At 46.8% G+C, this 142,570-nt stretch overlaps 1 protein-coding gene and 1 long non-coding RNA gene across 4 annotated transcripts; one reads left to right on the top strand and one right to left on the bottom strand.

The window, feature by feature from the left end:
- The first annotated feature begins 24,612 nt into the window (after positions 1–24,612).
- Positions 24,613–109,891, top strand: TCERG1L (transcription elongation regulator 1 like). 3 transcript variants are annotated; one of them, XM_040563970.1, is made up of 13 exons: positions 24,613–24,880; positions 25,776–25,922; positions 26,794–26,974; positions 40,293–40,481; positions 72,403–72,528; positions 81,887–81,981; positions 83,405–83,493; positions 87,793–87,947; positions 94,470–94,536; positions 98,970–99,105; positions 101,682–101,771; positions 104,969–105,087; positions 107,300–109,891. In XM_040563970.1, exons 1-13 carry the CDS (start codon positions 24,650–24,652, stop codon positions 107,454–107,456), a joined length of 1,782 nt encoding a protein of 593 aa, XP_040419904.1. In that variant the 5' UTR covers positions 24,613–24,649; the 3' UTR covers positions 107,457–109,891. The 3 variants fall into 3 exon arrangements, with proteins under 3 accessions (XP_040419904.1, XP_040419903.1, XP_040419905.1); XM_040563969.1 differs by having other exon boundaries at positions 94,467–94,536; XM_040563971.1 differs by lacking the exon at positions 72,403–72,528 and having other exon boundaries at positions 94,467–94,536.
- On the bottom strand, positions 88,024–115,960 carry LOC121073205. Its single transcript, XR_005821544.1, has 3 exons — positions 115,949–115,960; positions 114,027–114,034; positions 88,024–93,389 (listed from the first exon to the last, which is right to left on the bottom strand). It is a non-coding gene; the product is annotated as an uncharacterized LOC121073205 (long non-coding RNA).
- Positions 115,961–142,570: the final 26,610 nt, after the last annotated feature.

The following is a 142,570-nucleotide window of genomic DNA, read 5'->3' as shown; positions in this document are numbered from 1 at the left end:
CACAGGTACAGGTACAGAGGGGGATGTTGCCAATATTTTATTCTTGAGCCAGGTAAATGACTGGAGAAGTACGTACATCTCTGATTAATTGGATGGTTTGCTGATTTGTTTGCTCTGCAGCAGTGATGATTACAGCTATAACAGGACGTGACCCCTCTGTGGGATGGCAGGGGCTATTTCCCTGGCTGTGGCAGCTTCTCGTGCCCCCATGCTGGCAGCCAGGCACCCCGTGCACTGGGAGGGTGAGGAGGGGCTGCCTGTGCCTCGCAGCAGGCGCGGGCTGTGCCACGGGCCTGCCTCCCCTTCCACCTCACTGGGGGAGCCTTACCCTTTTGTTAACACATACATCTCTTCTGCTAATGGTCCTTTGGGGATCTTGGCACCAGATAAAGAACCGAGTGCTTCAGCAGCACCCCGCAGCGCTGGAAGTTCCTGACCTGGCAGGGACTCCTGTGGGTGCAGAAACCAAGCGGAGCCAGGGACTGAACTTGTAGAAATGCTGTCGAAGTCCAGGCCTGGCTAGTAAATACATAGTCTGGTTATCCCTGAGGGAAGGTTAGGAGAGGTGTTTGAGAGCCTGGCAGATCATAGATCCAAGCTGTGTTTCTGTACGTTTGGAAGCTGTTATTTTTAAAACACGTTAGGAATGAGCTACTTCAAAGTGTATGTAAACTAAAAATATTACTTCTAATAAGCTATATCTTATTTAGCAGTATGAACGCATTTCTAAATCCTCGCTTTCCAGAGAGATGTAATGTGCAATCCAAGACTATAAAATGTTGAACTCAGCAAGCTGCTCTCTGCCTGACAGCCAGGTAGTGATTAACTTAAATGATGCCTTTCTACACGGGGTGTTCCGATGTCTAATGAACTTCTGGATAATGCTGATTGCAATCAGTTCTCTGTCCAAAATTCACAGAATGATGGCTTTTCTCTTTTGCAAATAATTCAGAGACTTTAAGCATACATCTTCTGCCAACTGTCCAATGAATATTAATCTATTTGCAATAAACTGCCTTATGAATAATTCGCTTCACAAATGAGTGAGTTTAAGATATTGCAGAGTTAAATGAACCATTAGCGAAGTATATCTTGTAAATATTGCCTGTTATTGGGACTTGTTTGAGTTTTGTTGCATACTTTTATTCCTTCATCTATGAACACATTGCAAAGAGGGGCTTAATTTTTCCTTATCACTCTTTTTATTGTCCCTATTGAAATGTTGGATGGATTTCTTAGATTACAACAGTAATGGCCCATTGCTAAGTGGAAAAGACTGAATGGCTACCAGCCAGCGAGGAACAGAAGGCAGAGGATGAAGAGAGTACCTTGATTAAAATAAGGGCTGAGGGCACCTGAGTTCAGATTTTGGGTTGGTCTTAAATTACCTCTATTAACCAGGGCAGAACTTTCATCCTGCCTCTGTTCCCAATGTTATAAGGTAAAGATATTCCTTTTGTCTAATTTTTTTTCATGAGAATGCTTGGGCACCTTATTAAGCAAGTGTCCTGCTTAGCACAAAAGGAAGCTGATCTTTGCTTAGGGTACTAAATTCTGTTAATATATTAAGTTTGCAAAGCTTAACCAAATGCAGCTGAGATGAGTATAAAATGAACAAATGTCTCAGGCCCACGTTTCTGCTCTAGTCATGGTGGGTGCCCATCGCTGCTGCTCCTGCAATGCCACAGGGCCTGCAGAAGTGGCAGGGGCTAGGGAGGAGGGCAGCAGGGCTCCAAGGGGTCTCCACGGTTACTTAGCCATAAATTAATTCGTCAGTGATGTCTCTGAGATCTCTGCCTTCAGGAAGCTTCACTTCAATGTTGTAGTGTCAAATGATGTGTAAAGGTAGCCAAACAAGTAGTAGCATGCTAAGAGGTGTCTTCAAGAAGTGTTTTTCCACAGCTGCTGGCACGAAATCCCCAGCAGACACAGCGCTGGCCTCATTAGCTCCTGCACCTCCCTCGGGATGGGGATGGTGAAGGGGGGCTGCCAGGGGGACAGGGGGCTGTGGTGGGGGCAGCGGCTCCCTGCTGGGGGAGCAGCACGCCGAGAAGAGGAGGAACTGCTCCTGTTTGCGGAACGATTGCCTAAATCTCAACAGATCAGTGTTGGCTTAGCGTGCTATTTTCCTGTTGTGCTCTTAGTTTGAAGTGTTACTCATTTCTGTAGGTGAGCATCAAACAGGCGATATTAAGATTGGCCTTTAAAAACCACAAAAATAATCAAACCCCATGAGCTTAGTTATTAATCACTTAAACTGCAGTGAAAAACTGTAAACTGCTTCCTTTGAAATAAAAGATCCAGTAAACTGGAGAAAGCCATTTTAAAGAAAATGGTTGGAGCAGGTAGATTAATTATTCCTTTGAAACAATTCTCACCTTGACTTTTTGGGAGCTCTCACTTTAAAAAAAATAATAATAAAATTTAAACTAGAAATTAGTCATGTCAGTGGCATACTTTAATCTGTAATTTAAAACATACTAAAAAAACTAGACTCTATTTGTATTCAAAGCTTTCAAAGCTCTTGCTATGCCATATTATAAGAATATCTTCATAATTGCTCAAAATTCACTTTTTTGTTGTTGAAGAATGTCATTTGCATGTGGAAGAGCAAATGGGGAGGAAAATATGCCACTTTGTTTGCATTGTATAATCCAGTGATGGAAGAATTTTTTTTTTGAGGGAACGTAGATGCTTTGTCAGCAAGTTATCTTTTTCTTTTCCTTTTTAGAATGCTACCTGTGACTTCTACCAAGAGTGCCGGTGGCTGGACTCTTTTAATTCACACAATTAGTGTTTCAATATTGTGACGGGTTCATCAAAATCACCTAGCTGCAAACTTCTGACTAATTAGAAGTTGGCTGTACAGGGAATATGAATCCATTTCCTCTGAGAAATGAGGTGCGACATGAATCTCTCTGCTTCCAAACCCAGAATGGTTAAAGAATTTAGCAATTTGTAAAAATATGCAAGCTGTACAGACAGATAAGGCTTGCTTATGAATAACATTACCCTATAACTCTCATCTGACGCTCTTATCCTTTTTATGCCATTGCTACAAAGATTGCAAAGTAGATAATAGAGCCATTTGTAAATTAAACAAAATGGTTTTTATAAGTTGTTATTCTAACATTTCAATTTGTTTTTCTTTCTGCTTTGGGCAACTCGGAGATGACCTACTTCCTTGGCTCTCATTAGCCCAGCGCAGCGCTGGCTGCCGGGGCTGGCGCTGGCTCCAGGGGGCACAGCGGGCCCTGCCGAAGGGCCTGGTGTCCATCCTGCTATGGGTGGCGGTGCCTCTCCTGGGCAAGTCCCCGTGCAAACAGGCGGTTTGTGCAGTTCCAAGCCAGAAGGCACTGCCTTCCCTGGGTTCAGTTCGGTAATGAGCCGGTCTGTCCTCAGTGAGCTGGCAGCTCCTTCCTCGTGCTGCTCCGACAGCTCTGGGCACGCCACGGAGCTGCCAGGGCAAGAGCTGCCACAGCCCATCCAGCCACGGGACCTCTTCCTGGAGAAGTCCTGTGCTTAACGAGAGGCTGTGACCCCAATAAAACCTATGCAGAGCAACAGCAGTGTCTTTAGCAAAGCTCTGGCCACTCTCTGTCCCCAGAGCTGCCGCTGACCCTGCAAGCAGCTGCCCACGTGTGGCTGGGAAGGTCAGGAAGGAGCTGGCTTGCGGAGGTGATTAATCAACTTTCTTCTTTTATAGAAAATTAATTAGGCTATTATCAGGGGCTCGGCAGCAGCAGGTTGCCATGTGGTTCTCGTGTGTGGGTGTAGTCCTGAAGGTTTTCTGAATCTTTTAATTACTAGTCATGAGCGCAGCGAAGTCTTGTGAAGATGTGCCCTTGGAGGAAAATATTAATACGATCTGGATGGGAGGCTGTGGGGAATGTTTCCAGCCAGGTACATGGAGGCAGACCTGCTTGAAACAGTCTCTGGGAGAAATAAAACCAGAAGGAACAATTCTGTGTGTTTGAATTAACATTGCAACAGCAGCAGGGGTATATACATTGTTTTTAATTTCAACAATCTTATCAAATCTGGCTACCACAGAAAGGGTTTCAGAGGGCCTTTAGCATTGCCAATATTTTCCTCTATTGAAGCACCCGTTAGGGTGTTCTCTTCTGAAAAAGGTCCTTCTTGTTTTTACTTGGCTAATCTGGGCTTTTATACAGATTTTAAGGGTTTATTGCTTAGGAACAGAAAATGCCACATTCATACACAGGCTGTGTTACTGTGTCAGAAACTGTTATTTAATGTTCCTAAGGTATTGCTGGCGGGGTGGTGGATGGGTTAGCTCTCTCCATCAGAAGCTTTCTGTATAGCATCACCAAAAATATAAGTATTTTGTTGGTAGCTTTGAAGAAATGCACTGAAAGTACAGAATCACAGAATGGCTGAGGTTGGAAGGGACCTCTGGAGACCATCTGGTCCAACCTCTGCTGAGCAGGGTCACCTAGTGCATGTTGCTCAGGATGGCACCCAGGCAGGTTTTGAGTATCTCCAGAGAAGGAGACTCCACAGCCTCTCTGGTAGTGTCAGATAATATTAACTCTTCTCTAAATCTCCAGCAGATTACTGGTTAGAGCAGTGTTTATTACCTGCAGCATTACCGGTGATGTTGTGTAGTCCTTGGCAATCCTTAAATTCATAAAGATGGTTAAAGGTGGAGATGCTGAGCAGCTCTCACGGCAGCAGCATTTGCAGCCTGACAAAAGCAGCCAACTTTCTTTTGTGACTATCATTAGATTGTTTATGCAGGCAGAAGTTTCTGCATGTGGTTTTTGTTCTGAAGATATACATTTAAAAACAAAATCACAAAACTAATAGCCTGTAATAACTCATAATGTCAATTCCTATTTTTTTCTGTGGCATTGAGGTCGACATTGAGATTACACAAATGTTTCCCTCCAACTGAGGATCTGAAAGACCTGTGTATTTTGTTTTGTTGATGAAGACAAATTCTTCAAACACTCAGTTGCATTAGCTTAATGTCTGAGTGTGTTTGTTTAGGAATATGATGATAAATTGAATTGGTCAGTGTTTGGCACACGTGTGCAGTTGATCACTACAAAGTTTGAGGATAACACGCAGAAGTTAGTTAACTGTTAAATGTATAAAATCTCTATAGAGAACGTTGCACATGTTGCTGCCATCACATCTGCTGAAGTTTCCCTTCCACCCCAAGTTTGGTTTTGAGATTTTTCAGAGCTACTTTTCCTTTCTTCTCTTCTGTGTAGAAATGTATCAGTGGCCTTCAATGTACAAGTGAAGCATTTGGTAAAAATCTAGTTCTACCTGACCTTGGTTTCATCATGTAAGAGACATGAATTTGCAAGATAGTTTAAAACTTGTTTTTCTTTTAACTGACCTTTGTTCTATTTTCCTTTCATTATTTGCTTTGCTCCTTCATCTTATTCTTCCTGCTTTTTTTAATCATCCATCTTTGTCCTCTGTCTCATCCTTCTTTCTATCTTATCCTTCTTGGTAATCTTCTATGAGACTGCTCTTTTTTTTAATCTTAACACTATTGTCTTTTCATTTTATTTTAACATGTTATTTTGAACTTTAATCTCTGGACTTGCATTTTAAAAAAATGGAGGGGGAGCAGAATGGAGGGAGGTGGCCAATGTGGAGTTGCATCCACTCCCTGTTCTCAATCCATGCAGAAAGCTGACTTCTGTTGCCAGCCCTGAATTCAGAAACACCTTCCCCATCCTTGCAGACAAAACCAGATTTTCCTCCTGTGTGGAGGTGATGGCTAAATTCAGGTATTAACCTTGTTGGGAACATGCTGTCCTTCAGCCCGTTTGGGCTCATGTTGGGTTGGTTACAAGAAAGGGTGAGCCCAGTGGTGTTCATCTGCATTGGTCAAGCACTGGCTAGACATCAGCAGAACATTTTCTGGTAATCTAATCTCACTAATTCTGCACTGCTATTGAAAGGGGGGAAAAAGTGATTCAGAATCTGTTTGACTCAACAGACGGTGTCTACCCTTCCTGTAAATGCAGCTTGACCATCTATGGAAGAAATATGATCTATTTAGTTTCATATTTCAGACTTCAGCTTCAACTAGTGCAGCAGTAATGAATCATTGACCCTAGAAAAATATCACTGATTTGATTAATTAGCACTTAAAAGAACTGCTTGGATAGGAAACTTTCAAAGGTTGGAAATAATGCTGGTATTTTATTTGTCCTTTCATTAACTGGATTCCTAAGAAAAATTCTGGCATGATGATTTTTATGGGGATTGTTTCAGTTGGTGCAATGTAGCCTCTGATTAGGTCATCTTTATCAAAAATATTATGATACATCGATCACAAGAAAACTTCAAAGAAGTTGATTTTATTTGACAGAGTCGGAATTTCTCTTTAGAACCAACTTCTTAAATTCAGAAAGCATGGGATCTGTTCAGAATGGGTAATGTATGCATTCCCTTTTATTCATAAAAGATAGTATTAAACTGTTTCCCTGTTTTCAAAGAAATACCTCCCACTCCAGCACTTCTACTAGAAGCAGTGTCTGGTTTTGCCCATCACTGATGCGCCTGCACGCGAGTGAAGGAGCAGCTCCCCAGGCTGCTGCAGGAGCAGCTCGTGTACCCCGTGTCCTGTGTGCGGAGTTTGGTGCTGAGGGAGGTGACAAGCTCTGCGCAGCAGCAAAGTACGTAAGGGCTGACTGGTGCCGCTGCACCATCTTTTTAACATCTCTGCTGTGCTGAAGCACTACTGAGCTCAGTGTTTGCTCTAGATGAGTACCCAAGAGCCTTATCAGTGGAGCAAACGAGCTATTAAGGAGTCAGAAAAGGCATTAAAGTGCAACATTTGCTCTTGCTACAGGGAGTGAAAAGACTTGCATGTGACCAGTGAATGGTGGAGAATGGTTTGAGTGTGGATGCTCAGCAGATATCTGGAGGTGTGATTAAAGGACTACAATTACGGGATACCTGGACCGTGATTAAGGCACTTGCAACAGAAAAGAGAGGTGTCTGTGTCCACAGGGGCTGCGGTCTGACAGTGGCCTGGGGCTCAGCACATCTCCCCCACTTTTTGGTGCTTTCTGGTAGACCATGGCAGAATTGTAGAGGCTGGCATGAAGTCCCCCGGGGCTGCCTTGCCACAGGAGGAACACTGGGATCTGCTCTCTGTAATCCAGAAAGATCTGTCTCTGATGAATTGAGACCTATGCATTTCATGAAACCCATATGCTAACCTAATGACTTCAGTTTTCCAAGAACTGGAGTCTGTCTGTTCTTAAAAGGCCCTGGGAAGAAAAGGGGAAAATGTTTGCATTTTAATTTCCTTTAGGAACGGACATGTTCAGTGGTAATTTAGAATTTAATCTCAAAACAAGTTACAGTATTATCATTGTATGATATAATGCTATTACATGTTAATTAAATTAATTGAAGTGTGTTAACTGGAATTAGTCAAATGTACTTTAATTGGATAGATGGCATTACGGCACAGGGAATAGAGCTTGACAGACACATCTTACAGTTATCTGCTCTCCTACCTTTGGCTTGTCTACCTCCGTAGTAAATAGGCTTTGCATTTCATGTTGCTGAACTTTACATGAGATTTTTTCTGTGAATTGTGCCTTTGGGATATCCTTTGATCCATGCTGCTTATTGGATTAAAACTACTTTAATAACTGCATAAAGCTATGTTTGGATTAAGGAGGAAAATTAACGCATTGAGGAAGGAAATAACGAGACGACTCCTAGCTCACTGACTTCAGGCTCCTCGCATGAGCAAAATCTGTCAGCACGCAGCGTTCCGGTTTTTGTCGAATATCACTTATCAGTATGGAAAAGAACATGTTTACTAAACTTAAATGTCCCTAGAAGTATGCCATTTGCAATTACAACATTGAAACATGTCGCTGCCCCTCGCAGCAGGGCAGAGTAGCCCTATCACTGCGAGCTGCAAGTGAGACAAGACAAGTGAGGATCTGCGCTGGATGCTGGATCATTTTTAGCCGTAAATGGTGTAAAACTCAACGTTGCGCTTCTCAGCGCTGTGCTGCAGCAGTCCCACGTCTGTGTGAGCCTGGGGGAGACCAGCAGAGGATCGCCACATGTGGAGCTCTCCTCAGCTCAAACCAGAGCTGCGTTGTGCTTAGAGCTGGCCCGAGGTGAAGGCCCAACGCTTTCCTCTCTCGGTAGAAGAGCCTCTACCAGTGCAACCACAGCATCCAAGTGTTACAGCAGGGCCTTGGGACAGTCTGTGGATATGTCCTGCTGTGCTCGGGGGGAGGCCGGGGCCGCCCGGTGCCACCACAGGCTTGCTGCTCCCCGCAGGCCTGCCGCTGCCAGGCGCTCAGCAGTCGGCTCCCACTCCTCCGCCGTGCCGCTTCCAGCAGAAGTTTGTTGTCATCTGTTATGACTAGCAATTTGATCGGATCTTATGGTTTGGCAATTCTTTCTGGGAAGATCCCAACACAAATCTATACTGTCTAGGGTGACTGCTTAGAGATGAGATTAACTTTTTTTCCTGAGTGTTGTTTTCATTCTGCTCTAGTGTAATGATCATAGATACATTGGATTTTTTCTGTTTACAGCAGTGTGACAGGCTGGAAAGGAAAAATCACGTACAGTAAGCTATTGATAATGCTTTCCTCAACTTCTTCACTCCAAAACTGAGTGTGTCAGCATGAAAAAACCTGCTACAAACCCACACAAATGTAGTGATCCCTGTTTGGGAAGCACAGGATAGTCCCTGAGGTTGTATTTTTTTTCAGACCTGAGTTACTGACCTCCCTGCACTAGTGAATGGCATGACTGGGAGGACTTAAAACCTGCCTACTTTGAAGTGCTTCCTTTACCTTATGCTGTTCCTAAGATCCTTCTGGTGCTGCCGGGCCCAGCACAAGCCTGTGGGTGCTCAACATGGGGGAGCTGGAGCTGCTCTGGACCTGTCTGGCTGAGGGTGAAATAATGAGCTCCAGATCTGAAGAGGATTTCATTCATCTACAGATGATGCTCTTAAATGAACTCACTGTAAGCTCTTCCTCTAATTAAGGAATAGATGGCTTTCTTAGCACTCATTTGGCAGGAAAAAAAGATGCACTTATTTTTCACTTGTGTGCTATGCTGGCATTCATACACTGAACACTTTTTCTCTAGACCTAATACCAAGGCACCCCTGTCCAGAGAAAGACACTGGGGTGCTGGTTATACAAACTGGTTATCCTGTCCTTCCCCTTTAAAATCCTTTTTTCTTTTACATTTAATGCATGCAAGCGCTTTTATGAGAACAAATCCTGCTTCAGGGGCTGCTCACTGCTGGGAGCTGCTGAGTTCTGCTCCTGACTGCGGCAAGGGCAAGAGAACAAATTTCAGGGCTCTGGAGGCAAAGGAGCGGTGCTGGCGCACCTGTGGGTGTGAGCTGGGTGTTGCATAGCTGCCAGCTGCTCCTCCTGTAGTCCTGTCCTGGGCATGTGCTGTGCCCTGAGGGAGGGACGTGCCCCGCAACTCTCGCAGACAAGCCTCAGGATGGGGGTCGTGTGCTGGATCGGTTTGTGCTGCTGCTGTGCTGGGGAGGATAAACAGCAAACCTGATGCCTGACTGCATCAGAAGATCTGCTCTCTGTCAGGTTATGTCTGAGTTGAGAGCTGAAATCACCTGCAGCTGTTGGGGCAATGTTGACATTATTACTAATGAAGTTACAACAGAGAGGATGGGTGGAAAGTTAGGGGAGAGAAGGAGGAGGTGTATTTATTGACAGGCAGAGGATCACTTGTGGTTAGGCGGAGCATCGGGCCCCTGGGGAAGCTTGCTGGTTCTCCCCGAAGCAGCATGCCTGCTTGTTTCCCTCCTGTCTGTCATGCTCCATCAGGTGACAAACTCCCTCCTGCCCTGGGAACTCTTCCTGGAGTTTCTTGATGGCTGAGCTTGGCAGCAGCAAATTTTTTAATTTGAGAAATGCAGATGAAAGCCTTGCTGGTAAAATACAGAAGGCCAAGACTATTTCCCAGCCACCTGCCTGTATGGAGAGCCCCCAGATGAAGAAGTGCATTCACACAGCTGCATAAATATTGCTACTAAAATACTACAAGCACTGTTACACTCATCAGCACTCTTTATCTGTACGTTAGCTCTGCAGCCAGAGAGCAGCCTTCTACCATAACACAATGGCTCGGCAATCTCATCTGATTACTGGAGTAAGTGGTGCATACGAAACAAAGCTGCCTGATGACAAAGCCCTGATATGAGGGATCTAGAGATTAATCAGGCACATCAGTTTTTTCTGTAGGAAACAGCCAATTTCTTTAAAATTAATGGATTGGAAGATTTTCTAGTAGATTTAGGGGAAAAAAAGGCAGATTTGCTTGGAGTGTGAAGTGTGTGGGGTGGGTTGTGAGGAGTGGTGCTGACTGGCATCAAGCACAGGGCCGATGCTGGGGCTGCTCCAGCAGCAGGGCCACCAGGACCCCGTGTGGGCCCCCCGGCTCCCCTCTGTCCCCTGCACCCACAGGGGATGGCAGTGCCATGGGGAAGTCCTGGGAAATTAAAGGTTTCCTCGGTACCGCTGTCACTGCATTGCTGCTGCCAACCAGGCAGTGAAAAGTTTTCTTTTGCCTGCTATTACTGGTATTCAACAAATAATAATATAATCAGAGCAATCAAATCTTCAAGTACTGTCACATTATTTCTGGAAGTTGAACGCATGGGATGTTCTGGCAGGTTTTGCTATAGAGGCTGAGCAAAATGGTGGGTTTGCAAGCGAGCAGGTGTGTCCGGGGCCTGCCCGGCTGTGGGAGCCATGCCGAGCCGGACTTTCTGTCCCAGATCTGAGAGGTAGGGCAGGGCAGCAGCCCCTCTCCTGCCCCTGCTGTGTGGGCTCGAGCTTAATTTAAAGGCCAGGGTGTTTAGGAGACTGCCTGTCCCTGTTGTTTTGTCTGCTGAAACATCAGACACACGGAAGTGAAGCCTGTCCAGTTGGGGTTAAATTTCTGGGTGTCTTCCTAGAGAACTGAAAAGTCAGCTACAAGACTCTGGCCATTTCTTCCTCCAAGCCAACGAACAGAAATCTTTCCATCTTTTCTAAGACATGGGGCAAGGAGAGGTGAACATAAAATGAGTAAAATGAGGTCTCAGGGGTGCGCTGTGAGCTGGGCTGAGGTCTGCGGCTCAGGGCTGAGAAAGTAGCACTGGAATTTTGAGCAGTTTTTGTGCATTTGTATGCAGTGGAGTTACAGGTTCAGGCGGTGCTTTTAGTTATTTGTCTTTTTAAAATTATTTTTAGCATATTTTAATTTGTCAGAGAAATAGAGCTGCTTCATTTAGCTGGGGAAAACCCTTCACCTATAGCGAGTTGGCAGTCTTTGCTGGAGACACCGTGCTTTCCTCACCTGATAAAACACTTTTGGAGTTCATTTCACAAGTGGAGAAGGCTTTTTAATAGGAGGCCACAAATCTAAGTGGATAAATAATTCTTCAGGAACGGCATTAAACTTAGTCTGTTAACTGTTTTATTAAAAGGCTGGCAATGTCACTTAAAAATATTTGTATTAACTTTAGCAAATTATTGGGGAAGCCATTTCAGCTCCTTGCACCATGTCCACCCTTACCATGGCATGATCGAGCAGGACTGGTATTACATCGTGTTGTCTCTGGAAGACTCCATGAAGAGCCCAGGAAAGACTTAAGAGTAGTAATAAATAATAATAGTAATAAAAAAGGCTGATACATTCAGGGATCTTCCCCCCCGCTTCTACTTGGCGTCACAACAAGAGACACAGAACTCAATTACTAAAAAGAAAGACTGTGGAGGATGTAATCGCCATCTAGCAGCAGGACCCTCTTGAATTGATTACTTTTTCCCTTTAGGAGCTTGCTTGTCAGTTGAGCTTTGCTTTCATTAATGTACTTTTCCTTTCAATTTTAGTCTGCTCAAAAATATCCTAAAAAGCAACTTTTTTTTCTTCCCTCCCTCGCAGAATAGCACTACCAGCATTTGCCTAGGCTGTTTGTAAATTAAGCTGAACGGGGGAATTTTCTGATAGGAAAGGATTTTGGTCATTATCGGTCGCCCCTACAAGCCAGGGCTGTGGCAGAGCGTTCTGGCCTCCTCCAGGCGTCCCCTGGGGAAGACGCAGCAGGCGTGCAGCGGTACCTGGGATCGTTTTGCTCCCTCGCTCCTGGCTTCCTCTGCAAGCTGCCGTGTTCAGAGGGGCTGGCGGGGGGGGTCCCAAGGTGACCCCTGGGCCTCTGCAGGGCCGTGCCCTGGGAAGGGGCTGGTGCGTCTCCAGCAGAAACATGCTGGGAGGAGCGCAGCGGGGAGCTAAGGAGGGAGGAAATCTCTGTTGGCCCTGGTGACCTCAGCACAAAATAGCTGGGTTGCAGCTGGAGGTGAACCAACCCCTTCACTGAGCAGCAGCCGGGAATGTTGTGGTGAGCAATGCCCAGGGAATCAAGGGCGAGATGTGTGTTCCTACCAAGACCTGTGTTAACAGATGTTTTTAAGCTCTCTGTCCCTGACAATCTTTCCATCTTCCTATGAAAATTTAAGATCATGTGCATTGCACATTAAAAATAGCCGTTCCTTTTCCTTCAGGAGAAGAAAGTGATATTTTGGGATTTTGTTCTCATGTCTTTTTAGTATGTATTTCTTTAAAGTATTCTTGAATATTTTCGAAGAACTAATCTTATAAAAATAGAGTTAGGAAAGTGTCTTATATAGATGGAATACCAAAGAACATTATTAGTTGAATGAAAGCAACCAATTTGTATGCAGTAACATCTAGTTTATTAATAATGATTAGCTAGAAATGCTGTGGTCTACAAATATTTTTTAGGTAAGCTTGGTGTATGTTTATAGTTCGCAAAATATATTCACTACAACTGAAGTGAATGCTCAGGAGCAAAATGACAGACTTCTGTGATATTGCTACCAAGACTTTAGGAACTACTGTACACGTGCTCCAAGGGAAGGAGATTCCAGACAAGGAAAAATTAGAATAGAGAGCAACAGAAGTCAAGCAATCGGACACTGCAGGTGTTACCCCAGCTACTGCAATACCTACAGTGTGCATTTACAGGACCCCCAGGGCATGTGCCGAGGGTCCCTGCTCTTACTGTGGCAGTCACCGGGCCTTGGTGGAGCATCCCAAAGCACCGCGTCGTTTGGGCATGTTTAACCTCGCCCAGCACCTGCACTGGTACCTGAGCTTTGTGCCTTACGTGGCTGAACTTCAGCTGCGGGGCGCACAGGTCGGGTGGAAGGAGCTGTGTAAAAATGTAACTTTGTGAAATCTTCCAAAACGCCAGTTTGTTCGCGGTTATGGATGGCTTTCCACAGGAGGATTTCTGTGTGTGATCTCAAACAGGCTTGTGCTAAGTTAATCTTGCAGTGCCACGTGTCAGAGCGGCTTGTTCTGTACCTGACAGCTGACTGTGGCATCTTACCCGAATTTGTCTGTAAAAGAAGCCAAGTGAAGCAGGTTCTGGATGTCAGCTCGTAGCCCGCAGGAAAACTCATTAAGGGATGAGCTGCACTGTGGACCATTTTGAAAACAGAAGTTTTCACACAAAGATTATTATTCAACAAAATGATTTCTCCAAGCAGTAAACAAAATATAAATCGGGCTTGTGACACGAATGACATATTGTAAAGGAGTGTCAGCTGGGGAAGTTGCCTTAAAACTGAAAGAGCATCTGCCTGGCTAAGTGGAAGTGTGCTCTGGTGGAGACCTCCTTCCTTCAAGCACTGCATGCACAGAAAGGAAAGCGGGGATCAGAGGGAGTCTCCAGCTAATGAAGGGAAAAATGCAAGAGAAAACAACGCTGGCTCCTGCCCTCCAGTATTTCCTTTTAACACTGGAGGGGCTGTCCTCTTCAACTGAGCACAGCATAAATAAGTCATGATTCTGGTAATGTTCAACCCAAAGAAATAAATACACGGCTTAGGGAGATCTCCAGAGAGATGAGAACATGCATCCACCTAGCGTGGACAGAGGTAAAATAGCAGTCCTTACAGGTTTGCTTTTATTTTTATTGGCTGATGTGTCAGGGAAATGAAGCAGGAAGACGAACTCAAAGGCTAGCTGAAAAACAACAACCACAAGCGAACCCAAACATGTATTTTAAGGTTTTGAAATCGGTGGAGTCAGCCTAGCCATCTCAGAGAAGGAAAAGCAGCCCTGAGGGCCAAGGCCAAAATGTCAGAGCACTGCCCTGGGGAAGGCCCCGAGGCGCAGGGGGACAGCACTGTGGGGCCGTGGGGACACCTCCGAGCACTGCCCCGAGTCATGGCTGTGCTTCTTGTCCCTGCTCTGACGGCAGTGCTGCGGGATGGGGATAAAGCACCGCCAGAAACTGCAAGCCCCGATGTACGCTGGGTGAATTTGTTCTTATTTTTCACAGTAATTTATCAATTAAAGAAACTAGCAAAGAAGAACAAAAAGAACAACCCAACCCAATACAACTATTCCGTCTTCCCCTGAACTTTCTCAGTCCTTCCCTGGGGACTGTGCCGAAGGCTTCCCCTCCTTGCTGCAGGCGATGAAGCCGGGCCCAGCTCACGCGGCTCTTTGCGAGCTGGCAGGAGCATCAGGTGCGTCTCGGAGCCTGGGGCTTGTGTCTGGTGGTGTTACGAGGTTTTTAACAATTCCTGCAGCTTTCAGCTCCTTCTGAGCCACAAGCTTCTTCCCAAACAAGGGAATAACTTCCTGTAGTGTTTTCTGCCTTAATTTTAAGGGGCGAGTGCCACGCCTCGGTCAGTGTTATCCACAACCTATCTGAAATGGGGTGATCAGTAATTCTCTCCCCTTGAAAATTCAAGAGGTTGCCAGCGAGTCCCAGGAGCCGGAGCCAGGCGGGGAGTCAGGTGAAGCCTCCTGAGCTCTCCCCAGCGTCTCCTCCTCCTCCTCCCCCGGGCTCTCTGCTGGCCGCAGGCTGGTGCTGTTGTTTGAGCTGCGCACCCAAGGGACGGGGTGCCGGGGGACTCCTGGCTCCCACCTCCCCGGGCAGCAGGACCGAGCCCTACCCCCGGAACCAAGCCGTGGGATCCGGGCGCTGTGTGCTCGCCGCACGCCCTTTATCCAGCCCTAGGCTGCCTGGGGAAGAGGTGGCTCTGCCTCCGCCAGCCCGCTCCTGCCTGCCTGCGGTGTGCGGGCAGGGAGAGCCGCGGCACAGGCGGGCGGCGAAACGCAGAAATGCAGAATGGAGCCCAGCTCATGGGCTGGCAGCCGCTGCCCCATGCCGAGAGGGGAGCGGGGCTGGAAGGAGCGGCCCAAGCTGGCAGTCGGCTGCCAAGGGAGCTCTTCTCCAAGCGCGTAATTAGGCGGCGAGCTGCAGTGAGGAGAGACCGGGAGAGCCCTGACCTGAAGGTGCTGCGAAATGCTCTTCTGGGCATGGGGCAGCGCCTGCTACGGCCGAGCGACTGAACAACGGTATGGGGGGGTTTCATGTCGGAGAAATTAAATCTGAAGGTTTCCAGATGGGAAAATTAGTTCTTGGTACGTGTTTTGGTACCTCGACACTGGTATTTTCACATTTGGTTTCCAAACTGGTTTCAGAGATAAGTGTGTGATTGGGTGTATGCTGTCCCCACCACCGAATCCAGAATAGTAGCGGTATTATTTAAGAGCACTAATCTGGGAAGTGAAATAATTAGGTAACAGAAGTGTATTAAAATTACTATAAAAAAAGATAAAGCTCATGAAAATGGAATTGCTTGGCTGATAAAATGAAGTTTCAAACTTATAATGAGCTTAGACACAAGGATGTTAACACAGGAAGGTAAAACACCTAATTGAGAAGCTAAAAACACGCATTTGTGGACTGGAATAATGTGTAGGAAGTGGAGGGGGTAATGATTTTCCACCTTCTGTGGCGACCACAGTGCCCACGACTCGCCCGCCCTCCCTCCCCTGCCACTTTTTAAATAACCGGAGTTCAGGGTAACCAACTGTCTCAGCGCTGCGCTCGCAGTGAGCCCTTCTAGCAATTTGTGCAAATAGCGTGTGGGCTGATGGTAATTAGGTGCCTTAGGAAAAGTCTGTCCTTGGCACGAAACGCGACGGGTTCGGTGCAGGCAGCGTGCAGCAGCGCGGTGGGTGGGTGGGTGGGTGCAGCACCTCCCCAGCACTCCCACCTGGCCACCAGAGCACTGCTGGGGGCTCTCTCGTGGCACCCCAGGGCCGCCCCCTCGCTCGATGGACGGTGGGGACATTCCTTGAGGAGCTGCAGCCCCTGCGCGTGCCGCAAACAGAGCTGCGAGGCAGAAAACTGCACCCTGGGGGAAGTTTGGAAGACTTTCTACAAGACTCAACGCGACGCACGGCTGCTATGGCCCACTGCAAAGCTGACCACGCTTTTTGTTGTTTCCAGCGCTCCCTGCATTTCAGAGTTGCGCCTCTTTCTCCGTTACTGTTAAGGTTCACAACTGAGTTTGAAAAAAGCAGATTTCAAGAACAGCCTGGTGTGTATCAGCTGCGTTGAGGGGCTGTTTTGCTGTCTGATGTCTCTTCAGTGAGTTATGCAGTGTTGTTCCTAACTCTTTTCTGGAAAACGGCTCCCTTGTAACCTGGAGACTAATCAATGAGTGTTTGCTTAGGGCTGTAAGAGCTGGTGTGAAGACCCCTTCCAACTTCCATGCAAACGCAGCGTTAAAGTGCCGGGTGGCCCACAGCAGTGAGAAGACGACAGTTTTTTTATCCCTCCGGGAAGAAATATAACTTGCTTTTGAGAGTAAATAAGCAAGTTACTGTGGTATCTTCTGCCCGCCCTGCTAATGCCGAGGGTGTGCTGATCTGGGTATCGCTCTTCACCTCTCGTTCTAGCTAGCTACCGGTGGACAGCAAGAAAAATTGAACCCTTATACTTTAAAGCCTACCATTAGTCTTTCCACAAGAGTTCATCTGACTATCCGTCAAGACTCTCTTTAGAGAAGTAGGTAGATGTGAGATGGCACCATCTGTTGTTTGTTGCTTTGGAATCCGCTGCTTTTTGGCTAGCTAGATGTTTTGAGCTTATCACGTACACATTTTGCTGAAATTATGAAACAGTTAATTTCTAAACAAGTTACTGAGAGTGAATTCATTGATCTGACTTCGCTGAGAACCTGGGATGCTCACGGTTTTTCCCTAGCTGCCCAAGCATCACACCCGAGGTACCCAAAATGCGTACCAGACCTATGGTGATGCAGAAGGTGAGGTCTCCTGGCTTTTGGTGATGGTTGAATAATGTGAATCAATAAATCATCCATCCTCCTGCTGGAAAGTTAAAAATAAACGAGACTCCCCTACTGATCCTCTTCAGAGGTGTGCCAACTGCAAGCCGACATCTCCAAACACTCGATGCTAAGCGTGGGGCTCAGTACTTTGGAGAGTTAAGAGGGTGCAACTGATTGTGAGAAGGCTGCTTTTCCAAAGCTTGTCTCCTCTGAGAGCCACAGATCCCTTCCTGACAATTTGTAAGCTCTGAAAAGACAGGAGGGGGTGAGGGAATTTGTCACGTCACTGACACCAGGGAGAAGCTCCCTTCCCTTTGCACGATGCTTTGCCGATGGCAGCTGGTGCACTTTTCAATTTCAGGGTGACACGGTGCTTGAGGGTAATGCCACTGTCCTGCACAAACCCCAGGTGCACGCTGAGGATTCCTCCCGACGGGGATGGGTTTTAGCCACCCCATCTGGTGCCCGATTGTGGAGGGGAGGCAGGTGGATGTGTCTACGCTTTGGTCGGTCCCAAACTAGTGCGGAAACTTTTCTGAGTCTTTTAAAGGAAAGTCCAGATCAAAACGAGGTGCGTTTGTTCTCAGGAGTGCTCTGGGACAAAGTGTGGCCCAGGGTAGATGTCTTTATCCTTTATCCTTTATCCTGTGTGCTTTTGCTACTGTGGGTTGGAACTGGGAGGGGTAAAAGCTGACCAGACAGAGACTTGTTCCACATGCCTGCATGAAAAACAAATCTTTCCTTAAATGACTGTGCTCTTTATTCTTCAACTCAACAGGAAAATGTGTACAGCAACTTAGTCTTTTGTGTGTACATTCGAAATACGCCATTTAAAATATTTCTCTTGGTTTGAGTGCCTTTCTGTTTCTTTTCTTAGCTACCTGAATGGATCTTCCTATATGCAAAACCCCGCAGAGCTTAATTCTGGATGATGCATTTGTTGTTCTGTTTTTAAGAAAAAAAGATATCTGACTTCTGAATCCGACACGATTGGAATGCACTTGGGATTTTAGCAAACGGGTCTGGCTGTCCCTAGCAGGCCTGGCAGATGTTTGCTCGCCCTTTCATGCTCTTGCTTTCCGTGGAGCATGTGGACAGCAAAAATGAAGTGCAGCGGTCCCTCGTTTGTTTTCTCTTCCTAAATAATCAGGGTCTGAAATACTGATATCAATAACACCACCTTTGTATAAAAATGACTTAAGAATATTGTATGAGAAACTGGAAAACAGATCGATTGAAGTATAATGGGAAGGAAATTCACATTTTATAGTTTAACTTGCCAATTAATCATCTTTGTGCAATCGTATGCTCCTCTGACAGCTGCTTGAACTGCCACCGGGTTTGTCTCACACCCAGCAAGGTTAAGATTTACCATAATCTCCTGATGCGTCCACCTAAAAAGGCAGCAAGTTTGGAGACATTGAAAAAGGGATCGATGGATAATTAGGATCAAAGGTGCCGGTGGCAGGGCAGCCCAGAGGTCACCCCGCCAGCCGGAGGTGGTGCTGGCTGCCCCTCTGCCCCTTCAGCGGGGGCAGGCTGGGGATGGGGCAAAGCCTCTCCATCCACCCCCCCGCCCAGAGATTATTTTCTGGTCCGCTCCCTCATGGTTTGGCATTTTAATTCTCCTTGTCCATCTCCTGTTGTGGTTAGGCCGTATGTGTCCTCTGGGAACGCGGCAGCGCTGGCCCTACGGCCGGACCTGCTTGCCACTGGCCACCTGCCTGTGGTCTCCTGCCAGAGAGGGGGAGAGGTGTCCTGGGGAGCCGGGCACCTCGAGGTAGTTCCCACCATCATCCTGAGAGGCAGAAAAAGGGCTCCTAGGAACTCTGAAGTCATGTGCCGTGTATGTCTTGCTGCAGTGACTTTTGTTGCACTTTTATGTCATTCATTCGACGTTTCTGAGAGTTTTCTTGGTGGGGTTACAACAGGGCTTGACGCTCTGCACGTGGAAATCAACAGAATTTAGCAAAAATGAGGTGGTGGAATTTAAAATTACAGGAATAGACACAAAAGGTCCTTTCAGGATTTTTCATTCGATGCGTTTGTCTTGAGGACTACGCTCAGCAAAGGACTTGTGCTCTGAGGGGCCCTGGAGTCTGTTCCACCACGCACCCCTCACACAGACCGCGTAATTCCTCCCGGCACGGGCATCAGCAGCTAAAGCACGCGAGAACCCGGCTGTTGCAGACATCTGGGTTTAATCCCTCTATCTAGGCATAGAGGGCCTACAGTTTGGTTGTCACCATTTCCATAAAGGGGGATTTGTCAGAGCTTTAGATGAGCTGCATATGAGAACAAAAATAGCGTCTGTGATTCTGCTAGCTGGAGTAAAAAACGCAGGGACAATCAATCCTCTGCTACAGACTGAAGGCTGATCGCTAGCTGGAGTCAGAAGCTCATTTCCCTTCCTAGCGTGGCATTGCACAATTAGGTGCATCGTCGGTTTATCTGATCCGTTTCTGAAATATCTGCTATTTACCACCGCTGGAAACAAATGACTAATGCAGCAGGTAGGGATTAACCCCAGGGACAGACTATTAGTCTGTGTCGTTATGAGAAAACTCAACGGAATAATCACCTGGCTGGGTCATTTGTTTGGCTGGATATTTTGGCAGCTCTGCCTGGGAAGAACTCGGAGCTCCTCAGATGGGGTTCCTGATGGCTGGGCTGCTGCGGAGGAGTGAGCCGGGTGGTGTAGCACCTGGAAAGAAAAATCTGCTTATGCTCAGGCGTGCTTTCTCAGACGGCTCCAGATACCCAGAGATGGCAGAGGAGATCCCCTCTCCTGCTCCAGCCCCTCTGCACGGTGTGAAATGAGCAGCTTAACCGCTGGCAAAGATAGCAGCAAACCTCATTCCCTGCGCCTCTCTGTTCGCAGATAGCGCCCGGGGAGGAATTTATTTATTAGGAATCTGCGGAAGCATGCAATTCTTGAGACTCTGGTCAGTGCTAACATCTAGAGGCAACTTCAGCACATCCAAATATGTGTCTGCATGCCTCTGCACAGGGAGTTCTGTGCAATGCCTGTACAAAATGGCACAAAATGCTATTCTGCTCGTGGTTATCACAAGTAAATTTTTACCTCTGTGTGGCTACTGTGCTGGAAAGGAGGGTTTCATCACCTGTTTTGTGAAGTAGCTGGAGGCATTACCACTAGGAAGTTCCCTCGCTGCCTGGTATCGTCCTATTTCAAGCCGAGATGACCCCAGCATGAAGAAGGGTGGCTAACAGCATCCTCCGTGGGAAATGTCTGTAGGTTAGACCTTAATGAAAAGGGTCCTCTGTTGAATGTATAAACCTATCTTTCAGACTTAAAAATTAAAATGATGGGTCTAAGACTTTTATTTCAGTGCTAAGCTGGCCCTTTGGCTATCTAAAGCACGCTTTGGGGTATTCAAGGAATAATGTGTGCACCAGCTGTGAGACTGATGAATGATCTCAGATCCCCCTCGCCCCCCCCAAAAAAAGCACTTCCAAGCTGAAATTACAATAGTTGATAAAAGTTATGCTCCAAACACTTCTCTTTTCTCCCTCTGTGGCCTTTCCCTTCTAACTCCCCCATTTGTCACAAAGAAGAAAATAAAACCTTCTGCTGGCGTGAGAGGTTTTTCTCTTTGGCTACAAATCCCGGGTGGTCGCGTTGTGCGCTTTGCTGGCTTCGTGGCAGAGCCAGCCGTGTGCGGTTGCTCCCTCGCCCCCTTCTCGAGACCTGCGGTGAAGGAGACTCCCCCAGGCTTTCTGGTTCCCTTTCTCACGCTTTGAAAAATCTTCCAAGGCCTAAACTAGATTTTTCCTGCTACAGTTTAGGACTGCTGCTTCTTGTTCTGTCCACCGGGTCCGTGAATAAGAGTAATCCCTTTTTCTTGCCAGCCACCCTTCTGCATATTTATGGACTATTGCTCCATCCCTGCTTCCCCTCTCCTTTCCCATCTTTAACCCAAAGCGGTCCGTATCCAGCCACCAGCACTGCTGCCGTGAGCTGCACCCAGCGGAGAGCCCTGGGGAGGGAATCCTCCAGGGCCAGTCCATGTCCAGGGCCAGTCCATGTTGTGCTCGGAGCGACTGGAAGGGGTTGCTGCTGTAACGACACCCGTGCTGCTGTGCCGCCTTCTCAGCAGTACAGGCCATTTCGAGCACATCAGCTTTTAATGTGACAGTAAACGCTCCCTGGGCTCGCAGGCAGGTGTAACAAATCTGTCAGCAGCAGCAGAACACCGTCGGAACAGGCCCTGAGAATAAGCTCCACGAGGAACTGGGGAACTACCCAGACCCACGTCACTTCTCCGTCCATAGAAGGACATCCTTCCAGCCTTCCCCTTAATAACACACATGGGCTGCGCACGAGGACGGCTGCTCAGAGCAGCCCCTACCAGAACGAAGCAACCCACTGCACGTGCTTCGGTGAGGGAGCAGGCAGCACTGGGGCTGCTGCATTCCTCCTGAGAAGCCGCTCTGTGCCCTGAAGATGAGCATGAAGCAGAATGTGTGCACGTGAGTATGGCAGGTGAGTCCATAGCCGGAAAAGTTTACTTGAAGCTTTTCACTTTGTAAAGTGTGGCTTCAGAGCCAGCGAGTGCTGCACCGGTCACCCCAGTTCTGCACAGGGTTTAGTGGAGTTTGTCCTCTTCCTCCAAGCGCTGCCGAGGGGCTGTTCCCAAACGATGGCGTTCACTGCCCAGACGCTGTTTCTGTGCGCTTTGCTCCATCCCTGGACGCTTAAACTGAACTCAGCATCACTGCCGCTCACTGGACTGGCCAGGAAAAGCAGAGCACAGCACAGCTCGCCTGCTCCTGGCAAGTGGTGCAGCTTGTCCTGCTGCGGCCACCTCCTCCTCGGGCAGGGTGCAGCACGGCAGCGCCAAGCCTGGACCACGCCGAGCCTCCTGCACGTGGGCATGCCACAGACCTGCCACGCACGCAGGCTGGAAAATACTCAAACACTTCCCCAGCTCCAGGCAGGAGCAGAACGATACTTTTCTTATTATTCTTTGAAGTGTAGGAAAAGGAAGTCCGAAAGAAAAAGCAGCTGATGTTTGCGTGTGCATGTGTTTAGCCAGGCTACAAAATGTCTTTATAGCAGCTGAGAAACTCTTCTCTGACTTCAGCTCACCTGAGTGAGCTTGGGCTTCCTGAGGTCACATTGCCTGCACAAACTCTCACATCTAATATTAGTAAAGTATTTGGTAAGACTGCACACTGGTAAGAGATTATAATTCCCCCTCATCACCACCCCCCGAAAAAAAAAAAAAAAGTAAAATGCTGGCATTTGCCAGTAACTAAATTTGGCTTCAACACCGCAAATAAACTCCTCCGAGAAACATTTTTTTTTTCTTCTGGACCTTAAATAGAACAATACTCAAGGATGGTTTTGGTCCCTTCTAACTTTCCTTGCTTGTGTGAAAAAAAAATAGTATTGACAATGTTGTGTACCTTGGAAAAATGTAGTTAAAAGCATCTCCCAGTGACTGACAGGGCTGTGCGGATGTGTGGAGGAAGGATGCTCTGAATGCAGACGTGAGCAGACACCAAGAGCGGCTGAACTCCTTCAAATTCTCCACATTTCTTCTCCCCCAAAATAAGTCCCCTGCAAGTATGTCCAATGAAATACAATTTGTTATTTTGCTGTTATATTGAGTATTTTAGAGATGAACTGCTCTTAAATAGACAAAAACAAACAAACAAACTGTCTTAAATTGACAAATTCTACTCCAGGATTATTGCATTTCATAGGAAACAACCATTTTTTTCCTGTCACTATATATTTATTTTTTTTCTGTTTAGCTACAATCACCATTACACGATTTTTGTGTTTAAAAAATGTAACCAAGCACTAAAATATCTAGAACTGATCTTCTCTTTATCTGATTTCTGTCACTTTGTAGATTACTCAAATCTGTACGTCCCAGGATCTCTCTGAGGATGACTGTAAGCAATGCATTTTCCTGATCTCGTGTTTACCCATGCATCACAATAATTTTACTTCAAAACTTCTTGGTAATTAACTTCACTAAGGTTATTCGCTGCCACGAGAGACCCGATTCCTTTGTGAACTGAATAAAAAGAGACAACATGAATTTTTAAGACCTTTGACTTTCTTCTACACTGTTTTAGGAAGCCTCAGGTTTGCCTGTGGACATCTGCGTAATCCTGATGTCCCAACTTTTCCGTCACACGTAGGCAGCCTGGGAACGCGGCGATTTACTACCACGCGAACAGGTACAGAGGGATATTTGCCTTTTCTCCCCACGTGGCACTTGCCACGCCGTTACGGTGGGGAACCGGAGCAGTGCTGGTGCTTTGGCAGACATAGAATCATAGAATATCCTGAGCTGAAAGGGACCCATAAAGATCATCGAGTCCAACTCCTGTCATCGAGTGACTTTGAGCCGTGCAGCTGAAGTGTTTGTACGAAGTGCGGCTCAGCCCGTCCCTCTGGTCTGGTCCTCGTTGCCTTACTTTTTGCTGGAGGCTGGAAGCTGCGGTGCTGCCAGCAGCCAGCAGAGGCCTGGCCAGCTCCCTCCCGGCCGGCTCCCCGCTGGAGGCGCTGCTCTTCACGGAGCAAGGCTCCCAGGAGGCTGCCCTGCCACGGAGGCTCCTTGGGGCCGCCTGAGCCAGGCCTCAGGAAGGAGCTGCTGCGGTGCCCCTTTCTCCTCGCACCATCACAGAGCGTGGTGACCCTCTCCCGACTGCTCGAGGCTGGGACACCGGCAGCCACGTGCCACGGGGTTCAGTTTTAACGAGGAGCGGGTAGCGCTGCCAAGGGCTTCTTCCACAGCCTGGCAGGAGCTGAGGGCACGCGTGGTGCGCGTGCGGTGTTGGCTGGTGGCGGCAGCGCCGGTGGTGGCAGCGGTGGCGGTGTCGCCCCTGCTCTGGGGCTGCTCTGGAGCCCTCAGCGGGCAGGCTGTGAGGGCTGTGGGCCTCGTGCCCGCGCCTTCTGCCCCAAGGCACCGGCCTCCAGCGGCCTCCACCTTGGGAGCCCGGGGTTCAAGCAAGGCAGGGGAGGCTATTCCCGCAGCGGAGATGCGGGCAGCTGCTGAAAAATCTTGATGCACCGTGACACCAGGAGGCTTTGCTCCCCTGCGGGGCGCAGCGGAGGCGCTGGGAGCGGAGGGCTCAGCCCGGGCTGCAGCAGAGCCCCGCAGGGCGCCCGCCGCGTCGTGGGAGCCGCCTCCACAGCCGAGCCCCGGGCGCACCGCGTGCGGCTCCGCGCCCAGCAGCCACGGTGCCGGCCCCTCGCCGTGCAGCGGCGCTTGCTCCGCTCCCGTGCCCCTTCTCGGGCGCCCCCCCGGGCCGGGAAACGGCGGCTGCCGCCCGAAGGGGCCGAGAGCCCCCGGCCCGGCCCGGCCCGGCCCGCCCCGCGCGGGCGGCGCCTCAGCGGGGCGGCGCCTGGGCCCGCCTCAGCCCGACTCGCACTCGGCGGCGGTGCGGAGCGGCGGGCACGGCGGCGCCCCGGGCCATGCAGGATGCTGCCGGGCCCCGCAGCCCAGCGGCCGCCGCCCCTGCTGTGGCCCGCGGAGCCCCCCTGGGCCTGGGCGGTGCCGCTCCGGCTCGGCGGGGCGCCCCCGCCGCCGCCGCTGCTGCTGTCCGCGCCGGGCTGGCACGTCCCCTGCGAGCCGCTGGTGCCGCTGCTGCCCGCCGACCACCGGCACCACCGCCGGCAGCACCAGCACCACGCCGCGCTGCTCCCCGGGCAGGTAACGGCGGCACCGGGCGGCACGGCACGGCACGGGACGGGACGGGACGGGACGGGACGGGGCCGTGCGGGGCCGGGGCAGCCCCGAGCCGGCCGGTGGCGGAGCGCGGCTCCTCCGCAAGGAGCCCGGGTGGGCTCCGAGCCGTGCCGGGGAGCCGCCGCTAGAGGTACTCCCAGCCTCGGAGCACCGGGATTTTCCATCGGGCGCGCGGACCTGCGGGGTTTTCATCTTCTTCTTTTTTTTTTTCTCCTCTTCTTTTTTTCTATTTTTTTTTTCCCTCCCCGCGGCTGGGGAAGGGGCTGCGGACACCCCCACCCCCCCCCACCCCCCCGCAGGGCTCGCAGCCGCCCCCTGCACGCAGGACGCCCCCGGGCCGCTCTCCCCCAGCCGGGCGTTTGGCAGCGCCCCGTGCCCGCTCCGTGCCCCGGCGGCCCGAAGTTCCCCGCCGTGCCCCGGCCCGGTGCCGCCCCGCCCGGCAGCCCCGGGGCTCTCCGGCGGCCCGCGCCCCGCTGCAGCGGCGTGTCGGGAGCCGCGCTCGCAGCTCTGCCTTCGTGCGCCCGGCGGTGCCCGTGCCGGGAGCGGTCCCGGCTGACGGTTTGGTTTCGTACGTGAGAATTTCGTTCGGGCGGAGAAAAGCCGCGGTCTGGGGACGACCCGCAGCCCTCCGCCCGGCGCTGCTTTACCGGGCATCGCCGGGGCAGCTCCTAACGCCTGTGCCGTGTCTCGCTGCCCGGGTAGCGACTAAAGAAACACGAACGTTTTTTGGGCTGAAGAGGCTTGTTTCTGAAATGTTGTGTAGTCATCTCCTAGTTGATTAAGAAACCGCGAAAAGCACTGGCTTACTCGGGGTGAAATCCCGCTGTTAACTTCTCTCCCTGCTTTTTTTCCCCCTCAGTGGATATTTGGAGGTCATTCTCCAGTCATAGGATTTTCACCGTCTTCAGGCGTGGAATTTGTTCCTCTTTTTCCACCTGTGTACACATCTACGGTTCCGCCTCACGCTGGAAAAAACTGGATAGAGAAAAGGCTACCGAACTGCAAAGTAAGTCCAATTCTCATATTCTGAAGTATGTTTAATGCTGGCGTATGTAGACTGCGTGAGCCGAAGAATACTTGTGGTTTTGTAAATTGCAGTTGTGTGCAGGAGGGCAGTGGTTTGTCAGGGAAACCCCCACGGAGAAGGAATGTCATCGGGTGATGAGCGGAGGAGGGTACTAAATGGTGTGGTGTTAAATCTTCAGTCTTGCGAAGTTACGCAAAGAATAAAATATCTTTACCATTTATCCACACTATGCTGGGTAAAATGCTTTAACTTCACTACCGGACGTGATTTTGAGAGTTTCCATTCTCCCCTCCTGAGCACTTCCCCGTTTTTTCTCAGGAGGGGACATGGGGGTGCAGCGCAGGCAGCGTTGTCGCTGGGAGCGCTGCCAGCCCTGGGGTTGGCGCCAGGGTTTCAATCATGGTCCCAGGCCCTCATGTTGCCCATCGTTATTTACATCTGTAAATTTAACTAGCTGAATAATTGAAATGAGGCTTTGTGACTGTATGTTCCCATTTCCTTCCCTTGTCCCTGTCATTCCAACCTAGAAGATGACTGAGGTCTCCGAATTGCAGACAGACTTGCTCTGGAATAGCTCTGTCTGAGGCACAATTGGCTTCATTTATTATTTTCTATTTGTGATGCTGCATAAGTTGATTATTCATGTTCAGAGCCAGTTAATTTTCTCATGATCAGCTAAACTCTGTCCACAACGCTTACGGAGCAGCATCAGTTTGTTTTTGTAAGTTTGTCCCCAAATTGAGATACTTTCCACATCATAATAATGGGTTAAAGATTAAAAAGAAAAATTGAGAAATAGAAGTGAGAATAAAGCATCTCAAACCTTAATGTTTTTATTTGTGTTGGACAGATATACTTAAATAATGCATTTGCTCTGGATTCAGCATGGATACATCCTGAGGAATCAAGACTCTTCCAGGGAAATGAGAAACCTCTATTAATGACAAATCAAGTAGCTATGGCTATAGCCAGGCCAGCTACTGCCTCCAGGCCTCTTCCCACAGTGGTGTTGGCACCTCAGCTGATACCAGGTTAGTAAATAATTAAGTATTTACCGCTTTTTATGCAACTCCAGAGAGGCATAAGCCATTTTCTAAAGTAAGGGTTTCATTCCATTCATTTGAAAATCTCTCAATTGATCTGGAACCTTGATGGCAGAGTGCTTTTCATCCCCTAAATTACTTTAAAAGAAAGAAAAGAACATATTAATTATAGAAGATTGCAACAGATTATTCCGTAGCTGGTTGTCTACTTCCAGAAAGATGGGGCAAGCCACCCTTGAGATACTTGGCTTATTTTCAATTAACCAGAAAAAAAAATTACTGATACAGTTTGTGTGATTCTTCTATTTGCTGTAAGTTGTAAGAATTCGATGTGGTTTGTGTAGACAGTAATCAGTAGAGAAGAGTAACTGATCCATCATCTCATTAGAACTCAGTTATGCACAGTGATATTTATGAAATAAATGACATTAATCAGCATAACTCGGGTGTGTCACAGCTGTTAATAGAAAAGCTAAGCTTTGTGATTGGAAGAGAACAAAGTACGCTGCTGTGAAGCTGAGCCTCTCTCTCTGTGAGTTACAGTATTAATTTGGAATAGCAGATGTCTCACGGAAAGGATTAAGGACTAAAATGCTACTGATATTTAAACCAGTAACTTACGTTCTTAAATTCAGAATCAGGATATTATTAATGGCTTGCTGTCTTTGTTTCTGCCTTGGATGTAAGGTGATGGTCATTTGGTTGGCAGAGGAGCCCTTGTTCCCTTGGTCTTCGCCGTGGGCAGTACTTTGTGCTTTGAGTCCCTGCAGCACGCGGTCAGTTTCTTGTGTTTTTCCAGTAAGACCGAAGTTCAGTGAGAGTGTGCTGGAAGAGATTACTGTTTGGGTTAATTTGCCAGATTGATTAATTAGCGTGTTGAACAACTCAGATCAGCTCTGTGTTTTGATGTTTCTAGCAGCCCTTCACAGTAAGCTGCGCTCGGTCCTTGCCAGAACCCGGCAGTGCTCAGCTGTGGTGCCGTGGCTCTGGTGGGAGTGACGGCGGTCGTAAGTAAGGAGGCCACGGGTGAGAACCCATTATGTTAATGCATTCCCACCTGGATGGGGTAGGGAATGTCTCAGCTGTGTTCCCAGACAGGATGCGTTGCTTGAAGTGCATTTTTAATGACAAATGCAGTGGTGAGGAAGGAGTTTGGCGTAGCTGCACAAATGCACGTGTTGCGGATGGGTCGGTAGCCTGGTACCTGGTAAACTGGCCTGAATTTATGTGCTGGCTGTGTGTGCTGCTCTGATGAGTCTTGAGAGAGCTCTGTGCTGAGCTGTCGGCTCAGACAATGCAGCGACAGCTGAGAGTTTGAAATGCATGTTATACTTATTCTTTATATTTGAAATATATGTATCTGGTAGCAGGTCAGGAGAGCTCGCGAGGCAGAGCAGTGGGTCTTCCCAGCCCAACGGCAAGGTTGGGATCCCAAAGTAGCACGAGGAAGCTGTGTTGTCTCTGAAGATTTCCTTCCTGGTGAACAATATGTGCACAGCCAGGCGTGTGTTGACAGATCTTCAGATGGATCAAACTGGTGCTGATCCATTTTCTTCTTTCTTATTCTCCTGCTGTAGAAGGTTTCTGGTAGAATTACCCTGAATGGCGTCTTTTTTTCCCTGCTGATACAGAGTCTGTCTGCTGTTAATTCCATCGCTGACCTGTCACTGCTTACATTTCAAATTGAACTTGGTGTGCAACCAAGTTGTGTGGTTGCTTATTTTGTCTTTTCTCAGGCTCTGCCTTTCCCTTCTTTTTCCATCTCTTGGTTGCTTTCCCGTTGCCTTCTCTGTTCAGGGCTGCGTCCAGCACTGTGCTTCTCAGGTGCTCAGTGCTGCAGCCTCGCCTTCCTCTCTGCCCTGGTTACGTGTACTCATGCTACATCTAATTCTAGTCGCTGCTTTTACAGGACAGATTTATGATGGAGCCCTTTCCTGCTCATGTCTCTAAATTTCTCTTGCAGCCCTTTTTCCTTCAGTGTACGGCAACTTCTCTGACTATTGCAGTTCCTCTCTTGAGCTCCTTTCAGAATGCTGCTCTTAAGGCTGCGCAGCACGGACAGAGGTTGGTGGTGGTAAAACTCCTGACTCATTCACCTCTGCAGCTCTTACCCTTCGGGCTCCTTCCCTGTGCCACTAGCAGCCTGGCACGGCGCAAGCTCCTGCTCTTCTTCCAGGAGAGTGCTCAGCATTTGCTGCCCTCCTTTCAGGAAAGCTCTCCGTGTTCCCCTTCAAGTGGGAGAGGTGCAGGGGAAGGTGTGAAGACACCCCTCAGCTAACTTCTTAAATCTTCCCGTCCCTCTCTAAATGTTTTTTCTGACCGATGCAATCCATGCATCAGGTGGATGCTAATGAAATAATGTGCTCTGAGGTTTGTGTGCTCCAGAGCTCGTGTGTGTATTTATGACACTGCTGCAAGAATGGGAAGATGGATATCGATGCGCTACAGCCCGATCAGGAGCTGTTTCCAAACATACTTAAAGTTCCTAGGAAGTGTTACGGTAGTACTTGAAGTATTTCCTATGTAAGCTTTACAGTTAATATGAAGAGTAATAAATACTGAGAGCTAATTGCTCAGTTAAGTGGTTTAAACTGCGAAGTTAATAAGCTTTTTGCAGACTACATGGTTGTATTCATTTTGAAAGCCTCTCTTACAGGCGGGTTTGCCTTCCACCGTTATCAGTAATGATATAATTGTTTTCTCAGCGTATCAGCAATGTTACAAAGATAAAGGAATGAAGCTTTGGTGTTTGGTGAATGGTAATGCCCGTAATTTCACAGCTGTGAGTACGAGCTACTAGGTGTTATTTTCTGTAAGAAAAAGAAGCTGCTATTATTCTCCAGTATATTACAAAACATGAATTTATGTGCTTACAATTTTGTGTATCTAAAGTGAATAATGACATTGTATTTTCCCGCCTAGAAGTGACAGCTGGTTTTATGTCTGTTGGACTCATTATTGTAAGCGAGGAAGGCAGCGTCTAGGTATTTTTGCAGAGAAAGGATTAACGCTTCTGTCGCCTGCGGACCGAGTCAGGTAGCCCGTGTTAGCTGTGCTGTCTGGCTTTGCTCTGCTGAAGGAGCTTCCTGGAAGCTTTCCTCAAAGCACTGTGAATTAGCTGTCCTGGGTGCTTAATTTGTTCGGAACGAGGTCTCTGCTTTGCACTGAGGCGTGTGGGTTTCAGCACTGAGCTTCCCGTGGGGAGCAGCGTCCCCAGGCACGGCTCTGCCTGGGGACGGGGTTACAGAGGTACAGGGGTACGCGTTACCTTCCTTCTGCTGCCTTCTGCACGTCCCTGTGTGGCTGGTGGCCTATGGAGGGAGCCTTGGCTCCACTATTCAGGTGGAAGCTGTAGCCCTCTGGTCCTTGATGTTCGCTGCTTTTACTGTTATTGATGGTAGTAAAGCTGCTTTCAATATGCGTTTCTGGCTTTGAAGAGCATTGCTGACAGCAATTCCCCGTTAAGCCACGTGTTCTTACTGGTGCGTGGAAGGTTTTCACGGGGAAACCTGGAGAACAAGCCTTTCATCTAGCCTTCTGCAAGGGGAGGTTCAGGAGGTACAGATGAAAGTCCCTTATCTCTGTAGGAGAAGCGTTTTACGAACCGCGGGTGGGAGAGCGGTGAGCAGAGCCCGCCTGAGCAAATACCAAAGCTGGTCCCACCTCCGCTCATGTGCTCCAGCTGCTGGCACGTGGAGGGGGAGTGAAAAGCATCCTGGCTGAGGACAGCAGAAATCCATAGATTTTGTTACACTGAAATGATGGGTTTCAGCCCGTGGCCCTTGAAATCCGCGTGTGACTTGTGCTCGCTGAAGGGTGACTGAAATGCAAGGTTAGCTGCTCGGTGCCTCCTGTGACCGCGGGCACGGTGCCGCATCGCACGGGCTCAAAAGCTTGTAGGGACTGAAAGCTTCCTGGCTCTGCAGCAATGCCACTGCAACGCAGCGTCTTGTGCTGTCTGACAGCATGCGGGCACTCCGGTAGCACCAGTAATGTAACATCTCCTTCCTGAAGGCTGTAATACCGTGTACCTCTGAGCAGCGCACCTGTGGACGGCCTCAGGAGTTGTGCAGGGAGCTTCTCAGGCCTGCAGAGGGACCTGAGGATCCGTACCTGACCCAAGTCCTGTCCGCAGCTGGTGCTGAGAGGGCCCAGAACCGAAGATTGCTTCCGTTAGTGCTGCTGCTGGCTCATTGAATAAAGGCCCTCAAGCATTTCTAGGCGAGTGTCATGGTGGCTCAGCCCAACAGTCTGGGGACTTGTGTAGCCTTGAGAAAGCGGTGTCTGCAGGAGCTTCAGTGTAAGTGGAGCCTGGGTGCTGCCTTCTGCACGTGCTGCTCAGAGCCGAGTAAACTCGGGCACTTCATCATCTGTTTTCATTCAGGAACATTCGGCATTCCTCAAACAGATTTTTTTTCTAATACGTTTCAACATAAATTGCATTTTCTTACTGGTCTTGTGTTGTACTGGCCCTGGTACTTGCCCAGAGAAGCTGTGGCTGCCCCATCCCCGGAGGTGCTCAGGACCAGGTTGGATGGGGCCCTGGGCAACCTGATCTAGTGGGTGGCGTCCCTGCTTGTGGCAGGGGTTGGAACCGGGAGATCTGTAAGGTCCCTTCCTACCCGAGCCATTCTATGATTCTATGGACTTCTGCAGTGGTAGGTGCTAAGTTGTGTGCGGAACAATACGTTATGGAAAATGTTGTGTTTGTGGAGGTCTCCTTCGGGGAGCCTTGTCAGTCAGAGCACTAAGTGCTGTGAGTGGATACTGGAGAAGTGAAAGCCTTTTAATTGTTTTGATCTTTAACAAAATGCTCTGAGTATTTTTTTCGTTGGTCAATCTAACCTGGAATGAATGAAGACTTTGTGTTCATTGATGAACACAATCCTTGATGGAATCCTTGAATCTTCCTTAATGGAAGATAGTCTTCTTAAAGCAGATTTTTTTTAATGGAAAGATTTTTCAACAGAAGATGTTTTCCACTAAGTCAAAGTTCCTTTCCTTCCCCTACGCTTCAGCAGGGTCTCTTTGCTCAAAACCAGTCACTCTGCTCTTTCATCCATTGATACTGAAATCACAAATATCAGAAAGATGAGTTCATTTATAATTTCACAAAATTACTTTAGCATTACTGATCCTATGTGGATTAGAATTATTTCATCCTTCCTATTAGTATTCACTTTTTCTTTTAATCCCACTAACCTTTGCAGAACTGAGCCAGTGTTCTTCATAGCAAGTATCTGTGAATTTGTGTACGTATACAGATAGATAATTTCAGTTTAAATTGAAGACAAATTTATAAAGGAAGGCGATTTCTTTGTATATAAAAACTTGGTCAATTTTCCTTTGAAAAGTTGTATGGTTTTGAACAAATTTGAAATACATGACACAAAAGACCTCTGACCTTCTCTGGTTCCTAAACCTGGCTGAATTTGAGACTTTTAATGCCAGGAATCCTGTACAAAGCCTGCAAGCTGGGAGATATTTATCTTGCTATTCTTCTCATGCTTCTGTGTTGGCAAAGGCACAAAAAGAAAATGGCTATTTTGAGTAGTGTGTGAAAAGACGGACGCTGATGGGACACGGTATGCCTCTGGATGCTCTTTTCATCTCTGATACTGGAGAGGGGAGAGTTGGCCATAGAGGGGCGCTGGGGCTGAGCCCGCAGCAGAACGTGTCGGGGTTCAGGCGGTAACGGCTGGGGGACGCGGAGACCCCGGCTGTGAAAGCCAGGCTCAGTTAGACCTGGAGCCTGGAAGAGCTGAAATGTCACGAAAGCCCGCTCCGTTTGTGGAACGGTCAGGCGCTGCAGAGAGGAGCACTGAAGTCTTTGGGAACACTTGACTTCAGTTGCAGCCTTCATGATGTTTTTGTTTCGTCTTATTAAATTTGTGCTTTTTATTGCTCTTTGTGTTATCTACCCAAACAATTACAGACCTTGGCCCCAGTAAGATGGGTTTTCACTCCAGTAATGTAAATAAGGCTACATGCAGCATGTTTATGGCAAAGGCTTGTAGTTCTGACCTGCTTGTCATGTTTTCCTACCCGGTCCTAAGACCCCATTATACAGAAATTCATCTCTTGGTGATTTGCAGGGGCTGTTAGTGTTTGTGAGGAGCCAGGTATTTTTACTACACGTGGGCATAAAAGTGAGCCATTAATGGTGCTGTTACTGGCAGACGTGTGCAATACCAGGTAACACACATAAAAGGCTATATGTTTTTTTCTTCCCTCTTGGCTTCAGAAGATAGGGAAATCAATATGTTTTCCTTTGTATTGGAATAAATACACTATTTAAGTCGACCCATTGCTTCGTGATATTGATTGATAAGTACTGCTTCAAGCTGCTCAGCACCTGAAATTTCGAACCATGTGCAATTCGGGTAGCGGGGCCAGCAGGTTCTCCGTAATCTGAATTCTGCAAGAATAAATACTGGTATTATAAATTTACGTGCTGTAGGCCTTCCAAGTATTTGTGCTTGATAAAAAGACTGAGTTCCTTGCAAGGAGCATCCGAAGTTTCTGTTAAAACCACAGTTGGCATCAATCCCAGCCGCGTGGTCTAACACCACACAAGAATGTGGTAGGAGCGCGGTGCCAGGCGGCTCCTGGGCACCGGCGGGGAGCAGGAGAGCACCGAAGCGCCCCGTGGGCTGCTGTGCTTGTAAGTTGCTGTCCAGTGATTCTTGGATTGTGACAGGAAGGGGTTCACCAAGAAGCAACCGTGTCTCCATCTTCGGGTCTCAAACCCATTGGCTCCAAAGCGCACCTCCCTGGTGAGGGCAGTAACAGTGCTGTACCCATTTGGGGTGCCGGCCTGGAGCTGGCCAGGTAAGCCTCCCAAAACGCCTGGAGTTAGCGATACACCAGGTCAGATGCTCAAACAGCGTGATGTTCTGTAGCAGTAGGTTCAGTTTAAGCAACGTTTCCCATTTCCTTCTCCATTTGTAAATGCTTACATAAGGTTTTCTGTCAGAGCAGATTCCCTGCTCAGTGTTCTTCAGCAAGGCTTGCGGCCTTCCCGCCAGCCAGCCCTCGTCCTGTGGCTCAACATCGCTGTGACAGTCCGGGCTGCCGAGCTGGGAGCAGGGGTCGGGCAGAACTGACAGAAACAGGTCCAAAAAAAAAGTGTTTTATTGTTTTTGGTAAGTATACCATACTTGAGTGGGTAGTTTGTATGTATCCTTCTTAGAGCTAAACTTACTCCTGTGGGAAGTACGGGACTGGAATGCCATCTTAGGCTGCCGAAGTGCATCGGTCCTGTTGACTTGATGGTACGAGAAAATATCTTTACAATGGTAGAGACTGAGTGAAGCAAGAGAGGACGATATCTAGTGTTTGATCCCAACAGTCTGTAATAAAAACCCTTTTAATCCCACTGATGAATAAAACAGTAAGAGTAATTTATCTTCCCAGTTGCTATCAATTTCAGGGTCTGAGTACATTCCTTAAATGTACTGGTCAGTATATTTGCATGTATATGTAGGTAGGATAAGTATCTATATTATTATTAAGATGATACTCATATGTTCAAACTTACCGTTTTTATGATCAGTGTCCTTTCAATGCTAACTATCACTTTTATATCTAACTAATGATTTTTATCAGCAGATGATCCAAGGTGTAGGGTTTTCAGAAGCACCGAGGTTGCAGCTGGTGGTTGAAGCAGCGCTGAGATGTTTTTTCTCCTGGCACTCCGCGGTGGCTGGGCAGCCATCTGCAGGGAGGTTGTGCTGCAGGCACAGCTCTGGGAGAGGGGCTGCTTCTGGGTTTCTTGAGTAAATCATCAGGTTTTGTCCTGTTGGGTCATCTTACCTCGTGTTTTAACATCTGCCTTGCATTGCTGGCCAGGGCAGTGTCTGACACCACCACTGTTGGCCTACAAAAGGGCCTGGAGCAGCTGGTGAGGTGAATGCTGTGCCCCTGCCTGGAGCAGCAGAGCCCCAGCTGGGGATGAGGTCTGAGGTCTGAGGCAGAAGCCGTGTGCCCCTGCGCACCTTTCCTTATCCTGTTCCCCCCTGTTCTATGGCTTGTCCTCCAGGAGGGAGGATTGGACAGTGACAACCACTTTAACTCATTTGAACTATGTTCTTTTTTTCCATATCAAAAGACAGTTGTTGTCAGTTTTAATACTGATAATAGTCTAATAAGTCTATTAAAGAGCTGTCATCTCAGACTTCATCATCTCTTTTTTTTTTTTCTCTTAAAGACTCTACAGATGAAGGGAAAGGGAATAAGGGATAGTAAACAATAATTCGCACTTGAAATGCTTTGTTCTTTCTTCTGGAGTTGTTTTTTCACACGTCTTCAGAGGAAGTGCTAAGTGTTTTCTGACAGCTGTTGCACGAAGCGAAGTGACCCAGGCACCCCCCTGCGCCCCGCGGGTCGGGGGCACCCGTCTCCCCATGCTGCTCTGCTAATGCCAACGGAGCACGCTGGGGTGCGGAGCTGCACGCCAGCACTTCCTCCCTGCTCCCCACCTGGCTGCCAGCAAGAGCTCCTCAGGGAGCTTTCTGTGACAGCTGTACTGCTTGTCAAAACTTATTGACTCCAGGTTGGAGCGGTAAGTGGCAACCCTACGCTGCGGAATGGGTCCCCAGCCAGTGGACTAGACCTGAGGATTCATCTGGTTGTGTTGTATTGTTGTGCAAAAATCCCCCTTCTAGCCTTCAGCTGGTTTAGGCAGCATCAGCTGAAATTCAGTGAACGTTTCTGAAGTGTCTTTGTAATCACAAATGATCGACTTCTTAATTTTTTTATATAGTAGCTGGGATTGTGCTGTACGTAGGCGCAGCAAATTCGGTAACAGATGGATGGTGCAGTGGTGCTGGTGCCCAAAGAACAGCGGGGTGCCTGTGGCCGGGGCTGGGAGGAGGAAAGTAGCTTGAGCCTCGAAAGAAACGGGTAACGGCAGTCAGGCTGTTTAGTGATGATTAGTTTTATGAGTAAAGTAAAAAATATTTGGTTTAAAAAGAAGTAGAAATGATGTATGTCCCTCTGCGGGTGAGGATTAAGAGCTCGCTGTTACTAACTTCACTGACTCTCAGGCAAAGGTATGTAACCAACCGATATTTAATTGGTGTTTCATTTCATACAGCTCTTGTAACATGCATGTCTGTTGACAGCCTTCAAAGTACTTATTACTTTGTACATGGAAAGTATTACAAATCCCTTAGGATGCTACTCAATACTTGACAGTGTTTTTCTGCTAGTATTGAGTCCTTGTGTTCTTTTCATAAACTACCAAAGTTCATTTGCATAGGGCTGAAATTGTGGCGATTGGAAAGCTGTGATATAAATTGAGTATTGTGTGGTTCCATACGTTCGGTAACCGCATACGTGGATAGAGATACTTCAACATGTTATGTGGAACTCCATTTGTGTCAGAATTGTCTTTCAGTTCTTTCACGTGGAAAAGAAGAGGCAGCAAGGTCAGTGTTTGAGTTAGTGGCCAGTTGTCCTCACCAGCAGGAGGTCCTCCTAAAGCCCCAGAGCTCTTACAGAGCCTTTGTTGGTACTTGCAGTAGCTAATGGACTGAAGGGGGGGGTGGGGGAAGGCATTTGAGTGGGTCTTTAAAAGAAGTGAAAAGGAAATACATTCATGTATTTTTCTTTCCTCAATGGCAGCCAAAAAGTTCAAAAAGGTCTTTAACCTGTTTGATTTTTTTCCTCCTCTTTTATTTCTTTAATTCAGGTCTTTGGGGAGATGCGCATCTTTTTTGGGTAAAGATGTCCTCCTGTAGGCAGAACTGAAGAAACAGACTGAAGGACTATATAGCCAAGTGTAATTTCAAATGTATTAAATTACATGTACAGTAAAGTTGCACAACACATGCATATATATGTGTGTTTTTTCTGAGAGAGAAGGTCTTGAATTAAATTACCCTTTTTTAGAGGAGTGAATCTTCATATCTCACAAGTGTTAGTAGTACTTACTTTTGTCTTGTTAAATTATTTTTTTCCTTCAAGGCGGAAAATCTTGTTTCAGTTTTTCCTGTGTTGTACCATATTGATAGCCCAAAGCTGGGTTTTGCTGTGCCCTTCCATCCCGCCGGGTGCTGCGGCGTGGCCCAGACCCGCTGTCCTACAGTCCCTGTATGTCTGTAGCCGACTGGCCCAGGTCTACCACGTGAAAATAGGTCTTCCAGATCAGCAACAAGGAACTGGGTACGATAAGAAACTTAGGCGGGTGACGCTATGCTCGAATAAAAGAGAAGGTACAACAGATACAGCTCCTCTCCTGTGCCTGTAGACCCTATTCCACACAGATGTTAGCAGGTAGACATTTGGAGATCACCCATCATTCACTGTGCTGGGCTTGCTGCCCTATTCCATTGCCTTCACTGCATTTCACCGCCTTCGCTTAATTGTCTCTGAATAATCTCTTCACTGCTTCTTCAGCTGCTCTCCGCTCTTCAGTAGCGTCACATAAAAACCTCAGATGTCTCCCCTAATCTGCTTGCTGGAGGGGAGCAGAGATGGCAGTCTGGGGAAGAATAGCAAAGTGGGTGTCTTTATCTTACTGCCCAGAATGCAGCATGCCTTGGCAAAAACAGATTTGGAGAAACAACCATTGCTATTTTTTTCCCCTCAAGTGTGTATTGGTGATGGTATTTTACTACTACTTGCAAGGCATTTGACTCTTGAAATTCAAGTAAATGAAGTCATTAAGTGTGATTCTAAGAAGCCCTTCCCAGAACTTTTTGGAAATACTTCCAGCAAAATCAGATTTGTTTCTGAGAAGAGCTGCTTCTCTCCAGCTATGCCGAATGCAGAAGAAAACCTCGATCTCTGAAGTCATGTCCTGGGCCAGGTTCCAGTAGGAGTTTGCTTTGGAAATCATATTTTATTTTTGAGCCTGATAAATTGCTGAGATGGGTTGCTCAGTTGACTGCAAAGGAAGAGATGGGCTTGATGACCCCCAGGCACCCTGCTGGTGATACACTCTCAGGTATTAACAATTACAGGGGTAGTCCTTGCTTGATGGAGTTATTTAGTAGGAGAGAGAACCTCATCAAAGGCAGGGAAATCACCGAAACTTCTCTTTCGGCTGACTCATGAAACTTTAATAACGGAATTGATGAAACTTTAATAAGGACGCCCTGCTAACTCTACTGCTTCAAGAGTTTTACTCGTCTGTGCTCATAGAAGACTTCGGCTGTCCAAGCAGCGAAGACTTCGGTTATTTTGCTGCTTTCCTGGGCTTTTGGGGCATTTGCATCTTCTCCAAAATAAGAATCAATTGAGAAGTAAACAACTTTTCTGCTTGTGTACCCTGTAGGAAGCCAGTAGGAAAGTAATTTTTCCATGCAACGTTAATTTTCATAAGAGTTACAGAAGACGTTTTGTTGATTTCTTTCTTCCCACCTGAGGCTGGCTGGAATTAGCAGGGAGTGTGATTTCTTGGGGGCGAGGTGTTTAACCTAACCGCAGAGCTGTGTTAGTTCTCAGGTGAATAAACGTGAAAACTGGTAAAATGGCTGCAGTAGTTGGACACTGATATTTTTGATATTTCCATTGTGACTTTGGCAGAATAATCTATTTTTCATCTATCGATGGTTGAATGATTAAACCTTTAATATTATTTGTTAGTGTGTTTATTTTTGCCTGCATGCCTGTCGTATTAGTGCGTGTGCAGGTATTTTAAATGGGTTCTGCTTGGAATTGACAAATGCAGTAGAGATAATGGAATTTTTCTGTGGTGTTTGCTGAAAACATTGACTTCTGTTTTGCTAAGAGAGAGCTTATTTTGTTGGCAATAATTATTACAAAGAGTTAGAAGCAAAGCTGCCAAAAGTTAGCACAATAAATAACCTCAAGAGCCCCAATTAGCTGTAACCAAAACATGTTCCTTCCAAAGCACTGACCCACTTTTCTCCCCCAGTGCTAACTGAGAGCAAAACAGCACTTGGCAGCTAAAATGCACAAAGTTCCAGGTGCGCGAATGCAGAGATGGATCTAAAACCCTGGGTGAGGTGTCTGGGCTTCAGAGCTGGGCTGTGGCTGTGGGGGGGCTTGCTGGGGGTATGTCCACCCCTGCTGACCGGGGCAGCGCCCCCTGGCCCGAGGCACGATGCTGAGCTGCCTTCGCACCTTCTGCCGGGCCCTGGGCCCGTGCCTGGCGGGCAGCGGGTGCTCTGGGGCCAGGCGGAGGTACAAAAAATCTGAGAAATGTAGGAAATGCCTGCTGTGATGTGTCTGAGCAAACAGTGAATTTTTTTTTTGCAGAGCTACAGTTGGCTCTTACTGCCTGAAGGATTTCCACGTGAACTGCAAACATTTGCTAAATAACATAATAAGCTAATGATTGCTTAATTTTTGAATGCATAGCTCAGTATAGAGGGAGTAACAGCTGGTGTTTGTCAAATTAGTTTTTTTCCTTAAGACTTTTTACTACTCATTTTCTTGTTTATTTAGCATACTTAGACAAGATTGAGCTCTAAAGGTCTACCCCTTAAGCTTGTAAGACTTTAAGGTAAATCTTGCATAGTCAAAAGTGAATTTAAGCCTACGTTTGGTGGACAACTTCAGAGTTCCTCTGTAAGATGATTAGAATTTTCTGCATGGCATGTTTTCAAGACGAATGTTACTATTAAATAAAACTTGCAGAACTCAGGTATTTGCTGGCACCTAACAGGACAACGGTCCAGTAGGTGACACTGACCTTGGATGTCGAATATAACAGGCAACACAAAGATTCAGATTTGGAATCAGACGGCTTATATTTAGGAGAAGTCAGAATACGGCTGTTTGTGAATAGTTGTGAAGCCGTGGCAGATGGAGTAAATACTGGTCGATATGTTCAACCTGTTGACTTCATTTATTATTGATTTTTTCATTTAAATTTAATAACTGCACAGCTTATGTATCACCCAATATTACTTTGCTTTGTCCCTCCAGGTTATGGTGGTGCGTTCACGTGCATGGGGTTTAAATATCTAAAAATGCACTAACCGCAGGCTCGGACTTTTAGAATAATGGCAGTGAGGTGGGCAAGGGCTCTGGTGCCTGTGATGCTGCACGAGTCCCGTAGCCTTGGACAAGGCATTGTATAAAATAAAACTTATATTTAAATGGTGCCATTACGTGTGCTTTTTGCAGAAAATTCAAAGGTTTAAAAAGCAGTGGTAAAGTATTTTCAGAATCTAGCATCTCATGAAGGTGGACTCGCGTAGTGGAAGCCAGGTGGAGAACGTTCCACGTAGCTTTGCCAACTTGTGTTAAAATTCAAAATGCTGAAAACATTCTGACATGAATCCACCGGTTTCCAATTAAAAATAAAATGTTGTATCTCATTCTTCCACAGGTGGTTGCCAGAATAGCCTTAAACCGGTCAGCAGCAATCAAACCCTTGCGTTGGCCGCAGCAGCCACTGCGGCGATGATGTCGGTGGAGTCTGAAGCCCCTCAAGGACCTTCGCCTCCGAGCATCCAACCCTGCCATGTGCTGACCTTCTCGCCTATCAAAATTCCAGTGTTGACTTCACCTTTTCCAGGTAAGGCTTTTCTTGGTGGCATTAAGAAGCACCTTATTATACTTTGCAACAGAGAGAGGCTTCTGTGTATGGGTCTTGCTGTCAGCGTGCTCTGGTAAATATTTAGTGGATACAGGTGGTGTACAGGTGTTTTTCTGGAATTAAAGTTATTTTTTCTGGTACCGTTCAGAGGTGCTTTCTGAAAGTGTGTTAAAAGTAAGTTCAAAACTCTGTATGCATTAGTAGTTTTTAGATACGCTGTGACATTTACGGGTACTATGTGAACTGAGTTGCATCCTCTGTCACCTTAGTAAGAAAACACGCTCTTAGTGTCACTCAGCCTTTGCAGCAGATCCTCAGGTTGTGGTGTTGGCAGTTGAAAGGTATCTGCTGGAAATAGAATCACAGAATATCCCAAGCTGAAGTGACCCACTGGGACTGTCGAGTCTAATTCCTGGTTTCATGCAGGTCTCCCCAGAAACCAAACCCTATGTCTGAGAACGTTGTCCCAAATGCTCCTTGAACTCCAGCAGGCTCAGGGCTCTGACTGCTGCCCTGGGAGCCTGTCCCAGTGCCCGACCACCTCTGGGTGCAGAACCTTTCCCTAACACCAGCCTGAGCCTCGCCTGTCCCAGCTCCATGCCGTCCCCTCGGGTGCTGTCGCTGTCCCCAGAGAGCAGAGCTCAGCGCCTGCCCCTCCGCTCCCCTCGGGAGGGAGCTGCAGGCCGCCATGAATTGTAGATGTACAATAATATTGCAGACAAGTAGGTAGTTTGGCTGTTTATAAACTATACTGGAGGAATGGAGCCTTGGTCTTCTACTTTTCATGATAGGTTTGGATGTGGTGCTTACTGGAAAAGCTCCTGTTCTCTTACCGTGACAACTTGTAACGACTTTCTGAACGTGATACCCAGGGAGATACTGTGGCATCCCTCACTCGCTATGGAAAGCTGTCTGATTTAAGTCTTTGGGATAATTTTTGGAACTATTTGTGCTTTGAATGCTTAAGTATATATGTTTGAAATGCAGTATATCAGTTAAGTTTAAAATCTTATTTTTGGTGTATTTCGCATCTTTTTGATACTTGAAGTGTAACACAGCAAAATACAGCGAGATTAAAATTTTGCGGAAAATTTGCAGTTATGATATTAGCTGTTCAGATGAAATCTTCGTATGAAAAATGTATCTCAGTAATTATTGTTCCTGTTGAGCAGTCATTAGAACCGCACAGATAAATGACTGCCGAGGAAGTACAGCAGCGTATTTATCTTCAGGGAGTCTGAGGAGCAAACGTTCCCGTAGGAATAAAGCCGTTCAGACGTGGAGAAAGGGCTGTACTCTCATCAGAATATTGTCCTGGTTTGACTGGCCCAAAGGGGGGTTCCCTGCCGCGTGGTGTCGTGTGGGACAAGGCGCATGGGGTGGCTGTCTGGGAGCTGCCGCTGCTGGGTCTGCCTGGGCACCGACTGGTGGGTGGTGAGCCATTGCTTTGTGCATCACTTGGTTTGGGTAGATGTTACGTATCTGTTTCTCTTCCTTTTCTGTCCTATTGAAGTGTTTTTATCCCGACCCATTGAGGTGTACCTGTTTCCTGGTTCCCTCCCCATCACTGCGGGGGTGCGAGCGAGTGGCTGTGTGGCGCTGAGCTGCCTTCGGGTTAAACCACAACAGCCCTTTTGGTGCCCGGTGTGGGGCACGAAGGGTTGGGATAACAAGGGATCTGACCAGATTTTAATATTTGTGGGTTGCTCAGACTAGCACGGTCCTGTTGCTATGCCTCCCGCATGCGTTTCCAGCTTTGTGTAAGGTTAACCAACTATTTAAGAATACCGCCCGGAGATCTGCCCTGAGGCAGGACGGCTGCGGGTGGCAAGGTGTGTGGGAGGACGTGGGCAGGTATTTATCAGGATTGTCACCTCCGGTGGTTCTGGAATTCAGCCCTGAACAAATGCGGAGTCCTAAAAAGATGATAGAATGTTTTAGAAAGGTATGGCCCGATCTTGGCAGTGCCGGAGATGTACAGCTCGCTGTGCTGTGCTGTGCTGGGGTCTGGCTGTGCCCATCAGATGCTCTCAGTACTGTTTGGCTCCTTCCAGAGGAAGCAAATGCCTCTGGGCCTGGACCTCTGGTTCAGGCCCCGCAGCTGAACCAGGGCCAACCCGTGCTGGTGTCAGTCGTCCCTGTCTTCAAGGAGAAGCAACGGATGTGAAAGGCAGGTCTCTTAAAGGAAGAAACTTGACTAAGAAGGGGAAGGAGGAAGAAGAGGACGAGGCAGGCTACTCCAAAGCAGGCCCGTCGCGGGAGCAGGAGGAGGAAGAGGCAGATCTCATTCATGAACAAGGCAGTAACTGCACGAATCCCTGTCCCTGGGTGAGCTGCAGGACATGCAGAAAGATTTCAGTCGTTGTCCAGGTGAGCACACTGTCACCTGGCTGCTCCAACGCTGGGTAGCGGGGCCAGTGGCTTAGAATTGGGGACAGGGAAGCCAGGCAGCTGGGTCCCTCGCTAGGGCAGGTGGTTGGCAGAGTTGGTGGCACTTCCCACTGAGCGTTATTTGACCCACAGAGATTATTTTGCCTCTTTGTAAGCGAGCATCTCGGAGGAGAATCCAGAGGGGAAGAAAATCGTTCTTTTTCCATACCGAAAAACAAATTCAGATGCTAGATGTATTCTTCCGCAAAGTGAGATGCTCAGGCACTCTTGGAAGAAGCAGTCACAGGACTTCTGATTTACAGCTGCAGTAGCGAGCCCTGCATGAATTGTATTAGGCATGATAGAATATTATAATATCATGGAGCTATGCTGTTCAGATAACTGGCTCAGCTCTGCAATGATAAACATGTCAGGCCATGATAATTGTTGCTTTCCTTTCGAATGAGTGTGTGATAGGCTATCAACTATCATGCTTTGAGTGCCTGAGCAGTCATCCTATTATCAGTCTTTCACAGTAAACCACACACTTCTGGGTGTTTTCTCCTACAGAATATATAGTAGCTTTTTAGAAAGGAAAGCTTGGAAATGCCCAGTACATCCAAAATAAACCGGAGATTCAGCTAACCATTTTTCTCTATTAATCATCATCTCTGGAGGGATGGCTATTTCCTTTGCAAAGGCTTACATAAAACATTTTTATGAAATTCCTTTTTATTGTGCTTGCAGTAAAGAGGACTCTAAGGTGTTCATTTTAAATTATCTTTGTCAACATGAGCTTGATGAAAAGCTTCCTGAACTTCTGCCGAGTTCGGCGCGTTGTGGGCTAGGTGGTAGCACGAGGGATTGACGTCTGGCCTTGGGGCCGGGATGGCTCTGAGGATGGGGCAGCGTCGGCTGACCAGGTCCGCAAATACAGACGTAGCGACCTGATTAAGTAAATAAATACGAGTGTGTGTGTGTTCATAAATGCTAATGAATGAATCAGAGTTTGGATAGGCATGAGTGAAAAGGCAAAAAGACGTGCTGGCTAAAAGCTTTGCAGAAATGTTAGAAATAAGCTCTGCTGCGCGTACTGCAGCTGCCAGAGGACTGCCTGTGATCTCCTCTGAAATACCCAGCAGGCGAGATGGTGCAGTTGGATTTAACTTTCAGGACAAAAATGGTCAGCTGGTCAAAGGCAGCTATCTGCTGTCCAAAGTAAATGTCTCCGTTGCCACGTAAGTTAATGACCGGGAAGGCCTCAAGAAAGAGTAATTTAATTTACAGATAATCCCAAGTGCATAGCGTACTTTGTAACCCTGTCTGCCTTTCAGTTAAAACCATCAGTGTGCTGACGTTTATTAAGGATGACTTACAGTTCTCCCAGAAAAATAAATCTTTGAGAGCACATAATCGGCGGGCCCTGGGGCAGCTGCATTTTTCTTGTTTCATGTATGGTTTATAAAGTAACGTGGTAATTAATGAACTTCCCGCGTTCTCCTCGTCTAAAGTTTGTGAGGCAATGTTCTTGCGGTATGAATGAACTTAAGGAACAAAGCGGAAGATTAAATTATTTCCACGTTAAATCTACAGGTATCTTGGTGTCTGAGGCTGAACGGCGCGCTTGGTTATCCGCCGTTAATTGATTATTCCGGAGATAGGTGTTACACCACCGCGTGTAGTATCGTATTTCCGGTCACAGCAGTTTGTTCAATCAATAAGCCTATAATTGACTGAATATCTGTTTCTAGGGAGGTTTTCTAACGTGCCTCCCAGCGGCGCAGTACCCCTGAGCGGCGCTGCTCTCCGCCGGCCCCGCAGGTGGGGGTCGGTCGGTAACGGGGTGCTGGGGGCGTCCCGGTGCTGCGCTGCGCCGCGCCGGCCTCCCCGAGGAAGGCTTTTGGAGCTTCTGGGGAGCGCATCGCTGCGGGCTGGGGGAACACAAAGTACTCGGCCCCAAGGGCTGGTGGTGCTGCTTCTGGCGCTTCTCGTTTGGGCGTTCCTCTCTCCTTTTTTAAAAACATTAATTATAAATATATATATATGGCGTGGAGGTACCTCGGGAAAGTCACAGAACTTTGTCCCAGACAGTGGCTCGGTAGGTTTCTGTGGCAATGTGATACCCGAAATTTTTGCAGGCGAAAACTGATGTCCATCAGACTCGATTTCCAGGATTTCTCCTCGTTGGCTATTCCTGTCTTAAAACTGCTGATCTCAAACCCATCCAGATAAGCCCTGTGGCCCCTTAGGGCCAGTCCCGTCTCCCATACACTCCGCTGCAGCCTGCCCTTGGCAGCCCCTCGGGTGACTTGGCCAGGGCAGAGTTCCTGCTTTCAGGCTGGGAAGAAGAAACAGCCTATGGAAGGTACCGCACGGCTCTGTAGAGAGTACTGGCAAAATATGACTTGGCTGCGCTCCAACGAGGAATATCCGGAAGGTTGTGCCTGGACTGGCTCCTGAAAGCAGCTGAAGCTGTAATCGGTAGGGACTCCTGTAGTGATGAAACTACTGCTTTGCTTCCTTTAAGCACTGCTAAGCCTGAAGCCTTTTTGGTAAAAGGGAGCTGCAGCAGAGCCCGCCGGTGGCCGATGTCCCGCGTTAGGCTAAGAGCGAGGTCGCCAACTAAATGCTGGTGCTGCCGGGGTGGCCCCGGCTCAGCCAAGCCCCTTGCTCTTTGCTTCTCCTCCGGATGCCCGTGGGTCCAGTGCAGCAGGGACGTCTCGGTTGGCTTTGTGTTCAACGGGATAAAACTCGGGTAGCTGAGGATGGAGCCGCTTGGTAGCGCGGTGTAGCGAGAAGTGTCTGAGCACAGCTTTGTGAGCTGCTCGGTTCTGCTGAGCGTAGGGGAAGTGTTTTAAGATCAATCAGATAAAACTGAGAAAGGTCCAGAAATGCTGTTGGAGCTCCGTTTTAGGTTATTTCTTCCTTTTTTCCTTTTTCATCTGTTGGTGGTTCTGCTCCTACATGTGCCAGGCAAAATGTTCCATTTAATGTCATCCTTGCTGTTAGCTTGGGTTTTGTGCCAGATCTAACATAAAGACTAAACAGGAGCTTGTGGAGATGCAGCTACACAGCGATCTGTGCTGTGTCTTCGTGCTTATTTGCTCTGCTGGTAAAGAGAGAACTTAATTTTCCAGCAGTATCAAGCCAAGCCTTTGAAGAGGACTCTCTTAAAACAAACAAACAAAAAAACTACCGCCATCAAACCAAACCAAAACCCGATAAACTTCCAGATTTAAAGTTTTGTGGCACTTCAGGTATAGAATATCTGGCGATCTCTAATGCCTTTTTTATGGCTACTGTATTAGGAGCTGGGGTATTTGTTTTTTCACGTACAATTTCTTAATTATTCAAATGGGAAAGGTAAGGTAGGAGTGTGTGGTTATGGACTCTCTAAATTAGCAGTGAGTACAAATATTAAAAAAGGCACCATCTGCCATAGAAGCCATTTGCCACCTGTTCTCTTCCTTTCAGAATTATTTAATGGTTTAAATTTAATGTTTTACCCTGCCACAGAACAGCTGGGAAGTGACTAAGTATTTTTCCTATCAGTAACTTAACGGCCAAGCGTCATTATATGTTCAAAACACCTCTTGGTGCCAGAGTGTTTCTACATGCTCTTTCATGTGTCTGTCAGCTTGCTTCGTTAGCAAATTCTGCTGATACAAAACGCATTTTCATAACAACAATTACTCAGTTACTTTTATGGCGTTTTGGGGGGGAAAAACAGCTTCTCTTCACAGCAGAGAGGTGCTGGCTATGCAGAGCGCTGAGGTCCCAGCGGGTGCTGGGGGAGAGGCGGCGTGGTTACGGCTGTGCCATCCTCACGTCCTGCTGCCTCCTCCTCAGTGAGATTGGATGCGGGGGGCTAGGTAATGCTTGTCCGTAACAGTCGGTTTGTCAGGGTGTTAATTAAGGAGTAAGCTTAGCCCTCTCTGGTGCCTTGAAGCTACCCAGAGCCTCTGCTGGGCGAGCAGAGCCACGTGGCAGTGAGCTGAGAGCTGAGCTGGTGTTGGACCGCAGCAGTTGGTGTTCCACTGCTCGGGGGCTTTATCCAGCCTCTGTTGCAAGTATAAAATCATGAATTTAAAAAAACAACAAAAAAACCAAACAAACTTGTACACGTCTGGCATTCAGACGGATTCTCTGGGCTCTGCTGGTCTAGGTGAGCTCTGCTGGGCTTTGGTGGTGGCTCTCCTTGTTTTTCCCTAGTAAGCCTTTCAGATCGCTAAGATAATTCACTCAGTGGTAGTTTTCCTTCTGCATTTGTTAGTCGTGAGTGTCTAGCCCATACATTCCTGGAATTCATAGATTGCAGGTGAGCAAGAAGTAACATTTATGGAAAATCATGAGCAATTCCAAATATTCCCAACAAAATTTTGGCATTAACATCCTTGGGAAGCTTTTTTCCCCGCCTCATTTCTGGGTGTCCTGTGTGTCTAGCAGTAAAAACAAGCTCGACTCTGAATACTGAGTAGTTCTAACAAGCTCATTGTAAACGATCTGCCCAGCTTTAATGCCGTGTAACGAAGCAAGCAAATGAATGTTTATAGTTATTAAAGTGATAACTTCCTACTCGACCTAATATTCAGCATAAAATTATTTCTCAGTTTTATATCTGTGTTGGCACACGCGAAGGAAGGCATGCACGTACAGCGGTTTTCTGAGCTAGAATCATGCCAGAGATCACATTTAAATACCAATTTTCTCCTACTGCTGGACAGCAAATCTCTGCTGAAAACCGAAGTGCCCAGGTGATCGTCCTGACGGTGATTCTTTGTGTGGAAATTCAGCCTGTTGTTTTTGGTGGCCCAGCACAGCGTGGCTGGTACGGAGGGGCTACAGAGGCAAATGTCGCATGGAAAGGCGCTGCAGGGAGGTGTCAGGCAGAACTTCTTCATACTGCGGTTTCCCGCAGCATCCCCATTGAAAAATGAAGTCAGTCAGGGACACTTATTGATGCAAGTAAGTGGATGGACGGATCTGAACTGGCTTTCTGGATCACGGTTCCGTTAGCCTGTACAGATAGCTGGGGATTTCCGAGGCGTTATGGTGGAGTCTGAGCACGTCAGTTACCCGTATGGAAGTGCACCTGTAACCTCCTTCTGCTGGAATCGTGTTGACGTGACCAAGTGCAGGTAGAAGGCAGGGTGCCCTGCTGTGACAGAAGCACTCTGCGCAGGGGCCGTACTGCTGCGGGGCTCCGTCCGTCTCGCGGGAACCCTGCGCCCGGGGGCGTCGGGTACACGTCTGTCCTGCTCGGGTTGCGCCCTGTTCCTGTAAGCGGCTCTCTGCTGCTGTGGGAACCGGACGGAATGGGTTCAGCGTCTCGAGTGTGCTCTCAGGATATTGACAATAGCAAAAACGTAATTAAATATTTCATGTCCTAGTTAGAAAAGGCAAACAACCCAAATCCTTCCATTCATGCCCAACTGTTTGCTTGGTAAATGTCATAAAAGTCGGACTTAATTTACTCTGTTTAACTACTTGTTAAAACAAGTAGTAGTTTTTTTTTTCCCCCTTTGAACAATGCTAGTACGCTGCTGTAGAGGGAGTTTAAATCCGATTTCACCTGTTAGCAATAACATTTACTCTGCCGAAATACCTGCGGGGTGTTTCGTTCCCCATTCAAGAGACAAATAAGTTGCAGACCTAGGCGGTTATCGCTGCTGATACTGGAGATTAGCGCTAATACAGCGCTTGCTCCCGGAGGAAGGAGGAGGCACGTGAGGAAGCCGTGCCCGAAGTGGCTGTGTTTCTCGCTGCTCCCTGCACTGTGCTGCGCCCCGGGGCTGCCGCCCACCTCGCCACGGCAGGCGTGCAGCGGGCTGCAGGCTCGGAGCTTGGCGTTCTCCTTGTGCCCTGTGATCGTTTCGCCAGCCTCACGCTGTCCTCATGTCTGCCTCAGGAGTTTTGAAGTCCTGGCTTGGCTGGATGGGGATGCCAGCCTTCCCTGGGGCTGCTCCCCGTTGCGTGGCGGTCCCTGCAGGCTGCGGTCTCCTTTTCCACTGAGAAAAGGGCTTGGCTCTTCTGCCTCCCACCTGGCTCTTCCGCCTCCCATCTCCTCCCGAGGTGCTGAGCTGCCCCCGTCACCGCTGTGGGTCAGGTGTCGATGTCTGCGGTCTGTACCCCTGCTCTAACACTTCAGCGCCTGCGTAAGTCTGTTCAGCTCCTCCTCGTTAGCAGCACGAGGCATCTTTTTTCACCACGGGAGACCTTTCCGTAAAGGATCTTCCTGCTTCACGTTTTTTTCCCCACTGCAGACGAACGTTTAGTTTCTGTTGCTTAGAGCAGTCTCGTATCTGAACTCCATATATTGTCGGAGTAGCAGAAGTCTTAGGAGGAAAAAACCAAATTGACTGAAATGAGGAAATAGGCCTTGCAAGGATAATGGAATGGTTTGGAGAAGAGAGAGTCGTTACGTTGCCCCCCTCAGGAGGAGGTGCGCGCACAAGAATTACTGTTCCTGTTCGTGAGGCTTAAATCAGCTGAAGGAACAAATTGTTTTGGTGACTGCTGGTGTTGTTTCCTTAAATTTATTTATGCAATTAAACCATTTGGAACTTCGCATGCATTTTCAGGGCTTAATAAAGTTAGGATGCGATGTTGCTGCAATGCAGAATAACTCACGGTGTGGTGACGCGAAGCCATCTCACGTCCCCTCCGAGCCGCTTGCTGGTGCTCGCCCGACGCTGGGGGATCTCAGAACACAGCGAAGGAGCGCATTTTGCTAAGGTCCATATAAAGGACGGAGAGATGCTCAGGAATGATATTGCTTCCTGTGTATTTCTCTTTCACTAGAGAGAATTTTAACTGATCAGTGAGAAGAGAGAAGCTGGCTTTTTTTCTTTATTATTGGTTTTCACAGTTTTTGCAGCCAATTTTGTTGGTTTATTTTGACATCGTAGAAGGAAGCTGTGGTGGGGATTTGACCCTGCATGCTCTTAACATTTAATCTGAATCTGTGGTACTGAGCCCGGTCTGGCTGTTGAGTAAACCTGGTGCAGGAACAGCATGGGATGGGGGAAGGAGGGCATCCTGGGGCTTCTGGGGATGGATCGCTTCCTGGAGCTGTTCTTCAGAATCTGCAGAGTTTTGTTCCATATTGTAGAAAATGCTCATTATAGCGTGTGAGACAAAGGAATAATTCCACAGCACTCACTGCAATGCCACGTGCTCTAGAAAGGCCGCTATCCTGTGTGTTTTCTCCTAAACAGTTTGGCTGGTGTAATTGTGAACTTGCCGAGTAAATTCCATGCCACAGAAGCGTGCCTCGGATCATTTCAGAATGCTATTACACTTAATCTTGGAAATTAAACGTAATAGAGACATACCTCCTTGGAGGTTTGTTCTGAAGAAAACCAGGTGTACATATAAGGGTCGGGGGGCCATGGCACTAACGTGCTCTCGTCCCTCAGCAGCTGGGAGCAGAGCTGAAGGCCCGGGCAGCTCTGATCTGAGCACCAGGGAAGGGGCTCCTGCCCCTCTCCTGACCGCCGCATGCTGCATGGGAAGTGGGATTTTTGTAATAGTCATTATATAGAAAACTTTTTCTTCTATCCAGTCAAACAGCTCTGCCCGTTCTGCCTCTTAGATGGTGGGAAAGAAATGCCCAGCGATTTCCACGGCTGCTTTAGCGGAAGTGGAGCCCAGTGGATGTTCTCTGGTTGACTTGTGTTTCTCAGTCTGGCCCCAATATATGTGTAAATACATTTAACGAGGTAAAATGAATCTTGGCTTGTTGGCCAGAATATAAATAAGGAAAATTAATTAAATTCCATGCTCTTAAGCGTGCCATAGGTGCTTCCCTAGAGTAGCTAAATAGAATTTCATTGATTTTATTGCAAATTTAGTTCTGTTGATCGCATTCGGAGTGAGTTGATAATGTTTCTGCAAACAAGGCAGGAGTTCTGGCGGCCCCGCTGGGGAAGGGCTGCTGCTGGCACCGCGCTGAACGCTCACCCCGCACAGAAGCCAAACAGGGATTATTTGGATAAAGGGCTTGGTTTGAATTGCAAAATCCATCGCCAGCGCTGGGGAGGCTGCGTCTGCAGCGGCAGCTCTGCTGGACCCCGACCCTGCGGAGCGATGTGAAGTGAGGGCAGATGCCGTCGTGTCAGTCAGCCCCGAAAAGCTGGGATAAGGTGCTGAGATGAGAGCTGCTCAGCCGAGGGCTCCCCAGGAGCTGCGCTGATGTTTGCCGATGAGCTGGCAGCAAACAGCACACAGGAGAGAGGCCGCCTGTCTTGTTACTGGTCTGTAGAACAGCTAGAGGAGCAGGCAGTGGTTTAACCAGACCTCTGTGCTTTCCAGAAATGAAAAAAATTCCTGCCACACACTGCATCGTGTCAACTTCCACACTAATCTCAAAAGCCAGTCATTCTAAACATTCTAAACCTTGGCTCAAACACCCTCATTGCACAAGTGTGTAAGAAATGGGGAAATGATGGAATCACATTCCTGGTTCCTGTGTTACTGATTTTGAAATTCCCAAACTAATTTATAACTCAAATCCTCCTAGAAATAAGTATTTGAAGATTTTTCTCCAAAATACTTTTCTCCAAAATACAAAAGGTTAGTTCATGCAGAAATAATTGCTTCGCTCCGACAGACAGAAAGCTGAAGTTCCAGAGGTTTGATACCGCGTAACTCGCTGTATTCTTTCAGAATTACATCCTATTAAACTACAAGATTGAAATTTTATGCTGGAGTTGGTTTTCATAAGACTGGAAATAGATCATAAAAGTTGTGCAGATGTGAATGTATTAATGAGCAGCGAGCGGCATCACCCGAGAGGGATCCGCTGAAGAGTAGCCACTGCCTAAGGGGCCTCCCCGGTGCCGAGGTTAGGGATTGGCAGCGCAGGGGGAGCAAGGGGGCAGCAGGGGGGCACGGCGCTGATGTCTCCCTCTGCAGCACGTGGGATCGTGCCGCCCAGCAGCAGTTGTGAGCAAGGAAGCGAGCGGGATGCGATGCCCAGGACGGAGCGGGAGCGCTGCCCTGTGAGCCGTTCCCCGTCCCGGGGCAGGAGGCAGCCCTGCAGCGCGCAGCCCCTGCCTTGCCACCTTCCCCCCGCGTACATCTGGGGCAGACGCAGGCTTACAGCTTCCTTTCCTGGCAGGAAGCGGGAAGGGGTGTGCGGTCTGGCTGCTCCTTGAAAGAGGGCCAGGCTGGTTTCAGAGGGAGAATAAAGATAGATGGAGGCCTTCCATCAGCGTGGCCTCGTTGGCTGGGCAAGCAGAAGGAGATCGGCAGAGGCCCTGGAGACGTCTCATGAAGGAGGGTAAAGCCCGGGGGCTGTTCCTGTGCCCCAGCCCCGAGGTGCCCAGGGGCCGGCTTCCCACTGGTGCCTGTGTTCCAGTGGGGTGGCACGGGAGCCTCTGTCCCCAGCTGCCCATGGATAACCCCAAAAGCCATCCGCCCAGTGCCCAGCGTCATGGTCCTTGGGTGGGGAAGTCCCTCTGTGTGGCAGTTCAGCAGGCAAGACGTTGTCGGATTGAGGGACGTGCTGCAAATCTCTCGCTAACTTTTCTCCCAGCCCAGGGTGCCGCGTTACGCTCTGTGCGGCAGCAGAGCCAGCGGTGCCTGGAATGAGCTCGGCGGAGTTTGAGATGCGTGTCCTAGGCGCGCACACACAAACCACTGCTAGAAAAACAGGGGCTCAAATGCCGCTCCTCTGAGCCATCAGTTACATCTCATTTGTGTCTTACTGAAGAGTAAAATAGTAATGTCCTGAGTGTGCCCTTTATAAGTGGGAATTAAGGGGAAATAATCTTTAAAAAGCCTACAGCAGGGAATTCAGATATATTTAAATTATGGATAGCGGCGTATCAGTCTTAATAGATGCATTATTTTAAACATCAGTAAGTGATCAAAATGCTGGAAACAGGCTGTCTCAGTCCTGGTGCTGTAAGGCACGCGGGCGGAACGAGGCAGCGGTTAGGGCTTCTGGTTCCAGGGGCGGCCCCGCGGTGTCGCTCAGCGATGCTCGCGGTTTGGGCAGGGCATCAGCTGCGGGATGCATGGGCCCTGCAGCGGCCGCCGCCTCCCCCTCTGCCTGGTGCCTGCGGTCACCTGCATGTTGGGAGGTGAGATGCTCCGGAGGTGACCATCGGCGTGCCGTCGTCTTGTGCCGGCCGGCATCGGTTCATCGGGCTGTTAGCACGAAGCGCTTCTGTGCTTCACCTTCCCCCGAGGAAACGTCTGTGCAAATCGGGGGGTAACCATATTTATATATTCTTAAGTGAGCAGGAAAGCTTGGTTTCACTTGGTACGTGGCTTGTTTTCCTGGTAAATCCAGAGGATGATAGAATTCTGTGGGCTTTGTAAATCACACAAAATAAGCATCCTGATTTCATTCACTTTTCGCAAATGAATGGTTTGACTTTCTGTGCGGTATCGCATAAACACAATGTCCTCTCTTTTGTTATGTCTAGCAGGTGCACGCTGTTTACCGTAGGCAAAGATGATTTTGCTGGGAGAATGGTAATGTTTGATTTTTTTTCTGTATTAGCATATTGTTTGCTTTCCAGAGGATCATATTCAGTGGGTTGCTTGGTTTTAGAAGGCTGTAATCACTTTGAAAAGGATAAAGATAACTGTCCTGCTGCTGCTCGCTATGGAACGATTCAATAACGTTGTGTACATTTCCTCTGCAAACACGCGGTGCTGGCCACACGTACCCGAGGGGTAGTACATGAATTAATTTAATTATTATGTGGCAGCGAGTTTGTACTGCTTATGGAAACGCAAACGAAGATGAGTCCTAACGCAGTTCATGGAAATGAACTTCAGTAGTTGTAACGGTGGCACTTAGAAGGCAAAGGAACACCAGCACCGTGCTGGGGTGACTGGGACAGAACTTGCCTGGAAAAATGTTGTGGATGTTTGTCTTTTTTTGGCCAAAGAGTTGGAGATCGGGTATCATATTGCCTCAAATGTTGTCGTTATTAGAGTGGGCACCCAACTCTTAGGTGTCCGAGTTTTTGGACTAATTCTAGCACTACCACCTTTTTTTATAGTGAAGTTGCCTCCCCTCTTAAAGCAGGCAGAGCTGGGTGGAAAAGTATGCTCCCATCTGGTGACAGTGGTTTGGACAGAAGGAACACGCCCATGTTTCTAATATGGAAGAACAGGTAAGTCGGTGCTAGGGTAGCTTCGGGTATGGTTTGGTGCTTGGGAGAAATCTTTGTCAGTAAGGACAGCTTTCCTGTTTGGAGGAAGAGAAGCTAACTCGGAAAACGCAGAGCTGGAGCTCTGCCCCGGCTATTGCACAGTCCGTGATTACTGGAAGAGATTCAGGGAGTTAATTAATGAAAGCAAGAGCACGGAATCTAATTTCACACTTGATGTATGTAGCTGTTAGGAAGCATACTTTAAATGGTGTTTAAAAACCCTGTAACTAAATATATCAAGATCGGTCCTGGAGCTGAAATTTTATTGGCACCTCTCGTGGTTCCTGTCTGTGACCATCCGAGCCCTGGAGAAGCAGGAGGACGTGAAATGGTGGCCGCGAGGAATCCTGTCTCCATGGCTTCGAACAAGGAACCAGTCTTTAACGGCTCAGAAGCTGGATGTCTTCTGGGTTATGCTGTTTGCCTTGAAAAATAGAGAGGGTGCAGAAGATTTCCGGGCAAGGTTTGTATTTCCAAATTATCTGAAGATGGACTCTAATCCCAAGCCAAGCACCGTGGGCGTTGTGTACAGCCGAGGTTCAGACACGGGGGCACCAGCTGAGGTGTTGGGGATTTCAGTAATTTACTTTTCTGAACACGGGGCTTAAAAACTGTGGTGGTGTTCAATGGTCTTGTTGTTTCTATTATTTAAGTAAGTCACTTAACACCATTATTACGACAGGTATTGCGGTGAGAAATTCATTAAAAGTCAGGAATTGGTTTGTGTTAGCTCTCGCCGCCCCCAGAAGCTGCGGCGTAAGTTGGGATTTCGTTCCGTTGTACCTGGTGGTGGAGGCGATGGCTGGTGTCATGCGCGGAGGGGATCGGTTCCTGCGGCGGATGGCGCTGTGCGGTGGTGCCGGGGGACGGGGCGGGCTGCTCGGCACGGCGCGTCCCCAGGAGAGCGCAGGGGTGTGCGGAACCGCTGCCCCCCGAAAGGCGAGAAACGAGGAGGCCAAAAACCCATCTCAGAACGATTCCTCCGGGAAATCTTTTAAATGAAGAAGCCTCTGCTTTCCCATGTGCAGCAGCGAGACTTTCTCGAAAAGCAATTCGAGGTTTAACCGTCTGCAGCTAACGGCTTCTGACTGACAGGTGTCAGCGCTGCGGGCGCAGGAGGGTGCTGGGGAGGCCGGGGCGCGCGGTGCAGGGGCTGGGGGCTCCCCCCGGCACCCCGGGGTGCTGTGCGGGTGCGGGCGCTGCGGTGCCGGCTGGCCGAGCTCGCCCTGAGTCAGGAGTGCTGCTGTGCCCGGGTCACCGCCACCAGAACTGTTGTTTCTTGGATTCTGGGGGGTCACTTGGTTTTTAGCCTGTGGTATTTACAAGCATGAATAATACGGCGTGCCGTATATATATGGCTAAACCTGGCAGTTTAGCTGTAAGCTTTTAAGCTTTTTGACTAGTTTTGACTTCGCTTTGGTTTTGAAGTCACTCTGGCTTTACTTTTGTCTCTGCTCATCTGTTGGAAATTATTCAAAAATGGAGGAAAAAAAAAAGCCAGGTTACTGAAAGGAGACAAAATGACAAAAATAGGTAGAGGAAATAATTCCTCATTGCTGTTCCTTGGCAGAAGTTGTGCCCTGACATTTGGTTCTTACTGTGCAGACGTACAGAAGTGTTTGCTGAGCCTCCCTCTGTACGCGTTCAGCTCCCACTCCAGCAGCGCGCCTGCCCCTGGGATGGCAGTACTGACACGGACCAAGGTGCCCGGCCGGGGCAGAGACAGCTCCCACCGCGCAGCAGAAGGTGGGCGAGGGGCCGGGGCAGGAGGCTGCGGGGTTTTGCGTCCACCTGCAGGTCGAGGCGTGCGATGGCTGCGGTTCCCGGCCGTCAGCGGAGGGCCAGGGCAGAGCCCTAGCGCTTGCGTAGGAGTTACAGGTAGGGAGCGGGGATTTTGGAGCTTGGGAGAAGGGGAAATTCCTGAGAAAGACCCCAGGCCTTGCTGTACAGTGGGCTGGCTGTAACTGGGCGGCCTCCTGCTGCTGGCTCACCTGCAGGAAGATGCTCAAGGGCAGCAGCGGGGCAGAGCCAAGCTGCGGGAGGAGGGCAGAGGGAAGTGGCCTCGTGAGAGGAGGGCCTGTGAGGAGCAGCATCCTGCAGAGCTCCGGCAGAAGGGCCAAAACTCATCCCTCTGCCCGCCTACCAACGAGGGTGGGGTGTGGGAAGGCCCTCCTCTCACCCAAAGATGCACGAATGTATCTTTGGGATTTTAAAGAAATGTTTTGGTCTCTGTTTAATTGAAGTATGGGGCAAGGTCAGCTGCTGCCGTAGCACTCCTGCAGCCATTCGTGGTGCCTTCTGCCCGGGTTTTGCCATCTCGGCTTCTAAGCAGGTTTCTCCAGCTTGTGCATGTGCTGGCATTTTCCTCGGAGTATGGCACGGTCAGGTTGTGTCTTCCTACAATCTACGCCTTACAATGTTATATCCTCACGTTATGTTCTCGAGAGCAGCTTTTCTGCCAGGCTGCCCTGCAGCCATCTGCCTGCCTGATGGCTTCTGCCGCGTGGACCCGGCCTGCTGAGAACAGGATGGCTGTCCTGGGGTCATGGCTCCTACCTGTCAAACTAATTGAGAGAAGGAGGAACAAAATGTGTGTGAGTTTTCTCTTTGATATTGGTCTTCACCCAGCTTCTGTTGTCTGCTCAGAGCTGATGGACTGTAGAAACCTGGCTGGAAGGGAGTTGCTCCAGCTCAGTGTGTGTGCCTGTGCAAATGAGTGTGAAGTTGCTTTAAGTGCTGTCGTTGTAAGTGCAAGTGGTGTGGGCTCCCTGTAGGGCTTGGGGTCATAGGGAATCCAAAGTGGAGAGCAGCAGTCGCTTGCTAAACGTCTCATCAGCAACGTAAAATGGCTGATTTTCCTCTCCTTTCCCTCAAATTAATATCTTTGCATGTGCGTAATGTGTGTTTGGTATCAGTACAGATCATTTCGAAGGAAAAAATTTCTCAGATAAACTTCAGTGGAAGAAAAGTAATTTAAAACAATGCCAGCCTAATGCACGCTGAAATCTAATATTTGTAGCCATGCTGTCTTCGTGATTTGTATCTTGTAAATATCTGCTTGCACGAAATGAGATGAAATCCTATTTTCTCTTCTTCCCTAGAAATCAATTGTCCTGTTAAAATCACAGTGAATGAAAATTACACATTGTAGAGTAGCTTCGTGATTTGCAATCATGCGGTGCAGTCTGAACAGTTTTCACAGATGTAAAGACAGCCAGTGTGTCCCCTTCCTCTGAAGGGACGGGAGCAGTCGCTGAGCCACGGGGCTGCCTCTCGGCCGCACCGGCAGGAGCCGCGCGTCCCCCAGGCCTGGGCCAGGTGAGCAGGGGAGCAGCGCTCCCTTGTAGCACACGCCAGGGCCAAAATACGTCTTCAGAGACAAACGCTGGGCTTCCTGCTGCTCAAGGGGCCGGCTCAGGGTCTGTTGCAGAATAACAGCTGGTACAAAACTGGCAGTAGGGAAGCGGCCGTTGGGAGTACGGGAAGAAATGCGGCGCCAGGGCTTTGGAAGTGGAAGCCTGAAGTGAGCGCCTTGAACTTCTCCCAGTGCCCTGGAGCCTGGTTGGCTTCTGCAGAACTAGCACACATCTTAAAAGGAGGAGGTGTGGGGTGAGCAAGTGGGACCAGCCTGTGTGTGCATCACCAGAGCCCTACGAGCAGCCTCAGAAGAGGGAACGGGAGGAGAGGGGAGGCTTCGTCCCGGTGCCGCCTGTGTGGGCAGGGCTGGGGGGACCGCTGGGGGCCCGGGGTCTCTCCGCTCAGGCTCCTGGTGCTCTGGCGAGTCATCCAGAAGTGCTTGCAGATTCTCTGCAGGGCTACGGAAGGGTGATGGCAACCTGTTGTTACTGAGAAGCTTTGTGAAAGTGATGGTTTTGCTTTTCTGGAAGCTCTTGAGATAATTTAAAAGAGGAGTTTAAAGCAAGACAGTAACGAAGATGCGGGAGGAAAGTGTTATATGATCTTGACTGGGCTCTAAGTAAGTAATTGCCATATTATCAGGATTTGGCTCTGCTCCAAAATACATCTCATTTAATTATCTGAAACTGATAGTGACACACAGCTTGCCAATTTTTTGACACGATAATTTATTTTTGACTTTATCTTTAAGGGAACAAGTGATAATTGCACACAAATGAAAACCATAAACTCAATTTTTTAGTTTTTATAAGTTTCTCTTCGCACCTCATCATATTCTTTTTTCATTTTGTGCACATTTCTTTAAAGAAACCAAAACCAGTTCAGCCTAGATTTAAGCCAGTGTTTCTTTGACAATGAAAACATAGCTAGAAAATATATATAAAAAAACCAAAAAACCTCCAAGGACTTTCCTTCAGACGACCACAGCAGCAGAACCCCCGAGCTGCTGCATCGGCTGTTGGGAAGAATTTAGCCCAGGGCCGTACCGCGCGGCCTGCCGCAGGTGAGCTGCCCCGCTCGGTGGCAGAGGTGCGATTCTGGTGGCCTTGCTCAGGGGCAGTTCTGTCCCAGAGAAATGTGGTTCTGGGGCCGGGCTCTGGGTACAAACAGAGGTTTCCTCCTGTGTGCTCGGGGCACCTGGCAGAACCCGGCACCGGAGCGCCCGCTGCGGGGCAGGGCTGCATGGCATCAGCTGGCTCGGAGGCCAGGGGCAGGACGGCTCCTCCAGGCATCTTCACGAGGTTGTTGGTCCCACTTCACGCAAGGGTTGAAAGGAAGGTTGGAAACCCCCTCCTTTAATGCCCAGGGTGGGGCTTCGAAAGCCTTGTGTAGGGCAGCGTGGAGGAGCTGAGGGTTCAGGCCGCTGTGCCGAAGTGCCTGTGCTGCTGAACCAGCGGCCACGTGTCGGCTGGTCTCAGACCTGGGGAGGCTCTCCTGAGTTCGTAATTAGTCCGTAATTAAAGCTGGGTGCCAGGTGGTGAGCTGCTCTGGCTGAGTCTGACGCGACCGGAGACGGCATTCCCCAGCCCAGCCTGTCGTGTGCTCGGCGGGCTCTTCCTGTGGCCTGTCACCGCCAGTCGTTAGCGAAATGGGCGGTGTGCTCTGCCCAGGTACTACGAAATGCAGCACTAAGAGGGTGGCGAGAGCCGTCTTCTGTTGCCAGTCACTTGTTTTATCTTGGTTACAGCTTAATTTCAAAAAAAAATAAGGAAAAAAAGGCAGTGCAACCTGTGATTCATGTCTCCGGATTCCCTAAGTGCTTCAGAGCATCTGCGAATAATTCAGATTATCAAACAAAAAAGTTGTTTGTTCTTCTCTCAGCCCCAGAACAGCTCTTCTGATGATACGCTTTACAATCAGGCACTCGGATCTTCAATTGTTCCCAGTCAAACGAGGCAGTGATAAATAAGGCTGTGAAGCACTGCCTGACCAGGAGTGCCTCCATCCACCCCCACGGACCCGCTGTGCCCCGGCAGCACCGGGTGAGGCGCTCTGCAGCGGTGACGTGGGGAGGCGAAGGCAGAAGAGACCCAGGTACTGGGCCCAAGGAGAACGTGACCTTCGTACCTGCGGGGATTTACCCTCCCTTCTCCCACCTCAAGATGAAACAAAACACGTCCGAGTTCGTTCTCCTCTCCATTTACTACTCCCTTAACTTGCTGCCTTTTGGCCCAGAGGGGGATGCCCGGGCCTGGCACGCTGCCTTGCGCTCAAGGTGGCTCTGAGGTGGGCAGAGCTGCCTGGCAAACGGGCGTGGGGTTAGCGATAGCAGTGCTGTTGAAGAATGCTGCAGCCGATGCCTGGGCCAAAATGCAGCGTGGGCTGGCAGTGAGCAGTGGCCACCAGGGCAGAGGGGTCTGCTCTGCCTCCCGTGCTCAGCTCGTCCCTCCGCTCCGTGGGTCGCTGTCTTCCACTGATTCCCAGCCCGCTTCTGGGGTTGCCTCTGGCTCCTGCGTCTGAGGCAGGCATGCTGGGCTTCTGCTCGAGTGACACGGCGTGCGTGGCTTTAGAAGCCAGAGTGTGGGTTCCTAGGATAGAAGCCGTCCCACAGACACAGCTTGGATACTTATTTAATAAATACATTTTGTCGTATTTCTCTTCTGGCATGTACAGTGAAGTGTAAAGGAGATCAAATTAGAAATTAATGGGTGGGAAACAAACCACTTGGATTATTCCCTCATTTATATTTTCTCTTAGTCCTACAAGGGCACGTATGATTTCTTTTCCCACCTTGCTATACATTTAAATCTGGGTTCAGAAGAGAAACAAATTATCTGTAAATATTTTCCCACGTTTGTAATTTGTCAAAGTACTTTCTCCGCAGTTTCACTTGGCGGTAGGTCCCAGCATTTTTGTCTCTGTAAGTAGTTGACTCACCGCGTGTGGCAGTAGTTACGTTTCAGAGCTGCCCTCATTAGTGTTTTCTGAGCTGTTGATTCCGACGGGCAGAACGTAAACGTTTCACGTGTTCTTCTAGGAGGTGAGGAATTTAACTGTGGAATTGTGGAATTGTCCCCAAGTCCCTAATTGTCCTGTGGAAGAGTGGAATTGTCCCTAAGAGGCGGGTGCCCGGGCTTGGTGTCCGGTGAGGCGCTGAGCTGAGCGCAGGCCATCCCGCGCCGCGCGGGAGGTGGGTTGAGGCCAGCAGCCCTTCCGCCCACGCGGTGACCAGCAGCGAGCCGCTCGCGTCACGCCCAGGCGGCTGCCGGGGGGGGACGGGGCTCCAGCAGGCGCTGCCCTTGGGGAAGGGAACGCCGACTCCCTCCAGCCTCGGTCTGTTTGGTTCTCCCAAGCAGAAATGCGGTCTCCCCTAACGCTGGGTTTGCCACCACGGCAGCTTTCCGTGCGGCGCAGGGCTACGGCCTACGCCGAGGGGCTGCCACCCGGCTGGGCAGCAGCTGCAGAGCTCTGCTCGGAGCGCAGAGGAGCCGCGTTTGGGTTTAAATAGTTTTGAAACAGTTCTGAGACGTTCTCAGATCTAGGAGGGAAGCTCAAGAATCCCGTAAATCCTCGCCAAATCTTCACAAATTTCGTCTGGAAACAATGCCCAGGCTCAAATTATTCAAAAACTAATAAAAAGACCTGCTCTGCTCACAGCAGAGACAGCTGAAACAGCCTCTGAAATTGTCACCTAGCATCGTCTTTTTTTTTTTCAGTATGATCAGGGCAGATTTATACAGTTCTGTTTTTAAACAAATAATGGCTCATTAGCAGATGTTTGAGCATAATGGCCTTCAGAGGAAGGGAGTACTTAAATCGAAGTCTGTCACGGTTCTTTTCAAGGAACACAGTAGAATTGGTTTCAATACACATATTTAATAAGTGGCTAATTTTACTCTGAACACATCAGATCCAATCCAGCACTATATATATTGCTCTTATTTACACCGTCTGTTTGATCACTTCTTAGTTCACTTGGTTGGTTGTTTAATAAAAGTGTTCTCCTGTGCTCCAGTTGCAGAGCAGAAAATCAGTTTCTCCTGTGATCCTGGTTGTTATGGCTCTAATTCCCATTTGTATGCTTTGGCTGGAGGACCTGAAAACTTTGCTTATCCTCTGTTCAGGATTGCCTTTGGAATAACAACAGAAACTAGCTGCCAGCCTCCGGAAGGTAAATTTGTGCTCTGCTGTGTGGCTTGCAGGTGTGCTGTGCAGCCGAACACGGTGTAAACTCAATGAAAGGCTGATGGAAGTCAATCTGTTTGCACTTGATTTTTGTTTCTAATTACCACTTGCATCTCAAGAGGCTTCTCTCCTTCCGATCTTCACCTCAGCACCCAACGCAGCGCTTATTGCACTGAGCAGCTGCATTCCCAGGGCTGTGGGAAGTTACTGTTGTGTCCCAAAGCTGCAGCTATTTCACCGTGGACAGAACAATACTGGTTTTGGGCACGTGGGACGTGTAGGAAAGAGCTGGTTGTCTTTATACCGGTCTACTTGAGATCAAATTTGAGTGGCAGTAGCCCCCGCTCTGTGGCGAGCTTGGGAGTGAGGAAGCAGGTGGGAACCGCGCTCCCCACACCCCCGGTTTAGAAGTGCTCGGTGCTGCTCTGCGCTCGGGTTGAGGTCTGGGGCTGGTGCGATGCCACCCGAGAGCTGCTGGCGGGCAGAGGAGGCTGGACGTGCGCCTTGGCTGCGGAGCTGCAGTGATGTGGGTTTGCTGCGTTGGGGCTGTCACTACATTAACATTTGGACTTTGTATTCAGGTCTCAAAAAGCATCTCTCCTTACTTCCAGGGCTTGTTTGAGGTGAAAAATTGAAGCTGGTTGAGAATCTTCTGGCTTTGGGTAGCAGTAATTTACATGATTTATAGAAGCTTCTCTAAGCTTCTAAAAATATTCGTGCTTTTTCAAAACGTGTATGTTATCAGGATAAGCCGCTCTCGCACATCTGTAACCGAATAATTGCAGTTTCCAACAGATGTATTGCTGGAGGAGCGGTGGCATCGTTTCAGGACAGCAAAGACGTGGCACCAAGCCGACGTGAAGCTGGGTCTGCTGCCGTCCCCCCCCCAGGGGGCTTCTGGAGGGGCACATCTCACAGCCTGCCCGAGGAGAGCCTGCAGTAAGGCCAGCAGCCCGGAGCGCTGTCTGCCTTCACGCGTGGCTTCTAAGGCACATCCCACTGGGGAGCTCATGGCAATTAAATATTCAAGTTCCCAAGTCTGGCCGTAGATCACAGCTGGATGGGTTGTGCCGTGATGGCTCTGTTACCAGAGCAGAGATGTTGAACCTTCGTGCTCCTGGAGACCCGTCTAGCATCCGCTGGAGAATACGTGTAGATGAAGGATACCTTCGTGCCATAAGCCTGGGAAAATGCCAGGAGTGAAAACCCTGAGTTGTGCCCTTGAAATAGGGAAAAGGGAGTTTTTCAGCACTTCTAAGACTCCCTGGCTTTGGGAGAGGACATCAGTCAGCAACAGAATGATCTCAGATTATTTCGGTTTTGGTGTCTGGTGAAACATGTTTTCGTACCTCTCAGCAGTTGGCACTGGCCCATGTTCTGCGGGTAGCCAGACCTAAGCAGCACTGAAAACAAAGGGAGCCAGTGAGAGAGAAGGTGCCAAGTTCGTTTTCTTGGGATCCCTGATTTTTTTTTAATGAACTATAATATCATACATAATTCTGAGCATCTGTTTTGCAAATTTTTAAAATGTATTTTTAAGAAAAAAAGCGGTAGCCATTGCCCGTACCTCCCAGATGATGTAGATCTGGTGCAATGTTCCTTTAAAAATTCCTTTAAAATTTCATGATGAAAAATGTTTCTTGCCCACGCAGCTATTGTTTGTGTGGTTGGCAGAAAGTCAGAGGCACAACAGTCCGGTACGCCTGTATTATCGCAGGTTGGTTTGGACCAAGAAGGATCTCATTTCTTTTTTTAAATCATTTTTTGTGCACTTTTTTTCTTGGCACCTTCGAAGGTGCCCACTGCTTTGTTTGTTTTCTGTTGTCGATTCGTTTCCTCAGACAAATGTTTGAGAAGCAATGACTTCAGTCTGAGCAGCGCAGCTGCTGCACATTTGGACAAGCAAAGGAAGCCAAGACGTTTCCATAGGCGTTGCAAGTTAATTGATAGATCTAAGAAAAACAGTTTTCCAGTTCTTCCAGATACCGGAAACAGACCTGTTGAGAACGTCCAGAAGCTGAGGTCACCCCGGGGCCGGGTTTGGGGCTGCCCGGCAGCTCGGGGCGGGCTGTGGAATGCCAACTGGTCGCTGGGGAGGAAACGCTTGTAAGGGCTCGCTGCTGGCAGTCCCCTGCGAGAAGCCGACGAGGGCTGCCTGGTGGCGGCTCCGACCTGGACGACCCAGAAAGCGAAACCCGTGGACACCCGAGGGGCGTTCGTGCCCGCAGTCCGTGGGGCGCAGCATCGCCGGCCCGGGCAGACGGTGCCGTGAGGGGCTTCTCCGCCGGGGAGTTGGGATGGGGACCGAAGTCCTGTCTTGGGGTCCCGAGAGGGGCGAAGGCTTGTGGGGAGATGGGAGTCAGCGCGCAGGAGGCTGTGAGAGCTGCAGAGGCTCTCCAGGCACGAACTGGGCATCTCCAGGGTAGGGGTGGTCCCAGTCAGAACAAATGGATCGGTCTTTTCTCTACTTCAGCCGTACTTGGAGAGGTGAATATCTTTTCCAAGCACTTTTTTGGTCGTTGTAGCCATTTCCTCCCCAGGAAAACGGCCCGTGTCAGTATCGCGCGGTTGTTCCACGCCTGTCCCTCTGCTGCACCCTCTGCTCGCACGGCTCCTGCGGCTGAGCTGCGGCGTTTGCCCAGGACAGCAGGAAGGGGCACAGCCATCGGGTCCGTCATCCCTGGAATCGTCTCATTACACGGAAGGCTGTGAATAATGTAGAAGAAAATGCTTTCCAACGATCTTCTTTTTTTTTTTTTTTTAAGTAGAATTCACTTGTGTGCCTGGCATTCAGAGATGTGACAGAGGTGTGACAGAGGATCGTTGTCCCGGCAAGTAAACGCTCCCCAAACGCCGCTCCTTCCTGTCGGGAGCCGGCTGCCACCCGTGGGGATCTCGCTGGGTGCTGCCGGAGCTCGCAGGGGTCTGGGACTGAATCTGGGCAGCGTGCTCGTGGCCAGAGCGAAGCAGCCGGCAATTCCTCAGCAGCGAGGGATGTTAAAGGAGGGCTTTCTGAAGGAGATAACCCAGTGACAGCCGGAGGAGATCACTTGCGATTGATTGCCGAGACAGCCGGGTCTGCTGGCCAGTAAGTGCGGGAGGAGATGGACAATTACCTCCTTAAGTAATTCTCTGACCGAATGAGGGCTGGTTTCCTACAGCTTTATGCCTCCTGGTATTTAAATAAGTGCAAATTTCAACCTAAGCTTTTTTGACCTTCAGAGCACTTCCCAGCGGATGCTGTGGCAGTGGAGAAGAGACATGCTTCTGCCGTGGCCTTCTTTCAGTCCAAGCACTGGCAGCATCTCTCGCATCCTCCCTGCCAGTTTTTCCTGAATAAGAAGGAATTAAATCAGCCTTTGGAATATCGACCTTCCTTTTCAGAACTGTACAAAGCCTGCTAGCAGTTTCAAATGTATCTGGGGAGGACCACAGTTTGGTCACATATCCCCCCCAATAGGAGGCATGAGGAAAAAGCTAAGGCGTTCTCTGCATTCCCTCTTCATGGCCGCGGGTATGTTTTCTGCCGAAAAGCAGATGATGGGGCACAGTTTTACGCTCCGTGCTCAGAAAGGTCCTTGCCGTGCTGACCGCCTTTCTACCACTGCTCCTGTTTCTCTGTTAGCTGTGAACCAGCAAAGGTTTGGCTTCGCTTTGGCCTCCAGCTCCGCCACAGTCACTGGAACAAGCAGAACGTGCTCGCAGGCTGGCAGAGAGGGGCCGCGCTGCACGGGCTGTGTCACGCGGGGAGGCAGGGAAAAGGCGGGTGAGACAAGCGCCATTTGGCCCAGCAGGGCAGGGACAAAGTCTGGCTGTGGCTTTTGTGGGGTCCGAGGAAAATCTTGCAAACTCCTGATGTAAACGGTATCGATATACGGCCTGTCCTCAAACAAATCCTGCTGGCATCTCGTTGTTAAACTGGCTTCAGATTCCCAAGGAGAAGTCCAAGGGCCACTGGTACGGATGCGGGAGTGCTCTGATGTATTGTGCAGGTACGTGCCACAATTCGTCGTTACCTGGAGTAACTGCTTTCACGGTAGATACCAGGCAAAATTACTAAGAGTGGTTGCCATTTTTTTGCCAGCTTTTGTGTTATTTTGGGGGCAGCTGTGGCCCACGTGCCCTCCTGTGAAGCATCGCAGCGCATTGCAGTTTGCTGGGGATCTTCTCCAGTCACCTAGTGCCGGAGGTGGGGGCACGAAGGGGACGGGACAGATGTGACGGATGTGTGCCGCCAAACTCAGGTGGGACTCGCTGCCTTCCTGCTTTTTAGGTCTGGGGGGAGCGGAGAAGGCGGCTGGCGGCCGTGTCGTGCCCGGCCGGAGCAGGGTGCTCAGCACCGCGACCAGCCATGTAGATCCTGCTCGCAGCTGGGCGGCCCCCGTGCCAGTGAGCTGGGGAAATGCCCTGCCGGCGTTCACCCAGCTCCTTTACACGCCGTTGAGAGCGGCCTCTGCTCAAAAACCACATCTTGCAGTCTGAAGCAGTGGGGGAAAGGGTACTCAAATTCATAAAGTGCTGAGTATTTTTAATGAACGTTTCTGTGCCTTTTAAAGAGCGAGTAAGAAAAGAGAACTCGGTAAAGGTGGCTTCGAGACAGCCTCGGGTTTAGCTAACAGAAAATGGCCCTGAGGAAAGTCGTGGCGTGACCTTGAGGAGAAAGGCAGAGAAGCAGAGCTTTGGGGCTGAACATAGCTGAAGGAGTCTGAATGGTTCGTAAAAATTGATTTTTGTTATGGTTCAACCCCTCCTTTGTTCAAGGAAACAGGCTTCTCCCGCCCCTTGCAGATAAGCAGCATTACCCCGAATTACCGAGCCGTGATGGATGTTGGTGCTAAAGGAGGCAGGTCCCTGGGCCCTGATCTTCGCTAACTTCTGGGCTCGTAACGAGATAACAGCAATCATAAAAACAGATCGGTGTTGCCTAGTCCGACTGCGTTAGCGGCTGTTAGATATAGCGATGGAAATCACCCGTTTCCTCGTTCTCCTCTTTTCAGCGTTCGGCTGCGTGTTCGCGTTTCGGGAGCGTTAACAAAACAATGCCCCGTCGGCACCAAGGTCCCGGCCATCCCGAGGGCGAGCTGGGCCGGCCAGAGCCCCGCGGGCAGTGCCCGTGCTGGCCGTGCCGCTGCTCCTGGGGGCGTTTCAAGAGGGAAGGCAGGGCTTCGCTCTGCTCCTCCTGACCAGCCGACCCGCAGGCCCTCTTCTCCCTGCGCCCTCCCTCGCCGGTAGCAGGGCTGCGTGTGGCAGTGCGGGGTGTCGCTTCTGGTGTGTCCTGCTGACCTGCCGAGTCCCAGCTGCGGGGCTCTTTGGGATATTATATGCTTTTGCGAGATCTTTGAACTTCACCCCTGTTTTGCTTTCTAAATTCCAGTAGCAATCCCAGCGGAGACGTTAGAGAGAGAACGGAACTGACTTCAACGTGAAATGGTGCCGATGATTTTTGTAAGCACGCGGAGGCTCCCCTGCAGCATCGCGCGCTGGGTTTCCATTCCGCTCGTTAGCTGCACGCTGCCGAGCCACCCGCGGCGGCAGCGGGGTATTGCAGACATCCCTCAAACCCGACAAGGGCTGCGGATGGTGCCCTGCATCCAACACCTCGCGGACTCAGTACCAGCTATTCCTGAATGAGCACGTATGTTATGTTCATGCTAAAAAAACAAACTAAAAAGCCCCAGGACCTGCTTCCTGGTTTGGTTGCACTCCTGCTTGCCCAAGGCCAGAGTTCTGTAAATGTAAAAACCTCTGTGTAGCTTTAAGGTTTTTTTTATTTTAGCGGGTGCAAGACACATTCATGGACAAAAAGATCCCATTAAGGAGTATTCAGTTCTTTGAGCCGTAGTTATTTGAAGGTCTGGAAGCGTCCTACTGAAACGTTATGCTATTTCTCTGCTCTATCCGTACGCTTTTTCCCTGTGTGTTACTGCGTCCTAGCTGTGTTGTTGTGCTCCTCCCTCAACATCTGCAATTAGCTGTGGCCGGGAGCAGGGCGCCGCCCAGAAGGACGATAGCCTGGATGCCGTGTGTCCGTCTCACGCTTAGGGTTCGTATGGATACAACACGTCTGTCGCATCTGGGAAATAAGACCCCATTTCAAACCAGGGATCTTTGTGCAGTCAGTGGGAGCTCTCAGTTTGCAGCCCTTGTTATTCTTATGGTATGTGCACAAGTCCCTGGCTTGTTCTGTGATGTCTTCTCTTAATTTGATGTTGTATCCCATCAGATTGTTAAGAGGTGCTTCATCGCTTGCCGTGCACAGATTTTCATGTGAAAAATCCACAGAACCCAGGAGACTCTGGAGTAACTTTCTGACCCGTGGGAAACGAGGGAGTTTGGATTTGCTCAGGGCCAGGATTTCTCCTTCGGCGTCTTTCTGGATTTTACAGCACTGTGCTCGTCTGCTCTGTGAGGCTGTGCACGTTCGGGTTTATTGTCAATAACGAATAGGGTATCGATGGCAAGTTTAAAAGTGATGCTCTCTGCTCCCAAAGGACTTGCTTTCTGTACATACTGCAGAGAGAAACAGCAGCCAAGTCTGCCGCTGCGAGGAAAGCTCTTCCAGCATTTTAGGTTCAAGATTAGCGTTTTATTTTGTATTTACAGGTTGTGTCCTGGTTTGGGCTGTTCTTGTTTTGGTTGGTTGGGTTTTGTTTGTTTTTTTCCAAAAGAGGAAAATTTCCAAATGGTATCAAAAGGGCAAAGCCTGTGAGACTTCAGCATTGCTCTGCGGGTCCCTCTGCAAGTTTTAAGGTAAAGCCTTTCCTGAGCAGAGCCAGACCGCTGAATATTTAATACTCTTTGTTAATAGATTCCCTCATTACATTTCAATTTGGATGTAAAAAAAGAACCATCGCGGCTCATATTTGACTTAGAAATAAGCATATCTGGGAGTACCTGCTGGGCTTATTATTGACTGTGGGATTTTCAGCGTTGCATCAGTGACTTGAAAGTCAACAAAATTATACCGTTAATGGGTTTTCTGCTCTTCAGCCGTGGGTACAGTTTTGAAAATCATATTCTGGGGCTTTATACCACTGACATATTTTGCCATCTTAAAAAAAAAACCAAGGGTGATCCTATCTGTACGCAGCAGAGTACAATGAATATGCATACAGACAGCAAGAATACATTTCTGACAAAGCAGAGGAATCAAAACAGCCGAGTTCCAAGAACAAAACAAGGTGCTAGAATAAATTTGAATACTATAGGAAAGGAGGCAAAATTCCAGTCTTCCCACGCCTGAGAGCAGTTACACGGGCAGGAAAGCTCCATCGCCGAGCAAACCTTGTTCTTGCCAGCCGCGCTCAGCCGGCGGCGCTGCCTTCGTGGCGCCCAGCGAGGCAAATCCCTCGTGCCGTGCTGTGCTGTGCCTCGCGGCGCGGAGAGGAGGTGAGCGGCTCCCCGGGGGCTCAGCTGGCCCCGGGGCCGTGCCCAGTGGGCTATGGCTGTCTGGCTTTGTCCTCCTCTGGCCTTGCAACGTCATTGTCACGGTTACACGGAGACGTAGGCTTCTTATATTTCTAAATGACAGTAGAATGCATCTGCGCTGAAATAATCTTAAAAATGGACAGATGTTCTCAAAACCATTGAGTCGTAGGATCGTTAAGGTTGGAAAAGACCTCCAAGATCATCTGGTCCAAAATGCACCACTCACTAGTCGGTGCTCCTGCTGGGCTTGGCAGCATTCAGAGACTTGGTAGAAAAGATCACTTTTTTGCTCCTCCCTCTCAGAAAGGTTTTGTAGTAACATTTCCCTTAAACTTAATCACAGAGTACGGGGGGGGGTGTGGGTGGGTGCTAGGTTCCTTATGGTTCATGTTTCGGTGTTATTGCAGCCCAGGTTATATTGAGTTCATACTGAAAGCTTGTATTGCATTATGACGTTCAACTAAATCCACAGAGTTTATTTGTATTCTAAATTCGTCTATTGCAAAGACTGCTTTTTTTTATGAGCACGAAGAACTAGAAAGCATAAATATTTATTCCTTAAATGTTATGATTGCCTTAAATCATTCCAGCTTATTTGGTGAGCGTAAGATAAAATTAAACTAAGCCGTTGAACTTGATCTGCAGTATGAAAAAATATACATGTATATATATGCTTGAGTCAAATATGGATGGGAGCTTTGAGCTAATTGCTTCTATCATGTTGAAAGATGCACTGATAATTTTATTTTTGCTCGATGTGATAATAAATCACCATAAAGAGGCAGTTCAAATTGTGTAACGCAAAATCACGTTTCAACATGCAACATATGTTTTGATGGGGGAAAAAAAAAAAGAGCCGAGCTCATCTACAGCGATACGCGGGAGATAATTAAGCACGTTACGAAGTTACTCCAATTTTACGTGTAGATAATCGTGTTTGTGGCCTGACACTGATTTGCGTGCCTGAAGCTACGCTTACCTCTGCCGGGTGTCCCTGTAAGCCTCCGAACTGGTGGGAACCTTCCTGCGCCTGAGCCTGCTCCCTCTGTACCTCCTCCAGGCCAGGCCAGCGACGTGCCAGGCCCCCGTGCGTGTGCCCTGCAGCGTGTGTGGGGCCGGTGTGCGCTGCTCTCCCCTGCCGCCTGCAGCACCCGCCGCGACGTGGGCCTCCAAACCATAAATACGAATCTTACAAACAGCAGGTTGTAAAGAGGAAGATGCTCGTATGCGCAGAGCTCACCAAAACCGGGAGAGACTGGACCATGAAATGCCGTTTAGATCTGTCTCCAGTGATTCTGGAAGTGGTAGGATCAAAGTGTCCTCTTGTGGTCCTTACGTTAATTCGAACAGCAAAAGCACACCAAATAACCCTTGCTCTGTAACGCACCACTGGTGGAATCAGTCATGTAGTGCTGTACATCTAAGCTGCGCTTGGGGGTTCGAGCTCAAGGAATGGTCTCCAAGTACGTGGAAGGCAGAATTTCAGTCTGTTGGTGTGCGCGTCCCATCGGGCACCCTCATCACACAGGAGGGGTCTCCCATTGCGTGGATCTCTCCGTACAATTAGAGGCACCTTAGAGCTAAAGGTTGGAATGAGAATTGATGGTTTCTGTGCGTTTCCGGAGAGCTCATCGAAGTTAATGGGTTTGCCAGGGGCTCTGACAGAAGAGCATGAAGAAAAACCATCACTGCCTGAGGTCCGAATGTCAGCTCCAGGTGGAGAATGTTTGCTGTCTCGTTAGAGATGGCCGAGTTAAAGTAGTGTAGATAGCACAACAAACATCCCACCGTCCTGTTCCTCTCCTGTGAGTACTTTATTTGTCATTCTTCCTTCAAAGTAAGTGTGGATTAAATTTATTGTAGCACAGGTTAGTTTGTTTCTCGCACTAGTGATCGTGTCTTGCGGGAATTTCTCCTATACGGATTTAATGGCTAAAGATAGAGAGAAATAATAGAACGCTTCCTTTTCTGGAGCCTTTCCTCCAGCTGCGTGCAGTTAACCTGGCCAGGCTCCCGGGTAGCCCGTGTTGCCCTGCACTCTGTCCTGCAGGACAATGCAGTGGATTGCTTGCTTCCATAGCAATGCTGGACTGCTTGCTTCCAGCAAGCAAGACGTACAGCTGGGTAAAAGCGGCTGTTTGAACGTGGTTTGCACCAACGAGAAACCCTTTAAAATAGCGGTTCTAGCAGAACTTCCCCAGCGTTCAGCAAAGACCCCTTTACGCTACCGCAAAGGCTGGGTGAAGGCAGCGTGGGTGGCAGGTCCGTGGGCAGCAGCGTGCTGTGTCTGCGATCTGCGTGTCAAAACCAGGAGGAACTATCCTTCTGCATCGGCACTAGACGAGGTGACACCCACGACCGTAGTTCTGAGAAAGAAAAAGGACATCAGAGTAACCATTGTGATAATATAACGTGCTAAGGCATTTTAGTCGTGCTCGAGGAAGCGATCAGTGTTCCCCGCGTTACTGAGAGCTGTGCTTAATAAGCTGCCTTGACACCTGGGAACCGAGGAACAAATCAGTGGAAACATTTACAGTGGACACCGGGTTGAACACTACACGTTCTGCAGCTTGAGATGTGCTTGGGAGATAAGATTTTATTCTCAGTCCATCTCAAACTAGGGATGTGTCCCGACTGCCAGCTCAGTCTTGAAATGGCAGCTTGTAAACAGGGTATGGGGACTACGGATGGGAAGTGAGATGGTGTGATCTCCTTCAGTTTCTGAAAAAACGTGTAGTGTCCAAACATACGGTTAATAGGAAAACAGTGCTTAAGGTTTGACCTCGAATTTGGCAATAGCCACAAATTCTCAAGGGCTAAGTGTCCTAGTTTAATTACCATGATTTTAGCAGCAGATCTGGATCGCTACGTTATCATGAATAACGCATGTGGGCAATGCAGTGGTTTTCTGTTTTGTGGATTGTCTGTGAGCAGGCTGTGATTCACGTGGATAAAGCTGCTGTTGTGTATTATTGGCAAAATATTTCCCATGAGTAGAATGGGACACAAATGGTTTGCGATGAGTAATGAGTAGAAATCGGAGGTGTTATTTAGTCTTAAATAAGAAAACTGATCGTGCTGTACGTCTGTTCTGAACACACTAACGTGTTCTTGGAAATTCTTGTTTTGAGGAACGCATTCATATTAATTTAAAATATCCACCTGTACTTATTCGCCAAAAATCAATGGGCCTCGTGTTCAGACTACACCAGTAATTCGAATAAACTCAGCCCCTATTGTTTTAACCATCCAAGTGAGTGTAGAGAGAAATGTTTCACAGGAGGTTGAACAAGCATTATGTGAAATACGGCTGAAAGAAGAGATTTTTCTGAAGGCATTTTTGTCTACTGGAAAGAAAAAATGATTTCATTATGGTTTGAATGCAGGTTCTGCCTCCAGAGTGGATGCTCGTGTGAGTCCTTTGATGCCAACGCAAGTCGCCAGGGTAACTGCTGTGTCTGCACCAGCTGTGACGTTCATGACAACCAACTTGATGGATCAGGCATTAACAGGTGTGTTTATATTTCGGTGGACTGATTATATTACTGGAGCATATGTTGCGGATCTGTGTACTTCCAACCAAACTATGTTTTCCGTACTGCACAGTAATGGGGGACCCTTAAAAAATCAGCTCAAATTTTATGGCATTTGCTTTAGCTAATTACAAGTATTTTCAGAGTGTTTCAGATCCCGTTTGCTTGGTCTGGCAACTGGCAGTAGCTTTGCATTTGATGACACAAAAGGCAAGTTTGTGAAATGTCCTTGGGCTTTTCATTTCCCATGCCAATGGTATTCACAAGCATTGCAGCGATACCGTGGTTATCTTTTGGGTAGTTGCTCCATGAAGCCTCGTTGGCTGCAGTCTCAGAGGATGCTTTGTGCTGTGCTGTGTGATAAAACAGTTTTATTCATATTCATGTAAATGTGTGTGTTGTTGTGAAAGGGAGACAGAGCTTTCTCCCAAAAGCTGGAAGAAGTCTCGTGGCGTTGTTCAGATTCACATGTACACCTTGCAGATCGTGACCAAAACGAGATCAGATTTTGATGAAAAATTGAGAACATCTTTCCTACTAACAAGAAGTCCTTACAATCCTGTCGTTGTTGTGAAGACAGGAGCTCTGGTGGTGGAGGTGAAATACTACGTTTGGAGTGAAGATGTGCTGTCCTCTGCCCACTGCGGGTGGCCGCAGCCCTCCGTGCCTGGGCGTATCTCGGGGCGGTGAGCACGCTGCAAGCTGTGTTTCGTGGCAAATGCTGGGCTTTGTCAAGAACTGCTAGATACCAGTTCTGGTGTAATTCTTCTCGTCCGTCACACCTAGGCAACGTTAACAAGTTGTGGAGGGGTTGAAAAGCCGCGTGTTAGAAGTGGCTGTACTTGTAACTGCGTGCAGGGTTTTGTATAAAAGCCATCGCTCGTCCCGCTAAGCCCTTTGCCTTGTGGGTGCATCACGCTCACGGGCTCTATCCACAGCTAAGATAAAAGTTACAGGGTCACCTGTGCTAGGCAAATCCCTAACTGGAGCTGTAGGCTCTCTTTGAAGCAGGTCTGTCCGCCGTTATACCTGTCTCGCATTAGACCTTCTAATTGAGTTTATTTTACTGAGCATTCCACTTTTGGTTGGGAATTTTTGAAAACTGCATGACAGATATAAGACTGAAAGCAAGTTCATACACCCTTCCTGTGATATACTTTGATTTAAAGTTTCTTGTCTGGCTTAGTTGGCTTTTGCTAAGCGCCTACTTCTTTTACCCTCAGTGCAGTTACTCCGTTTAAGACCCGTGTGTTCCTCTGCAGGTCACTGTGGATGCTATTGACTTGCTTTCTTGGCAGGAGCAAGAGAGACGGAGGAAATGCTAAAACTGGTTAAAGAATGCATGGGCAGAAAGACAAAGTTCTGTGTAAGAGTCCTGCTGCTCTGCAGTTTGTTGCTTGTGGAAAACTGCAGTCGTCATCTGCAATGTATTTCATGTCAAAGGAATTTCATAATCGTCTTGTTGTCAGACTGGCGAACACAAACCCTCCCGATTCCACCCATTGTGCTGAACGAGGATTAAACTGTATAAAGCCTTCGATGTCTAGATGGCTTTTGATGGCTAGGCCTGTGTGACGTTTGGTCAATAGGCTGTGTAAATCAAAGGGCCATAGTGTTGAAAGGTCGTCGTTTTGGAAGAGCAATCGTTACGTTTCTACATGTATACAAGTGATGTAAATAAGATGAACACTCTATTTTTGTTTCTGGCTTTACCTTGAAAATAGAAAACACATTCGTCTTCCTCCGTTTGTCATCTTTGAGTTGCTGCTGACTGCATTTAAAAGAAAAATGGCAATTTCACTCAAGTTTAGTATGGATTTTTCTTTAGTGTTTTTCGGGAGATCACACTTTTCTATAGGTTTCTACAAGCTATCATTATTTCCATTGGAAGGGCAATCAAAGAAAGAATCATAATTAGGGGCAAATAACAGTCATAAAGGTGTTTTCACACATCAGTCTCAAAGCGCTACAGAAAAGGAAGCGTGCACTTCAGAAAGCTGTTACGAAACAGCGAGAATTGGACAAACCCCCGGGAGCTGCCCCGCTCACGGAGCTGGCCGGGGAGACGGGGTCTGGCCGCTGGCGGGGAGAGGGCACGTGTGGGGAGGGGCAGCAGCCTGCCGGGCTGGGAGGTCGCTCTGCCTGTGCATCTGCACGGCTGCCTGTGCATCTGCACGTCTCTCCAGAAATAGCCAGGAGTGTACAGCACCGGCAGCACACCGCGGTTGGAACCTGGAAAGTGAGGAGAGCGTGCCGATACTCAGCGCTCCTCTGGGGGGCGAGCAGCAGAGCAGGACCTGACTGCTGAGACCCTCGGGGACATTCGTGGCAAACTCAGGTGTGCCAGGGCGATGTGACCCGGCAGCACGGGCGAGAGGTGGTTTAGGAAGGCCCCAGCCCCCAGCTGGTAATGCTGAGCCGAGATGCGGCGCCTGGCCCGGCGCTTCTGCCCGCTCCAAGGGGGGAGTGAGACCACCTCCGCTCGCTCATCTCGGTCTGCTTTGCTCCTGGTGGGTGTGTAAATGCCCTAAGGTGGGTGTGTAAACCCCAGTGCTGCCAAGGGGCAGCAGTGCCCGGCCATGGTGTGGGGAGGATGGGGACAGGGACAGGGACAGGCCAGTGGGTTCACAGCAGTTCTGCAGGCGAGGGGAGCGTGAATGGGGTTGGTGGGTTCAGGAGATACCAAGCCCTGCCTGAAGTAGTACTGCATTTCAGGTCGTTGCTGCACAGATTTGAAGCTATGAAGCTTTAAGAAAGTGTGAATTCAATTTCTCTGTCTCAGGAGCACTGAAAACTAGGGCTGGTAGCTTCCAGGAGAGGACGGGGGCAGACAAGTGGAGTGCCGACTCTCCGAGCCGTGCATCTTCCAGCTGGGACGGGGAGCACTTTATCTCCGGGCGGCAGCCCCTACCCCATGTCTTGCTGCCAGTGCCGTGGTGCAGCAGTCAGCCAACACGTGTCTTTTACAGGACATTGCAGCCAGGCTTTCGTTTTGCAGTACGGATGAGCCTTTCTTTGGCTTTGTTTCTTAAGGGAAAGCTGTGTGTTCAGTGAGACCTGGCAGAGTTGTGTTTTGCTTATGATAGCATGCAAAAAACCTTCCTTCCTGAAGACAAAATTAATCTATTTTTTTTGTATTTCTGGAGCACAAGTAGTAAACTTTGCAGAGGTCTTGGCTTCTAGTAAGCATTTATTTTTGTGTTGGAAGTTGGAAATATCCAACGACGGGTACAAATGATTTTTTTTCCCCTTACAGTCAAGGGAAAAACACCTCGTACACGATGCTCCTTACAAGAGGAGTGGAGCTGTTCACTGCCACCCGCACAAAGCTCCGCGTAACCTCACGGATCTTCAGTGCTCAGACCATCGAGTGCTTCAGATCAGGGCCAAGATCTTGAACTCGATTTAAGTTTAATAGGAATTGCACGTAAAGAGCAGAGGAAGGAGCGGCGCCAGGAACTGGCAGAGATGTTTGACTGACTGCAGCTTGCCTGGACAGCCTTGCAGGGGTGCAAAGAGCTGGGAGAGGGGCTGAGAAACAGCACAGAGGCTGCAGCCGAGAGAAGAAGGTAAACCCAGGCAGGCTAAGACTGCAGACAAGCATAAATTCAGTGGTTCTGGGTTGGGTAAGGGCTGCCTGGTGCTGAGGGAAGGCCGAGGCACGAGCCCCGGCCTGTGCCCGGTCCTGGTGGAGCTGGCTTTGCTCCGCAGGGAGTGAATCTCAGCTGCTGCGGGACGCGGGCTGCTGTGCACCCTGCGCCCTGTCTGGGGAAAGATCTGTCAGAGAGTGTTGGCTGCTTGTCTTCAACCTCCGCACCAGGCACAGAGCCCGTGCTGTGGTACAGCAGGCGAAGAATTTATCCTCGTTTTGCTACCGTTTTTGTTACAAGCCTTCAGGAAAATAAGGGAGTGAGTGGGAAGAGGTTGCTGTGGAGGGAAAAAGCTGCTCAAGCAGAGGTGTTCTAAGGTGGGAAACACAGCGCTTGGCAAATATCAGAGAAAAGGGTCAAAGCAGAATATAGACACCAATCAAGGGGTGAAATAAGCCGTGCAGGAAGGAGCAGGAACAGATGATGCCAGGAGGTGCCCGCTGCTCTGAGCGGTGCTGGTGGGTGGAAGCCGGACCCAGACGTACGGGAGCAGGGCACGGACTGGGTGACGGAGCCAGCAATGAAACCAGCCCGTGTCTGGGCAGCGAGCAACAGGGGAGGAACTGGGCGTCCGCCCGATGTGGGTTTTAGGCTAATCTCAAAAAACGAAAGAAAAAAAAAGCTGTGGGGAGAGACAGGACTGACATACAGCAATATTGGTGGGATAGCAAAAAGCAGAGTGCTTAGATGTGTGCACTTGAAATAAATCCATTGCTCTGCAACATTTAGTGTCAAATTTTTAAACCTACATTTGAAAGTAACAGAAGTCTGGCCTCTAAAAACCTTTGCAAAACAGTTTTAAACTCTGTTGTCCAAAGCTTCTCGTGGAGTAAATCAGTCCTCTTCCTCATCCTCTCTAATTCTGCATTTGACAACGTTTATAATCATACGCCTACATCCTCTGTAATATATGTAAGATAATTTTGCTACTTCACCTCTGCTTTTCATACTGTGAATTATTCATGTCTCTCTACCTGCTGTGGAGGCTCAGAGAAATCTCTTTAATCAGGTATCCTTAGCCTCCAGCGCATCCTTCAGCAGTGCTGCAGCGGCTCCGGGAACGCGCTGCTGGTAATTATGCTGCTAAGTTTAGGGGCAAAAAATGCTGTGTGATTCTGCTGGAGATACGTCATGGTGCCTTAATTGTCTGCCTGCAGTATATTTTATGCACTTAAGTTAAAGAGGGGAAGAAAAAAGGTTTGATTAACGAGAAAAGAGTAAACCTGAGGAAAGACGTGCACCAGTGGCCAATAGAGGTCAATGACGTACCTTGCCCACTGTTCTTTCTGGCATGTGCCGGGAAGAAGAGATCCGTAATGATCTAACGAGTCCTAGAAGAAGTCTTCAGTGATCTGGGAAGCCCTGCCCGTGGTCTGTTTCATGTTCTCCTGCACAAGCAGAGCGGTCGGTCAGTCCGACCTGGCCTCCCTGTGCCTCGCCTCTGGCCTCACCCATTCCGGCTCTGCTGCGTCTCTTGTCTCACGCTCGGGTTCCCTCGTTCACACAGCCCCACCTGAACCCAGGGAGTTCAGCCAGTTCAGGATTTTTAAGCTAGATGGAGGAAACACAGGCTTGAAACTTTGGTGTCTTGGGAAAATCCATCTCAGTGATCACTGTGGATATAAAAATAATTGACCCCTGACCTGCCCAGCGACTTTCAGCAGTTTAGCCCAATTCTTTCGTTTTTTATTTCCATTTTATTGCATATGTACTGACTGTCCAACATTTTGTGGAAGCCTGTGTCACGTGTGAATGCTTAGTGAGCTGTGTGCTGCAGAAGCTCACGTAGGTGTGCAGCGCCGGCGATACGCTATTTCTAGCAGAAGATGCAGCACCCAAGTCCCTCTGTGAGGCTTCAATCCCTGCTCAGATGATGTGAGAGAGCTTTTCAAGGGAGAAAAACTGAGAAGTTGCTTCGGGCGTTGCCAGCACATAGAGTCTCCAAGCGGAACTGCGTATGGTTCAAACAGGAGTGAGCGCAGCTGTGTGCGAGTCTCCAGGCTTGGTCAGCGCGGCTGCCTTTGTGCTTCGTACTTCAACACAACCTTCAGCTGCTGAAGAGCAGGGTAAGAGCAGCAGTGGCAACAGCGGTTGTGCCGTACATCATACCTTCCTTTGCATCAAACCGGAACTACCTGAGCTGTGGGAGTGTTTGAGGTTCTCTCTCCTGTTTCACTCTTCGGTGTCAGGAGTGCAAAACTTCCCCTGAATTTCACATGTGCAACAGTTTGTTTAAATCTACCAGTTGACATTTATCTATTTTTATTAATGCATGTAATGATCAGTTAAAAAATGAAGCCAGCGAGGTAAACGTGTTCCTCATGCATGCATACGTATGCATGTGGATGGATGAGAGTTCTCGGCTACTTCTTAAATCAGCATGGTGATGAAGACTACCAAAGAATCAAACTAGCTTTTTTTTTTCTTCTTCTAGGATTAGAGAAATAGGTAAGAAGAGAAAGAAGTAGAGCTGGAAGTGGAGTTGGTATGATTGCCCTACTAAAACAAAATTAAACCCAAGATCTGTTAAGCATTGTCCAAGTGTGTTGCTCCATGTTCAGCTGCTCCTTCTTTGCGTGACAGAATCAGGGGTTTGCCTTGTCTGAGCAGCAATTTGTGTATGACTGTTTCACCAGGAGGTAATTAGCCTTCCAGAGCTCTTTCTTCTGGGATTACATCTTGGCAAGAGCAGAAGAATCATGAGCTGGATGCGCTGAGGCACAGCACTGTTCAGCAGTGCTACCTTCCAGCGTGCTGGGAGCCCAGAGCCTGCAAACAGCCTCCGAACCGGGGCTGTTCCACCTCCTTCCACGCCGCTGCACAGTCACTGACTTGTAAAGGAGCTACAAAGGGAGATGTCTCAAGGTTCCTTTCGTCCTCCACAAGCACGTTTCCAGAAGGCATGCTAATGCTATTTTGATTTAAAACCTTTGTTGGAGACGTGGATGTCTGTAAGTGACACGTGCTCTGCTTTCACACCGGGGCGTGCCGAGAGCTGTGCTCCCAGCGCCAAGCGGCAGCAGAAACCAAGAACATCCCTGGGGTAGCAGCAGTGCCAGAATCAGAGATGGAAAACTATGGGGTAAGGTAGTGAAGTACCTTTGTGAAGGTGAAGAAACTGCACGTCTTTCCTCAGCCATGTTGTAGAGTGTGAGAATGTATTAGCAGAGTGAAATTTCAGCCAGGCTCTGTAATTGCGCCTCCAAACTTCACAATGTGGTGAGTGAGAGAAACATCCTTGGTTCTCAAGTGTCCTTTTTGCTATGTTTTTTTCCTCGCACAGCTCTTCTGCGGAGAGTTTCATCATGGCTTATGCCACCACTTACCGATGTGAACAAGAGTGCATTACCTTTGTAGTTTTTTTTTTTTTTTTTTTTTTTTTTTTAAACTTAGTAGTTTACATCAGATTGAGGAATGAAATGTGCCTTCATATTTGTCAGCAGGACCCTGGTTTTAATCTTGGCTGAAGATGAGTGCCCTGGGGTCAATTTCTTCCTACTTGTGCTGGTGTCCCTGGTATGAAAATACCAAGCCATATGTGTGGCATCGCTGTGCTTGTCATCACTGAGAAATTCCCTGCAGGATCCAGAGAGGTCCTCTGCTGTCTCCAGCCTTTGCGGCTCTCTGGCTGTCTGCTCTGACCCTTTTGGAAGTTCAGGAGGAGAAAGCATGGGTGTGACCACCTGCAGGCAAAATGAAGTTGGAAGTAATTTGACTGCGTTCAAAGCTGAACTTCTCCAGTAATGCTGTGATTCCCTGCTAGCAGATGTCCAATGAAGAGAGATAGATTTAGAGATCCTTTTGATATATATTAGCTGCTCCCTTCTCCTTGCTCCTTTAATGTGGAAATTAATTGATATGATTTGTAAATCTTCTTCTTCATTACCCATAAAAATTGAGTAAGTTGTCCTCTGAGAAAAATGACTTATACTTAAATTTTTATTATTTTGATATATTCAGTGGAGAAAGAGAATCAAACACTTTGTGGGCTCCAGCTTTTTCCTTGATGTAGTTCCTGTTGCAGGTATGTCTATTCTGCTAAGTAATTTTCAAATTATTCAAATGCTATTTCACACGTGAATCGACTCCGTAATACGCACTCCTGGAGCGGCAGCACTTGCCAATAGTTCCTTCAAGCTCCTCTACCCAAGTTTTAGTCCATCTTGCAGACAAAAAGTGTTCTGCAGCTGCTGGGGACGAGAAGAGTCCATCGCGGTGCTCAGCGCGGGCCGTGCTGCCCTGTCTCTGCAGCGCGGCGTGCTCTGAGCCCTCGAGCAGTGTGTTCAGGGTGCAGGCAGGTGTGCAGTGCTGCACCGGGGTGCTGGTGGCATACCCGACACAGGCACGGTTGGTAGGAGACGTAGTAGCAGCTTCGGAGGGGTTCGAGCCTCCTCAGGTAATTCTGCTGCGGTGCTGGAACTCGTCAGGGATGTATGCACAGTGGTGCTGGGTGTTGGGGTATTGCTGTTGGGGTTTTTATCTTGAGTGAATCAAAACATTGTCACCATTTGTTGTTTAATGTTACCTAAAATGTTGTAGGATTTAAGGCAGAAATCTAAATATTATGGTGTGGGGCCCCAGTCATGGTTCTGGGGGTTTTTATCCTCGGAGCGATGCGCAGGGCCGCACGACATGGCCACCTGCATCCCCGGCCGTGCGTGCTGCCCGCTGGAGCCGCTACTGTCACCGCTCGGTTTCGCCTTTGTGGAAAAAAACACTTTTTTCTGATTGTTTGGTCTGTCTGATACCTGCTGCCTTTTTGCCTTTCCTTGCTGTTCATTACGGCCTGTTATCGAGACACAGACTTTCTGTAGCCCGTGGAAACACTCCGAGTGTTTAGCACTTCACTTGGAGCCAACTGCTGTGTAAAAGGGGTGGGGGGTGGGAGCTTGTTCTTACAACTGCTTCCAATTAAAAAGCAATTAAAAGCTCAGCCATGGCTGCTGCAGAAGGCAAGGCAGAGCACAGCCGCGGCCTGCAGGCCCTGCCTGGGCCCAGCACCCTGCTGCCGCCGGAGGGCCGGGGCTTGCAGGCAGAGGGGCATGGGCGATGCCCTGGGGACGTGGTGTCCCCATTTCCCTGCCCGCTGCCTCCTCTCCTCCTCCCACACCGCTTCATTTCCCTTCTCTTGAGCACGGCCGAGCTTTTTTTGTGCAGCTTGACCACACAAACGCTCCCCTCAGGCAGCATCAGCAGCGCAAGTGCGGTTAGTGTATAGGAAGTGCAACTGGTCTGGTAAAGAGTCTAATTATGAGCCTTGTTTAAGGAATCCTTCGAGCCTCTTGGATTTATTACTTCGCCTCTGTTCGCTCACCTCACGCGCTGCCTTTGCTGCCATCAGTCTCCTCGCTCCGTCTGGCAATGAGGTGATAATTCAGCAAACTAAGGGGAAAATCCACTTCCAAAGCTTCTGAAGAATGCTGCTAGGGCCTTGAAGGCAGCTGCTCGGTGCCATCCGACACATTCATGTTCCTAGAAAAAAAAAATAAAAAGCTCAGTGCAGTCAGAGCCTCTCTCAAAGGTATACGGATGAGTCCTGTTAGAATGAGCCGTGATATTTAGGAAGGTGACGAAGGCCAGCGCCTGCTGGCAGAGAGCAGCCCTGGCACCGTGCGGGGGGCGCAGCCCCGTGTGTGGCCGGCAGTGTATGGGCTGCACCTAACTGAAATAACGCTTTCTCCTCGCAGATAATGGGAAGGAATCCAGCCGGCCCTCCTGCCCACCCACCTTGATTTTGCACGCCGACAGGAAAAGCGCGCCCGTGGAGAGGGATGGCGATAAGGTCTGCTATGGATTTCCTTCTTCCTTTAAAAACCTTTTTAAGATATCGAACTGCACAAATCAGAGTCACTATAAAGGACTGCTCTGTGACCTGGAGCTTTGCTGTCGATAGAGGATTGTTTCCTACAGTCGATTTTAAAGAGCTATCTGTTTAATTTGTCTTAGTGCTCTGTGGAGCTCTGTCAGTGCAGCTTCAGGGTGTCGGCCCCAAAGCTCTCGGCTGCAATGTTGGGGCTCAGGAAGCAGCAACGGGGAAGGTGCCCAGAGCTGCCCCGCAGCGGGCACTTCACCCACGCTTCTCCTCTGTGCACACCTGCTTTTGGTATCAGGAGCTCTGTCCTGAGGAGGAGATGTGGAATGAGTTCAAATATTTTTTGAAATTTTTTATGTTCCTATCGCACTGTTCTCTGTAGGCTCTGTGCAAGCAAAACTTCTCTGCCTACCAGGCTCTGCAGGTGTTGCCCACATTTGCATCTGTATTGGTACTGGGACACATCCTTGGTGCTTCAAGTAGCAAAATGCTTTCAAAATAAATACCTCTGTATGTATGCTTTATTATATTTGCATTAAGTACATGCTTCTCACGTCTTGATACTGCACCGAGCTAGATCGCTGCCTTCCTCCCACACCTCCTCCTCACGGTTTGTTTCTGTAAGCCATTGAAATGCTCACTGCCCGTACATGTCAGCTGTGCCACACCGCCTCCCTTGGTTGCTGCGCCATCTGCACAGGCCAGCCGTAGGCAGAGGGGCCTGTCCCTGTCGCAAGGAGGTTGATGGGGACAGGAGTGGGGCTGGGTCCCCACAACGGGACCCCCCCCCCCATGGGGTTTCAGCACTTGTCACAGTTACGTCTTTGCATAATACCAGAAAAAACACACACGAGCAAGCAGTAAGTGATGGCCATGATGTGACATGGCCAGGACATGACCTCTGCGGGGTGCTGTGTGCTCCCTGGTTCTCGCTCCTGCTCAGATAGCTCCCTCGAGGTGCCTGCTTGCCCACCAGTGCCACTCGCAGCCCTGGCCCTTGCCATTACCCCACTGCTCCATGAGTTGCTGCTCTGCCCAGGTGCTGGGAGCGCTCCTCCTCCAGCCTGCCCCCCTCGTTAGCCATCATTTCTGACGAGGCAGCTCTCCTCGTGGTTGCAATACACAGAATTATACCCGCTGTCCCAAGCGAGCTATTGGCATGGACAAAAGAGTGCCTGCTGGTTTTTCTTTTGTATTGCTGAAAGTGGGGCACCACTTTGATTATTTCCAGTTTATCTGGACTATTCTCAAGGCAGTTGGTTGTTCGTAAAGCTGTTAGTGGAATAAAGGCAATTTGTGTAACCCACTTCACGTTAAAGGGAGTGATTTGTATGACAGTAACAGTCTTATGTATCGGTTTTACTTGTTGACTAATCTCTATCTTTCTTTCAAGGATCATTCTTTTAAACTAGTAAATGAGGATGACAGTTCTTCAAATGGCAACAAGCCCGTGGCATCCACTCCAGTGCCAGGATCACCATGGTAAGCAAATGCAATTAGAGCTAATAAAAGTCATTCATCAGTGCTGTTTCTCTTGCCAAACATGCATTAGTTGTCTTTGCGTGGGGAAAATACACTATCCTGGATGTTAAGTAGCAGCACTGCATTCCTTTTCAAGCTTCCAGCGTAGCTTTTCCTCATTAATCATGTACTTAACGAAAATGAGAAGACATAGCTGCAAACATGGTGTGGGCCACCTCCCTGGGATTTGTGAGGTAAGTGGAGTGTGCTGCCGCTAGGAACCTCAGCTCAGCCAGAAATCACTTCTGGCAGAAAGCAGCTGGTGGTTTTTCTTTCTGATTTTGTGGGTGCTTCATTGCTTGTGTTCTGTGCAGCAGTGCTGTGTTCAGCATTGTTCTTTAGGGGCCTGGTCTTACCAGGTCTCTCATGTGTTGAGGACCCAGTTTGTACAGTTCTTGGATAGATCAAAGACGAAATACAAGACCCATGAGAAATGTTCTTGCTCTTTAGGGCCAGACCCTCTTCATCTCCCAGTTATTTCATTGGCAGTGGTAGTTTCTTAGTCTTGCAAGATTGGCATCGATTTCATGTTACATCTGAAAATCTCTGAAAGGTTGTGTCTCATGCCCTAGGTTTCCTGACCACGTTCCCGTTCAGTTAACTGCATCCTGGGTAACTGAAGCTCTTGTGGGTTTTAAATAGATACAAATCACATTTCGCTTTCTGTCCTGAATGGTTGATAAGAAAGATTTTTCACGTCCTTTACCTATATGCCATGAAATAATAAGTTTATACTGAGTGGCTGATGTCTGTGGGATCTTTGGCTAAAGCAAATATCAGCCAATATTTGTTGTTATTATTCTGTGCCATTTTGCAGACCAACCAATGTTGTAAACACAGTCTTATGTCGTATTTAATCTTGACATCGTAAATGTGATTTATATTAATCATTTCTGTTCTTGACAGCTGCTGCTGTAGGAAGTAGTACAATGGAGCTGTTTGAGTCCAGGAGTGTCATGAACAGGCTCACTGGTTCCATCAGTCAGTTCTTACGGAAAAGAGGCAGAGCCAGGTCACGGCACTGCATCTTCTGTAGCAGTGGCTGCTCAGTGGTGTGTGGGCACCACTCGCAGATCTAAACTTGTGATACTGGAGTCTCTAATGAGAAACCTTACATTTCTGAGTTTCCAGAGAGCTATTTAGTGACCCAGTGAGCGCTCAGGTGTGAGACCAGACATCAAAATCTCATCCTTGGGACCAGAGGGGAAGGGCAATGTCCTAATGCTGAGAGTTGTCCCGTGTTCTGAGGTGACAAAGTCTCATCTGCTCAGTGACTCATGATGGAACATGGAGCACGCCTGTAGGGTGTTCAATCAGAATTAAAAAATTACTTTTTTGTAGGTTAAAACACAAATTCAGCAAATCCTGAATTTATTCTCCACCTGTAGGTTGGCTCCATGCTTCTGCAAACTCATGGTTGATGTGACATCACCAAGCATATGCTGGGGTGTCATTCTGGGGCAGGAGCAGGAAATCTGAGTGGGGCTGGAGGTGGTACCACAAAACAAATCAAAAGGTGAGTTTTCAGTTGCTAACATGCTGTCAGCCCCTCTGAGCCTTGTAGGGCATTCAGCACTTTGTGCAACAATTCACAGAAATGACTATTTGGTCCTTCAGTCCTTACTCAGAAATGTAGGATGGGATTATTATAGATGAGTTAGCAATATTGCCACCGTAAAGACTGACCAGTTTTGCAACAGAAGAGTTTAATTTTAGAATTGAGATCAGCGTCTGTAAATGCTGGGTATTGAGTGCATTTGATAAAACAAGCAGTGAACACGTGGCAATTCTCTCATTCTCCTGCTCCCAGCTTCTAGGTCACTAGAGAGTGGTCAGATCACCGGAGGTGCAAAAGAGGGGAGAACGGAGGGGAAACAATTGCAGATTTACAGACTGTGTGAAGTGGGAATCGATATGTGAAAAAGGCGAAGGAATCCTAGCTCATGCGCTGCCATCTCATACTGCTGTTAGCAGGACTGCAAAGGTTGCTGTACATGCTTCCTTCCGTTTGAGCTGTGTACATCTGCTGTCTGCAGCAGGACTAAGGGCAAAGCTGGAGTTCAGAGCATTTGTAGAATCCGAGTGGAGGTGGGGAGGGTGAGGAGGTGATTTCAAGAGCCTGTGGCTGTGAAAAGGGAGAAATGGCATGGGCGAATGGCTAATAGGAAAAGGACGGTAGCGTCAGAAGTGGAGAAATCTCCAGTGACAGCATCATGGGTGTGGGTGTAATCAAAGAAAAGGAATCTTCTGCCCAGCTTATCACCAGTGCTTCGTCCACCCTCGTGCCTTACATGTGCACTGCCTGTGTGCGCGTCCTTTCTGTCTTCCTCTTTTCTCTCGCTTTGTTGTTTCCCTGATATCATTGGAAGTGTTGACGTGACTGTTGCCTGTTACTGAGACTCTGAGAAAATTAGTTATTGAGGAGACTAGGAGAGTTAGTTCAGCCCCAAAAGATCAGTGACCCAATCTAATGACTGCAGATCTCTAGACATCAAGGTAATGTAGAAATCAAGAAAAATGGGAGACAAAGGACCTATCAGGAGTAGCTAGATCATATTTTTAATGGCAGAAAAAAATCAAGAATGTTAACCAAACGTTTCTACATTATGAAACAAAATATGTATAATCATCTTGTTCCCTTACTCATGCTTAAACCAGTTTTCTATAGGGAAAAATGAGCACAGCAATATCTGCATCTCCAGTTTATGCTCAGTGGCTGAAACAAAATATCATGCGTTCCCTGTGGATAATCGAAACTGTTATTATACCAAGGAGGAACAGGTGGCATGTTACATGGGGAAAGGGACATTAATTTTAAATTAAACGTCAGATGATATTAGTCACAGAAAAGTAAAGAGGTGTCACAAGGGAGCCCAGAGTCTCTAACCTGAGGTGATGGCACACAAGACCTGGTGGCATTCAGTGATTAATGAACACCATCAGCATCCACGTGAGTGGGCAGAGGAGCCGTGAGCACAGCAGCATATCAGCAGAGACAAAACTTGTTTCCAAAAACACTGGTTATAATCTCTGTCAAATAATAGCTTTGTCAGTCCCATGTGCATGGGGCAGCGTTGCTGTTCCCAAACAAGATGCTAGTTTCAAGTTTACCAAGTCTCTTTCTTGCAGAGCTTATATATACGTTTATTTTGTGTATGGGCAAAGTCAGTGGTGATGTCTTACCAGTGGTACACAGAAAATTTTGGGTCATAATCTTATCATACCTTGCAGTGATGGAGTGTTTTTCATATTTGTAGTCTTTTACCCAGACCAGATTTTTTTTTTTAACCGCTTCTGATCCCTTCTTTTAATAACAGCTAAGCATTAGGGCTTCTACTAATAACATTTGTTTTTTCCAGAATTTTATGTATCAGAGACCAACGTTTTCCCATTATAAGCGTGTGTGTACGTGTTTGAGGAAGGCAGAGTGAATATGTGCTGTTTATTAGTTTTCTTTACAATTCAAAAAGTGCAGGCTTTAGATCCCTGTTCTGCTAGTTTATTTACATATAGATTCGGTGGAGTAAATCTGAGCTTTACTGACTGTGTCATGGTGGTGTGTTATTTATGTTCATATTATTTTAGCTGTTTTAAAATGAACTTTGGTGCAAAAGCTGATGTCAAGCTGAGACAGTTACTTTAACTGAACAAGTCAAAAAACTGGCTCGCACCACAGCAACTTGGTCACGTTTCCCAGACTGGATCCGGAGCCCATGGATATCACCTGGGCTCGGTGCTGTGGGCTCTGGCTGCGGCCACTTGCACGTCCCCGGTGCGAGTGCCCGTGGCCCTGCCTCAGGCTGCCGGGCGGCCTCGTGGTGCCCTGGGGCTGCTGCCACCGCCGGCACGGCCTTACCTTGCGGGCTGCTCAGAGCAGCGATCGGGGTTCCTGTGACTTGCTGCTCTCACGGTTACAGCCTTAAAATGCAAAATGTATTTTCCTGTGGCTTCTTTTGCTGTGAACAAAGCATTCACTGTGTTTTCCTCTCCTTTTCCTTTTTCCCTGCCGTGGTAGAGTATTTAACCTCCTGCTTTTTATGGGGTGTGTAGACCATTTCTGTGACCTGTAGTTGATGTGGAGGGAGTTACTCAACTCAAGGTAACTTGCATGGGATTGCAGGGCCTCGTGCAGGTTGTCAGTCTGAGATGAGTCTCACTCATGCACAGTTAACAATGACAGACAAGAATTCAACTCAGAGTTAATTTCTTGGTCATACGTATGTTTGACATTATCTAAGCATAGTTTATCACTTGAAATAGGTGTGTAGTCTGGACTGGAGATGACCGGGTCTTCTTCTTCAACCCTACAATGCAGCTATCGGTGTGGGAGAAGCCGGTGGACTTGAAGCACCGTGGCGACATAAACAGAATCATCGAGGATCCGCCGCACAAGCGCAAGCTGGAGGCCGCAGCAAGTAACTAATGCCCTGTGATTATTTGCCTCTATTTAAACTCAACTGTTGAAAGAGTCTTGATCTCTAAGTACGTTTGGTGAAAATTTGATAACCATGATTAGAATGGTTTTCCTTTAGAGATTTCATGCCAAGTATCATATTAAAATTGATGTTCGTTACAGAATATTTATCTCTCCTGAAGTGCTGAACTAGGGGACAGAGCGTTCTCGTTACTGGCAATAAAGAACCAGGTGGCTTCTTATACTGGATGAATCTGTGATGTTTAAAATACATCTCGGAAGACACTAAGTTTTATTACACTTATTTCCAAGAGGTACATTGCAAATGCATTACCAATGCATTATTCAGTTATTCCACAAAAGCAGATATGCCATAGTTAATGATTATTCAACCAGGTTGTAGAGGGGGAAAAAAATCCCAATAGTAAATCTCTAATGACTGCTAAAAGGTTTGATGGAAACATGGGTGCTTCAATCTCAATGTAAATCTACCAGTCACCTTCTAAACACTGTGGATTCCTGAAGGGGAAATTTGTGGCACTGGCTAAAGAAAAACATGCTGATATGCAGTAAGTGGTTCAAAATACAGTTTAAAAGAAGGGCCTTGACTTGTCGGGGATCCAGGGTTTGCTGTCTGCCCGTCTACAAGGTTTGTGGAGGCAGTTCTCCCATCCCATGCTTCATACCATGGTGTCTTTTTATTCTGCTATCCATAGCTGAGCTGACCAGTTCAGATTTTGTGTTCCCACTGGTGACCAATCCAGCAGTAGCCCTGCATGTCAGTCTGGGCTTACCAATGTACTAGTGAATCCATAGTTTGTTCTGCCACATTTGTCTCAAAAATCTCGTTTCACCAGTGGACTCCCTGTGCAGTGTTACTGGGAGCGGTTCCACACAGTGTTAGTGCTTTCTCTATTTCCTAATGCTTTACGTTGGCTTTCACGTAGGAGCTGTGTCAATAGGATCTGCCTTTACTGGGAGGACATCTAGTATGTATGGCAGTCATTTGAAACCCTGCTTGTCTTGATTAGCTGTTTGTGCTGGTGGATCCTTGAATATTGTGCTTTACAACAGTTACACAGAAGAACCTCCTTCAGCTGATTAGCGGTGAGGTCTAGAAATACCAAGAGGGGGAAAAATTAGGCTTTTGTCATTCCTTTAAAATACAGTATTTTATAACTAGAAATAAGATGGCATTACAAGCCTCCTGAAGTGACCTGTCTTTTTTGTTCCTGCTATCGGGAGCCATAATGCATGCTTTGATCCAGAGGGAAAACTTCCAGTTAACTATCGAAAAACACGTTGTGAGTATGCATTTTTGGACTTGAAATTTGATGCTGACAGGTAGATAAAAGTGAGTAATAAATCAGTATTTGTGTTATCATTACTAGCAGGACGTTACTGAAGAAATGCTATAGAGAAATGCTGCAGAGAGTGGTTTTCTGTTAGTGTAGTCCTTATCAGTATATCATGTCATTACGTTATTTCAATATTAAATGTAAATTGTCAGATGCTTGAAATTCACATAAAGTCTTTTTGTATTTTGTATAGAGCTTTGGTTCAGTATCTAAAATGCCAAAGCGTATCTGCTGAATTTCATTCTTCAGGAGGAAAAAAGAGCATATGTTTTTATTACAGGATATATTGAAAGATCGATTAGTTACTGACAAGGGGGTGTGGTAGCCAAAGACAGAAGTGAGGGTCATGGTTCACGGTCTATAATTAATCAACAACAAGACTCTTAAAACTATTGCTGATGTCTTCCAACTCATTCCTATCCTTTATTATCTATCTATATGTACCACCAAGATTTGATTCATGGACCGATTTTGTTATGACCGTGGTTTTCATTGCTGCTAATAGTCTTCATCTTCCTTGATATAATTGGGACTTGTGGTTGCTTGGTATTTGAGACAGTTGGGTTATAATTAGTATATATTAGCTGCTGAGGTGAAAGAAATTATTTGTTGCCATTTCTCTTAGCTTGTCATCTCGAGTAAATAAATAACACAGATGAGCCGTGTGTTTGCAACAATGGTTGCCAAATGTATTTAGCTTAGTTGCTGCTGCTGAGTTTTAGTTATAATTTTTAAATCAAAGGAAGGAGAAAGTTAGCAAGCATAATTATTCATGGGGTGTTATAGGTTATCTGTGCATCACTCCATTGAAAGATCAAGTGCATTTGTAATTTAGGCATAAATGAAAAATTACTTGTTTATCAATTACTCTGCCTCCACAAAGTGTTCGTTCCTGTAGAGATGTACGAGGGCGTCACGCTCCTCGACCAGTGGGTTCCCGGCAGGCCATCCCTCGCGGTCGGGCAGGACCACAGCCTCTCCTGTGCCTCCAGCCCTCGGAGCAGGGCTGGGCAAGGAGCCGTGCCGCCACTCCGTGCCAGCCCCCGTCTGCTGCAGCCCCAGAGCCTCTGTGAACAGGGCCACCAAAGTGGGTAGGGCGAGCCTTCGCCAACGAAACAGAGGGCCGGGACTGGTGGCGCTTCCAGGTTCTCATACGCTGACCTTCCATTTTGCTGGGGCAATGCTCTCTGACAGCAGAGTGAAACGTCTGATTGCTGCTGCTTTCTTTCCCTTGATTACCTTTTTAATGTTAATTCTATGTCCCAGTGTGATCATATGATGACCCAATATCCCAATTCCCCTCAAGGATTCCTTGAAATGTTTCCGTCTTACTGTAACGGACAAAAACGTTTTCATCTACTCCTCTCAACCCATGTGGTATTCAAATGCCATGGGATTTATGCACACAAAGCGGTCATGTTGTGCAGGCCATTGGAGTGTGTAAACGAAGCAGGGAAAATGAGAACCACAGCCTACCCCGTAGAGCCCCTCCAAAGGTCTCTGAACTACCAAGGAACACATTTCACACCAGCAGGGAGAAGTCACCCGAATGGAGAACCTGGTGGTTGTTCCAGAGTCCTGATGTGCCTCAAGTTGTGCCGCCTTCTGATTGACACCGTCCCTCCCTAAAAAGCCTCTCTGCACTCCGTTAAGCCCAACAAACAAGCACAGGCTTTACTTGCTTGGGAAGTAGAGCAAGTATAACACTGGGGATAAGAAACTTTTCCCAAGTTGTAACCTCTCTAGTCTTCCATTTCACTCCGTCATAGTTATTGAAATTTCTGTCCATTTATTGTAAACAATCAAATGGTGAGGAAAACCAAAAGCTAGTGCAACAGGAAACAGTCAGTACCAATTCTTTAAAGGAAAATCTAATTAAATCCAGAGGTGAAACTTGGCACATCAGCCCACGAGTGTGGTACTCCTCATCAACCCCAAAAGACATGTTTGGGCAGGGGATACTGGAAGGTAAGAGAATCAGATAGGAAAACAGAAAAAATACTTAGGTTGAAAAAGGATATTTTCTTTCTGTTTTTAGAAAATTTTTTGTCTGGATGTTAGGGTCAGGAATTTATATTTTTTCAGACGAAGAAAATGGACATTAACAGAAAATTGCATGTTGATTCATACTTGGTATGATCCTCATTCAGAATTAGGGATGATTTAGTCTACTCTGTTCCCAGAAATATTTTCAACCATTTAGTATTCAAACAAAAATAAGAAGTCTGGTCCTTACAAATAGCATAGATAGTTAAACGTTAAACTCGTAGTCTTACATGCGATACGTGTAGAGAGCTAGGGCTCTCTACAAAATTACAAATCAGATTTGTGTGTGTTGCCAATGGATTGGCAACGCTTTAACTCACCAGGTAAATAGTGGCAATTTTTTTTGTTCTGGAAAATGAACTGAAATTCATTACACGACAGATTAGTTGAATGATTTAATTAATCGGCACTAAGCTTGATAGGCCATCAGACTGGGGCAGTGCTCTGGTTCATGATTTCATGGAAGGATTACTGTCAAGTAATATTCGTCCTCAAAGCTTTGAATTAGTTATTAGATTTTGTGCTCCATTGCCTTCCTTACCTTTCAAAGTCAGTTTATAATCTTACCAGAGGTCCAGCGATATGATGTGATTCAGTAGGTTCCTGTGTGAGAGTATAAATACCGTTTGTCATCTTTTACTGAGTTTTCCATCACAGCGAAACGTTAAGCGATGATGCTGACTCTAATCTTGTTCCATTTCTTCAAGGCAGCATACCCATAGTAGTCACTGATGCAAGCAAAGCAAGAAGGATTTAGTGTCCCTCCTTCATGTAGGCTGTCGTTGTTCACTGGAAGAGCTTGAGATATATATATCAGGAATCAGTGGATGGAAGTAAATAATGAAATCAGGGTATATTGTATCAGGTTTCTTTTATCTGAAAGTGATTAAATTAAATTAAAAGTGATTAAAAAAAGTGATTAAATTAATTAAAGGTTTGGTTTTATAAATATACAGTCCGTGTATTTTTTTCACAAAAAGAATTCAAAATGATATAGCCTTCTTTTCAGAAATCTGTGGTAGATCTTTTCCTAAGATGACTTCAAATTGAGTTCAGGCTCAAGTAGCTTGAGAGCTTCACATAATCATTTTTCATCATTGGTGAGTTTTTCTCTTGTCTTGTTGAAAATGTGAGCTTTCTGCTTTGGACCTGACTTTTTCACCACTTGCTTTCTTTTCGTTCTTTACTGAAAGAACATACTTTCACATCAGGATTTATAACGTCCAGGAGTATCACAGGGTACATCCTTTAGCCGGCTCTGGAAAGGCTGTGTGTAGCATTTGATAAACACAACTGCTCTGCTAGGCATGGCTTTTTCTTCTTTTTATTAGTGCTGAAATTTGGCAGGAACAGGATTATGCTTGGTCAGTCAGCGCTGAACCTAGAGTCGTCTTTACCTTAATCTGTCTTTGAAAACAACATCAGGTACTCTGTTTTTTCATGTTATGTTACCAATCGTTAAAGCTAAGAGCGCTGGTGCTTTGGCAGGTTGTCCAACCTCTCATTAATAGCTTTATAATGTCTCTGTTGAACTGCGTTCCACCATCTAAGTGAATGGATTGTTTTTCTTATTTCTTTATATTTTCAATTGGGTGTCCTAATGAAGAAGTCAGCAAGAAAAGATAATAGTTTCTGTGAACTTGTATATGATTAAAACATTATTAAATTGATTAATGTATTTGTAATGCTGAGATCAAACTCTCCTTATTTTGAAATGACATTCACTTCTCCGTACTATCATTTATGTTATAGTTCGTAAAATATCAAAATAATTTCAGCTTTCTATGTATTTTCATCTTACGTGGTCTCTGTTCCTACCTCTGGTTTTCACATGTCAGAATGTTACGGCTAGCATTTGTCCTATTGTTCTTTTTGAAGTGATTTAGTGTGTGCTGTGCTCGTGCGCTTAGTATAAACAAACCTTAACATTTGCTGAAAGCCCTCTAACGTATAAGTAACTTCCCTAAAATAGGGGAAAAAATTAGCCAAGAACAAGGTTCTTAAATTGAAGCTTGGTTAAATGGCCAAATTTCTATTAGCTTCAATGATTGGACCTGGAGAAGTAAGAGGAACTTGAAATTAGGTTATAAGTTTCAAAATAATTACTGATCTCTATTTGTATTAAATTATTTTACTGCAGACCTCTTGGAGTTCTTGATGGATTTGATTTCAGTGAGATCAGATCTCACTGTACAAAGTTATTTGAAACAGTGAAGCCATCAGTTTTTATCTCCATAACCTGTTCAGTTTAAAATTCATTTTATATTTATTTTTTAATAATTTCCTAAATAACAAGAACAATCTTCAGTACCAGCCTAATACAGAAAGGCTCAGCTTAGCCTTTCTGGTATTCCCAAGCTAACCACGTACGGTTTGGCGTTTGTATTTCTCAACTGATACACGGCGATCTACTGAAATATACCCAGCACAAACCAGCCACCAGTTGGACATTACTTCTGCTGGTCCGTCCGTGTGAATTTAGATGAAAACATAGTTTGTATAAACGGGAAAAAAACAAATTCCAGAAATAAGTATCAGTTCTGTATGGTATATATTCATTATGGCTGCCAATGAGTCCTTTGAGAACAAGGCCAACCAGGAGCGCAGCCTTCCCTTGCAGTTGCCCTGGAACACCGTTAGCGTGGAGGTTGTTCGTACCTGCACAGCCCTGCTGCTCCGCTGGTCGAATGCATGGACTGGTGGCACTACATTCGCTTGTATAACAGAGAAACGGGATAACAAATAAGCTCTGGTGTGAGTTACTGGCGTTGAATCCTTCAGACTACAAGGACTGAAATAATTTTGCAAAAGCATCTTTGTGGTTGTGTTTTTAGGGGAAGAGAGGTGGGAGTAATGAGATTTTATAAAAACATGTCACAAATGAACAGCGAGCAATTTTTCAGAATGAAAATGGCCCTTTTTTGTTGCTATCACTTCCATTTGCATGAAGGGATTTCTAAGGATTTAATGAAATAAGTTATTTTTAAAATACTCTGTGCAGAGAGGAAAATAGTAAATATCTGAGCAGAAATCAAAGAACAAGAAATGAAAAGTTAATGTGGGGAATTTGTATTCCCATTTTTCTAGTTCAAATCTAACTATTTATTTCTTTTTAGCAGATAAAAGTGTTAGCTCTTGTCCAGGAGATGAAAATGATGATCTTAGCATCAAAATAAAGAGGAATAAGTAAGTTCTAAAGTTTACTTTTATATATATGTGTATATATATGTATATAAAATCTTGGGAAACTAAAGTCTGGTCAAATCAGTGCGAAGAGAAATAGCACTATTTTCTTCTGTATGGATAACTAAATCAGTAAATTATGAAACACATTCTCAAAGTATCCACTCTTCATCCAACACCATTTTTTAAAATATCTATTTCCCATAAACATCATCCATTTTTGTATGAGTAACTGTTACTTATTTTGAAATTGTTTAAAAAAATGACTGAGTATAAGTCCTTATTTTAAAGAGATTGGATAAAAGCCTTATCTTGATTAAAGTGAAGTAACATTTTTTCACTGCAATCGGTGATGCCAAGGTTTCAGTCATCTCTTTTGATGCTGTAGTCAGGCAAAACTGCAGCCAAGCTACCAGCTCAGAAATGTCCAGAGGCATTTGTATTACCATGCTTTTATTTGACCTTTATTACCATGTGTGTTTCAAATCCGTGTGAAGTATGAGGCTGAAAAAACTGTGCCAAATAAGCAAGCCCCCACCCTTGCCAAAATATTAAGAAACAGTTTGGTTTAAGCAGTGCCTTAGGAACATTTCATTCTACATAACCTTTGGCCAGTAACTGCATATAAGGTCAGCTGTTCGCACAGGCTGGCGATGATTCATGTGCTGGTTTGGAACAGTAAAAAATAATTCTGTAAAATAACTATGTATAATGCTGTTTTCTGTATTTGTCGGCATTTTGGTTAGGAAATACAACACATTTGTGTTTTGCAAGTGGCAACATTGAAAATAATATTATTCTCTTTTATATTGCCATTCTTACCTTACTGCATTGAGTGGGTTTTTGACCTCAGTAGAGTTCCCATGGGTTTATATTATTATGAAGGAAAAATCAGATACCTTGAGTTCAATACTCAGAGCATGTAAGCATTTAATATGTAGTATAAAAGCATGTATTTATACTTCATATATAGTAAATACAGGTACTTTTAATATTTATTCTGTATTTGTAAGGTTAGGATAACAGTTGATATTTAATATAAAAGTATTTAAGAACACTTTTATTGAAATCAGTGGGTCTAACAATAATGGGCCGCGCCTGGGACCTGTGTATAGAAGCAGATATTTTCTGTGTGCTATTAAGATGGCTCCTTTTAATGATTGCTTGAGGTGATGGAACTCCATGTAAACAGAATTCCAAAACTACAGAAGTTTGTTCATAAACTTGGGAAAAATGCACTTATTCAGAGATTTCTGCATCAAAGTAGTCTTGGGCTTATGGTGCCTCTTCCAGTCTCTATTTGTGAATAAGGAATATTATCTCAACTGGATTGGATTTCCATCACTTATTCACAAGAGGACATTGAGCAGATGTCGGCTGCGAGTGTGCGGATGCCAGGCTGGACGAGGCTGCGGGGCCTCCGCGCCGCTGTCCCCCAGAAGCCATCATCTCAGCACGGCATTTTCCCGCACCATGCTGGGTTTGGCTTTTTCAGACAGCCAGACAAGCGAAAGGCAGGTTTTAGGTGGACATTTGCAGTGCTGTGCACGAAATCTGCAGGAGAACAGAAAACTGAATCTCATTTTTACACACAAGCACACGTTACTCACTTGTTTTTGCAATATCAATATTTTTTCTTGTTTAAACACAACAAAAAAGGAGATGGAACATGCTTTCAGGGTGTGTTTTAAAGCATGCTGCAATCCTTATTCCATTTTGATTGTGCTCTCTGGAAGTTCGGTTACCTTAGTAAATCATGTGGTTGCTTTGGCATACAATAAATCATCCTCTAGATGATCTGCTAGAGAAAGCCCGGTGCTAATGATAAGATGCAATTGCCTCAAAGTTCCAGTACAATTCATCCTAATTCAGCTAGAGGGGTCATCACGCAGGTATTCAGTAGAGCTTTCTGATCGCAGCATTTTTGTCATTTCTGATATTCACACTTAGGTCTATCTTCACATTTACTTATTAAATTAATATTGGTAAATCAGATCTGCTCTTCCACTTCTCCTACTGTTTGCTTGCTGTTGACAAAGCTGGTAGGGGACCTCACCCAAAGCCGACTACAGAACAAGGCAGAACTCCCCTTTTTTCTCGCGTGGACATTTGCACGAGCCTTGTTCCAGGGCTGCCAGCCAGAATCTGCATTTACAGGTTTAGGAGCTTTGGACTGCACAAACTGCTGGTGCACTTGCCTTGCGTTTTGTTGGGGTGTAATGGAACTGCTTCAAAATACTGAAGGCAAATCTTACTCGGGTGATGCTCTAACTGTACCCTACACAAAAGAAAAAAAATCTTCATAGAAACTTGGTTCACCTGGGTCGTCTTCGCAGAATGACGGAGGGCATGGGGGTCTCTGTCCCACCCTGCTCTCAGCAGGTCCCCACGGCCGGTGGCTCGGGGACATGCCCAGGAAGGTGTGAGCATCTCCACGGCTGGAGCCCCACAGCCTCCCTGGGCAGTTGACTGCCCTCACAGTCAAAAAGCTTTTTCCTGTGTTTAGATGGATTTCCCTGCATTCCAGTTTGTGTCCTGTCCTTTCTGAGATTTGCAGGCTTCCAAAATTGTGCTAGTAGCAAACCCATACGTGCCCTTCTGACTAGGAAGTCACATACTTTGTTGTGCAGATTATTGTATTATTTGCTAAGGAAAATTGTATTCTTTATTGTAATCTTTGGCATGAGAAAAAAGCAAGTCTGTATAATATTCAGCAACATTTTCAATCGCCTGAGAAAGATCGAAGAAAAGAAAGGCTCCTCTGGTGCTGAGCTGATTGAGCAATGTGCTGTATTTCTCACAGTTTCATCTTGCAAAAGCTCTTTGTGTGTACTGGAAATGGGATTGGACCTTTCATGGATCATGTTACAGAATAAAATTTGCTATTGCAATGTAAAAATCACTGCCGTTCTGTGAAGAATGACAATTTGATATCTTTCAAATCACTGGTACTAGAGCATTCTAGGATAAATGTAAGTGTAATGTAATTATTTATAGAGGGAAGATAGTGTAGTAGGACTCAGATTACATACTGATGGAATCCATTTGCTTGGAAATAAAAAAAGTGTTTTCATGTTGAAATTCCAAACCTAAGTATTGAATAACACTGTATTAGTGAAAATTGCGTCATTAGCAAATGCAGCCGTGCCTAGTAGGAAGCTAAGAATCAAGCAGCTTACTTTCATTATCCTCACTTGTACGTTGTGATCATTTTAAGATTCTTGGACTTCCCAGAAAGTACCTTAATTTTTTATTGAATCTTTTTTTTGCTGAAAGCCATCAGAAGCAGTAGGATGAATGCAGAGCAGTCTGAATTCTGGTCTGAGTTGGCCTGCTGCGTTGAAGTTGGGAGCTTTCTCTCGCCATCCCAAACCCGAAGTCATTTTTTACTGGTGGGTGTGTAGTGTGTGACCTTGTGGCACGTCCCACGGGCACATCCATGCCCTGGTGAGCCTGCTGAGTCTCCTTTCCATCCTCTGACGACGTTCCCATCTCCCTGCAGGTGCTATGGGCACCCCCATCCATGGGGAAAGACGTGGTAGGGTTGGGAGTGTACAGCGTTATGATCTCCAGCTCTGATGAAGTTATGTAGGTATTTACCTGGTGTAAAAATGTTTGGTTCCAGCAATTACACCAGTTCTGTAGGGTTACAGCTGTGGAGATCACCCTTACACTGCTCTACACTCCTTTTGGTTACAACGTGCAGAAATCTGCGTAGGAGCCCTTCTGTCCTGGGATGAGCACAGCGCTGCTACCCGCGTGTGTTTTTCGGGGGTTCTGGTAAGCAGAGGTACGCAGGCAATAAGCACTAAGTAAGCTCTCAGAAAGACCTCTTTATTCAAATCAGGTGCAGTCTTGGAAAAGGCGGTCCGGTAATGCAGAGACTTTGTGGCATTGACAGGGGTTAGGGAGCTGTGGGGTCACTGATGTTTAGGGCAGGTTTGTGTATGCGATGACTGCCAGGTCACTTCCCCTAGGTGCAAGTTCTTGGGGTGCATGGGAACATAAAGGTTAGTGTTGCCTTTCAAGTGTGGGGGCACACAAACGGAGACGAGAAAATAAAAGAGAACAAAGTGAGTCTCTTAAGTCACTCTTAACGTCTTCGCTCTTTGACAAATTTTATATGAAGCTGTCACTGTTCTGTAACTTGAAATACAGGACAGATTTCAGTGCTGAGTCGCTCTTCGATCACACCGATGGACTGTTCTTCCACATAACGAGTTGCCGGAGCTCCCCTGGCAGGGCCCTGCAGACCTGCAGTTAATAAATAGCTGGCTGCAGGGTTGGGGAACTTGGCAGCCGTCAGCGGCCGCTCGCTGAACCTGCTCCCTGCCTGCAAAGGGATCCCGCGGTCCTGAGGTGTTTGCTGGAGAGGGTTAAAAATGCCCTCCGAAGTTTACAATTTCTGAAGTGTTTTCTGTCTTACCTTGTTAAAGAACAGAAGATTCCCAAGCCGCTGACCAGGGAGAGGCAGAAATGGAGGAGAAAAAAGCGAAGACATCAGGACATCAGATCACGCCTCCCCTAGAAGAGCGCATTACGCATTTCCGAGATATGCTTCTGGAGAGAGGGGTAAGAAATACACTTCGGTGATCTGACATACCTCATTTATGAACTTAGGGCATCACATATGACCACTGCAGGAATCATTTCATAATTATGAGTTGGCATTCAAGTGAAGAATTATTGAGAGAGTATTTTTCTGTCTATTAACCGTGTAGTTTTTGTGTTTCTTTGACTGTTCTTCCAATGCCAGCCAGTAAAACATGGCCATTCAGCACTTTGCAGGTGCAGTTCGGAATAAATCCCTGTGTATGCACCCAGAGATGACCGAAAGTGGCTGTTCTTCTAGCTGGGACCAGGGGCTCAGCAGTCCTTGGAGGAACACAGCCGCACAGTCCTGGTGGTCCCACGTGAACCCCAGGGATGTTTATTCTGTGACAGACATGGGATGGAAGCTGTGCTACGTATCACCTGAAAGGCAGCATGAAACACAGAAACAGTCCTTGCAAGCTCTTTGCTTTTTTTAAACACGAGAAAGGTTTCATACTGCAAACTCCAATGATCCCAGCAGTGGGAAGTAAAATTCATGTCCTGTCCATCCAAAGGTGGTGCCCGGCTTGTTAGGGAAGGGTGTTCTGGAGTCTCAGGAGGGTTAAGAAAACCTTCTCATTTCTTTGGACTTCCTGGAGAAGACCTGGTGTTTCCAGCTGGTGCTGAAGTGCAGAAGCATGGGATCCTCGGGGCTTTTGTCCCAACGGGGACAAGACGGTGCTGCCAGCCGGGCGAGAGCGCTGCGGGACAGCTACGGGCAGTGCTCAGAGTTGTTCTGGCCATTTCCCCGTGACCTGATCAAGATTATGAGTAGATAGATGGAGCATAAACTCAGGTTACGGATAGAGCCCATAAGTGCTGTGAGCCTTGTGCCCAACAGTGAAATACGCATTGCAGATAACAGTAATGGCAGCCAGCGACCGATTTTGTAAAGAGCTGCAGCCTGACTTTTATTTTCAGCAGTAGCACCTATAAACGTGTGTTGAACTGGCCACATAAATATTACCACCAACATGAGGAATTCTGGATGCAGTTATTTATAAACATAAAGGTGCCAGCACAGAAATTCATCTCCCAGCATCCCTTCTCCTTCCAGAGAGCGGGAATGGAATTAATAAACATAACATGCTTCGTCCTTAGTCCTGCAAACGTAAACGGGTGTGCACTGGAGTAGTGTGTGCAGATTTTACACCTTCTTCCAACACTCTTCAAATATGTATTCTATAGAAGTTTATGTAATTTCTGTAAAGAAAAAAAAATCCTGTTGTTAAACAGTAAAGCTCGTAAAACTTATCAATAGTAATCAGCAGACTTTAAAGGTATATAATCAGAGTTCAGCAGCTCAACAGTAAATTATTTCCAAACAGACCTGCTTTATTAATACATTTTGTTAATTATGCTTAAAAAACGCCATAAATGAATACTGCTTGAAAACTTCTGCTGACAAATTTAAAGTAAAGGGGACAATAAGTCAAAATTCATAAGTATTAAGGGTATTCTATAAAAAGATTCTTCAAGTGTTTCCCATTTAAGACTCAGTCTTGCCCATCAAGTAAGAAATGTAGTCAATTTACTGTTTGTTTTTGCTTTTAATTAAAAACATTTAGAAAATAGGTTACTTTACTTTTACCCTAGGCCTTTTTAAATGTCCAGGCAAGCTGCTGGTTAGTCTCAGATGGCTGGCATTTCTTGAAATGCACTGAGGCCATTAGTGTTATTTTAAACTGGTTATTTAAAAGGACATCTCCTGCCATTTTCTTGTAATGTTGTTATTTTTCAAGAGGGTACTTGACAGCATTACAAAGAGCTTGAACTAGATCTAGTTCTTCAGCGTAGTTATGAATCTTCATATAAAATATATCAACAAAAGAATAACATATTGTAGCATTAAAAATAAAATATGATTTTGGTGCAACTCCAAGATGACAGCGCTATTCCTAAGTCTGCGGCAAGTTTTCCTGTTTAGAAATGTAACCTCTGTTACTATCCTCCTGAAAGTTTAACAGTTTTCACAGAATCCCGGGGGTGGTGCACAGAGCCTGGATGCACACACCCAGGTTCCCATTCCAGAAAACAGAAAAAGGTAGAAGCCTCGAAATGGAGGTGGTGACACCTACACCACTGGATGGAAGTGGTAAATTTAATATGAAGGCATGATGCTTTGAAGATTATCACTATCAGTTCTTCAGTGTATGCATGCATTGACAGCTTCATTTGGGTTAGCATTAAAGTTTTGGAAGAGGGGGAGTTAAAGCTGAGATAGTTACTTAAATGGAAATTGGTGCTTCTGTCATAGAAAGAGGATACTAAAAAGAGCATCTCCCTTTCCGCTGCAGATTCTTTCCATCAAAAAATTGGGAGTTAACATCTCCCAGATACTCACTGAGATGTCCTAGAGCAAACCAACAACAATGGCATGGGTGCACCCAGAGCATTGCCAGGACCAGATTGAAATGCAACTTCCAGCTGCTCTGAGGCATCTTTAGAGCGTTCAGTAGCTTTCTGAACTACTCTTTCGCTTCACCTTGGAACATTTCCTTGTTTTCAGTCCTTATCACAATTCTTTAATGCGGCTGTATTTGTATACTTCACAGGTTTCAGCATTTTCTACATGGGAGAAAGAGTTGCACAAAATAGTATTTGATCCACGATACCTTCTGCTAAATTCAGAAGAACGTAAACAGGTGAGCGTTACTTCCCGTGTAGCTTCTAATTGGTGTCAAACATTTCCCAAATTAGCACCGGTAAGTGAGCGGTTTTCTTGGTAAGATAAAAAGCATTGCATAAAACTGAAGTTTCTTTTTTGAATTCGCCAGTGAGGCTTGTAGTTTAGCTTTTGTTTATAGGAAAGTGTTGTTGCCTTTGAAAGGCAAATGGTAGCAAGTAAGCTGGCATGTAGAGAGGAGCTAGTCTCTTAGGCTGTAGGAACAAATCCAGCCGAGTCTGAGGAACTCATCTGTAGAAAGGCTAATGACCATAAGGTAATGCATCCGCTCTGATTTATGTTACATATTGTGGTGAGACTACTTTATTACTTAGAAAATTTTCTAGGAGTTTGGCAGTATTTATTGCTATATTTTGTAATAACTAAACTTGCTAGACATAAACGGAAGGAGCGTGTTGGCTGTGATTGCATGTGTTTGAATGGCTATAGCTTCCGTAGCAAGCTGCAAAGGGAAGTATACTTTTTGCTGCCTTGTTTATTTGGGCATTAATTATCACGAGGATCTAAAAGGACTCCAGGGCTGCAGATTAGTCTAAAAAATGTAGGGGTGATGCAGGGATGTGGCAGGGAGGGTGAACTCTTTTACTCTGTGGTCATTTATCTTCCTTACCAGTTCTTTGTCATCCTGGAAAAGGAAGAATTTTGAATATGGAATTGTCCATTTTTAAAATAAACATCATGAAAAATGTACTACTTATTTATATTCTGTTGCACTGGGGCCCATATTGTCTTGTGGGTTCTCCAGAGAGCTTGCTGTAGGTATTTACTGAGGGGCTGGGCACATGCATCTTCATTTACCACCTTTCCAATATTTTATTTCCTGAGAAAAAAAAATGAAATAAAACAATAATGAAATATGGGAATGAAAATGTGAGCGAAACAGCTAGAGTGGAAAATACTGCTAAATAAGAGGCTAAGCAAGGAGCTTTGTATTTTATTTCAGGGAATCGGCAAGGACAAAACCTAGACCTTGATCAATCAATCAAGATACATTACTTCTTTTATTTTATCAGCCATGGAGATGATATAATAAAAATACATAAGGAACACACATAATATAATGTGGAGCTTTGCTTGAAACGCTGCTGACAGGGACCTCATCTGTGGGGTGTATTTAATGTTCAAGGAGAGACTGTGAGAAGCGAGCAGTCGGCAGTCCTGTGGGTAGAAAGCCTCTGTCAGATAGATGTTGGCTCTGAGAGAGAGTAATTCAGGGCTGAGGGTGATTCAGAACTGTGGTGGAAGAGGATGATCATCAGGAGCTCTTTGACTAGCCAGGGTTAAAAAAAAAAGGAGAAAAAAAAAAAAGCTTGGGAGGACATGCCATGTATGTAATTTATTTTAGCTTCTAAACTTGAAGTTAAGAGGTCTAGACACTCACTGTAAGTCCTTCCCTTTAATTAGACCTCATTTTCCTCCGGGAAGAAGTTTAAGAAGAAAGTTAGACCTGGACAAGGATAGACGATTTAATGAAAGCGCTTGCCGAAATACAACTCACGTTAGTAGAAGACTTCATTTAGATCCATGGAAATGTTTACCATGACAGATGCTGACTGTGTGGCCCAAATAGCAAGCCCCTTGAGTACTTGTGAAGTTTTGCAAATGGATTAATATTTGAGGGGTCTAGGGGTGAAAACTGGCTCACTGTGAAAGTGAGGCATGAGGGAGTGAGAGGATGCGTGCACGCATGGCTGGCTGTACCAGACTTCTGCCTGTGGTCAAGCAGGTAGCCTGGAAGGGGCAGGGAAGGCGTTTTGAGGGTGATGTGCACGTGTCAGAGGGAACTTCCTCTTGACTTAACCGTCTGTTGGGGTTGGGTTTGACTTCCATGAGTGCAAGCTCTGGCGGTGCGTGTCCTTACACTGCCTGAGGAACATAATGACCCGTTATTGAATATTTACAGATTGATCTGCCTACTGAGCAATATTTTCCAAGGGGTTATTAACAGTTGAAAGATGCTACTATGTTTCAGTCAAGGATCAGTGAAGGGTAAAGAAGCAACCGTATTAGATAATGAGCTATCTGTTAATTTTGGTTTATTACTGTCGTTAATAGCTTTACTGATACCAGAAAAGCAAGCTGTAACAGTTTCACGGATTTTATTTGTTCCATTTCTCCATCTCCTCTTGTATTCAGATTATGCAATTGCATACAGTATAATATATTTAGATTTCCTGTGTTGTCATAGTAGTTCTTGCATGGCCATCTTTGATGTTTACTTTTCCAGTGCTGTTTCTTCCCTTTTTCACATACCATGCCAAGTACTAGTTGTAGCTCTGCTTTCATGAAATGTAGATTTGCACCTGTGCATCCCCATGGCTGATGAGAAAGCCACCGTGGTAGTAACCATTGTAATCGTATTTAATGTACATAATGGGTGGGGAAAAGAGAAGGATGGTGAATATGGAAAGCTAACAGCATTCGGAGGAGCAGCTCCTCAGCAGCATAGTGTGCCTCACTTTTTATAGCACAGAATCAGCAGGATCAGATTTTTGGTATTTAACAACGTGAATAAAGCAGTTGGCAGAATTTTTAGACGTAGGGAAGTCCTTAGTTCCTTTCCAAGACACCAAAAATCCTGACACTGAGCACTCTACCGCATATTTAGCTGCCAAGTGCTGTTAGGACGAAGGTTGTCAACGCTTCCAAAGGCATTAAAGCTTTCGGGTATATGTGTAGAGAGAATCACGTGTAAGCTCATGTTTTTTGACAACTGAATTGAAGGGTCTTCAGGCTTTTTGGGGGTAACGTACAGGATGTTGATGTTTAGCATTATAGACGTTTTCAGGAATTAATGCAAGTTGGGAAAGATGTGAGATCCCAACTTAAATATATGCAATTAGTTGTACAGATACAGGGTCGAAAAAAAAAATGCTATAGGCATGAAGATGTGAGCAAGTCAGGAAATTGTGATTTATGTTGTACTTGATGTTTGAGTGATTATATTATCTGTCAAAATTATGCCTTTTCCCATCTGCTTGTTTTCTGAAAACATGTGGTCAGCGCTCCGTGAAGCAGATTCAACTGCGTTTGAGTCAGCAAGTATTGAGGGCAGATAAGAGTTGTAGTTCTTGAGATTGACAACCCTTTAATGAAGCACAAATACCATAAGCCGTTGTTAATAAATACTGTATCTTGTTTCCCTTATTTCAAAAGATATTTGAACAGTTTGTCAAGACCAGGATAAGAGAAGAGTACAAAGAAAAGAAAAATAAATTGTTGTTAGCCAAAGAAGAATTTAAAAAACTCCTCGAAGAATCCAAGTTATCACCAAGGTATGGCATTGCCTTATGAAGATTTGTTCAGATAAGGTTTCTCATTTAGTGTGTGCTTATCAGTCCTGGAATGCTGTAAAACTGAATGTACTCTTTATAGCAAGGTTTCACATCTATTGTTACAATGCCGTGTTGACATTTCTTTAGTACTATTTTATAATCTTTTCTGTTATTACTGGGAAAGAGAATATACCATTTCTCCTTTTCTGTTCCTTTCTTTTTCCTCTCTCATGTAGAATGTGTAATATTTTGCAGAACACATTTATTTTATACACATATATATGGCATAATTATATAACGCACAAGTGTACATACAATCGGTACCTTAATGCACTTATATTAGGCATACAGTTAAAACTAGTGAAAAACTGTTTGGGTTTTGATGGAAGAGAAGCATAATTGAACAAAGTTGTTACTAATATCACATCACTAAATTAAAATAAAGCATGCAGTACAATAATTTATTTTTCTACATTGATTTTTGAGTAATGGATCCAAAATTGCACGATAGCAAATGCAGTGCTAAGGATGGCATTTGCTCATTTGTAAATGATGTGGAAATAAAGAGGTTTATATATAACAAGTCTGGTTAAATTGTTGGAACTAAGAAATTACAGTTTTCTCTACTAAAATCTGCAGATAATTGTACAGCTCTGCCTTCCTAGACATATAGATGCAAACAACACTTCAGACTCTATGGAAGTAATAAATATAAAAAGTTTTTTTTACAATGAAACAGAAACTATTCCGGGATAACCTAACAGCTAAATGCTGGTTCCAGCAATTTCGTTTTCAGTTTGCAAGGGCAAAAACATGCTGGCCTGCAGGAACAGAGGACGTTTTACCATTTAATGTTTTTGTTGAGCTAACTGTGAGATCTCGGTGTCAGAGAAATTCATCTGCCTGCAATAATCCCTAGCTTGATTTTAGTGTGCAGTGAATAAATAAATAAATAGAAAATATTTCAAATAGAACCAAACCAGGTCTTTACCCAAGTGACTGTTACAAATCCACATGGTGTTTAGAGCCAACAATAAATATTGTAAAATTCATGTGACAGAGTGTAGTGAGCTCAACAAAGTCCTTGACAAGACAAACAAGGAAGCGGCGCGGTGCAGCCGGACGGTGTAAGCCCAGAGATGTGCATTGCAAATCGTCCCCAGCACTGGCTCAGTGAGCAGCCGGAGCACAAAGTAGCCAGGCTTGGCAGCAGCAAAGCAAACACCGACAGGACCTGGAGCACCTCCGGTGTTCCCTGTATGCCTTTCTGGTCTGACAGAGACAGCACATGATAGAAATCACGCGCACAACATCATAATCGCTTTGCTCCAATTCTTCGTTAACTCCAGTTTTCCATCATTTATCCCAGCACTGTGAATGCAACCTAAAAGAAAATTAAGCTAGAAACCATTGCTCGGGCAACGTATACCTAAGAGATTTCAAAAGTCCGGGAGTTTAAAAACAAAGTCCTGGCCTTTGTTCTGTGGATGCCGGTACCTGGAAGTGCCCGGCTGCTCTGCTCGCGGGTCCTGGGAGCGAGGGGAGGGAGGAGACCCGCTGCTGGTGAGAGCCGACCCCTGCCCGCCCGGACGGGGACCCGCAGAGGTGCTACCAGGCGGTGCTTTTGTCCTCAAATACTCTGTCTGCATCTGAAAATGTTGGTCCTGACCATGAAATCCCCAAGCAAAGCTCACGGTGGATTTCAATTGTGTCATGCCTATAACTCTCACATTTACAATTAATTTAGTGCTGTTCTAGAAGAGATCAAGCTACCGCAGTAGTTCATCAGGCACCGTGTGCTACTGACAGTCAAAGTGCCTTCGTTAGCAATTAGGCGTAGGCTGGTGTTTCTGCTCTATTATGGGCTAATTATTGAATTGAAATGCTGGGGATAGATGAAAGCAGGAGTAACCTGTGCTGTGCAAGTGCGGTGCTAACGACTCAGACCTGGCCTCTCAGCTGTCACCCAGGTATTCCCAAACCCAAAGAAGGGAGTTAACCCGTGCAAGCCGAGTGGGGAGGCGGAAGCCCAGGCAGTTCTGGCACTGGCCTTGCCTTCCTTGTCGCGGGGGTTGCCGAGATGTTCTCGTCAAATTTTTCCCAGCACACACCTTACTTGTAGTGCCCGTGAAAAGTTAAGTGTGACATCCAGGTCAAAGAGTCGGGGTGGATCGACAAAGTTGCAGCTTTAAAATGTCTGTCTTTTCTGCAGAACAACATTTAAGGAATTTGCAGAGAAGTACGGAAGAGATCAGCGGTTTCGACTTGTTCAAAAGAAGAAGGACCAAGAGCATTTTTTCAATCAATTCATACTTATTCTTAAAAAGAGGGACAAAGAAAACAGGATAAGGCTACGGAAAATGAGATAAAAGCTCTTGAAACTGGCAATAAACACAGAAATTAATGCTGTGACTGCAGTAAGAAATTAAAATGAACGCTAAAGCAAAGGTTAAACTTGCAACAGCTTAACGAAGAAGTGGGTGTCCCTGGGAAAAACTTTCTCTAATGAAGTTTGTTGAACATATGTAGAAGTTGTGATGGCTGTTCTGCAGGAGTCTGAAGGATATTTTGTTCTCAAAGAATTAATGTTTCATATTGAAGCTCTCTTTTGTACAACATCCAGAGTTTGATGCATTTCTAATTGCCATGATATGTCAATCCCTTAATTGTTTTAATTATGCAAATTACTTGTAATATACACAAATTATGAATCCAGCGCAGATTTGTAATTAAGCAGAAGCAGATGCCATCCATAACAATCTCAAGATATTTTCATCATTTAGGGGAATTACCTATCGCAATCTTTTGGCAACTTTACGCATTACCATAAATTGGTTAGAAGTACAGTGGTATGCAGGGATTCATTACCCAGTGTTCACATGTCTATGTCCAGTTCTCTGAGTAGTAGTAATAAGATATTAATCGTTAATCTTAGTGAAGAGTGTGAAAATCTTGGCATATGTTCCATAGGAAAACTCTAAGTTTCAGAAATAGCTCTCTAATTACTGTGAATGGTGCTTTCAGGCACACAAGTGATAGCAACACTTCTCCGTCAGAGTTCCTATCAAGAAGTATTTTGTAAAACCATCGCAGTATGATTTGAATTATGTTCCTGTATGTGGAAAGTCTGCATGAGATTTTTCTCATCATCTTTGTATGAATAAATATTTAACTTTTTTAATTAATAATAAATATTTTAAGCCAATTTTCAGGGTTTTTTAAGTTTCTAAACTTTTGGAAGTACTGGATAAAATAATGCAGGTCTCAATGGTTCCAACTTGAGAGGGAGAAAACCACGGAGAGTTCCTAGGCCTGCTGATTTGTATGCAAATTGCCACTGACACCAATTGGACTTATGGAGCATACTGAGAGCAAAGACGTCTCTCTGACTGCGAAGATAAGATCTAATGGCTGGAGTAAATCAGCACAGCTCCGCACCAACCTCCAGCGTGTCCCTTCTCTTTACAGTACGGGAAGGACGGACTCTCCTCTTCTATCTGTGATCATAATCATTTTCTCAGTTGACCTCATTTTTAAGCTATTATTCATTAGATTTACAGATTTATATTTTGTAGGAGCAGCTATGATATTTTCTCCTACTAATGGTGATTTTTCTTTAGGCATGTTGTGAGTATTTTTTATAATCAAGGAAATAAATGGTATTTTCTGATGCTTTGGAAAAAATGAACTCAGAGCATTTCAAAGTAGAGTACGTAACATAAGATGTAATTTAGAAAGTTTGTAGAGTTCCAAAGCAGGCTGACAGCTTTACTTAAAATTGTTTCTGTTTTCCAGTTCTTTTTCACTTTTGTTTGGAATTTTTTTTCTTCCATGCTTGTTTTTCTCACTTTCTTCCACGCCGATTTCAGAAACGCCCCGTGCAGTAGAGCAGAGTGCAATGCACACAGGATCCATTCCTGCTGCTTCTATGTGAAAAAAGTCTCATTTATTTCTGTGAAAGCAAGATCTGACCCAAAGTGTATGTTGGCGAGAGGGAGGAAACGTGGCCGGGCTGGCATTACCAGATTAAACAGACTCTGCCACTTTCGGTCTCACCTCAGGAAGCGAGGTTTGTGCCTCCGGACCGAGCGAGTTGGACAGCAAGCCAGTAGATGCAAGCTGATTCTGAAGGCTTGTAAGACTCGTGATAGCCGCTCCCTTACGACTTGGTTTTCGCAGTTCCTTTTATGTCGCTGGAAAAGCCTCGCTCCCACCCATGGGTAACTCGGGAGTCTCGCCTGAACTATCATGCAGAGACAAACACTGTTCACTTGGAGGGGTGGTGGGAGTAGACAGCAGTGACCCCTGCAAAAGATACAGGGCTTTCGAAGCACAGACTTCATAGCAGTTTTCATAGGGTTTTGCAAAGTTTCCCATTTAAAGGGGAAAAAAAAAAAAAACACATAGAAAAGCAATGAGATCTTGCTTTTCTGAATGAAGGCTCTTCTGTTTCAGTGGCTCGTACCAGTTTTGTGGCTTTCTGTTCTAAATGTGTGAGCATATCCATACCCTGTACTGCCACCCCCTATTTCAGATATGAATAAAATGGGGTATTAATATCTTGGGGATTCTCCTTAATTGTAGCATTTCCTGACCACGTCAGAAATCTTACCACATGAATCGTACCGTCCCGTGAATGGATAAATCTGTTTGATTTTCTTGTGAAGCTCTGTGAAATGCCAGAAGTGAGTGATCGGTGCAAGCGGTGATACATGTTTGTTATAATGCCTCCAAGTGCAGCTCTGTTTTGTTATATTTAAAATGGAAGAATACTAAAATAAATGTCATTAGCCCCGTGGTCCAATAGAAGAAGGTTTTGTATTGTCACATTGCAATGCAAGCTGCTGATAGTCACTGAGCTACAGCTTCAGAGAGCAATGAGCTGAACCACTTCCAGAAGGAAGGTGCCAGCGTCGGCAAAGCTACCTGCGTGTGGGGTTTCCTTGGGCCAGAAAAAACTTTTATCAGGGTGAAAAGATTTTGATGCTATTGCATTTGTTCAACACGACGGTGTTTCAGCAAGCGAGGTCCTGGGCTGCTCTGGTGAAAGAGCCACGGAAAATAAACTTGGAATGTTTGAGGGAAAAAAACCAACACAAATTGTTCCTCTGACCCCTCCCTCCTCACCCCATTGGGCTGCAGCACCCTCAGCTGTGTATCTCCTGGGTGTGTATCGCTCCTGGCAGGCACCTGCCTGCTTTGGATCCCCAAACCTGGAGGTTTCTGGGAGCCCCCTGTTCCCGGCCCTGCTGTCGGAGCAGGAGAGGCTTCCCTTCCCCCTGCGACAGCAGCCGCCGCTGCTGCGGTCTGAGCCCATCACATCTTAGCCCACAGGGGCACGGAAAGCTGCGCATTTACTTTTCCTTTTCTTTCCCCTGGAAACTGAACGCGCTGGAAGTGCTTCGCCCTCTGCTCTGAGCAGTGCCCGCCCTTGGTGCGGGCGCCTCTCGCCCTGGGGGCTGCCCCGCTGCTGCTCCCTGCCCGGCACCTGCCGCGCGCTTGGGCTCCTTTTTCTCAGGTAAGTTCCTGCGGATATATAATTTCTTTAATTTTGGTTTTGCTGGATTCCTGGTCTTTCTCATTTTTCACGTTGAAAAACAAAGTTACAGAGCGTTTAATGGTGTTGGGCTCAGCCGGCAGTGTAGAGAACAGTCCTGAAACCCCCAAAATGCCCAGAAGGGGAGGTGCGTGCCAGGTGTATTTGTGAGTCCATCGGGTCATGTCAGGAAGAGGAGTGAATCTGAGCTGACCACAGGGCACAGCAAGCTCTGTTTTGGCCTCTCCTGGGTGCAAAATACTCCAAAGCAAGGAAGTTGTGATTTAAAACTAAGCCACGGTGAAACGCACTGCCAGGGGCTTGAGCTCGCTGTGCGCTGGCTTCGCAGGCTGATGAGCCACTGGTAATCTCGTCACTTGAGCCATGCTCTTTCAAGTGTAATTTGTTTGTTTCCACCCTTAGCGGGAAAGCATTTGGTAAAAACAAGATAAATAGGGAGAAACCATAAGAACAATAATGTTTGCGTGGTTTTGTTTTTCCTTTAGGAAAAATGAAAAATATGTAGGGAACAAAATCTGGCCAGAATGGGCAACGGGAAAATAAGCCCAAGGCTGCTGCTGGCAGCTTTTTGTGGGTTTTGGCTTTGTTGGCTTCTTTGGTTTCTGCCTTTTGGCCTCCCAGTGAGGATAAACGTTGTTGGGTGGAAGTTTAGTGGTTCAGTGATAGTTAAAGTCATTTCGTTTTCCTTTCCTAAGTAGTTCGTGTTTTGTTGTTGTTGTTTTTTATATAAACTTAGTTCTTCCTATTTTATTTCTTCACTTGGGTTTACTTTGGTAAATATTACTTTCATCCCGTTCCTCTGGGAACGCGTTTTTATATTGCTGTGATCATTGTTCGGAGAGCTAATCTCTAACATAAATGAAGAGAAGTCAAAGAAATGAAAACAAATGATGGCAACGTTCCCCCGAGACTGCAAATTTACTTTTCTAGATTCGCAGCGAGATGCTTTGGGTTTGCTTCTGTGAGCAATTTAACTTGATTTATCCTTCCAACCGCCAATGAAATATCTATATATTGTATTTCTTCAGCAGTGGCTGTGACATCCAGAATTGTTGCCTCTCCACATGCTTTTCATAATGAATACACTTCTGGCAAGCGTGCTTGTGTCTGAGCTGTTCCGTATCCAGACAATTTTTCATGGTTGTCTTCCATTTACTTGTCTTCAGGTTGTTTTATTTAATAATGCCTTCACATCGGGAAGGCAAGCAGGGCAGCTACCAGAAACACGGCAAAAATGCTTTTTCTTACAAATGGGACTGAGCTTCTCACCTTACCCCATTTCGGTATAGACAGGGCTGAAACAGACGCAGAGTATTTAACTGTGAAGACTTCTGTGAAAAGTTACCTTGGGAAAGTAACCGGGACGCTTGCTATAACCCTGACTTCGTGGGTTAGCAAAGTTTTCAAGTTGCCGTAAGCTGCACTGCTCCTTTTTTATTGCTGTTTGTTTCATGCAAGCGATGTCGCGTACGTGCAATGTGCCTGGCACTATTGAAGGCCATCACCTCCTTTCACACCTGATGGAGTTCAACATAGATGCGAATAAATGCTGGAGACTGTGTAAAAGGGGGTGTTTGCAGGGGGAGTGCCACTGCTAGTGGCAGGAATATGGCGAGATACTCGGGCAAAATCCTGCAGATGTCTGCCCGTAGCTTTGGTGGGCATTAACCTGTTGTGGTTTTTTTGTGGTTGTTCGTTTTGAAGATACAGGGTGAAATGTGTAGCTGTGCAGATGGAGTAGGGGGTGTACGAGACGTGTTGGGAACCCAACTCCTGAGTCTCGAGCATATGAGGTACTGTAGCTTCTGGCTTGGCAAAATGCACATGAAAATTAGGACAGCATGTTTATTTTTAAAATCTAATAGATCTCCTAATAACCAGTATTTTAAAATTAATGCATAGATAAAATGCTTTGACAAAGTTCCTGCTGACATCAGCAGGGTCAGGCTTCTCTTGGGCTGTAACTGCTTAAATTTGGAGAACAGCAAAGGCGGCAGGGGCTTGGGTCTTTCCCTCTCAGCCCTGTCCTGCAGTCCAGTCCGTTCTCTTGTCTCCTGCAGGGCGCCTGCCCAGGCCCCAGTCCTTTCATGCTGCTTGTATTTATGCATTCTGTGTAATATTTGTGGTCCAAATTCAACCAGTTTGTTCTGCTGTGTTGGTAGAAACCTCTCGTGACCCTCCTGCCGTCACTCACCCAGCTCTTGGGCGTGCCTCTGCCAGCCTCTCGGGTTAGGTGCTGCTTCTTGCAATTGTCTCAGCTTTTCTTTGCACCTGCTGCAATTTGTACTTATGGAAGGTTTTTCTGCGCTCACAGCAAAGCATGGTAATTAGGTGCAGTTGTTGTATAGGTAGAAGGTAAATTCAAATTTTTCATGTTTCTGCTTGATGATCGCTTTTGTTGTAGCACAAATCAGCCTCCAGGTGCTTGCTCTTCCATTTCACAATGTTAAACACTTCCCATCGCCATTCATTCCCCCAGGTTACCAGTTTCTGCTTGCTAAGCCTCCCAAGTTTGTGCCAGGCTGGGTCTCACCAGCCTCATCCGCTAGCAGTGGTGGTCCTGCACAGCCTCGGGCCAGGCTCTGTAGCCCCATAGCTTCTCCTTCAGCACATCCCGTGGCTCCTCTCCCCTAATGGGGTGGACACCTTAAGCTCCAGCCTTGTCCCCGCTGATAGCAGGACCACCACTGACGCCTCCTCGGGCTCCTCCTGCGGGGTCTCCTCTGCGGAGCCCCCAAAAGGAGCCCAACGGGGGACAAGCTCGGGGGTACCAAAGCTCCAAGGGGCACTTCTGGGGAGCCGTGTTCCTCATCGCCTTGCCCCAGCCTTGTGAGTGCCCAAAGCGGCCAAGGTTGTCAAACGGAGCCCTAATTACCTGAACGGCAGCTGGAACCCTTGTGGTGGAGGGAGCAGTGGAGGTGCGGGGAAGTCGCGGGCTGCACAGCGCCGTGCCCAGGAGCAGCTGGGGGAAGGCAAGCTGTGAGAGTCACCTTGCCGTGGTCTTGGGTTGCATTTCACCAGCAAAATGTCATCTTTTTCTTTATGTTTTCCTCTTTTTTCCCCCTTTGAAGAGAAAAATCTTTTTCCTGGCATCACAAGAAAGCAGTGCTCCTGCTCGGAACAAGCACTGCATGAGAAACACGGATATGTTTAACTTTAAAGAGCATTCTTAATAAAGACATTCTGCACCTGAAAAGGCTGTGATCGTAGGCACAGTAGGCTGAGCTTTTCAAGGCCTGTATCTTGTTGGTATATAAAAAAATAATTTTCTATAATCAGTGGTATTTTTCCTCCAAAAAGAATAAAATATTGGCTTAATTCAAACATCACAGTCAACCGGAGGTTGATACATCTAACCCGCGTTGATGTTACAAGCTGCAACATCTGAAGCTTTTGTGTAAAAATAAAGCCATAATATTTCCTTGAGAATAATCACTCAGGCTGTGGAGTTATGAAATGGGGAAATTTCCTTTCCCACAGCCCCTTTCCAGCGCGAATTCTGTGCGGGGCAGGGGCGCTGCTGGCAGACGCAGAAAGGCACCAGGGACCTGGCGTGTTTGCAGGGCTGCAGGCCGGTGCTTGGTGGTGAGTGAGGGATAAGCACGAGAGCCTCCTTCGCCTCCTTCATGGAGATTTCTTCATGGTTTCTTCTTTCCACTCTGTTGCCATTTCATACTTATAATCCTGAAGGATCATAAGGCGTTAAATTCTTTCATAAGTTTTGGTAAGTGGCCTTAGGTGAAACTGAGGCCTTAATTAAAATCTGCTATTCGCAGGGCACTGGAGAGCTCTCTCCTCTCTTCCATTTCCTCGCTTAGTTCCTTCTGCAGGGAATGCCTGCTTGATTTCAGTCCTTGCCCATCCCGTCCCTCGAAGCATCCCGGCACCTGGCTGTGAGCACGCTGTGGGTGGCTGCTCCGTAACTGGGAGTTATGATGCAAATTATGCAGCATGAGAAAAGTAAGCTGAAACTCTGTCAGGAGAAGGAGTCGCGTCCCAGCGCAGATTTATTCATCCCAGCATCTGCTGCCTCCATCGAGCACAAACTCTGGTTTCTCTGTTGAGGTGGGATCCTACCGCTCCTCCTGCTGCCAGCCACAGCTCTTCTCCTTAGGCCTTGGGGTGAGAATTTCCACTGCATGCAAGACATGTTTCTAGATTTCTGCCTATGTTTCTGGATTTCTCTGATCTCGGTCACTAGGCTTTAACTACGAGAAGGAAGAATTTTATTTCCCACAGTGGAGTTGTCAGCTGTGTCTTGTACGAGTAGCCCGTGATTATCTTTCCGTGATAAAACCTCCGTGGTGATGAAGCTGCTGTGTTTTCCAATGGGCGTTTTGTAGTCCTGGACAGAAAAAAGAGTTGTTGGTTTTTTTTTTCCCTTGTTTTGTTTAATATCATTTCTGATGTTTCTAAATAAATAAAGTTTTACTCCAGCAGTCTGCCTGTAATACCGAGGAAGATGACATTGTTTGGGACCTCACGTATTTTCACACTGGCTTTTGCTGTGTGTTTAGCAGACTGTCTCCTAGCCATTGGACCTGTATCTGGAGGCAGAAATCGATGTATTTGCCTCCTGGGCCATGCTGTAGGATCGGCTGCAGGGCAGGCAGGCAGTGGGAGCCTGAGTCCCACACCCTGTGAGCATCCCCAAGGGCTGCCAGCAAGCCCAGCAAGAAGCCAGTTTCGGTCCAAGTAACTCAGAAACATTGTCTTTCAGTCCAGCCAGCTCCAATCTGATTTCCAATTAAATGAAAAAAGAAGCAAAACAAACTGGAAACCTATTGCAGCTGATGCCCGTGATAGTTTCAGTCGCACCGATGCAAACCCGTGGCAAAGCGGATGGCTCGGTGGTTGGGAGTAACTCAGTTCCCTCTGACAGTAATGACAGAAGCAGATGGTTTTGCACATGGTTTTTATTTCTAGTTCTATAAGCAAACATTTACTCTGCCTGCCATGCTAAATATATATACTTTATTAAACAGTCTTAGCTGCTACCGCAAGTAGCAGTAATTACCAAACCCGTGCGTTGGGTTATAGCCGGAGTCTGACACCTACTTTCCAGCAAATGAGTAGATGATGTATACGTGTATGGATACAGTGACACCGCTCCTAAGTGATGTGAATGTAGTGAAATCACTCCAACGTTCAAGAGGAAAACATCGAGCCACCTTTGGTTGATGCTCCCCAGCCAGTATAATTTATAAAGTGGTGGTCTCAGCTGCTGCGGGTACTCCCACGTGAAATACTAAACAGTTCCAGTTCTTGTGCCTCTGACACGACGCTTTTAATAAGAAAATATACAGCACACCTCTGCAGCCCCATGAGGCTGAAGTGCCCCGGTACCGGCACAACGCAGCGAGCGGCCGTGGCTGGCGGCGAGGTGGGGCCCGTCCTGCCGGGGCCGCCGCGTCCTTCGCCCGACTTTGCCAACCCGTTGGTATGCTGCTCCACCGGCCTCCTTTGAAACTCCATCTCCTGTTTTTCCACTTTAATTCCTAAACTCTATTATCCGCTCTCCCCTGTGTTTAAGCCAGTTTTGGTTCACTTACTGCACACTTATCTTTTTCAGCAAGGGTCTGTGTTTACAGCTTAGCTCGTTTAATTTTGCTTTTCTCTCCCTCGCCACAATTATGTGTTATAACTGATAATTTTTGCTTGGGGGCTATTAAAAAAAAAGAAAAAAAAGGAGGGGGGCTACCTTTTGTTCCCAAACACACGTGCAGCTGCTCAGCACAGCCAGCTCCTACCGCAGCGCTCAGTGTTGCCTAACCCCATGTGTGCCTGGGCTGGGGGCCGTGGGCTGGGGGCAACCCTCAAATCCTCAGCCCAGCAGGACGTGGGGCATCCTTTCTTATAAAAGAGTAACACCACTTTCTAATTAGGATAATTGTGCCAGGCTGGGTGGGGCTGTGGGCAGCCTGGTCTGCTGGGAGGTGTCCCTGCCCGTGGCAGGGGGTCGGAAGGGGACAGTCCTTGAGGTTCCCGCCGAGCGAACCTCTCCGTGCCGGGGTGGCTGCAATGTAGAGGGGAGCCCAAGCCTGTGGCTCTGCCTCCCTCACTGCGCTCTGCTGGCAGCAGTGAATTACTGGTGCTCACCCAGAGCAGCCACTTCCCATCCTTCCCTTCCAAGGCATCATCCCACATCCCAGGTATCACTCCCTACTGCGGTAGGGGTGCTTTTATTTTCCTACTTAATATGATATATTTTCAAAATGGTGGGCAAGAATATAGGATTTTGTCCCCGGTGCATAGCACCTGCAATCAGAGTAATTTTTCTCAATAAAATAATTCAATTTCTTAAAAATAGTAATAATGAAAAATTTAAATGCAGTGCAAGGCATGCAGCCGGGGTTACATCTCCCCCCGCTGCAGCACTGTCGCCCACAAGGAGCAGGGAGCCAGGCACCCAGCGCTGCTCTGGGGGAGCCCGCGGTGCTCTCTGCTCTGCAAGCAGCCGCACGTGCTGCACTTGTCCTGGTCAGGGCTGTGCTACAGGAGCATGTTGGCGGCACGCTGGGGTGCTGCCGGTGCCCCCCGGGGTGGGCAGTGCCCTGCACCCCACCTGCAGCCCCGAGCTGCGGGCGGCCAGGAATGGGGCGTTGTGCACGAGGCTTTGTGAAGGGAGCTGTGGAAGTGCCTGGGACACAGGGATAGCGAAGCAGCTGATTGCTTTGGGGTAATTACAGGTTTCTCTTTGGGCAGATTCATTAGGCAGCCCAGCGTACTTGTACACGTGCGTGATCAACTGCTCCCAACTACTCCTCATTCTTTTTTATTCCTGATTAAAAGGGAAGCAATCAATTACCAAACAGAGGCTTTAAAAGAGCTCGGGAAATAATAATCCCATTTAATGACCAAGGACTTTTTAGACTCGCCATTTCAGCTACTTTCTTTGAGGGAAAGAGCTCTCTAGCCCAGCAGGTGCCCAGCACCATACAGCATGTGGCTGTTTCCTGGGCTCATGGTCTGTGATATGTGCAATGGGGCTCTGCCGGGGCACTTTGTGCCAAGCCGCCCCTCTGTTGTCTCCTGCCGGAGGGCAGCGTCCTCTTGGTGGGATTCTGAGGGTGCTCGGCTGCGGTTTGCTGCATAGGAGAGGGATCTGCTGCCATGGTGTTGAGCACGTCCCTTGTGTTGCTGTATTTAATGCACGCTGAAGCGCCTCGGAAATGGTGTGCTGAGCACGGTTAGTTATGTTTGCAAGCACAGCTGGTGTGGGTTTCAGACCTCTGTGAGCAGGGGAGAATCAGGTGCCCGGCAGGTGTGGATTAGTGCTGTGGCAGAGCATGGCCCATGGGTTCTCCACACGGCTCCGTCCCCAAGTCCAGCACCTCCCGGTGCCCCCAGGCACCTGTGGCTGTGGCTCCGCTGGGCTCGGTCGCTGTGCCGCTCAGCACGAAGCTCCCAGGTTTAAGGTGCAAACTCACATCTCGGTCAGGCTGTGGTTTCCGGTTCAAAATCTCGGTCACCGTGCTCCTGACGCAGCAAAACTGCTGTCTCTGCCTTGGCTCCGCGTGTGTTCCCTGTTCTCCCCAGGCGGCGGTCTCCTGGCGCGGGGGCTGGCACCGCGCGTCCCGCAGCGGCAGGCAGGAGCCGAGCCCCAGGGGACAGGAAAGGGTTTTCCAACACTGCAGTTGTTAAAATTTGTATCAATCTCCTCTAATGCCCACTTTTATTGACACGGTGCCACTTAGCAAAGCAACAGCTCCATTAACATCTGCATTCCTCCCGTCAGACGTGCTCCCTCCCAGCTGAGCTGGCTCCCCAGGGTCTTTTACTTCGGCATTAATTCCCTCAAATTGATGCTTGCATCCCTCTGCAGCGCTTTTAAGCTTCACATTAAGTCAAGCTGCTGTTTGCCCTGCATCACCCCTCCATAACCTTTTGTCAGACTCTCGATGTGTCTCTTAATGTGCTTTTAATTGGCCTCTGACACCGGCAGTGTCTCCTCCGGAGCAAGCCCTGCCCTGGATGGGGGCCGGCAGCCTCCGGCCATCGCCCGCGCTGCCCTGCCCTGCTCGGCCTTTGCAGATCCGGGCTCCTCGTCAGTCAACTTCAGTGCAATAAATTAAAAGCATCAAAAAACGATAGTGAAGTTGTTAGAAATCTTGCAGTTTGGATTGAAATGAGGGTTGTAAAGGGAGCAAGAGCTGGGCAGGCTGGGCAGGGGGTTGTGACATCCAACCTCGCTTTTCTATAAGTTTCTGTAGGCACTGGCCTGCGAAAGCCAGGCCAAAGGAAATCGGACTTTGTTATCACTAAAAATTCTTGTTTTTGCAAAGAAGTGTCACCATAAATATTTCTTCTTAGTAGGGAAACAGTCTTTTTTTCTGATTAACTATGTGGCAAAAGCAAGTCCAGAAAGGGGAACAGATCGTGCTTCATGTAAGTAATTTCCTTAATCTTGTGGGCTGCCTGAAGGCTTTAGTCCTGGCTGCAAGGATCACAAAGATATTTTATTACTGCTGGTATCGCTGATCTAGTTAGGCTTACATTCTTCTTAACAGAAATCCTGCATGTACTTTTCCTGCAGATCCAAACCTCCTTTATTAATCTTTTAATGTGGCTCGGTGAGAGAGCAGAACAGACAGGGCTTTTAGCAGCGCCGTGCCAGAGCCTCCCTGGGATGCACCCGGCTGTCCTCTCCGTGCGCTGGTCAGCACAGTCCTTCACACCAGCCCCATCTTCCAAGATGCTCAATCACGAACAAGGTCCAGGCTAAGCTCTCCTCGGTGCCGGGGCTGCCCTGCAGGAACAGCAGGTGCTCAAGGGCAAAGAACACGTGAATGATCTAATTCCCGAGCGAAAGGAGCAAAGGCAGCACAGCCCTCCCAGCCCCGGGATAAAACGGCTTGTGTGGAGCAAGGGTTGGGGTGAGCGAGGCTGTGTTGGTCCCCCATGTCCCCCGTGCTGGAGAGCTGGGTGTGCTTTTGGCCACTCAGGAGCTGGGTTGCAAGAAAAGTTCCAGCAAGATTCACAGGAACAGGGAAAACCCTGTAACTTTAACAAACCTTTATATATCCCCTATAACCTGTCTATGCTAAATAAGTAAGTTAAGAAAAGTGTTGTGCTACCACAGCTGTGGCCATGCAGATAGCTGATGCACCGCCTGTCTACTACACGCGCCCTGATATTGATCTGGCGCTGGAGCAGCTTGTGCTCAGATATTTATATTCCTAAACTGACGAAGTCTTAAAAAAACAACTGAATAAGCAAACGGTAAAAATGCATAAAAGCTAAAAATAAGTGTATGAATGTGGGTAAAGCGAGAGGCGTGGACGCCCGAGGAGAGCAACGCGCAGCTCAGGTGTGAGCTGCCGCCGGGAGCCCCCTGGGGCTGGGGGCGGTGAGAAATTGGGTGGGGAGAGGCCCCGCAGCGTGTGCCCGGTCCCGTTACACACAGGGAGGCATCAGGGAGATCCGCAGCAGAATTAATTTATTTTAATGCGATTGGTGAGCTCTGAAATATGTCCCTTCTTTATCTGCTCCTCAGGGAGATCGCTAAATACTCCTTGAAAGGATTAGCCTCTCCGTACCAAATCTGCTTACATTTACCCTAAAATAGCTCCGCGAAAATATTCCATGTCCGGATTTTATTTCTGCTGCCATGGAAGCTGGCGTGTAATAACATTGTCTGCAAATACTGGGGGGAAGAAAGGCAAATGCAAATAGGCAGAACAGAAGAGGGGTTGGGGTGACTGAAGAATTTGGGAAAACTGTAAAAATTGGCTTTCAAAAGGCCCTTTGGCACGAGCACCTGTGGCTGTGTGTGCCACGGAGATGGCAGTACCACATTTTTAAGGCCCTGAGGGGTAGGGCGGTTTGGCCAGGGATCGGCCTGGCTGATGTGGTGCTGCTCAGGGATCCGGAGGGACCGCCCGGACACGAGCCCTGAGACAGCGGCTGGGCAGTGCGGAAATCCTTGGGGAAAGGAAATCCTTGCTGCTCGCGCTGCTGAGGAGGGAGCTGCAGAGGTGTCACAGCTAGCTGCAAGTGCTGCCAGAGGGAGTTACAGAAACGGGGAACTTAACCCCGGGTTCTCTCTGGAGCCGGACACGGCACGGTTCCAGCGAGGTCGCTCCGTGATAGCGGGGTTTTGCTGAACCGGGGGGATCGGGGCTCGCTCCAAGCTGCAGCTGTGCCACCTCTGCCTGCGGTGCTGTACGGCACCCTCTGGCATTTAGCAGCTCGCTGCACCTCTGTGAGAAGCTGCCCGGCAGCGTGTGGGAGCAGTTTGGCCTGGGAAGCAATCCCCACTTGTTAATTGCAGCAAGATGATTAAGCGCACCTTTATAGGTGCACACAGGGCACCTTCAGTAACAACGCGTGCTAATCCCAAATTATTAAATGGACGTAAATCTAAATCCAGTTGATACAGGCCTTCTCAGTGGCAAACGGAGTGTCTGACACTCGCCCAGTGGCCAGCTCGGGAGCCGGGAATGCCCCGGGGAGGGCAGGGGCTCGGCCGGGAGGCCTTGCTGCAGGGCCGGCAGGCTGCAGGAGCTGCGGGGAGAGCAAAGCTTCCAGACCGGTCGATGTATCAGCGCATTCGCAGTTCCTAATTCAAAACAAGTGAAGTAATTATTGAAAGAAAGTCATTAATTGAGGCAAAGCTCTTTATTGGAAATGCTACCGAGTCATTCCTGCAGACGCTCGGGGGCTCCCTGCACCGGCTGTGAAATGAGGGCGGTCGCAGCCCTTACGGGCACGGTCACTGCAAGGGGTGGACGACGGGGGGGTTGGCACGGAGCCCACCCTCGTGTGGGGCTTCTCCAGCAGGGTGCTGCTGCCATGCACGGCTGAGGTTGGGATGCACTTCATATATTTGAGTAGACTTTTTTTTTATTTTAATGCTTTAGTAGTTTTCTGCCAGAGTTCTCTCCAAAGCTCGCTGGACAGACCTGGCGATGCCCTGCAGCCTCACGGGGTGACACAGGGAGGGCAGTCTCGTTTGGGCTGGAACTTCTTACTGCTCCCCACGTCGCTGTCATCAGGGGGCTGTTGTGCTGTCCACAGAAGGGGGGCTGCGGGCACAAACGGCCGCTCACTGGCTCCGTCCCCAGCATCACGTCCTTGAGTCCAAGGCTCAAGCCCCATACCACTGCGCAGCGCAGGCTCTGCACGCGGCTTTGATCATAGTCTCACCTGCATGTGAGCGCTGTGGGTCACATTATTTCCGTTTAATTCCGCAAAATGAAAAATTAACCAGCATCCCACTGCACCAACACAACCTATTCAGACGACCCAAATCTCTGCAGCATGCCTGCAGTGACCTGTCCGAGCGAACCCCGCAGGCTGCCTCGCCGAGGGGCTCCTGCTCCTGCACGCAGCCCCCCAGGCTCTGCCCTGCCTCCCCGGGCGCTTCTGGCCATGGGCTCGAGGCAGTGTCCTGAGAGACTGCCCTCAGATTGTCTTCCGTCTCAATAAACGAAGTGAGAAGATGAAACAAGCTATTCTCTTATCCCAGCTCCATCTACCAAGGGCTTTGTGCTTTGTTATCGAGTCGGAGTTTATACTCTCATTATCAGCTCTGACGGGCTCCTATCCCATTTCGCTGCAGCTGATGGAAAGCACCGCGTCGTTCCCATCTCTATTAAGCCTCGCGTGGCTCCAACCTCAGCGGCTGCCGGGCTGGGCTGTGCCTGAGCCAAGGCGAGCTCGGGGCAGGTTGGTGTCCCCCGGCTGCGGCGCCGCGGGTCCCGGCGTCCCGGCTGGCAGAGAGCAGCGGGGTGCTTGTCCCTCGGCACAAAGGGGGAGAGGTGGCCTTGAAGGAACAGGGAAAACCAGGTGTAAAGGTGCCTGCCCAATAATGGTGCTTTAGTCTTAGTTTTTGTTATTGATTAGTGGTATTCTGATAAACTGTGACAATTGCAGGAGTCCCTCCCTATTCATTCATAAATGGCAGACTGGGGAAATGCTCAGAGGAGGGTTGTTAGTGTCCTTGTCTTGTGAAGTACAAAGTTGTGTGGTATTTTGGTGGGGGGTTCGTGATCACAAGCCCCAAATTTCTGTTTCAATCAAGGCAGCTACATACACTGGGCTGTGAATAGTACGTGACTAATTTTTGTAATGTGGTGGTATTCGATTAAATGTATAGTGTCTTTTTTAATGCTGCTGGAAAGAAATCCGGAAAGGAACAGGCATTTCAGCAGCAATATTGGTTTGTCTGTGTGTCTGTATGGACTTTCTGTATGGACACAGAATGAAGTGTAGCTCCTTAGAAGAGACTAACTCAGGAGGACAATTTGCTCAGGATGGTTCTAAAACACCAAGAAATCAATAGCTAACTAAATAGCCAAAACAAACAAGCAGTCCCAGAACACAGACGTGGGGAAAGGCTGGCATCAGGAGCACAGCACTTGAGACTTCTGATTCTGATGCTGAGCAGAATTTTATTTTCAAAGGGTGCTAAATTGGAAGGCACAGAAAAATCATTCGGTTCCTCAGTCTGCACTTTGAAATAGTACCGTATTTCATTTAGTCTTTCAATAGTGCTCCTTTATGTTGTTTTCAAAGCTATACTGCCTCTCCTTGGAATCATTAATACTAATTGATTTCCAAAACCAAAAAGTTGCAGAAAACATAAAGTAGATTGGCAGTTTATTAGCAAAGCACATTTCACCGGTGATCAGAAGTCTGACCCAAGGACACGCACAGCAGGGGAACTGCCTGCCCGCCCCCTGTTATTGCGGTAATCGGTTCTAAAAGGGTGTAATCAGGAATGGCAACAGGTAACAAATGAATATGGCTGGTAATGGCATGGGCAGTAGCAGTGCTGATTAACATACATATATTCCATAGCTTCCAAGCGCAATGCTTTATCTGGAGTGCAGGCTGCAGAAATTAAATCATTTATTTCTGTGACCACAATAGATATAAAAATTATGTCATACAGAAAATGGAATAAAAACTTCAGCGTAATTTAATAATGTTTTAAGTAATTCTAATCCACATGCTTGCATTTTGTGGCATGGTCACTCATTTCTGTTTCATGTTCCTTTGTCTACAAGAGAATACTTTCAAATGAACGGGCAGAGAGGTGTGTTGGAGGATTTTGCCTGGAGCCCCAGAGGACAGGGCACCTCCTTCTGCAGCTATCCCACGTGTACACCTTCTCCAGTGGGACTTCGCCCCGCACTGTATTTCAAGCTGCCAAGTCAACACTAGCAGTTGCTGATAATTTAACCACTGGTTTTTGGCCACCTCCATGAAAAGTATTAGCTATTTTTTATTGAGCTGGTAAAGTTCCTCCTGTAAGAAAGAAAATGTGTCCAGGTGTTAATCAAAATTTCACTACGTGAAAAAGCTGATAAAATACATATTGAGCTTGTTCATGGGAAAGTGCAATGTCTCCCTCCCCATCCAGCAACGACAGCCCCTTCCCCTCGCTGCCGCGCGGTACAGGATGCATAAGGGAGTAAAAACCTGTTGGACTAAGTACAGACACGGTGGTACTCCTTCCTGCATTTCTCATTCTGTTTCAAAATTGAATAAAACGCTAGGAAGTCAAGTGGGAATTACCCTGCTCTGCACAGACACACTGTGTTCTTGTATGAAGCATTAGGCTTGCGAGATTAAGGTTATTCTGAATAAATGGATTCTTCCTAATTTTGCTGAGGACTTTCTTGATGTTCTGCCAATGATTTCCAATATGCGAGGCTCTCTAAGCTCTTCGCGTGTGTCACTCCTGAGTGTACCAGCCACATCTCACCTTCTCTTTTTTATTTTAATTTTGGTGGAAATTTTCAAAAGCACAGATAGGAGGTACAGAGCCAGGTCTTTCAAGGGGCTAAAGCTTCCTCTCCCCTGATAAATAGGGAAGTTATAGCAGATGTGCCACACATCCCTCCTAGCTGAAAACAGATTAAAATGCATTTTGTTTGTTCTTCCTATCCTCTGATGCTCTTGGAGATTTCTTAAACACTGAGTTTCTAAATCTCCTAGATTGCGTGGCAGCCCAGACGAGCTCTCTTTGGAAAATTCAGGAGTTCTGCTCTCTGCTTTATTCCCCTTTTTGCATTCAAAGACCATGCTAGTTTTCTTGGCTGCTGCCTAGAATTGCATTGGGTGTTTCAGCTCAGACTGGTCCCAATTTAGAGCCTTCTGCCGCTCACTTATTACATGCATGGACAGCGTGCTCGTACTCCAGTTGATTGCCCCCAGCCTGGTAAGACGTGTCTCCAGCTCGCCGAGCAGTGCCCGTACTGTTATCGGTTTGCCCCGCAGCCACCTGATCAACGTCAAGCTGTGGCCACTGCTGGGTCTGGCCACGTGGCCAAACCCACTGGTGGTATCCACAGTGCTGCCGCCGTAGGACAGCACGCTTTGCTCCATGAAAGACATTCTTCAGGAAAAAAAAAAAGTCAGATTCCAAACAAGTCAAAAGCAAAACTAATTTGGTGCTAGAAATTGTTGGTGTTTTATAGATACCAAGGTGGAACAAGTGTCAGATGTAATGCTTCGTGCTCTTCCACTGGTAATTCCATGTATCTCTACAGGATGCCCTCTTATTTATTTTTTCTTGAATTCAACTATCCTATCTTTTTGTTTTGTCATGTGTTAACTGATTTTTGACACAGATAACTTTCTATTTCTGCCCAGCTCTTTCAAGGCAGCGAGAATTACTGGATGCACGTTCCAAGTAAGACCACTCTAATTTAGGGAAAGGTAAATCTAGTTTGAGAAACACTTCGCGTTGTTTGATTTCTGTTTCATTTTTATGCTGTCTAGCACTTCACTTGTAACGAGCAATACCACGCAGTGAACAAATGAGCTTGCTCCTAGCAATGATCTCATGCCTAATGCCTACGTGGCTGCAAGAAATCATCCAAAATTTATATGACTGTGTCTTTGGCAAGACGTGGATTCCTCCACCATCATCCTGCCATTTTACCTTGACTTGTTAGGATCTGCTAAAAGTCCTCCCAGTCTGGTTGTTTTCTTGACCTTTGACTGGCTTCAGGTAATTTGCAGCATCAGCAATTTCCCCACTATATTGCTCAGTCTCTTCTAGAGCCAGGCAAAGGATGTCAATTTAAACTGTAAAAAGTCTCAGCCGTTGGTGCTTTGACCTTGATTTCTGTTGGTTTCTGAGTCATGACAAAGAAAAAGAAAAAAAAAAAAAAAGACTGAACTTTCTGAGAAAATTCCCAGAAGTTTCTTAAAAGCTCTTTGGGGTCACAGGTCTGAAAGCTGTGGAGACAGCTCCCCGGGGGCAGCCGCGCCTCCTGCTGTGAAACCAAGCAGAAGGAGCCCAGAGTGCTGCTCCTCTCTTCTTTCAATACACAGAAATGGGGAATTATTTCTTTTAGCACAACAGCTCTGTCTGCAACACCCATCTGTAGCCTCTCCCTGGGGAACTCGGGCACTTTACACAGCCGGTGGCCAGAGATGCCCGAGGAAGCAGCAACCCGCACCAAGGACAACTTACTTCACTATCTCAGTTATTTTTAACCAAGTTTTATTTTGATAAAATTTTGTGATTCAGGCTTGAGGGGGCAGCTCCAGCCTTTTTTTTTTTTTTTTTTTCTAGATAATGCTTATATAGGGTGCAGACTGCAGAATAACAGCCATGAATATTCATTCGCAATCTGTCAGTAGCCTTCAATGCTCCTTAATGTGATCCGACAGCTTCTTGGCTCAGTGGGAGGGTTCGCAGCCTCTATTCAGCTGCTGACATACAGGTGACAACAACAAAAAATATCCCCGTCCTCACGGCAATTGCAACCCCTGCTCAGCAGAGCACCAGCTCCTGCACAGGGCTGGAGGCTCCCTTGCCCCACGGTCCCTTGGGCACAGGATGGGGACGTGGCTTCCTTCCCCATTGTTCCTGTAAACATGACTTTCTGCACCTGTTAGCGCCTTTTACAAGAACTTTAAAAATAAAATTGTCAGTGAATTTTATGTGTATGTAACCAAGGAGTTACATATCATCTGTACTATTGATCTGTTTTACTCGATGTGATGCTCCTTAGTTCCATCCATCGAAATAAGGTGAACCTCCTGGGACCAGAGCAGACAGTAGCTAATTTGTGGTCAATGCTGGTGAGAGATCCTATAAACTCTTTCGCTGGGTTAGTTAAATTCCATGCTCATATCAAACATAAAAGCACGTCTTCATTTTTTCCTTCATTTTTGAACTCATATGAAATTAAAAGAATCTTCCACACCTACTGCAAATGAAATTAGGAAAATCCTACAAGAACTGTGCAGCTGATGGAAGAGGGGATTGCTCTGCATTTTGTGAGACACCTGCAGGTATTCTCCGGAGCCAGGCGGTTGCAGACTGAGCTTGCGCAGCCCTTGCAGAGCCCTCCCAGCAGGATGTACCAGCAGCAGAGCTTTGGCTTTCAAAGGGGAGCAGTGCCGACCGCATCTGGGCACAGCAGGCAAAAAGGGAGCAGCCACCAGCCCAGCACTTCCCAGAGCTTTCCAGACCCCGCAGCAGCTCCTCGGCAGGGCTCGGTTCCTGGGCTCAGGAGGGACTGCCAGTGTCAGCCCCGAAGCATCATGTTTCACGGGAGGGATGAGAAGGAAACTTGTTCAGATTAACCTTGGGGAGTTTCCTAGTTTGTCTGATGCTCCATTTCTCTTCAGTGGGATATTCCTCTTTTCTTCCCACCCACTGGCATTAAATTCAAGGATAACACAAAATTAATCATAAAGCCATTTGATAGCTCATCTGAAGATTTATATTCTTTTTCTCAAAGAAAAGAACGTAGCCTTGCGCAGCTGAATGGCCATGAATCACTTCAGTGTCACTGGCAGGACAGCAGAGAATTAATGTTTATTTTGCTTTTAAAATCTGATATTTAGGAAAGGAAATTCTTCATGCATTTTATAGTGTTATTTTTATTTCTCTTGTCACTCCAGCATTTAGCCAAAATTAGGTTTCTGAGGAAGAGAAATTTGGAGATGGAGTCAGATTTTGTGATGCGGGACTGTTTGTAGGGGCTGTGCGAGGCACCGGTTCCTCTGCAAACAACGCGCTTTGCACATGCCCGAGGTCGGGGCGCTGACACGTGCCTATGGTCTGTGGGATGCTGCTGCTGCTTCTGCTAGCTTCTGCCATGTAGCAGCCGAATTGCTGTTGTGCTGGGGTTTTTACTGGTGTGCAAACAACAGAGGACGGTTATGCTGCCCAGCACCAGGAGAGCACTTGGCTTGCAGCGGCCGCCCTGACATCTCCCACGGTTTATATAATAGGTCCAATTTGCAGTACAAAAGCAGCAAAGAGGCAATGGGTTGTTGTGCTTTGTTGGGTTCCTATATTCATAAACAAAAGGACTCGAAAATAAATTAATTCCAGGAAAGTATTCCTATGTTATTAAATGGACTTTAGCAAATTGGTTTAAATTTATTTTTCAATAATTGAAATTAAAATTGTCATACATCTATATCGCAGTCAGGTTTTCCTTCACTGTCATAAGCAAATTTTACCTGTGCTGCTTAACAGTGGCATGCAATGGTCTTTAACACAGCTTACCACGTTAATCTTTATGGGCTCGCCAGAGACTTTCAATTTCGCGACCTGAACTGTCTTGGGAGTGATTTTAAGATATTGTATGGAGCAGATATATTTCAAAGCTATTGCCTTATTCAGTGATCAAATTTCTTGACCAAGTTTTATGATCTATGCTTTTTTATTGTGATCCATATTAGAATAAGTACTTTGTCTTCTGTAGTCATAACTGACGTGGTAAGTGTTATTGATGCTCGGAGTGCTCATCTGTATCTGGCTGGCAGAGATCATTGTGCCTCTGGGTAAACCTTGAATAGAAATTCATCTGCTTTGCAAAAAAATGTATGAGCCTCAAAAAAATTTATGAAAGAACATGAATAATGACTTGAACTTTAAAGTTCCTAAGACTAATCCGTGTTGCTCATAAGTTTTCAAATTCCCTCTGTACAACAGGCAAAAGTAATAAATGTTGCTTTTCTCCCTCCTGTCCTTTCCAGTGCAACAGGCCCTGTTGTTGTAAGAGCAGTCCAAGTTTCACGTGTGCCTTCGGGCACTGAATTGCAGAGTTCATTCCAACTTGGCTCCAGCTGATGGGCCAGCCATTGCTGCACGTAGAGTGGGCAGGACAAGCATCTGCTCTTTGGATGAAGATGGAGAAGACGTATAATGAGTTGGCCCCTTCTATTGCTTTGGGGGAACAAAGATATGCATTGCTGTCCTTTTTATATACCACAGAAGTGGCAGAAATCTGTCACCAGAAAAAAGGTTGTTGGCTGATATTTCTTTTTTCCAGTGTGTCCAGAATTAATTGGCTTGTGTGTTTGCTGGCAAAGTTACTCCTGAGAGGAGGCTGGAAGACAGGGTTATTGAAAAATAGCTCCCTAAGGTGGTTTTTATTTTATTTATTTATTTATTTTAAATCAGAAGGCAAGTACTTCTGTTTTCTGTGGGTAATGCGTGAAATTCCCATCACCTGTCATCATCTCATCTCACATACTTTGAGGGACAACTTGTGATTGTTCTCTGCAAAAACCCTTGCATTGTCAGGCTGCCTGTGACAGTCATCAGCTGGTTTTCAAATGCTTAATTAAAGGCTCTCAGCACATACCTGGTACATAAGCTGTTTCTTTTCTGAAGCTGTCTATTTGATGAGAATTTTGGAGAAATCCTTCTACTCCTTGTTGAAAAATAATTCTTGTATTTCATATGTGTGGGTACAAACACAGTCTGTCTTTGCAGAAAGCCTCCCTTAGCCAAAAACAAGTGGCACAGAGCTTAATCTTACTGAAGTGAGCTGAGCAGGTTAATGCCATGAAATCATAAATGTAGAAGGGCTTGTTCATGAAAGCTGGATCCCTGCTAACCAGCCCCTTGTAGTCCTGGGCTGAAAAATAGGCTGTGAACAGCCAGAGGTGAATGAACTGCCATCACCACAGATAGATCAGATGTCTCTTGATTGCCTGTCCTTCGTAGAATGAGTCTGCTGCTGAAAGGTTGGGAAATGTGTGCTCAGTTCAGGTAACTGAATACTTTTTGCAATTGAAATGACTGAAGTCTTATGTTCTTAATGATGAGAACAGTTCTGGTAATTGAAGGCATGTAGAGACGTGTGTGTGTGGTGTATATGTGGGATGATCATTGGTCTCAGGCTATCTTCTACTAGAGCGATTTATATGCCTAAAAAATAAATGAAAAAAATCATATAGTAATCTAGCTGACAGCCTCGTGAGGAAGTGAGCTATATGCTATAGAAAAATTCTGCAAAGAGGATAGCAGTCCGCTTCCAGCAAAACATGGAGAATTTGTCCTAGCAGCTGTCATGCTTTGACACGGTTTTTAGTCAACAGTGTTGTCAGCCATTTCTCAAGATGTGTGACTAAAGCCAAACGTGGTTTTGGAATATGCTTAGAAGTAGAAGTGGCCATCCACTTCAGTAGTATTTGCAGACCCTTTTATTGCCTTCTCGTGAATATTTAAACAAACATATTTTCCCCACCTCAGATGCATCCTGTCTCCAGGAGCAGAGGTGAGGTGGCCATGACTTGCTCTCCCGTCTGTATTTCCCTTGTGCTTTTTTGTGCTAAGAATTGTCTTTTTCCTCTGGTTGACAAAAGCCCAGATAAAATATTTTGATTCTTCACTTGTAAAGTACAGAGATGCTTTTCTGGCTTTGCGTAATTCATTTTCTGTAAATGGTTCCATCTTATAGCGTCCCATCTATCCCCTTCTGTTTTATGACTTTCTGCATACACACATGGCAGCATCTGTTCTGAGGTATTATGATCCCCTAACTTAAAAATATGTTATTTCGAGGAGACTCTTCTCTCAACACAATGTCAGAGAACTCTTTGCAGAGGATGCTTGCAAGCAGGAGGACATCAAACAGGTGGAAAGGAGACAAGCTCCGTTAAAAAATAAACAGGAAAAAAAGCAGTATTTTTATCCTTTTTGATATTGCAACATTATATTACAAAAGTCTTCTAGCCATGGAGTGGCAGAACATGCATTTTTTCTGTTTTCAAATTGCCTTTAAAACAATGGGTCTGTCCTTTGAATAACAGTTTTGAGCAGTCATAATAACGATCTTTTCAAGCAAATACTAAACATGATGAGAACAATTCTCTTTCATTCTTTAGATCTATTATTCACCTGTATCTTCTATTTTATGCTTTGTCCAAATCACCAAAGAATTAATTAAAATATTTGAAAAGAAGAACTGGATATAAAAGCAAACAGAGCAATAAAATGAACGTGGAAGACAGTCTCACGGAAATTTGGTTGGGTAATTCTCACAGGGCCTATACTTTGGAAATCACTACAGGCAAAGTAACTATTGAAATTAATTTTTAAAATCAGACAAATGCACTGGCCTTCTATTGTAACTTGAGTATTTACATAGATTGAAAAATGTTCATACTTTATTTTAGTGTCTTGACCTTCCAAATAGCACTGAAAAGGTTTCAGGCTGAGGCCTCAGGCTTGCAAGCATTGTGCACATCAGCTGCTCCCCCAAAGGCCTTGAGTGACTAAAACCTACCAGTGGAAATGGGAGTTTAGACAAGGAGGGCCAAAAGCTGTGCTAGGATGCAAGGTGAAACAAACAGCTGGATGTAAATTTAAGCTGCTAGCTTTCCTTCAGCTTGCAGCATGTCAGCAAACTATCCAAGTTAGAGCAATGAACTCAGAACCTTTTTTGCCTGTAAAACAGCACAGGTTTTCCTGTCTTGTAGAAGCTCATGTTGTTCTTGTGTCTGGATACCTCTGTCCTGCCTCTGCTGCTGCCAGCCTTGGAAGCACGGAGGATCCACAGCTGCACGTGCAGATGAAGATGTGCAACCTGAGCCCACCCAGACATGGTAATTGCAGTGAGGAGGGAAGGATAATTGGCATCAACCCTTTGAAGAGTTTTCATTCAGGTTGAATGACCCTGCTAAGTTAAGAAGTCTTATTAATTCTGATAAATAGTGGAAGAGTGAATTCATTGAAGTCGAGGAAGTAAATTTGTACTCGTGTAACTGAGGGAGGTCAGACCCTGTCTGGATCAGCATTTCAAAGGGGACCTTCAAGACAAACACATGAAAAGATCCCTTCCTTCGTAACTGATGAGCGAGGCCCTGACTCAGCACGTCCCAGAGACATCCCCCTCACCGGGGTCTGCCCGGGCATGGTCTGCACGCACTTGGCAACATTTCTGCCTGAGCCCCCACCACGGGGAGAGGAGGGCATGGTGACGTCCCCATAACTCACCTGCCTTCAGGCTCGACCCTTTAGAAATCTGCTCGGATGAGGTCTTTGCACCCTTTTTGAATGTCAATGAAGCAATGGTTGATGTGATTCCATTTACATGTATTTCTGTTAGGCTATCGCTATACTATATAAAAGACTCAAACAATAAAAAAATCAGTAAAGATTCTCAATGCCCTAAAAACTAATAAATCCATCACATTTTGCAGGCAGAAATATGGAGAGTTAGAAAAGGTCCACGTAGCAAAAACAGGTATATTGGCTTGCTCCAGTTTTCTTCTTGTTTTCAGTGGCTATTTTGACTAGGAAATTCGTGGCCATGATATTTTAACAATTCAGAAATGTTAAATTCCATTTATACAATGGAATTGGATTCTCCAATTATCTTATCTGCACCTCCTGAGATGGTACAGTAATGGTAATGCCCATCTCACAGGTGGCAGTGGCAGATACACTTTTCCCCATGATAAAGCCAGAAGAAAAACGCAGGTAAGAACATCCTATGGAGATGATCCTTTCCATGACTCTCTTTTCGTCTGGTTTCTTCTCTCAAGCAGTGCCCATCACTCAGCAACTCTTTTAGCACCACCTCCCATCCAACTGCTGTGTCTATTTTATAATATCCTCTATTGGAAAAATCTAGATGGGACATTTTTTCCCTTCTCCATCTGCCTCCAGCTCAGAGAGACTCAGGTTGAAGGAAGCTGGTAGCTTTGTTTTTTCCTTACATCATGAAGGATGGTGGGTTACACATGCTCCAGTAGTGCAAGATGGTAGGTTAAGCCTCTTCCAATGATGAGAACAAGTAATGACAGAGATATAGGGAAATGAAAACAAAGCAAGGTGTCTGTACCCGTGGAGCACTCTGAGGTCCTACTAGGACTCTCGGCCTTCATCGGTAATTGTGTTGTGGAAGAAATTACGAGGGAAAAAAAAAAAAAAGAAACCACACGTGTTTTGTCAAGAAGAGCATAGGTTTTAAATCTCTGGGTTGAAAGTATTTATTATCTAAATCTACCTTGTATGGTTGCTTTATGATGATTTCTCCAGGCAACACAAAATCAATCTCCAAATCCTCCCGCAATACCCCACACCTGCCTCTGGTAACTCACACTGTGTGAGAAAGGCTTCCTAGAGATGACCCCATTGCCCTGCCCCATTGCTAGCAGCACTGTTCTCCATTTCTTTCCATCCCCCTGAAATTATCCCACCTTTGCAGCTTTTCTGGAGCAGAATTAGTACCTAATTATTTCAGAGTTGAAGAAATAGGTATCTCCAAGACATTGATAGTAACCGGAAAGATAAACATTAAATCCTTCAGAATGAGCTGAAACAAAAGTGCCTGGCAACATCAAAGTATGGTTTTTAACAAGAATGTTACATTTTAGTCTGAGAACACAAGAGGGAATAGGGCTGAATTAGAAAATTATCAATCACCAGAATTTCCTTTTGAGGTCAGTAGCGAGATATTCCATCATCATCTTTCCATTAGAGACAGAAAGTCACATGTTTAACCTGGCGAGAACCACGACTTAGTTTGAACTGTACTTTGATTGAAGATTTCTTTTGAAGATCCACTACTTTATTTGAGAGTATCAGATAGAATAAATAAGAAGAGCATCAGTACAGACCATGAACTGAAAGATAAATGTCACAGGATGTGTTCAGAGTGTAGTATGAAATTCAGATCAGTGGTACAGATTTGAAACAGCAGTATAGAGAATGTAAGTATTTAGAAATGAATGTCGAAATGGACTCAGTGCATGGCAGAGGAGGGATAACAGATTACAAATGATTTAGAAAAATTCTTGCCTCAGTCCAGTTTATTAACACACATTTAAAGTAAGAATAGGTCCTTATAATTGTCCAGGCTAATGTCATACAGAAAAACAGCAACAGAATTTCATGCCCTGTTCTTGCATTGTGTCCATGATTTCTGGTGAATGCATTTTATATTTATGTTTTTAGTTATCTGTAAGGAAGCTATTCACTCTTGATTTACGGTTTGTTCCTGAAAAATACTTTTCTGTATCCTTTGACAATGATCAGTGGTTTTTGGCCCTTGCTATTAGTTTAGATTCTGCTAGAGGTCAAGTGGTCTCTGGGGAGTGAGTCTGGAGATGTGTGTGGCTACTTGTGGGGAAGGATCTTTTTCCAGCTTCTTCCTCCTGCCCACATGAGTCATCTGTTCTTCCTGGGCATCTTCTGTGTTTTTAAACAGGCTTCCAAGACTGGGATTTCAGTTCAAAATCATGGCCAGCATTCATTAAGAACATGATTTGAAATAATTCCTGCATTACCAGTGTGGGTTTTAGCTGGCTGTACTATAACTTGTTATCATCTTGAAGCTGATTTTAAAGCACAGCCAAAATAAGAATTTTCAGAATTGTTAATCATAAATATTCATATTGCAGCCTCTGTTCAGCAATACTGATCGGATCTGTAACAATGGGATGAATAATAAGAGCTACTAATCATTGTAAGCCTGTGGCTTTGTCTTCTAACAAAGAGAGCGGTATGTATTAGTCTGCTCATGAACACAATTAATTACATCAGTCGTCATTTCCTTTCCGTGCACAGCTGCTGGCACTACCGGCGGAGGAAGGGGTGAGAGAGCTGTGTGAGTGCACCAACACGGATGATTAATGTCACTGTCAGGGCAGGCAGAGGAGAGCTTCTCTCTTATCTTCTGCTGCAGGACCAGCAGATAGAGCTCAAAATAAACATGTGCTTCTGTTACTTTAAAACACGTATTAATAACAGTATGTTTAATTAAGCAAAATCTAGAGATGTATAAGGAGAAATCCTTTTCTGTGTTTTAACGTGGTTCAGTGTTGTGCAGAAAATACCCGAGAGTTGAAGTTTGATGTCAGAGAGTTTGCTTTTCACCCGTTTTCCATCTGGAGGACAGTCAGTGACAATGCAACTAGCACCTGGATGGGAGCTCCTGCAGCCTCGTGCACCTCAAGCCTTCCCGGCATACACCACTTCCAAAAGCAAAGCACCCTGAGAACCAGCAGGTGAGTTACCAGCCACTGTTATCAAAGAAAATAAACAGAAATCAGAATCTATAGATGTCCTACATCTGCTCAACACTCAGATGCTCAACACTCAGATGTCCTACACTGCTCAAGCTCAGGTTAGCTGAATTTGATGGAGGCAGCAGGAAAAGCACACAGGGATAGGTACTGGCTTCTGACAGGCTGGTTAATATCAATTTTCACTTATAAGAAGCATGACCAGCAGGTGAAGGAAGACAATTCTGTGCTCTGCCCTGTGAGGCCCACCTGCGGTGCTGCATCCAGCTCCGGGCCCCCAGCCCCAGAAGGACACGGAGCTGTTGGAGCAGGGCCAGAGGAGGCCTCGAGGATGCTCAGAGGGCTGCAGCCCCTCGGCTGTGGGGACGGGCTGAGGGAGCTGGGGGTGTTCAGCCTGGGAAGAGAAGGCCCCAGGAGACCTTGTAGTGGAGGCCTTATCGTGGCCTTCCTGTACCTAAAGGGTCCTCTGAAAAAGCTGGAGAGAGGCTTTTAACATGGGCAGGTAGTGACAGGACAAGGGAGAATGGTGCCTTTGTATGGAGAGCGACTGCCTGTGGCATTGCTCTGTTTTATGGAGCAGTGTTTCAGGAGAGCGGCCTCAGGCCTAGAAGGGAAGGTGGGTGGGAGCGCAGGCCGGAGCTGGGAGAGGCCGGCTCCTGCAGTGCCTGGGGACCCCTTCCTTCAAGCCAGCACCTGGAACCAGCTGTAGAGGCTCCCCAAAGGGTACCCTCAAGACAAGAAGGACATTCAGGAAGTTTAATTTTTATAAATCTCCCCGCCCCCGCCCATTAAGATAGGTTAAAAGGCCTAATTGGTTTCCCTTGAAGAGAAATGAGCTCTGGCTGGTTACTAAGCAACTGGCGACAATTTGCCTTTTCCTTTCTATTCAGGAAAACTAGATCCAAACTTTACAAGAGGACTTTCATGTTTATATTCATCATAAAAAGGCTCTCCGATACTGTTTTGTTAGCCTTAAAAAGCAACACACACGCACACACACCACTGAGTTGTCTCTTGATGACCAGATATATCACAGACAATTCCCACAGTGTGGTGTGCATGGAGAGGCAGGTAGGATGGACATTTGCTTCTCATGGCATTTGTACCAGCAGAGGAAATAGCAGGTCTCCTGCTGAACAGAAATTGTAAATAGGCCCCGTCTTGCCCAGTCCTGGCTGTGGCCTTCAGCCCCCAGGCAGAGCAGGGCGCCCAGGAGGGTTGGGAGGAGCAGGAAGGGCTTGATCACGATCTCTGTTTTGCTGCACAACTAACATCACATCTTCTAATTAATTCTCCAAACGAAGGAGGGTAACTACTGGTTGCTGCATCAGCAGATGTACCATCCGGGCAGCAAGGGGTGCTGGCTCTGGAAGAACCAGAGCTCAGAAAGTTTCACCATGCTACTGTTCGGGGACTGACAGTAGTAAGGAGATGTGGTTACAGGATTCACCAGCTCAGCACGTTTCCTGGAGGAACTTGGTAGTTCTGGAGGCTGTTTCTACAGAATATTGACAGTGCAGAAGAGACCAATGGTCACTCTTGAGTGCGGCTCTCCAGCAGCTGTCTTCTCTCTGAATCCACTGAAAAGACATGAAATAGTTATCTCTTGCCTTTGTGTACACAGTTTTTGCCCAGCCATTTGCACGGGACAGGCCTTTCTGGTAGCGCTGACATGATGGTGCTGTGCTTGTGCATCCCATGAACAAGCAGATGGTGCTGTGGCATCCCTTTCACCCTCTGATGGTGATTTCCAATTAACATCAGCTTATCCCTTGATGACTTGATGATCTTATGGGTCTTTTCCAACCTATAGAATTCTATGCTGCCTTTGTAATTAGGCTACCATGTACTTTTTTCTGTTATTTCCTGAGCCACCTAATGCTGATCTTTGCACCAGCCTCACTCCGGGCTCAGTTCTCTGTCCCCAGCACTTTCTTCCCTCACACCCCCAGCCCTGGCAGGCAGAGCTAGAGTCCAAAGCTTGCAGAAAACAAATTGCTAAAAGCTTGCAGTTGATCCAAGACAACCGAGATATTTTGGCACTCTGTTTTACAGAGTCTCTGTGGGAAAGTAAAAATGGAGGTGTGCTGCAGTCAGGTTCTGCAAGGGCTATTTCCCGTGCCCAACTGCAGCAGATTCAATATGGTGCACACTCTGCTATAACAAACCACAGAATAAGGAACAGCAGGAAAACAGCTGCAGTCATCTTTAATGGAGTTGTCCATAACACTAAACCTTTCCAACAAAACTTTATTACCATTTCTAAATTGTCTGCTCGTGTTTTGTTTAAAATGGGTAAACAATAAACTGTCTGTGTGCAGAGATAAAAGCTTCTAACGTTCTCAGGAGCTCATTCAAAACATTCAAACATCTCGAATATAGACTAGTTATTAAAATATGGAGAAGGGAGAAAAGCCCAGATATGTGTTTGGTGTAAAACATCGGCCAGGCTCACCAGCGGTGACACCTGAAGTTGGTGTCCCCAGGCAGGGCTGGAAGAGCAGGGCTTGCTAAGAGCTTGCTTATTTCTGTGTCTCGTCTAGGAAACCCAAGAGCTGGCAGAACCTCGGCCTCTGCAGTTGGAGATGAGTGTTTTGCACCCCCGTGACACCCACCTCTGCTTCGCAGCCTTTCTGTGCCCCTGTGGCATGTGTCCTGGCGCAGAGCTGTGGCCTGCCTGGGGCTGGGGGCTCCATGCCACCAGTACGGGATGCACGGGGACAAACTCATGGCCTGGTGCCACATCTCTGTGCTCTGCTTGGAGCTCTCCTGTGAGCCTCTCTGAGCAGGGGGTGCCAGGTGGAGGCACGCTTCCCGTGGCACTCAGCAGCCACTCAGGCACTCAGCAGGAAGGGGAGCAGCAGAAGAGCAATGTGCTACTCGTGGCTTGGCCTCAAACATGAGAGCAAATCACGACAGTGCTTTATTTAGCAGTCTGGAAGCTACCATTAGCTTTGCTTTAAAAGACGAACTCTGACGAGAAGAGTGCCAGATGCTTAGCTGGTAGCAGGACATCTGCGACGGCGTGAGCAGCGAGTCCTGCGCTGAGCTACAGAACTGGCCCTGTGCTGCTGGGGGAAGCAAAGCTGCTTCACTGGACAGCGAACTTCGGTATATCTCCACCACTAAATGGCTCTGTATGCAATTTGCGTTACGCCAGACATTATTAGAATTGCATTATGTTCTTCAGCTGACACAAATTAACATTTCAATATCCTCATATGACATTTGTAAAGCACCATTGCTATATCTGCCCCATCACCACAACACTGATATCCTTCCTAGGTGTTTTTGGAGGAGGAATAGAAACTCTGTGATACACAAAAGAAGTAGTGATAGCTGTGATAGAGCAACACCATAATGTGAGGCTTCTTTTATTAATAAAAATATCAAAACTCTATACAGTAATAGTGGTGACAGGCAGGTGAAGAACTGGTGAGGAGAATGAAGCGCTTAGTACAGGAATGAAAGCTTTATTTCTTACAGCACCGATCACTGTGACACTGAAATACATAATACTGTGTGTTTGATGTGAAGAGCCACGATGCTAGGTCTGCAGATGGCTTCATCTGAAGTTAATGTGGGTTCACTGAAGCAGCCGATGGGTGAACTCAGCCTGTCAGGGCGCAAGGTTCCCAGCGTGCTCGTGAGGAAACAACAGCTAGGTGTGTGCTCAGCCTCCGGCTGACAATCCTTCTCATTCCCAGGACTGTGCTGACCTGAGGCTCTGACCAAAGCCATGTGCAGCAGCGTGCAGCGAGGGGCCCTGAGGAGCAGGATGCTGGCGGAGCTGCAGCTGGGCAGGCAGACCCCTGCCCGTGCTGTCCCCGGGGCATCGGTCACTGGAGAGCCTGGGACGCACGGTACCTCCGGTTCTGGCATGAAATGGTGGCGAACTGAGTTCTCCCCATGTGATTTTTTAAACTTAGAGTTTTCAGTCTCACTCAGCTGCCACCTTTCACAGTTTAGTCTGCTTTTTCCCCCTTTGGTTGGTACTTCAATGCGATCCTATACAGCCCTTAAGGAGATGAAGAACTCCCTGGGGTTTCCGGGAACCTTTTTTTCCAACCTTCTGCTCAGCGTTTGGCAGGATTAAAAACATCCAATACCTTTGAAACCAACAGGAGGTTTCTGCAGGTTTCAGTTGGGTTTGGAATAAGCCCTTTCTCTGTTATCTGGAGGCAAACCAGAAAGGCTGGGGCCCTCGCAGGTCCCTGCAGCTCGGCTGGCGTGCGGACAGGGGGCAGCTCGCAGGGCCGTAAGTGCCTCGGCTGTGGCACTGAGCCAAGCTCCTGCATCAGGTGAGGCTGTGAACGCTTGTTGCTTATCACTGCAACATGCAAATTAATTCACTAAAATGTATTTGAAAATATTTCTTTTTGGAATGTAACAATTTTGAATGTCTTTTTCCTTTGACTGTACTTTATTCTGAAATATGTGGTCAGATGCAGGCATGCGGCTGTGTACGTTGATATTTTTCTAAGAATATCTTGCACCTGACAGTTGTACTGCCATATAGAGGATTTGCATAATAATGAATTTATTCCTCAGGAGTGTGCCACAGATCAGAGCAGATGAACGTTAACTGGCTCTGGAAATTCAGAAAGATGAACTTTCTCCATATGCAGTCTCATTTTAATCTTCAGAAGTAAAAATGCACTTCATGACAGAATTACTTTGGTCTTGGAATGCAAGACCAAAAGGCTTTATTTACCAAAAACAGAGAAATAATGCAGTGATGTGGAAAGAAAGCCACCAAATGCTTGTATACTTCTGGAAATACATACATCTGGAGAGTGGAGACACATATAATATTGCAGAATTAACCTTTGGGAGATTTCCAGCAGCTGTTCCTGATGCCCTCGTGCTCAACCCAGTGCTGAGCACTGCAGAGTGAACTGAAGTTATTGAGATACTCATCACTTTTTGAGAGCTTCTCTTGTCATTTTTCAGCTATTAACTTCTTTATTAGGACTAATTTCACCTAAGCTTAAGTCACTGTTTCAAAATCAGACAGTGAAAGACAGTTTCCACTCCAGTTTACAAACAAATTTTATTACCCTGCAAGAAATCAAGGTACCCAAAGAAGATCTTGGTAGAATATAGACAATCTGCATATTTATTTAAAATCCTTTATGCAAAGATTACGAAGCTGTAAAGCTATAAGGTGGTCTGAACATAGCTAAAGAATAAAAATGTATTTATATCGCTGCTTATCTGATGTACGTTTTGTTAGCTGAAAAAATTGGTTGGCATCACAAAAAAAGTGTGAAATGTTACATGCCTCCAGTCCTGGAATAAAATGTTAATAAACTATTTTCTTTTTCCAGACCTTCCCCCTTTTTTTCTTCTTGTTACTTGATGACTTTGTTCCTACTCAGCTGTGTTTTTTTATGTCTCATCCACAGCTCTCCAGGTTTCCTTTTGATGTGGTGCTCTAGAAGCCTTCTACAGATGTCAGGTTCTTGAAAGAGAAAAAAATTTTACTTTCTGAAGGACATGCTCTGTTTGCAAAAGACACGGTTCCTAAAGTATTGAGAAACTCAAGTGACTGCTTCATCTCCTGTAAGACTCTTTAAAAAAACCTATTTATCTATAGATGAAAAAGAACTTCTAGGCCGTTGACTGACTTCACGCTTACTCTTTTCCCTACTCATTAAGCCGATCTGCTGTATAAAAACTTCTGAAACATATTTTATAATCAGGAAGAGATGATACAATATAGTTCAAAATAACTTTCAGGCTGGGAACCGTCATAGAAATGCAAGCTCTGCCTTTGTACGCTTCGGAAATCATCCACTGATGTCTGTGAGAGTCTTCGAAGGACTTCAGCAGGCTTTGGACTGGGGGTAAGGGGACAGGGGGATAAGACTGGGCTGTGCACCAGAGAGAAGCTTCAGAGAATGAGGTGTAGAAGGAAAAAAGAAACATGGCAGTATAAAAGTCATTGTTTGTGAGAAAAACAGTTATCGTTCTTGCTTATTATTGGGAATAGTGCATGTCTGCTAAATGGCAGACCTTGTGTCTGTGGAGGCTGCGTGGCACCACCATGAACCCTTTGTGTGTCTGAGATGACAGCCGATATTTACAGCAATTCTTTCCAAAGCTTTCCTTCCCACATCCCGTGCTCTTTTCACTAAATTCTTCTGAACACACTTTCACCTGCTGCAGAGGGGAGAGGAGGCAGCGTGGCTGCGCACAAAGCACCCCGGCCGCGCTCTGCACGCGCTGGCACAGACCCTCGGAGGGGCTCTGCCCATCGGTCTGTCACCTGCCTTTGTCTCAGAACAAAAGCCAGTGCCTCTCGCAGGGGCTAAGACTCTGTCTATTGGGTTTTAGAGGCCAGAAAAAGATCTGACAATTTCATAAAATGAATGTAGGGATAAAGCAATACATACTTTTGCCTCACTTCCAGGTCTCTTAATCTGTTGTTAAAAGAGCTCACTGCCTTGTTTCTGGACTTACCATTGCAGTAAGAAAGCAATTAATCTGACACGTAAGAGACTGCAAGAAAACAAATACATCATTTTCCGAAATAGCATTCCACAGGCTTTGTGTGTGCACCACGTGTAATAACAGCTCCAAATGCCATGCTGTTTGCTGTGAAGCTTACTGAATAAAACTGATTTTCTCACATGTTTATGATTACTTTGTTTGTAAATAAACATCTTGATATGCATCTTCTGATATTTGTAAGCGACTTTCTTGATTTTTGCCAATGTTTCCCAAAGCTTTAACATCAGTATTAATTAGGCCCATGTCTTCAATTGACCGTAATAAATACAACATCATTTTATTGTATCTATTTCTCCTAAATTCTAGAAAATTATCACATCATTATTTTATTTCAGAGTTTCAGAAGTAGGTTGCAGTACTGAGGTATAAATGTACATACAGTTATAGCTATTTTGGGAAGGGGGAACTGTAATGTCATCAGAGCTGTCAAGAATGTGCTAGAGCTGTTTGCCAGACATTTATTATTTTGTATGGAAACTTATATTTTCTTTGATATCACACTCTGCTGCCATTTTCTGATGATAAAAAAAAAAAAACAACTCCCATTTTTTGCTACATCTCTACTGAGTCTCTGCTAAAGATTCTTTATTAAATTGCCTTATTCAAATTATAACCATGTGTCATTTCCAATTAAGAGTGTCTTAACTTGTGTGAAAATGAGCTTTAGATACCTAGATGTAAGTGTCTGATAAAAAGCTTTTTTGGAAACAGCTATGAAATTGGCACAGATAATCCCCAAATATTTTCATTGTGACTCAGACTTTGTAATTAGACTAGTTTTCAGACTTTTTTTGTGTCATTTGTATCAAGACTATTTTATACACTGTCTTTACTATCTGCTATAGTAAGAATGGTTCTTGTGTCATGAAAGAGCATTGCGGGAAATGGGATCTCCCTTTCTGGATAACAAACCATAGCTTCAGAATGAATAAATCCACTAACTCACGTGTATCTGCTAATAGGCTAGAGGACTATGATTTTTAGCCATGAATAAGGCAGATCGGCTGTTGCTCTGTAGGCAAACAGGAAAACGTTCCTCTTTGGGAGCCAGTGGCAGGTGGTCCGGACGAAGAGAAACCATTCAGACCCCCTGGGAAAGAAAAGCTGGGATGGCCAGCTCTGAGCATGGCAACCCTCCCTCACCCACAGTCTGTCAATTTATAA

The sequence above is a fragment of the Cygnus olor genome, chromosome 7 (assembly GCF_009769625.2).
Source record: "Cygnus olor isolate bCygOlo1 chromosome 7, bCygOlo1.pri.v2, whole genome shotgun sequence".
NCBI classification, from domain to species: Eukaryota; Metazoa; Chordata; class Aves; order Anseriformes; family Anatidae; genus Cygnus; species Cygnus olor.
Note: the sequence above shows the minus strand (reverse complement) of the source record. Positions and strands in the feature narration are given on the sequence as shown.

Coding starts and splice junctions, on each gene's coding strand:
- TCERG1L (XM_040563969.1), top strand. CDS start 24,650: ATGCTGCCGGGCCCCGCAGCCCAGCGGCCGCCGCCCCTGCTGTGGCCC. Junction 40,482..72,402: donor GTTGACTTCACCTTTTCCAG/GTAAGGCTTTTC, acceptor GTTTGAATGCAG/GTTCTGCCTCCAGAGTGGAT. Junction 105,088..107,299: donor GAATCCAAGTTATCACCAAG/GTATGGCATTGC, acceptor TCTTTTCTGCAG/AACAACATTTAAGGAATTTG.